Here is a 144,179-nt window from a genome sequence, read left to right on the forward strand (position 1 = left end):
GCTCTTATACAACACATGAATGTGTACACACACACTTAGTAATAATAGGAGGGTCATCTGAGGACAGTTTTCTGATAGATACACTTTCACAAAATGCACAATGTAATACACACTTGTTTTTCTCTAACAACTAGCAGTTGATGTCCATATTAGGTAAACTCTCTGAACAGGCCCAAACTGTTATCATTTCCAGTAAGGTCTGACTGTGTGACGTCATCATAGCTTATATAAGGAGGGGGAGCGGTCCACTCTTTGGAGATCTGTGGCTGTACGCTTGTCTTCCCATGCTTCTGTCTTAGAAGTGTGCAATAAAATCACTATGTTTGTCACCTACACGGACTCGGCTGTTTTTCCGTCTTACCCAAACCGAACCAGACGTAACATGTGTCTGTGTGAGTGAAAGACAGAGAGAGCGAGCGACAGATTTTCTGTTATAACCTTCATGTTATGTTGGCACAGTGTGAGCACTCAGGTCGCATCAGAGCATCGGGCCGTATAGTGTGAGACCCTGCATCGTGACCTGCAAACTTCTAATCCCTGCGAGTCAATCGTGCAGTTTGAGCAAGAGCTGAATAACGTGACTGAAAAAAATCGCAGTGTCTGCCCAGCTTTAGGTGTACTGTCATCCGAGACGTGCACCGCAGTGTCGGCGTTTGTTCCCCTGTTGGCCATGCTTGTTGTTGTGGTCATCTGTTGTCTTCCGGTATTTTCTCCGCAAGCGACCTTTCCTCGACCAATGAGATAATCTGAATTGTCATACTCGAATTGTCATAAGTGTGCTGTCAGCTCATTGGTCACAAAGCAGGAGAGGGGCTGGGAATTATGTTTTCAAACAAAGCGTTAATTCCATAAACATTTATAGACTACTTTTGATTCTCACTGTATTACGGGACAAAGTGCGTCCCTTATTAGCTCAATACGGGACGTGTACTTTTGTTTCTAAATACGGGACGATTCCGTTTTTTAAGGGACGGTTGGCAACCCTACCTATAAGCGTCATGAAACTTTTAGTCAGTTTTCATCAAAGAAGCTAAAACGTGTTGTATTAGTTAACAGGTTTGTTTTGGGGAGAGCTGAGCTAGCTGCTTCTAGCCTGTATGCTACGGCGGCCTGACATGCTGCTGCTGTCATAGCTTCATATTTATCCTACATAAGCAGATGTGACATGATTATGTATTTTATCTGTTGCCCAGAGTTTGATTTGATCAGAAAATAAATACACCTTCATTTCTCTGTGTTTAGTGTCTGTTAAAACAGATGAAAAAGGTGATTAGCTTAGCTTAGCGTATGTAGAAGCAGAAACTAGTGCCTAGAAAGGTCCCTAATTAATATGTAACTCCTCATTAGTTTAATTTAATAAACAGAAATATGGTTTCACAGCAAATGACGCTTATTTTCATTCAGTTTTGTTGCAAGTGGTTGGTCTTTCATGTTTGTGGATTCTCTCAAGTTGAACGCTAGCCATCCTTTTTTAAGAGGAACAGAAAACACAGACATCATATGCCAGATAGATCTAATACTGTATGCAAAGGATGGACATGGCTTTCAGGTCCGAAACACTGTGTGGAAGTATCATAAGTCTGCTCATCTATGACCTCGGCAAACATCTCCCTGATTCATTTAGGAGCTCAGTGCAGTTTTAAGTTTTGAGTCCCCTGATGTGATCTACCTTATGAGTCCCTTGGTTTCACAGTCTGATCCACCTGTAGTTCCTGTTATTTGGTAACTAAACAATGAAATGGTGACAACCATAATGCTCAGCTTAAGGCTTCACTGACCACTGGACATGTCAGTGGTGTCAAACTTACAATGATGCCAACACACAGCCTACTTTGGTCTTTAGTGGGTCGAACTTGCAAAACTCCCTTTTCTGCCAGACTAAAGCCCTTTAACTACACATTAAATCCCAGTTAATGTAAGAAAAAGAAGTGCAATTTCTCAGTTTTTCTACATTACAACAAAATTTTGCTGTAGTAAATGAAATAAATCTATCGGCACAAGCAAATAACTGTTTTTTGTTAATTCACAGAAAATGTCTTTTTTATTTTATACCCACTGAAAAAACAATTTCTATATTTGATAGTGGAAAAACAGGAACTATTCTGTCATTTAATTGCTATCAGCTTTGGTGTCGTATGAATGGCAATGGAGATTTCTTAATCAATCAGCAAAGCTGTTAAATGTATGAAAATTAAATTAAAAGTCCAAAATCTATGCCACATATTCCAAAGCAGTCTAGTTGGCCGGATTTGAGTCTTTGCTGGGACCATTCTGGCCCCCAGGCCTTATGTTCGACGCTTCTGGGTTATGCCATCTCTGCTTCTGTAGAGTCTATGGGTGGATGTTACAGTGAAAATGAGAACGCTGTTTGCTCATAAATGAGTGGTTTGCCAGTCAAAAGCATCCCCTGTCTTACTGTCTATTTTTGTCTAAACGGTGCCCTAATGAACATCATGTTGTATTAAGTGTGACTTGAAACTAGCAACTGGAAAATGTTTTTTGAGGTAATCAATCAAGTGAGAAGAAGGTTCATTATCTCGTAAAATTATATACAATAAGAGCTGTTTTGCTAAGATTGCAGGGTCATGGCATTTTCGTGGCTTTTCAGAGCTTAAACCTACATCCATCGTCCAAAAACAGGCTCCTCCTGGTGCCAAAAGGCTGTTGATCATCGTCCAAAGAAGTCAAAAGCCTAGACTCAGTTTTCTATCGCTAACTCTTATACCTGAGAAATATATATAATACTTATGACACACAGTAAGCCTTGGTGTCAGTGGTCTGTTTCGGCTGAACTAGCTATCCAACCAGCGTGCCATCCCAAGATACCGCAAGTGAAAAATGGAGCAGCTCCCAAATGCCAACATCAAATCAGTGCCAATCTTCCAGGCTCGCAGCTTTTCATCCAGTCCTCATCATCGAGTCAAACACGGCCACTCCTAACCACACTAACAAGCTCGCGCTAACACCCTCAGGCTTATAAGCTAATGTTTCTAAGATGACTGAAGCAGCCAGGTGTGGCCTCAGCTGTATTTCCAAGCACCAAGCAACCCGCATACGTTGTCTCATGCGTTGCACCGCGAGCAGACATGCAAAACTGGGGCGATTTTCCGTTTGAGAGGGAGAGATTATTGTAAAAGAAGTGGTGGGAAGGATGACAGTCAGAAGGGGAGAGTGTTGGGGAGGGGGTTGTGGCGATTTGGGCCCCATCTGTTTCTTGCTAACTCAATGAAGGGAGGAAGAAAAGCTGAGCAGATACACCAAGCATTAGTGGTTAACCAACTACTAATGAGGGGAAAAGAAAAACACTGAACTCAGATGAAACCGTTTAGCAGGCAGGGGTGTACAGTGTCCTTACTGGGTTTCAGGGAAAGATGGCCAACACTCACGTAAGCCCTGTGTGTAATAACCAAAGGGATAAATAGAAGAGGAGGCTGGGGCCTGTTTCTAATATATCTGTGCACGATGTTTTTTAACCCATTCACCGAGTGCAGGATTCTGTTTTATCACATGCATCCCACACCTTTGATACAGCAGAGGTCCACGGTGGTTGGCTCTGGCGTAGCCTTGGCATGTAAGACCCGATCCATCTGCCAGGGTTTGGGGTTTGTGGCTTTTCATTCCACTGATCGCCTCTCTTTCCTCATCTACCCTCACAACCTTCTTCCTCAAAGCTCTGGAATAAATCCTGGGAAATGAGAGGGCCTCCTGCCCTCTCGCTGCTACTCATTCCCAGGTGTGCAAGTCCCAGGTCATTTTAGGATCAGACCGATACGCTGCCAAAGTGTTATAAAGAAGAATAACAAATGACTGCCGATAAAGCGCATGGACGGATGTGAGGTGAGGAGCGAGAGTAAGGTGAGAGGCAGGGAAAAGAAACAAGACGAAATCAAAGAACGAGATGGAGAGCAGGCAGAGAGACGGGAGAGCTGGTTTGGGGAATGTGAGCCATGCTGAAACCATTCGGCTCAAATCAGCACCATGTGTCCTCCAGAGCCTTATTATCCCATAAATGAACTTTATTGAGGCAACAAAGTGCTTTGGAGCTCTGCAAAAACATTAAAGGGGCCTCGCCTGTCTCAGCCTGGAGCCAAGAGGAGTCCGGCTCCTCGAGGGACTAATGAAAAAAAAAAAAGCGGGGCCCCTGGCCTCGTGTTCGCTGCCCTCGGTGTAGCCTCGCAAGCTGCCTGAGTAATGGCCTATTAGTGACAGAGAAATAGTTAGCAATTACACCAGGAAGACAAATACGGCACAGACCTCTTGACTGACCTGACCCGTGGAATTAACCAGAAAGGAAGGATGGGAGACAAAAGGTAAAACAGCAGGAAGGAAGGGGGGAGAGGGAGGAAAAATGAGGAGTAAATAGGAAAGGAGAGCTGGATGACTGGGAAAGGGAGCAACTGCCCCGGGGAAACACCAGGAGCCCAACATGTTTTAACATAATTTCATTAGTTGCAAAGCGTGTAGGGTGTTTGCAGCCCTGATATCGCAGCAAAATCTAAAAATTGAAACCCTGATGGCAGTGTCCATCTATATATCCATTTTCTTAACCACCAACTGTGGTGGGCCTGTAGCCTGTCCCAGTTGTCACAGGATGAGAGGTGAAATGCGCTCCTTAGACAAGACAGCAGACATTACAACATACTGTGGTTAGGACAGTGCTGGTGGCATGACGTGGACTTTCGTGGACGGTAAAGTGTTTGCACCACGAATGATGAGTAATGGCAGCCCCTGTGGGTCCTCTTGTGGTTTCCTTTTTTATGCTCTCACGGTGCATTTTCACATATAAAGCACCAAAAAAAAAGAAAAATTCAATGAGAAACATCGTGGCTGGTAGTTTTCCAGTGAGAGATTACAAGTTGCCTTTTTTTTCCTCGCAAACTTGAAAAAAACAGCCAATAAAGTGTGCCATCTGTATTGTACTTCAAGGGGAACTCCACTGATTTTACGCCTCAAAGTCTTGGAAAGCACCACTGTATATGAAACTTTTTGTGGCTCCAGAGAGAGCTAAAGAAAATCTAGTGAGCAGCCAACAAGTAATGAAAACTACAAGTAAGAAAATGTAAGAAAAAACAAAGCAGGGATCTTTAGTCTTTAAGAAGTGATGTTATCAGGGATCTGAGGCCCGTTACTTGTCTTTCCTTGAGGGTAAATAGCATGCATTTATAAACTTGAGTCCATCCATCTTCTTTTGCTTATCACAGGGCAAAGGAAGTTGGCCCATTGTGTCACAGGGTGAAAGACACACCCTGGTAGAGGTGTGCAGATTGATTGATCGTGATACTGGCCCTGTGTTTACTTTTTATCAGATAGATACTAAAACTTGCCTGGACAGACAATCATTTTCATCTATTTGTCAGTTTAGAAGCACTAGTAAACCTTGCACATTTGCTTTTGGACAGCGGGATGAAGCGCCCACAGAAGCACAGAGGGAGCATGTAGCTTCCCGTAGAGAGAACATGGACACTCCACGCAGGGAGCTTGCATGTTCTCCCTGTGTTCCAAGCCCCCACCCAGTGGTGTTGAACTCAGGACCTTCTTGTTGTGAGGCAACACAGCACCACCAAATTGCCCTTACAGACCAAGTAAATAATTTAATCTGTGTGTAAGACAAGAAGCAATAACCACACGATCAAAGTGAGTGCATTTAGTAGGCACAACAAAAGTTATCACAATTCCACCAAGACGGGGAGGAGAGGCCTCTGAGGTGCTGCGTGGCTGACAGAGCGCAGCGGCTTCTCTGGGGAACAAGTGTCGGGAGGAGAAAGGAGCATCCGCTGAGGTGGAAGACTACTGCGTGCGATAACAAACGTTCACCACAACCCAGGGAGACTGCAGGCAAAGATGTGGGCGTGTATTTGATGTGTATAAAACCACCCGCCTGGCTCCTCGGTCGGATCAGCACTCATGAGGCATGCAGTGGACGGCCGGGGCTCAGTCCAACATAAATAATGCCTCTGATCCTCCTGGGGATGACGAATTTTATAAAGATGGGATCCTTTTGCGGTGAGGAAAAGGGGGTTACAATGGTTAACCGAACGCCACAAGTGTATGTATGGGACTGATTAGGACTCTGGAAATGAGATTAAAGAGAGCTCTACCAACAGATTGAACTGTATTTGCCATAATTGCTGAGAACAGCTTATTCAGTGCAGACCGCAAAAGAGAGAGCCATAAAACCGAGGAAGGAGCAGGAGGAGGAGGAGGAGGGAGACTGCCACTTGAAACCAGCAAGCTTTGCTCAAAGAAATCAAACCCAGGACAAGTCTTGTGTCAATTAGACGGTGTGTGCGTGTTTGTGTTAAAAAACGGGTGGGTGGGGGTAGGATAGCATATGGATTAGCCCTCAGTCGTAAACTCAGAGCTCTGCTTTAAGGTAGTATTTTTTTCATTATTAGTAATCTTGATTATTTTTAAAGGCAGGCTCCTCTATTCCACCACATTAAATCCCCCCTGCGCATGAATATATCTAAAACGAGATAACTGATACGGCCCTGACCCTCGGTTCCCAGCATCCCGCTGAAAAGAGCTCTAATGAAAAATAAATCTTGTGAAGAGAAAAAGAGCAACAGACAAATCAATAGAGGCACAGGCTGAAAGATAAAAGCGAGCGCTGTGCGCCAAAGAGCTGTACTCGCTCTCTCATTCCTGGGTTGATTGTGCTTAAAGTGAAACCACATGAAGTGGGCTGCTCCCACAGAGGAAGTAAGAGTGTGTGGAGCTAAAAGTACACAGACTTCAGCACCTAAAAAAAAAAAAGAGGGGGAGGGGGGGACGTGGTCCTTCTCTGTTACATTAACTGTTTGTGGCTAAATGAGCGGCATTAAAGTTGAGCCACAAAATGCTTCATCAGATTGAGTGGGTGTGGTTTGATTGGGTTGGATTGACACGCGCACACAGCTGTGATCTTGGCTGACGCATTGTGAACATTTTGAGTCCAGCATAATAAAATAAACAAAAGCACAAATCGGACGTGTAAAATAATCACAGCTCTTCCGACCCGTGAGTTTATGAGGATCTCCATATTAAAAATCAGACTTTAACAGGTTTAATGCTGGAAACATGATAGTGCAGTCTGTGGCAGTGAAGCTCACACAGCAGAAATCTAAAATCAGAAGCTGAAATAAATGGACAGTTCATTGCTTCACTATTATGCAGCATATATTACTCTCGTAGGCCATTTTCCCCTCTTCCTCTCCGGCGTTCATTAGATGTGGGGGAATAAATCCAGATATCGATACCAGTGCTGGTATTGGTATCAGATCGGATTGATACTAGCGCCACAGGAGCGCTCGGTAATAATAATGTTTGCTTTATGTGGGGAAATTCTTCCCTGCACTTAACCCATTCTCTCAGTGCAGCAGTGGCTACCAATCCGGTGTCCGGGGAGCAGTGTGTAGGGACGTTACCTTGCTCAGGGGTACTTTAGGGCAGCCGGTCAGTGGATTCGAACCCCTGACCTTCTACTCATAGGGTCACTCTGAGCTATCCCTGGGATTCGACGGGATCTGAGCATGACTGCTGAGCATGTAACCCAGTGAACTGTTTTAAGACAGACACATTTACATTCCAAGTTTTAAAAAGATTAAAAAATAAAAATATCGGTATCAGTATCGGTGCTGGCAGTACTGCCCCGTATTTACTTGGTATTGGATCGATACCATAATTTGCAGTAAAGTAAAACACTTCCATTCATACCTCATCAGCTCAATTGTGCACCGTTTCTGAAATAGTCCACTTTTTCTGCTGATAAAGCTCTAGTGACTCTGAGTGGAAATTCTGCCCCATCTCACATCTCCTTCAGTGGCTTGGTATAGTTACTGCTCGCTTACTTATGTTGAAGGTTAGGAGTTCAGTCACAGCACTGGACACTTTTCGTGATTTCATTATACTGTGTATTAAACATCCACACACTTTTCAGATATCTGTGTACAAAATGAGAGACAGCTTTATTACACTAACGTAAATGTCCCCCAACACTCTGATTGCAGAAACTCTAAGCAATTCCATAAGGTACAGAGCAGCTGTTGTACCTTATGGAACACCTGCGGCCTGTTGCCCATCTTTAGTGTAACACCGAGGGCTGTGGGAGCACTGCAATTTCAAGTTCCCGTGTATGATCTGTATATATGGTTTTTGACAATAAAGCTGACTTTGAAGCAGCCTCTATAAAAAACCTATACAGTAGCAACAATCCCACTGCAATTTCTCCAGAAACTGCAGAGTCAAGTTACTCCATACTACCTGATTCGGTCTGAAAGGCCCTCTGTAAAGTTCAGAGAGTGGAGGGTGGTTCCCTCTCACATGGCCAGAATCATAGTATCGTCCTTTCCAACAGAATGTACAGAAAAGATGACCGTCGTAGCGCCACCTATTGATTAGTACAAAATTTTCATCTCTGGTATTTTCATGTGATGAGTGTGGGATGGATGTGACTGAGAAACTCTGAACATGGCAAAGGTTGTTTTTGCCAGACTATACAACTGGAAATCTTTTTGTAACCACAGACGTCGCCCCCTGCTGGCCTTTCAAAAGAAAAGCGTTTAAAGACCATTCCTTTCCATACTAGAAATATCACCAGATTTTTCAGCTATCATGTTAGTGGAGTGTTTAATTTGTTCACCATTTAGCACTTTGTCACGCTAACGTGTTAATTACTACAAAAACAAGCACAGTTAAATGGGAGAAAGAGTCTGGGGCTTCGATTGCAAAGGACGACTGGCAGAATAAGTGTCTGATGCAGCACATTCACCAGCTCAGGTGCCTGGAGAGAAATTCTGCTGGAAAAACCTATTAAGATATTTTAGAACCCCTAAATTAAAATATGTGCAGACGGGTGAAACGACGAGTGGTTTGTGTTGGCAGAAGTGCAGCGAACAGCTGGCCTCGCTACCCCATACTGTGTATGTATATATGTATTTTGGAGTCGATCATTTCATCTCACTGGGAGGTAACAAGGGCAACACAGACTTGGAAATGACTTTTCTTTATGCATGACTCGTATGTGTAACATCCTGAGCAGTTTACTTGTCAAAGATAAACACTTATTAATCATTTCTTAAATAAATAAGATAAAGAAGTCTTTACTTATTGTGCGTACATTCAAAAACAGGCTCAAGAACTTTTGACTCACACAGTCCAACAATTAACAGGTGTTTTTGTTTTGCTGCTTTCACTTCCTTAAGGCAACCTACACAGTTTTTGTCTTCCGTCTTCAGCACATTGAGTAATATAGTGCTTTCCCTGTTTTGGACATACACCGATCCTCTTAAGCACATGTATGACCAACTCTTTCTTTTTTTTAAGTTCGTTCCATGTGAGAAAAACCCAGCTTTTCTTTCCAAAGTACAGCTGTTCATAAACCATACACACACAGGTGATGAGATTAACACGTGGCATGAGTTCAAAATCTGACTTGCTGATGGTGCCAGACAAAGTCAGGAAATCATCAAAAAGATCCGGTGAAGAACACAAATGTCTTCACCACATCCTCATCCTGTAGCCACTGAGGCATTTCAGCTGTGCTACAGTACCAGCAGTGCTAATGTTGTGATGACAAAAGACACACACACAACACAATATAGTTTTCTATGTTAGGCACTTTTATTGATTTTGTATGACTGATTCACAAATACAACTATTCTTGCCAAGAGCCTCCGCCAAGTTAAACAGACTGGTTAAACAGTAACATTTAAAGATTCAAACGGATTCATACTTTAGCCTTCAAACGGTAGAGGGAAAAGAAAAAGAAACATCCAAAAAGTTTGTGTTAACCATTAAAAATAAAAAATCTGCAGAACAAAACAGAGAAAAGGTTTGATGGGTGTAAACAGCTTTTTGTGTGTGTGTGCTAAATATAAAAACAAAGCGTATTAGCTGGAAGGGTAAAGAGGAGTGTTTCAGATGAGTAATCGTTCAGGGGTTGTTCTTATCAAATTAGTATCCTACAGTAAAACCTCAACGTGTTTTGTGCCGTTCTACTTCCAGACCTGCTGAATAATGTCACACTGTAGTAAAGTAATTAAAGTACAAAGCTATGAAAAATATATCAGTGTAAAGGCACAAGAGACTCGCTCAACAATCACAACACCACCACACTACACCATCAGGAGCCACAAAGAGCCGGCTCAGGGGTACGCGTCTGCTGCTCTGGGATAGCTGCATGAATCAGCTGCTCTATAAAGTTGAGTTTTAGCGGTTTTTAAAGAGGTTTGGTTTAAAAAGCAGTAACACACAGCAGCAGATATTAGCAGATGAAGCTTTATCACTTTAGTTTCTTATGCACATTTTTAGCGTTTCTCAGATTTCTAATAAATGCCACTAGTGTTCAGTAAACGCATGCAGCTGTAACAGCTTCCAAAAGCAGCAACTGCCTACCCCTGGTCTGCAGTGATTATTACATTTTCTACCAACTTGGCCTGCCAAGTTTCACCACTAGAGGACACTCTGGTTTAAAGAAAAAGACGACGTGCCACTGCAAACTGTAGGACACAGCAAGAAATCGCCTCTTCACACCCCTGTGATTCGAATCCTGCGTGACCAGTGCACAGATTCGTGTAACCGGACTGTGAGATAACTGAGCACTCACCCAAATATACCTCATACAACTGTCTACAAGCGCGGCAAGAAGGCTTTAGATTTGGATCCACTTCAGGTCTTTGGCATCCGATTAGTTTGGACCTCCAGAAGAGAAGAAAAGAAGAAGAAAGGTGTGCCACAAAATGAGTTTGACTTAAAAGAAAGCGAGTGAAAGTTAAAGGACAGGTTCACGTAGTTTCATCTGATTTTCAGCCCGTCTGTACACTGACTGATTTACTGGGAGCTGTAATCATTTTTTGAGTCAAAAACAAATGGAAATATTAAGGCTTCATTCCCCACAGTTAAATTTACTGTGATTTCACCATGTCACCGTGCACTCCCAGCAGCTCTGCAAGGAAACAGGCAGGCAAAAGGAGCCTTTGCCCCAAAGTAAATACTAATCATTCAGCTGGATCTCATATTGCATTTGTTCAACTTAACACCAAGTACTAAAAGTATTATCACTTCTTAAACTAGTTAGATCTTAGCAAGAACAAGAAAAAAAAACTGATGGCTCATCTCAACATCTGCGTTGTCGCCTGCAAGCTGAAGAAAATCATAAAAGAGTTTTCAGACTCCCTCTATGTAAAACAAAAAGGTTTACCTACAGGAGCTAGCACACTACAAGAAATAGTCATTTAGCTTTAGGCTGATAACACACATGCACGATTTGCCACTCTGTACACTGGCCAGGTACAGATAGGCGACATGAAAGTACACCTAAAGTACCTTTCTGATATTGCTACTGTTGCTATTCTGTTTTTGCTTCATTTGAGAGTGTGTGTGTGTGTGTGTGTGTGTGTGTGTGTGTGTGTGTGTGTGTATAAATCAGCAGCTGAAAATGTATCAAAGAAAACAATGATTACAGCAGCCAGTAACTCTGAGCTTCTGAGCTGGAAACTGTGAACCCCTCCCATTAAAACTCCAGCAAACGTCGGTGTTAAACATGGAAGCATTCTGCACGAGCGCTGACAGTCAGGCGGGAATGTGAAAAGTGGTCTGCTTGTCCAGTTTACAGTTAGCTGAGTGTTTCAGGAGTAATCCAAGAAAGGGATGCACATTTTCAAATAACCTTCACATCACTGAATATAATGTGTAAAAGTTGCATAAAATCCACAGATCTTCACCATCATTAGAAAAGATGTGAAAAATAATGTATGAAACAGTTTGTTGTTTTTACATACTGTGTACCAGCAACTGCAAAGTGTTTCTGCATACAGGTAGTTGATTACATTTGGCTTTAACTGCTGAGTTTATGTTGTCTGTGTATCTAAAAGAAAACGCTGCTGGTGTTCGTCTGCATCTACAGTTTGGAGACTTCTTAGACTTTAAATGCAGCAAAATGTGTTTTCTAACAGCCTGTCAGCAGACACACACTGGGCGCCCACAGGGGCCACAGCAGGAACACTTTACAGCAGGGGATATGAAAACAGTGAATCTGAGTCAGCAGGTAGCAGCAGGGTTTTGAAGCTTTAACACACAAACTCCTGTCTCATGCGGATGATCTGCAGCAAGGCGGCCTGGACGTCCTCGTCCATGTGGCCCTGTGGGAGAAAAGGAAGAAGGGCTTCGGTACATATATAACATCAGATATTAACATTAGACTATCATCATCTGATATTCTGTAGTAACCCTGCTGCAAACTTTCTTTCGTAGACAAACCAGACAAATCTCACTGTGCAGTAATCTCCACAGATTAATGAGTAAGACTTACCTGGGCTGCGCTGAGCAGATGTGTTCGATAAATTGAAACCACCTCTCTGTGTTGCCTCTCAGCATCCTTGTGAAGCAGAAAGTAGGAAGACGTGAGTGACACTGTGCTTTGTTTCACGTCTTTAACAGCTAGACAGTGTAATTAATATTGACTGTATTCCAGCTTCCAGCTGCTGTATGTTATGATGTTAGAAGAGCAGCATCCAACTTGCTCTAAAGTTGTTCACGTCTTCTTGTTTTCAGCTTTTCATTACGTTATCAATTCAGTTATCCAAAATAAATATGTAATAATAATAATAACTAAATACAGTATATTGCCAAAAGTATTCACTCATCTGCCCTCAAACATGTATGAACTAGAGTGATGCCCCATTCTTAGTCCATAGGGTTTAATATGATGTTGGCCCGCCCTTTGCTGCTATTACAGCTTCAACTCCTCTGGGGAAGGTTCAGGAGTGTTTATGGAAGCACATTTGTGAGGTCAGACACGGCTCACAGTCTGCGCTCCATTTCACCCCAAAGGTGTTCTGTCGGGTTGAAGTCAGCCAGTCAAGTTCTTTCACACCAAACCTATCCATGTCTTTATGGATGCTGCTTTGTGCACTGGTGTGCAATCATGTTGGAACAGGAAGGGACCATCCCAAACTGTTCCCACAAAGTTGGGAGCATGAAATTGTGCAAGATAGTGGTACTATAACAAAGCATACAAAGCTAACAGTGACTGTGGAATATTTAGTAGCAAGGAAATTTCATGAGTGGACTTATTGCACGGTGGTATCCTATCACGGTACCATGCTGGAACTCACTGAGCTCCTGAGAGCGACCCATTCTTTCACAAAGGTGTGTAGAAGCAGTCTGCATGCACGGGTGCTTGATTTTATACACATGTGACTGTGGAAGTGATTGAAACACCTGAATTCAATTATTTGAATGGGTGAGCGAATACTTTTGGCGGTCTATATTTATATAGTTTGTCTAGAACACGTTTTAGCATGTGATGTGTGTCCACTTACAGCCAGCTGCTGCTGTAGGCTCTTGATCTGAGCTTGGAGTGTGTCGATGGGCTGCGTCTGCCTCTTGGGTGTGTTGCTTGTGTATGTCAGCTGGGACAGACTATTCAGCGCCTGCTTTAATCGCTCAACGTCTGTAAGCAACTCTGTGATCTGTCACACAGACAAAGAGCAGGACAAATATCGACGTTAAAGATCATTTAACGTCGATCAAGGATTTCCACAGTAGAAATGGAAAAATGTCAGAAAAATCTTTTTCCTCTATTCATCAAAATAAATGACAAACGCGTCTCAGTGGTCATTATCATGCTTTTCATTGTTACAGTGGCATTTAGAGTTTATGTGAAACACGCGTAAAATTGATCAAAATCTCTCAAATGAAACTGGGAACAATTAAGACTATACTGTGAATTGTTTTGTACCTTCTTGTCTTTGGCTTCGGTCTGCTCAGCTGATGTTTGAATCCTCTTCTGCAGGTCACAGATGGTGGTGAGGGACTCATCGTATCTCTCTTTCAGCTCTCTGATCTCCCTTTCGATGGCGCGCCCCTTCTCCTGGACTGCCTCCATCTCCGTCCTCGCCCTGCTCTCGCCCTCTCTTGCTTTTGTTGCCTCCTGATGGACCTTTTCACGCTCTTCTACCAAGCTCAGCAGCTTGTTATTCAGGCTGGCGGCCTCCTCCTCCAGCTGCTGTTTCTCCTTCTTCAGCTCGTTCATTTGGTCTTCCTTACAGCGGATCTCTTCGAGAGCCTGAGTAGCCTGAAGGAGCTCTGACTGCAGAGCAGATACATCTTCCGCCCTCTGGGCGTTGTTTTCCTCCTCTTCGCGGAGAGCCAGGTGTAGCTTAGCCACTTCAGCCTCCAGGGCTTCCTTGGCCTCGGCATGCTGCAGCAGAGACTCCTGCTCCCGGTGGAGTTCCTGCACTTCTTTCTGAAAGGCGCACACCTTCTGGGCCTCCGCCTGCTGCGCCTCTCTTGCTTTCTTGCAATCAGCCTGCGCTTGCTGTAAGGCATCATTGAGGGCTTTGAGCTCGGTATCGTATGTCGATATGCGTGTCAGCTCTGACTTCAGACGCTCCTGTAGGTTTTGAATTTGAGCATTGCACAGGGCATTTTGCTCTTGAAGTTCAGCTTTCTGAAGTGTTACCTCGTCGAGCTGCTGCTCTAAGTTGACCAACTTCTGGGTCAGTTCTTCACATTTAGCCTTGAACTCCTCCTCATTTTCTTTGTGCTTTTCACTGGAAACCAGAGCGACGTCTAGTCTCCTCTGAACAGATTCCACCTCAACTTTCAGTTTCTTTTCCTCCTGTCTGTTGCCCTCTCTGGCAGTCTTTTCTTTGTCATACTTCTCTTCCATTTCCAACAGTTTTGCTGTCAACTCTTTAACCTGGGTGCTGTAAGAGGTTTCCTTCTCCTCAGCTGTTGTCAGAGGCACAAACTTAGACTGAATAGCCTCTTGTATGGTATCAAGCTCTTTCTTCTGAGCCTCCAGTTCGTGAGTAAGCTTAACAGTTTCATCCTGAGCCAACGCATGCATTGCAGACGCCTCATTTGCTCTATTCTCTGCCTCGACCACGGCAGCATTCAGCTTGTCTGTGATAGCTCTGTGGTCTTTTACACTGATGTAGTCGTTTTTCATCTCCAGCAGAACTTTTTCTAACTTTTCTTTTAACTTTTCATTTCCTTCTTTCACATTCTTCAACTCTTCCCCACTTTCTTTTTGACTTGTGTCCAACTTTAACATCTCAGCTTTAACGCTCTCTAAGGTGGAACTTAACTCCATTTTCACTTGCTCGTGCTGCTGTCTGGGAACATACTGTCCCTCCAAGCTCTCTTTGAGAGTCTGACTCTGTGTGGTCAGCTGCACACACTCTTTATCTCTGTCTTCACATCTCTTCTGCAAAAGCTCAACTTTCTTTATCAGGTCGGCATTCTGACACCTCATAGTGTCCATCTCACTTTGTTGTTTCTCACTCGTGCTGCTGAGGCTGCTGATATTCTTCTGCAACGCGCCCCTCTCGGTCTGAAGCTGTTGGACTTGTGCCTCTGCTCTTCCGCAACGTTCGCCGGCTTCCACCAGTTTGTCCTCGAGATCCTCCAGAGCCGTTACCATGTTCCTCCGAACTTCCTCGTGGTTCTGTATCGGTATAAAGTCCACCTCAATCCTGCTGTTAAGCTCATCCAGCTGCTCTTGTAGCATGTCTTTTTCATCCTCACTCTTCTCAACCTCATGAATCAGAGCCTGGCTTTTTGCAGTCACCTCCACCAATGTCTTTTTCAGGGTAGCGTTCTCATCTTCCAGTGCTGCCCAGACCTGCTGCTCCTCAGCAGACAACGGCCTCGGGCCTCCCTGTGAGGAGGGGCTGTCTAGCTTTCGATGGAGCTCCGCCACCTCCTCCAGCACCCGATCGTAGTCTTCCCTCAGCTCGGCGAGCTGCCGTTCCTTCTCGTCAACTGCATTGGTGAGCAGGTTTTTCATGTTGTCGAACTTCTCGGCCGGTACGGTGTTGCCATGTTTAGTCTGGGCCTCTTTCAGCTGGGTTTCCATTTCTAAAAGTGTTTCTCTCAGTACGTCTCGCTCTGCAGTCAGATTTTGGACATCATGGTTCAGCCTCTCCGTCTCAGCTGCTAGTTGGCTCTCACTGCTCTTGTACTCCTCCAAGGCCTTCTCACTCTGTTTGAGGCGGTTGCGAACGCGGCCCACTTCGGCCGAAGCACCTTCATACTTGGCCTTGACGTCCTGGAGCTGAGTGCGCAGTTCTTCTGCCGCTTGGCCTCCTAAATGTTCTTTGACAGCGACTACGTGGGCTTGCAGCTGTTTGACCTTGCACTCAGAGTCCAGCATCCGTTTCTGGACGTCTCCCAAGGCGTCCTCGAGCTCTTGAACCTGCTGGTCAGCCTGTTTCTGGATGGTGTCTCGGCTCTGAAGTAGCTCCTGGCACTCTCTGGTTTTACGGCTCAGTGCAGACTGAAGCCGTGTCGTCTCCTCCTCAGCTGCCTGCTGTCTTTTCTTGACTGCCTCAAGTTCATTTCGGAGCGCATCCAGCTCACCAGGAAGACCCTTCTCCAGCGGTCGGGATAATGAACGTGAGAGGGGAGGATTTCTGAGCATCTTTAGAGAGAGATAGGAAAAAGATGCTGAATTAGTATAGTATATGTTTATATTGCACAATAAAGTCATTCTCAGCTTTGCCCCACCCACCACTGTACATTCAAACCTTTTAGATGTAAACTATGAAAGAAAGACGTGCATAGACACCAGACACATGCAGCACATATAAAACTGTTCACAGGGGGGGAAATACCTGATCAGAATCCAGGCTGTGACCTTTGACAAAAACATTTTCTTTACCTGCAACACAACAGCACACAAACGTAAAACTAAAGCAAACACAAACTCTGCTGCTAAAGTTTGAAATTACAGTCTTTTCTTTATGGCCCAAAATAAGCAGGAAGCTGACCTTTGATAACCGACTGACCAGAGTATTCCCCCTGTGAAAACACAGATGGACAAATCGATTACAAACTGACCGATTAGACAGAATACATAAAAATACAAATAAAATAACACTGCTGTAATCAGAAGGCTGCACATGCCTGTTAAACTTGAATCCGAAAACATTTTACTTTCATAAGGATTACCTCGAAGCAGAGACCACACACATGCATAAATTCACTAACCAAAGTACTCCGGAGCTGGACCTTGACAGTCTCCTGCCCTCGAGCGCCTTCATCTTTTTCTTTGGTGCTGAGTAACATCTTCAACTGTTCCTTCTAATAGAAGAAGAAGAAGAAGAATGTTAAAAGCAGTGAGGGTAAGAACTCACACTTCAACACTTTAAATGAAATGCTCAGAAAAGGCCAAACCAATCAAACAATTTACTCTGAAACAGTTCGTAACATGAAAAACACAGATATCAGATAATGTACCTACTAACCATATGTCTAAATGCATCTACTCCCTATGTGTGCTACAGTTTGTGTTATCACCACTGATGTTTCTAATTCAAAAAGTTTTAACAGCATCAGATATTAAAGGGGCTTAGCGAAGACGTTTGGATGTGCTGCAGGCAGAGTGAAAAACGAATGCTTCTACAGGCAGCAGAAGTCAAAGGGAGGGAGGTGAGGCCTGAAGTCCCGAAGAGAAGAAATCTGGTCTGCAGGTTGGCACATCTTTACGAGACAAAACTGCTCCTGCGCCCAAGATACTAAGCTGCAGGCAAACACTGATCCGCGCACGGTAAAATAAATCCACAAAACACCTCGACATCCATGGCTTTAAAGGGCGAGCAGCTTCACGCTTATTTATAGACTAGTTTAACAATTTCCTTTTACTTTGAAGTGACTGTTATTTATTCCTTATTTATTAAATGCTGATAACCTAAAAAAAGGGAAGAGCTCTTGGAAGAAAAGAGTTCACTGTGCACAGGACACAATTTCACAAAGAGCAAGCTACAATCATTAACCAGCACTGTCATACAAAGTGTTTCCTTGTTGTTCAAGTTACGTATGCATGCAGTTTATAATGAAGGATAAAAGCGAACATTGTGAATGAACCACAGGCAGGAGTAAGTGGTTATTTTTCTATCATACCTCTTTTTGAGAGTCTTCTGCGGCCATTTTTTCCTGCAGATGAAAAAGGATCACAAGTCAACTCACATGAGAGATTAATAAATGACAGCTGATTTCATTTAATTGAATTTCCTTGCCCTTCTGCGTATTGGAAATTGTTCTGGCAGCTAATAGCAGGCAGCTATCATGCTCACTTAAGAAAGTCTCCCTTTTTTTAATATAATTATAAGCCAGCTCTTCCTCCTCAACACCTAGGGTTAGAAAATTATCACACATTTCCTAAATTACACTCCTTATGTTAGAGGAAAAGGAGACATTATGCCAAAGCAGCGTGACTCAGCTTAGCTGTTGTTATTACATTTTACTTTAATTCATCATTTCAGTCCTAAGAAGGACGTGCAAAACCATCCGGCAGGTGCAGTGAACAAAGTGAGCCAGACGCCTGGAAGGCTTTACTGTACCGTTGTGCACAGGGGCTCTGTCACTGTGGGAATACATTAGCCTGGATTTACCTGGGTGAGCTGTTGCTGGAGCATGTTGACTTTATCTAAGAGCGCTTTCTGCTCCTGGTAGTACTTCCTGAGGCCTTCCTGCAGAGTCTCATTCTGCCTTTCCAGATCCTGAATAACAAACAGCAAAAAAAGACAAAACTTTAAACAAATAATTAAAATGATGAATCAAAAATAGAAAAGACTGTTTGTGTGTAATGAGTATGGTGACGTTACACAGCACTTACATGTATGATCTGGTCCTTTCTGTTAATCTCAGCTGCCTCTGTTCTCTCCACTGAATGCTGAGGATAAGACAGGATCTTAATTTAACATTACCACAGTCATGAAATCACAGAACAATTCTCACTTATAGGCACTAGATGGCAGCGTTGCACAACTGAGCAGATCTATGTAGCCTGAAATGTATAAACGGTGTGCTGAACAACACCAAAAAAGATGTTGAGAGATGTGGAGGGAGCAGCAGGAGAGGGCGAGGTTACAGTGCTGGAAATATAAGCAACTCTGACCACCGTTATCTTTAACAAATATAGAGCTTCAGCACCATTTCCATTAGGCTACATGTCACCATGACATACTCCACAATGAGTGAAATGTGGAGAATAACAAATGCTCTTTATTATTATATTAAAGAGACTTAAAGATGATGTGATTTTTGCATGTTTCAGCGTTACCTGTCGCTTCCACTGTTCTATCTTTGCGGCTTCTTTATCTGCAACACAACCAGAAAAGCGAAAGGTGACATTTCATTCCTCCGCTGTTTGTTATCAGGATAAGACAAAAACACGTTCAGAGAGAACGCAACCAAGGAAGGCAAAAGGAAGCAGCTGTGAAAGTGTTGTAAAACATGTAGAACAAAAAAACAAAACACAGGATTTGAAATGTATAACTTTGTATACTTATGATTCGAAGCCAGCAGATACTTAAAGTTAAATAGCATCTTGTCATTATTGATAGCATATGTAATAATAGTACTGTCATGTAGCCTAAAGGCTACACTTTTGTTAGTCTTTACAAAAATCACCTTTCACTTTGTACATAAATAATCTGGTGAGCCGTCACGCTGATGTGTTTTATGCCACTAAGTATCCAAGTAACAAAAGAAATAAATAAATAGTGTGACACTAAGGTTTAGACCTTTCCTTTATCTTTAGGTTAGTCTGGAAAGTTTTATTTATTTATTTTCTTCCAAAAGCAAATTTAGAAATAGCTGTTTCTTGTCCTGCTCTCTGACCTCTGTTGGCTTTGTCGATGTAACTTTTGACCATCGTGATGAGCTCCTGGTCCTTGTTGAAGCGAGCGTAGTGATGTGCATCGTGACCCAAGCCGTCCACAGTCTTCACATCGGCGCCGCTCTTCAGCAGCACCTCCACTGCATCCTTACAGCCGAACTCACAGCCGAGGATCAGCGCGGTCCTGAAGGCGTCAGAGACGGTTTATAATGAAGGCAAAGCTGAATCATCAGAGTGCTTCACACTGATGGGGATGTACCAGTAACCTGACTGCAGCCAAGGTGTGCAGAAGAGCATTTCTGAACACACAACAGCTCAAACCCTGATGCAGATGGGCTACAGCAGCAGAAGACCACATTGTGTGCGACTCCTGTCAAATCAAATTATCTTAAATTCTGTAACATTCAGAGGGCAGGTTCAGAATTTGGTGTAAACAACATGAATGCATGGATCCATCCTGCCTCATAACAGGGGTTCAGGCTGGTGGTGCCTTCATGAGCTCTTACTACTGCTGTATTTTTCAGTGTTGGATTCTGTTTGCTTCCCTTTTAAAAACAAAACTTTTATTGCCTGTTCAATCTAAACTGGTTTCATGTTAATGTCACAAAAACGCCAGAAGAAATGAGACTTGTTTTAACTTTTCAAACTATATAATCTGTCCAAATCTTGCTTTCCACTTCAATTAAAACTGCTCTAACAGGCCCGCTCGGCAAATTGGAGTGTATCTTACTTGTTTTGTTTGTCCCGGACAGTAATGTCAGCTCCTCGCTCCAGCAACAGCTGACAAATACGGGGATGACACATCTGGGTTGCCAGAATCAGAGGTGTCCTCCCATCCTGAAGAAAGAAAATAAAAATAAAAAACATTCACATTCCTCTACAGATGTGAGTACACTCCTTCATGATCTGATCCACAAAGAGCATTTATGTAAACTAGGTTAACATGACTTTAAATGTAGTTTAAGACCTCCACACAAGGCAAACTCAAGGACTAAACACAAGCACAAAATGGCTTGGGCTTTTTCAGAAAAATACTGCAAAACAAAGAGCAAAAGCAATTCTCACAAAATCGGTGGCATTCACAGCCGCCCCGCTGTCACAGAGAAGTTTGACGCTGGAGGCACAGCCCGCCATGACTGTGGAGAAAAAGAACAGAGCGCTGCAATCATTTCATCTCATTTACCACGGAAAAACAAGCACAGACACTGTTGATGTTGAAAATAGTACCATCAAAGCTATACGCAAACCGCCTTTAAACAAACTGCTGAATTTTATTTTCTATAATGTCTCAAACATCAACATCCATATGCACGCATGCGTAGGCTTTGATTATGGAAAACAGTCAAAGAGAGAAAAGAGTAGAGTTTACTCCAGTACACACATACAGAGTAGAGTGAGTACTTGAATAGAACTCAATTGGGTTGATGCTACAGCAGTTACTATTGTGCTACTGCACAGGGTACCAGCTCTATTTTACCGTAGTACACCTATAATTTAGTAGCAGCAGGATAGTTGTTTACTATAATCTTCTACTGCTGCTGTCAGTACTAGTAGATTATAATAGAATCAGGACTACAGTGGACTAGAATAGAGTTTTAAAATACACTGAGCACTTTATTGCAGTGGAATCAGAGCTGGAACAGAGTGATGTCACCTCAACATTAGATGAGAGAGAGCATACTACTTAAAGCTTTGAACTGAGTCTTTTTTTTCTTAGACCAAAATGCAAAATACACTATATGGACAAAAGTACTGGGCCACCAACACAGGACACCTACAGGAGCTGTTCAGGTATGGGAGCCAATGCCAGAAACTCAGCAGAATGTCAGTGTGCATCAGCACTCAGTGGTCAGACACAGACATGGCTGAGATGCTGTGTTTCCCAAACACTTGCACTTTGCAATAATGCTACTGATTTATGATAGTGGTATATCTAGGAGGGAAGACATTTCATGAGATACAATAGTGGCATCCTATTACAGCACCAGGCTCGAATTCAGTGAGCTCTTTAGAATTACTCATACTATCACAAATGTATGCAAAGGCCAAATTTTACCTGAATTCAAACATTGAAAGGTGTGGGCCAATACATCTGTCCATATAGTGTACAGTGCTTAACCGCCCATGGATGGTTTATACCACAGCTGCCATAAATTAACAGTACTTGTAAATGCCAAAATAACTTTTTTAATGTTCCTAGAAGTGTTAATACATCACTATGTGCAAATTCTTAAAATATAATCATCGTTGTTATATAACTTAAAATTTTGTGGTTTTAGAAAAAATAAGAAAAAAATAGTAAAGTGCATTATTTTTTTTAAATTAAGCAATCATTCCTGAACAGAAAACTTGGTTTTAGTGGTTGCTGGCTCAAATTTGGATATAAAAATTCAGTTAACTGAATTCTTTAATTTTTAGAGATTTCTAAATTATTTGTGCTTCCTTCTTTTCATGACAGGCGGTCAGCACTGTTGCTCTACAAGTCTGCAGGGATTGGACAGCGGGTGGTGTCCAGAGTTCAAACTCAAAATGCCAAACTGGCTTTTAATGTTTGTAGTACCCCATGCTGAAATCGACTCCCCTTGGATCTCAGATATATCGGCTGTAACCTCTTTCACGCCACTTTTTATTATTCTTTGTATTCTTCTTTTGGTTTTATGGTGCATTACTTTTCAGTCTGTTATTTTATCATTTTCTTGAAATTTACAATATTTGTAAAGTCCTTGGAACTACAAATGTTAATGAATTGCTGTGTGAAATAACTTTTCCCTGCCTTGCCGTAGAATAGTCTTACCAGCATCATGTAGAGCCGTTCTTCCTTGCAGGTCCACATTTCCAACTGGAGAGTTGTGCTGTTAAAAACAAAGATAAACTCAGATAAAGAAAATGTAGAAACTGTTACACAGCGTGTATCAAAACAAATAAAGAATATGACTTATTGTCAATATAAAAAGGTAAACTCACACTTTACATTACAGGTTCGTTAGCACAGACCTGTTTCAGTGTATTATAGTATAATGACACAGAGCCAGGCAGAAGCTGTAATCTGATTCAAATAACAAAGAAATGACCCCTTAACAATTCTGTTTGGTCATTACTAACATGCACTGTAACTATGTAGGGACACAAAGTGTTTTCAGTGGAGTACAGACACTCAGGTTCTCTTATGCCAGTCTACTTGTCCAGCAGTGGTTTAATTAGGTTTCCTTGTTGCAGGTGTGTAAAACAGGAGCACCCTAAATATCATGTATTTCCAGCAGCTGGCAGTGAAAACTAAAAGGCAGAAGAAGGAAGGTCATATTAGGATAAGTGGTGCTGTGCTCAAATGCTTGTGAAATCTACACACAGCCCACTCCACTGACTGGGCTCCAGTGATTGTAGTGCTGTGGTGATGAGGGCTGCAGGACTCTATGCTAACAGGAGCCTGATGTTGCTGGGTAAGCTTGACAGTACGATCTGTCCCCCACTATAAAAACTCCACTCTCTCTAGCAACAAGGGCCAAAAATTAGCAGCATGCTCAAATGACATAGTGAAGAGGGGGCGTAGAACAGCAATGGGAGCTGAAGGTAGCGCATTGGAGGTGGGATATCCTATACCGTGATGGTTTGGGCTGACGGAGGGAGACAGTAGCTGTGGTGGGCATCCAGCTGCTATGTCTGGTGTGATGACGGCACTAAGAATGGATGGCAGGTTTGCAGGAGGGTAGGCTTGTCAACAGCTCTGACAACCCCCTGCCAACAGCCACAACCTCCATTAGATCATTGCCATGCCAGATATGAGGGGGGCATGAGGGGGAAGGGACGCAAGACAATGAGAGCACAATGTTGCAGAGAGACAGCCGCCTTATTGTAAACACATAAATCCTCCAGAGGGCCACGGTGACTCAACAAGCACTACTGTTGACCGATATGGAGTGGCCTCAGCAGCCACAGCTGTTTGGCAAAAAGAATTTAATGGGGCTGAGAGGGAATCTCCTCTGACTGACCAGTGACTGTGAAACTGTACCAAATAAAAAGGTAGTATGTCATTTCATTTTGGCATACGTTTTCTAACAATGACAGCTGCGCTTTACCTGCAGGAGTTTCTGCACACACAGAGAGTGTCCATTTCTCGAAGCTAGATGGAGAGCACTTTTACCTGAAAGAGACAAAAGCAATTTCAAAACAACAACAAAAAAAAGTTAATTTACAACCCACGATTTGCATGTATGCATATTTAGAGAAACACGCCACAACATGCAATTACCCCATCTGATGCACATACTACAAGTGTTTACAGTACATGTGTCGTTTAATCTGTTTAGAGGACTTCAAATGATGTTAGATTAATTCATTATATTAAATAGAAATGCAATATTTCTGTAAATACAGCATACAGATTTGTTTCAGTCAAACTAGATTATGAAGTAATTTCATTGTTGCTATAATAGCAGTTGTAATTTTAGTATTAAAACCTTTGTTACGCCCTTTATAGGGATGGGATTGCCGTTTTCTTCAGTCTGTGGAAAGTAACAGCATGATGTCATTTGTTCTTCAAAGTATTTAGCATTACCACTCTTTTGAAGGTTGCATACTCTTTGCCTTAGTCGCTCGGCAGTGAGAACTGCTGTCACCAGTGGATAAAATTTATGACGGTCTGCTCAGGTCCAAGCAACATATACTCACAGCTGCAGAAATATATTGCGCCTTTAAGGGTCTGTGAGTGTGCATGCTAAATGGTTCTGAGCTATGAAGGTGATCATGCTCTTTTTCCAGTTTCCATAGCGCTTTTTACATTTCATAGAGCGTTTGCAGACAAGTCAGTGTCTTCTATCCAAACTCTGAGTGACTGCTACGATCTGCTAGCAATCAAAGCAATCACGCACAAGGCTTTTGGTGCAACAAACTTACCAGCGGCGTCACTCGCAGTCACATCAACATTGTGTCCCAGGATGAGATTGAGGACTTCTAAGTGTCCTCGTGTTGCAGCCAAATGAAACCTGGAAAACAAGAGAGAGATGGAGATTAATTAAAAATTAATAAATAAGAAATAAAAAAGCCAGAAAAGACTGACAGGGCATGGGTGAGAGGTATGTAGCAGAGAGCAGAGAGCACAGAGTTGAGAAGGGCAAGTGAAAACGTGATAGGGTGTAAAGAGACAGGGGAGAGGGTAAAACTGAGAGACAAGAGAGGGGCTGCAAACTGATGCCTGGCTCCAAGCTATCAGCAGGATCAGCATTCTCAAAACATAACGAGAGCCCTCAGGGTTTGTGAGGTCTAAGTGACAACTAGGAGCGACACAAACTTGCTTATTTTGCAGAAAAAAAAAACGTGTCTACCGACAAAAAATGTTGAATGCATGGTAATAGCTAATAGTTAATAGACATGAATAGTAAGCTTATTGATATCTACAGCATCAATCAAGTGTTGTGACTGGGATACCCAAGCCAAATTATCAAATCTATCGACCAATGAGAACCATGTGACTCGACTGAACATACTCAGTGCAAGTTGGAGCGAAAGTGTTTAATGCAATATTGCTACACAGTGCACATATTCCCTCGTTAATTGCCTACTTAGTTAAGCCGTTTCCCACTGCACGTGTTTGCCAACATGTATTTAATCATCACCTTCAACTGGAAACGTTCCAGCTGCGCTTGTCCAATGTAACCCACAGCAGCACTGCTGCTAGTCTCCATGCAAGACTGCGGAGCACTTGTGTGTAAGCTAATCTCTGTCTGACACCCACCCGGACACATGAGCCCGTTCATACACTAACCCCAAGTTATCTGCCAAGGAGACAGCTCGGCTGTCACCTCAACGCTGGCGTGGGTATTAAAAGCAGTGTTGATGACCAGGAGATGCTGATCTTCTGTGGAGCAGTGGCGTCTTGGGCTCTCCAGGCCAAACAGCAGACGGGAAGCAGAGTAAAGCTATCCAAGTGGGGTGATACCCCTCACTAAGTTCATAACCTACATCACTTTCCATAAGGGAACTCAAAGAATGCTTTGAAATAAAGTTAAAGGTACATAAGTGCAATTAATTGAGTGCATTTCCCCATGACTTTGAAGAATAGAGAGCGATGACTGTCTTGACAGCAAATATAACTCAAAGCCAAAATGGCCAAGCCTGAAAATCTGGCATTTCCTGTCTCTACAATAATAAAATAAAGGCAAAAATGCCAAAAATCCATCTTAAATAAAGTATGATATTCAACAAATGCAAAGGACTGATGCTATAAATACATGGAGACCTCAGTGAAATGGTTAGACAAGATTTTTTTTTGGAGACTAATGGCTCTGGCTTTAACAGAGCACATTACATTTTCACATCTGCTCCTTGGGGAGCTTTCAGGTTGTCAGTCTACTGGATATGGCTGCTATTTTTAAAAGAGTCCACTTGTTTCTGTTTTCTATCAAACCCTAGTATGACGCTAGCTGAACCATGTGTGACAAAGTGCGTCTCTGAGGATACAACAGTCCATGTTCATATCTTACATTTAGCTCCCTCTTATCTGAAAGTGAATATTGGTATGTGTGCACAAAAACATGCTGCTCTACTCGTTTCTGTAAAGCTCTGTCAATCACTGCTGCGCTTAGTTTTAAGAAAGTCCTCTAATGCCAGTGGTAAGTCACAACATCCATCGTATCAAAATGAGAAGGTCAACGTCGTTGCCTGGTAGCCAGACAAGGAGAACATTGCAATACATTTGATATATAACAAAGAGAATGGCAGCGACTGCTTAGTGTTACTTCCTGTAAATCTATCATCAAGTTGGCCTCAAGATCACACACACATGAAATTCAGATCTTACAATAGTTAGATTAAAAAAACAAAAAAAAGCACCCCCCAAAAGCACTTGAGCACAAAATTAGCTATTCACTCAGTGCCAGGATTGTGCTGGAGGTTTAGCTGACTGACTGTCTTTAGTGGTATGCTCATGCTGTCATGAGAACTACTTTTGCTACTAGGCCCTTGTCTGCACAGAATGAGCGTTAGTGATGGGTGGGCTTACCACGCTGAGATCCAGCTAAAGCCACAGCAGAGATGCAAACTGTTTACTCAGCTGGAAGGTGCGATAGAAACACTTAGGGCTGAATTCATTAGCTCTACACAACGAGGCTAATCCAGGGCACACCAAATGATATATTGGGGGTAACAGCTTGTAATTAGTTTCCCCTCAGAGGTCCATGATTATAAGGAATCACCATTCAACATTCCTTTGTGGGCTTTTGCAAAGGCCAGAATACCATATGCACATGTGTGCGTGTCTGTGTGGCCCAGTGAACTATAAGTGGCCTGGCTGAGTTGCGGTTCACTTTTGTTTTGGTTAGACGTGGCAAAATCGTGACCTCTTCCGGCCCCCCCTCGAATATTCATTCATTTTACAGTTAACTGGTTCTGATCCACAGGGGAACAGCGAATGATAAGCATGACTGTGTTTGGAAACAACAACCTCTGCAGGCTGTGGTTCTGGATTTAGTTCTGACAAATTCTAGCACCTTATTATGAGACCAGGCATTTATCAGGATGTGTGTATAATTGTGTTTATTCGCATGCATGTGCACATCGGTCTATGTGGTGGTGCCACAAGAGAATTTCACACACTGCTGAAAATACTCTGCACCTTTGCAGTCTGGGATCTGGAGCTCCAGAGTTTTATGGTTTAACAAAGGCTTTGTCAAAATAAACGCGCAGCACGGGCCAGAGACGAGTGACTCATTCATATATCTAGGATTAAACCGAGGGCGCCTGCCCGCCCGAAAAACTGGTGTCAGAATCTGTTTAAATTTAGGAAGAAAACAGAGCACCTCATTTAAAAAAAAAAAAACAAACAAAAAAACAAAACAGGTCAATGTATTGTTTTTCAAGGCTGAACCATTTTTAATAATAGCACTACATTAAAGGTCTGTCTGGGAGATGTGTTCATATCTGTGGTTTTGGATGGCTGAGATGCAACATCAGAGAATTCCTCATACACATTTCAGACTGACCTATTTTCCTTCTATTTCTTACTGCCCTGTTAACACTGCAGGGTGCATATCGAGTTAGTAGGGAAAAAAAACAACAACCTCTGAATATATCAGGTTCTCACTTAAAACATGCTCCTCCTCCAAGATGTCAAGAAATCGTGGTAATGGCCTGCAGCAGGGCCTAAATGTATTACTTGGTGTTGCAAGCATCACAGTGGATCTAATCTTAATTTGCAGAGAGTCATTTCCTGTAGGGACTACATAAACCACCTCCGGACAATGTGGTCAAGCCTCGTGTCCACGGACATTCTTTACACCAGCTCCCACACTGACCTCCGGTCAAAGGGAAACTAAAAGGGAAATTTCTGGATATAAAAAAATGGAGACAGAATCATGTACTGCACTCGTTTCATTTTGTTGTGTTTATATTTGTGGAGGTTCATGCAGGGGTAACGTGGTGCTTATTTAAGACGTTCTGGAGCGAGAGTGACCTAATTGTGAAGGAATCTTAGAGAAGCTTTATCTGGAAAAAAAGGTCAGGAATGTCACGCGGTGGGGAGGTCACCACAATGTTTGGAATTGCTGTTGCTGGTTTTAGATTTACAAATCTTTGCCAATCCATGCTGGACTCAAACGTTTCAGTGATTTCTGATCTGTACACTGTCATCTCACTGTACTACACTTCGTGTGGTACGCGTGTGTGCTGCTGAAGCTCAAAGCTCTGACTATACATGTCAACATACTGCACATGGATGCATGTGTGTCTGCATGCGCCTGTGTTTACTTACGCAGAGCGTCCTTCCACGTCAAGCTTAGTGGGGATGATGCCCTTCTTGTTGAGAACAGCAGACACCTTGTCCACCTCGCCACGCTCCACTGCCTTCATCAGCCGATCATCATACTTGTTCCAGTCTGTGTTCTGTCAATGATGATAGCAAACTATCAGACATTTCTAACCAAACAGTTATGTATTTCACCAAGGCTGTACTTAGTTTAACAGCTGAGAGTAATAGCTATAATTTGGTCCCCAGGAGTTTTAGCTGACTACCAAACGCAAGCCGGGCACGAACACACATAGAACAAAGTCCATTTCTGAGTCATTTTTCCTTTTCTGCTATAATAACAGACAAGAATAGACCTTAATGTGCCAGGAATTTAAAACGCTTCATGAGTTGTTGCTACAAAGCAAGGAAACAGTACTCTTAAACCTCCTGATAAGAATGTGGCTCTTTACACTGAAAGTCAAAATAAAGACAAAGCAAAAACAAGCAAGTGCAAATTTTAATCATAACCAAGATTCAAAACAGGCGATGTGTACACAGAGAGCTGATCTAAGAGTTCTGCCACTGCACTGCTGCTTCTGTAAAGCACAGCTTTCGGCTACATTCACACTGTTCATGAAATCAGAGCTCCAATAACGGTGGTGACAAGGTAAAATTATTGGCAATGAATACCTACAAAGTGCACGGAGGTGCATTTCAGCCAGCGGCTCATCTTGGGTGAGTGGAGCTGGTCCTTGCACCGTGCTACTGAAAAAGTTGCCACTTTTCTGGTTTACAAAAGCAAAACTAGAGAAAAACAGTACAAAAATCCCCCCAGTCTCTCAGTGCACTCAACCAGTGAGTGCAACAACAAAAAAGAAAGGATGAGAAGACAGAAGGGTGAGAGTCTGTAATGCAGAGGAGGTCCTCTTATGGGAGGTTTAACCTCAGGAATCTTTCTCACTTGCGGCAAAAAAGTTCATTTCGCAAGATTTTTCTAAGCATTCCTCTGTTGCTCATGAGCGCTTCCGGCAAGTTCATCACTGCACAGCAGTTTAGTTGATCGTTAAAGGGAGGAGAAGGAGGAGTGATTGAGGAGAAAAGAACAGAGGTGGAGAAGCAGTAGGGCCAGCCCTGCCAGCCCTGGGACCTGCCCTGGCCGGCAACTGCAACTCCTCCTCTGGTGGGGGAAGTCAGCTCAGCCTGGCTACCGTTCACCTCCCTCAAGTGCCGTCGCCTCCTTTCCTCAACTCAGTCTCCCTTTCTTCTGGTACTCTTCCTGCTGTTTTCTGTCTGAAAAAACAAACTCAACGCTCTTTCTTGTCGAGTAGTAATGAAGGGTTTCTCTCGCTGCCTCTTCTCTTCTCTATCAGTGGTCTCCAGCTTCTTCACCCCACCAAATGGCAAGGTCAGTCAGGCTCAGTGGGGTAAATATGTGAACTCTCACAGGTTTAAAATATCACCCCCTCCCTGGTAAACAGCAGCGGTGCAGACAGCCCTGCAGACTGGTTACCTCTTTATTTTTTGACCCTCCAACCTTTCTGTAGTGACTGATAGGAAGACAGTGGCTAAGAATACATTCTGGACATGCCTCCAGCATGAGTAATGGCTTTAATGTCCATCAGCACTGCCAGCATGCGACAAGGCCAGCCAAAAAGACCGTGCTTACATCGACACCCCCCCACACACACACACACCATGCTCTCTGCTTGCCTCCCATCTGAAAATATTAATGTCAGAGGGGGATTATGGTTTGCACATTTTGAAGTGGTCTTGGCACTGACCCTCAAAGGATACTACGGGGTAAAAGCTGCTGTTAACCCATCCATCTAAACGGGGTGGTGTGGCTCCAAAGCCCCGTGATCCTTGCAGTGCGGCAGCAGGGTTAGACGACAGCCTTTTTACAACCGTCTGTGACTGCAACCCCTCCAAAACCTGCATCTATATTGCCTCCTCGCTTTCACTGATACACTTTAAAAGCACAACTTTAACTTACTGAGTAAAACATCACAGAAAAAAAGAAGTTTTTTTAAAAAAAAAAGGGGGACACACAGACATCAATCTATGGTGAGGAAGACAGGATACAAGGAGACCCGTTTAATTTACACACTACATCAGCTCCTCATGTTACTGCCCGCTGCCAGACTGGCGTTAACAGAGCAACACTGATATCCACAAACATGCAGAAAGACCTCCTCCGCATGACATGTCGTATCATAAGGAGTAGGTGTCAACTTACGAAAGCTGCTCGCCCTCGCATGGAGACAAAGCCGCCAAAATGGCACCTAGCCATCACATACGTCGGTCACGTAAATATCTCACACTGCTTTGCTGCTGTGTGTATTTGTTTGGGAATCTGTTTATGTACTAGTTAATATTAGGGCTGTTAGCAAGCAAGAGGTGCCACCGCAGTAGTCCCTGTCTTTCAAGGGGAGCTGATCGACATATAATAACTTGATGTTGTGAGGAGAAATAGATCATCTGTGCTTGTTGTTGTAACGTATGTGACTTAAACTATCTGCAAACTGAACAGAACAGCAAACGGGAAACTAAGAAAAGTGTTCCAGATATGATTCCCACTTTCTTGAGCAGTCAAAGGTTTTAAACGTGAATGAGTTTCCTTTACGAGCTAAAGGATGATGATTGCAACAGATGACAATATCTAGTTACATTTAATGACGCCAACATGATATCAATGTATCTTCCTGTTTTACTTTCATATCTCAAATTGTACATTGCTGACACATATTTACCAGGATCAGGGGAAATACTCCCTATACTTTAACAGAACAAAAAAAGTAATGTTTTGGCTAATTTAGAGATATCGCACTTTTGTTTATAGCAGTCTGAGCACTGTTTGAAGTAAATGCAGCAGAGTCATCCAACTAAATTACCGATAGTCAGAAAATCACCAGTTATTTTCTTGAGGATAAAAGCTTCACGTGGGAGTTTCCCTCCAGGACTAATCCATTGCTTTTGCCAGTGAGATAAAACAATCTACCCACAAAGAACTGCGTGTTCTGGAAACACCTCTGCTTTTCCATGACACTGGACCTGCCCTGAATGCTAGGTCATCTTTGAAATGACCTGGCATTTACTTGACATTTATTGAAATTAACGGGTTGCAAACAAGCTGTTTGGATGACCGCATGACTAATCTGACATCCGAGGAGCAGCTTGAATGGCATCTGTGATTCATTTTAAATTGCTTAATCGCAGTTGTGTGGAAAAGAGTTAGGACCTTTTTCTTCAGTACTAAATAATAAACAGTTGTATCCTTTAAATACTCTCCTCCCTAAAGTTTGACGTTTTGAAGGGGAAACTCCTACAAATAAATATGCAGTAAGACCAGCTGCAGAAATAACTGAGTCCATGGCTTTACATCAGCGGTCCCCAACCTTTTTTGCGCCACGGACCGATTTATGTCCAACAATATTTAAGGTGTCGCGGATAAATACAACAAAATAAAACCAGTACCGATACCAAAAAAAAGAAGATTTATTAATAACACACTGGAAAAGACCCAGGGAAACAGAGTTAACGATAAAAAAAAAAATAACATAAACCCTGAAAACCATAAATTTCACAGCCTCAACTCTCGCAGCCCAGGGGTTGGGGACCGCTGCTTTACATGATTACATTTTCCCCGCACCTCTTTTGTAAATCCTGACAGTAGTGGTTCTTTGAATCTACTACATAAAGCAGCAGATTGAGGTTTATCTATAGATTCTTTGAGCTTGAGATCCCATCCCAGGGGCCTTAACACAGGGTGAGACCTTGTCTTATTGTTTCACCTGAAACCTCTGATAATGACCCACAACCTTTTTCACACCTTGGCTCATGCGAGGGGGGTACACGTTTGCAAACTACTGCTGTCGAATTTATACATGCAGACATGCCAACACATTGCCATCAGTCTATGTCAGTGAGCACAACTCGAAGAGACTCAACTGGCTGCCAGCTGGTTCTGTTAAATGTGAATTTCTGTGCAGACAGCAGCAGATATGCTCATTTATCACTCCTGTATTATAGGAAACAGACTGGATGCAACTGCCATAGGCTGACTGTAAAAAAAAAAAAAAAAGTCCAGCTTTGGATCATTTTGGATCATTTTGGATCGGACCAACATCCCAACATCCCATTTATCCAAATATTGAATAAATGTATTCCTAATTGGTACCCAAAGCCATGTCATTTAGTAAAAAAAGTGGTCATGTTTATCTGCTGGGCTGAATATCTACACCATTAAAAAGCCCATCCACACACATGACTTGAACACTTGTGATACTGTAATCTCCACAAAGGCAGGGCTCATTAGCATTGCTGTAACTGGAGCCACAGTGAGACTTCAAGAGATGTACACAGAAGTTAAAAAAATTATCTCTGTAATTTTTTTAATTAGTCCTGAACAGAAAACCTTAATAGGCATGGAGCAGCCAGCTTTACAGTGTCTGTATTAAACCTGCATACAAGACGTTACTGACTCAATATTCTGCTAAAGCTTCTATTTTAACACAGTGACCTCGAGGACAAGACGTCACCTGACATTGGATCAGACAGGTTAGACCGTTCTACCTGTCTGCACAAATTATTCTGGCTGCCTGGTAATATGCCACTTAGAGACTCTCGCCATCTTCAGCTCAGATGTTCAGTCACTTCTCCAACACCTCGGTTTCCTGCCTCTCTCAGCTGCTGGCGAGACTAATAGGTCTCCAATATCCTCACAGATGAAATCACCAGCAAGAAATATCTAAGCGGTCATCTGATAAGAGACTGAAGTCAGGATCACAACATAAAGCTTTACACCAATATGGTAAGTGATAGTTGTGTCCAACGTCAAACTGCAGTTACAGATCTAGTTTTATGATATCCACTACGGGGATCCTCTTGATTATAAAAGTCATCTGCGAAGACACAGACATTAAGCCATGAAATATAACCCTTTGACAATTTATAGGAAATGTGTCTCTGTAAATACAGGCAGAATCTTTTTCCCATTTAGAGCTTTATCTCAAGCTTCAGATTTTCAGAAGTCTTCAGAAGTCAGACGTGTAATGCAGCACATGGGTGAACTCAATGGATGCATTGATCTTCCTCACAGGGGTTCATGTGAGCTCAAATGGAGAAATGTTCCAAAATTCATCTGAAGCTAAACTGAGGCTTCAGAATAAGATATAATAATGCAGTCGAAATGTAGCTTAAAGAGGACATGAGTAAGAGTTTAGAGACATATACACTCACTGGCTGCTTTGTTACATAAACCTGTTCAACTCTGCATTAATGCAAATATCTAAATCAGCCAATCAAACTCGGTGCATTTAGGCATACAGAGATGGTCAAGATGACTAACTTAAGGTCATAAAGAGCATCAGAATAGAGCAGATGTTTGAAGTGACTCTGAAAATGGCATGGTTGTTTTTGCCAGAGGATTTTTCAGAAATTGCTGATCTACTGGGATTTTCCCACACAGCCATCTCTAGGGTTTACAGAGAATGGTCTGAAGAAGAGAAAATATTCAGCGAGCCACAGTTTTCTGCAGGAAAATGCCTTGCTGATGCCAGAGGTCAGAGGAGAAAGGCCAGACTCCTTCAAGTTAATAGAAAGGCAACAGTAACTCAAATAACCACGGAGGCATGCAGAAGAGACTGTGCTGTATCATACCCTCTGTGACAATACTGTATGCATTTTTATGTGATATAAAAATGTCAAGTTGTGATATCATTCATTTACGTTCCCTGCTGTGTGTAACAGTGAGACTAGCCCAGGCATGTCAGAGCATAAGAGCTGCGTGTCAACCTCCAATGATGATCTAGTACCTATATATGAAGTTTCTTATAAAACCTCCAACAAAGTGCAACTTTTGCAAAATATACAAGAAAACAGCTCCAGCTGTTTGCTTGTATATTTTGTGGAAAAGACACACCGCTGAGTGCAAACAGTCTGTGAATTAAGAGGTGCTAGCAGCCGTAGATGTGCAGCCCAAATGACTCCACTGAGGAAGATACAACATCCCAGGTAGTTTTTTAGCTTTACTATATGACATTCTTGAGCATATCCTGATGAGGTACAAGGTTGTGATACTTTAGGTCTTGTTAAAGTGAAGTATTGGGAATTATTTTCACATACAATTTCCAAGGAAAACACTACATAGGCTACTTTTGTGCTTATATTTGACTTAATCTTGCTCTGCTGCTGTACTGCTGGAACCTTGTTTCAATAGAGTCACATTTCAATCTAGGAAGTATATCATCAGTGACAGTAGCTCAGTTGAAAAATCCTGTTCATTAACGTACACTTCCGAATGCTGCTGCCTGCAAACATCAACAAAATGTTCTGGGGGGTTTTCCCTTTATCATCAGAAATATTGTGTTCACAAATATTCTTGATATATTGTGATATAATTATAAGATTATACTGCTCACCCCTAACACACACCAAACATTGAAGCAGGGAGTCTACAGCAGCAGAAGACCACACTGGGTTACTTGTCAGCTAAGAACAAGAACTGAGGCTACAATTTGCACAAACTCACTAATAATTGGGCAAAAGCAGACTGGAAAACTGTTGCATGGTCTGATGAGCCTCGAGGTCTGCCACAGCATTTGGATGGTACAGTCAGAATTTGGAGTAAACGACACAAAAGCACAAATCCATCCAGCTTTGTATAAACAGTTGGTGATGGTGGAGTGGGGAATATTTTCTTGACACACTTTAAGTTTTTAACCAGCCACCATCAGTTCAACAACATCCACCGGCAACTGGCAGCATATTTGCAGCTCTGTGTGTGAGCTGTGCATTTTTGTTTGAAACCTTAAGAGGACCTTACAAGCCCCTGCAACCTCATAGAGAATAAACAAGTAAGAATAACATAGGCTAAATGGTGCGTACTGGTCCAATCAATCGGACAACAACCACTAGAGCATGCTTTGAATTTTGCTTTACATAGCAAAACTGAGAAAATGATGCACTGCTGCATTTCTTTGATATTTAAGATAAACACACGTTACAGTAACTAAATGACATGTGTTCAAACAAAGTAGAGCTTCCTGAAGATGATGACCAATATATTGCATGACTAACATAAAATCTGTACTTTTGGTTTAGCAACATGTCCAAACAGGACACCAATCTTCTGCTACTATTTTTATCATTTATCCCTAGAGATACCTGTTTGTGGCATTAAAATAGCTGCATGCTTTGTGAATATCTCAATGACAATTTGATTTATTGGTGCGATATGCTGTGGCAGTTAAAAAGCCAAAACTCTAGCTGGGTCAGTGTAAACGAGACCCTCAAGAGCTTAAATATCAGAAACTGTGCCACAGAAATCTCTCGAAGTGGCACGTAAACAAACAATGCAGGAACACGGAGCAGTTTTCATGAACAGTCAGGTGAACATGAAGGAAAGATGGGAAATCCTGTTAGTAACTCAGTGGGACACTTTATAATAATCTTCTCTGTTACTGATGAATAGATGCAGCTCTCCGGCATACCTTTTCAGGCATTGCAGTTTGAGGCGGGAGTGTTTTTACACCAGCGCCCATACCATCGCACACATCCCTTTAATCTGTGACCACAGACCTGTGCGTAACGCGGTGAGCTGTGCAACTGTCTGAGCATGTAGGGTGTAACTGAAACCCCTGAGGGCCAGAAACAGAAAGGGTGCAGGAGAGAAAGATTGGGAGTGTGTTAGCCAAACACACAAGGACAGGAGAGGGGTGGAGGTGTGAAAGTGACAAGATGCAGCATGCTTGTAGTCAATCTGTCATTTTGGAACAGGTAAGCTGATGCTTCACAGTAAAAGCCCCTCGCGCATTTGGGCCGACACTGATGGTTCAAGCCAGGTGTCTGGAGAAAACGAGGCACTGGTTGTCGGAATGTATATGAAGCATGTCTGGATAGCTGCTAAGCACAGAGTCATTCGTCCAGGTCTGGATGCATAAGAACAGGCAGAAACGCCCTCTGGTGGTCAGCAGAAAAATAACAAGTCAATGTATATCTGCATGCTCTGACCAAGAGGATAGGTGATAAGCATCAAAAGCATTAATAACACAATGGTAACCTAAAGAGAATCCAAAGCAATTGTATCTTACAAGTAATTCTCCAAATAACAGAAAATGTATTACAGATACAAGTATGTATGAGAAAATTCTAGCAATCATTAGTACAAACTACCATTACGCAGCCAGTGCCAGGTGCTTATATAAGATCACTGTCATGGGTTATTGTTCTCAGCAGCTGTGAATCTATTGAGCATTCAGTGCTCAAGAAACAACAGAAAGTAAAAGGAAATACTGACTTAGATTAAGCACAAATTTACCAACTGCATGAGAATGCAGCCTTTGCACTATGACACACACAAAATGAAACATGATGCCAACTCTGCAGTGACTGTTGAAACAGATCAGGATACAAAAATGTGTGAAGCTCTGAATATCTGTTAGCGTGCAGTAAAGTGAGCTGTTAATCTGCATAAAGTGTGAAGGTTTAAGACACTTACGTAAAGTTAACCATGTGGGAACTAAAATAAAGCCCATACGGTAAAGTGGCTTTCTGGGAGTTTCCTGGTGATCCTCCAAAGATATTCTTACTTGTGCTGCCCAAAATGGAGACTAGTCAACCCAATTATTAGGTCAAACCATTTTAGATGACACTTGACCCAGAGGACAAAACGTTTCCCAGCTATTTTCCCTCAACTTCCGTGACCTGCTGCCAGGCCCGGGATCACCTTCCTCATTCCCTAAACCCAGTGGCCCTTGCCCCTGCCAACTCACCTGGAAAGGCAGTCTAATGACAAACCAGTAAGCCACGTTCTATAAGAAAGTCACTGCCACTTGCCACTGACAATATCCCACCACAACTCTGCAGCTCCAGCTCCATGCAAGAAAAAGAAAGGGTGCAGCCCACCTCACTGCAGTACCAGTGAGGTGGGCTGCTAGTGAGGGAATACTTGGGTCACTAATGCAGAAACACTACAGCAAATTAAAAAAGTATTGACTTCCTTAAAGAGGTAGTATATTTTAAAAATGTTCCTAAAATTTACATTTTCAGCCCCTGAAGGAAAAACACACAGGAGGATCTGTGGGACAGCAGCAGGTTAGTGTTATTTTGCTGAAGGAAGCATTATGAACAAGCAGCACCCGAAGAGCACAAACCTCCACGAGGAAGCTCATTCTCTGGGTAGTATTTAATTTTAAGAGATTTTGTACATACTCATTTTTTTTTGTTATTTGGTATTTTTAAACGTACTTTAAAACATTTGCAGTTCAGTAAAAACAAGTACAAAGAGCAGGCTTTTGTTATTTGCCTTGTATAAACCCATTCTGATATACTTGAAATGATTTAAGTACAATTATTTTTTTATTCTTTTATATTTATATGACTTTAGTACATGGGTCAATAAAAGTGTTATGATATTCAAATTTTTATGTATTTAAATTGTAATAATTTGGTACTCTAATGTACATAACAAAGTCATAATAAAATAATATCTCAAATATCTGATATTTAAAATCCCCGTATACAATTCCCTGAATGGCAAAAGCGCAACAATGGCAGTAAGAAACATTGCTTTAAATCGCTCTATACATCATTATTAACACGTTATTATCACCTTCAGATCAATCAAATGACCTGAGAGGTCAGAGGTCAAATGTGTCATATTTGAAATCTTTACACTGTACTACCTTTATGCTAATAATATAAATCCCACTTAAACTCATTAAGTTGACTTTGGTGGATTTAATCCAAAATTTTAATGGACTGTTAACGCGATCCCACGCCACTCCATCCTTTGTGTAACTGTATGTGTAGAATAGCATAGTAAAAACCACAGGATTCTTTGGTCTCTAATGGCGGTATGTGGTTAAGCAAGAAACGCTTTGGGCATGCTGGTACTTGGGCAGAAATACTATGTTGACACTTGTTTGGTCGGTTCTCTCTCTCTGTCTCTCTCTCACTCCCTCAGTCACTCACTCTCACATGAACACACACACACAAACTTTGGTGTAAAACTTGAAATACTACAACTGAAATGCACTTACATGTGGTATATTTACTGTAAATACGAGCTCACTAATTTTCCATATATATTATCCGGTTGTTCAGTCTGACGTCACTAGCCGTGTCTGGGCCTAAACTCCGCTGCAGGTCCATATATCAAACGATCACTATGGCATTACTGAGAGTTGAAAAACTGTCTAAAGTCTTTCATCTTTAATAAAATGATCTGTGTTCTGCTCTACCAGGTGTAACAATTGAGTTTAACATCCAGGCATCCATGAAAACGGAATTTATGACATTTAATGGAGTTAGAAGTTAGCAGGAAGTTAGCTCGCTAGCTTCTATCTAAATACAATATAGCATGTCCTGACTGCGGGGTTTTGGAAACAAATTAAAACGTACAGCTCTGTTATCACTTCCAACATAAATGAAGACAGAAAACTAAACAGCAGTGACGTTTGTAGGGTTACTGAAGTTGGGCTAGCTGGTATATAATGATGTGCTACGTGACCGCTAGCGACACAGCTATGTTAGCATAATATAAACAAGCTAACTTTTTTCCCCACTCGATAAAAGTTAACGTGAGTGTTCTCGGTGGTCAGGAACAAATGTAATCGCATGGCAGGATGCTGTAAAAGGACCAAACTTCAGCCAGGAGAACAACTGAGATAATCCATCCACAATACGGTTAGTCATTCATATACTGCTGCATGGGCTGGGCTGTAGTTACATCCTAAGGTTTTAAAAACTGAGCTTAAATAAATGATTAGCGGTAATAAAAGCCGAGGGAGGTCAACAGTGATCACTGACTGTTTTAGGAGCTTTTTGAGATTAAATAGAAGAAAATACATAACATTAAACATGTTAACAACACAAAAGCCATATTAAACGCAGACTACTTTAGGCCCGGAAGTCGGATTCGTCATGTCATCACTTAACAATCGGATTATCATGCAACACACCAAAACATCAGTAAACATACTTCATAAAATCTCCCTAGTCTTGCACCTAAAGACCTCTGACAAACAAAAACAGTAACATAAATGTATGTAACAAAATAATATCCAATAAACAATAATTTAACAATTACTACAATGACTAAAACTATCAGAAAAAATTTAATTCTGGAGAACACCTGACTCATGCCTGTTACAAAGCAGGCACTGGCTTGCCCCTCTGACATTGTCCAATGCACACATATTCTTTCCTATGATCACCTTCTTCCAAGAAAAGTCTATTTCCACATCTCAAAACACAGCAGATGCACATTCACGCCACAAATAGAGCATCAGTTAACTCTGCTGCACCAGGTTTCCATCAACACGCACAAAAACACGCCACCATAAAGAGATATACAGCAAAAGACAGCATGCTCTGTGTGGCAGGTATTAGGACTGGGCGATATGACCCAAAATTCATATCTCGATATTTTTTAGCTGGATGGCGATATACGATATATATCTCGATATTTACCATAAGGTAAGAACAAAAAGAGAGTTCTTAGTCAAAGCTGTGTCCCAGATGTCACACAGGCACTTTTATTAACATACAGCGTAGATGTACATGAAGAAATTACTCAAAAATAAATTGAGTAAGCCCACCCAAAGTCACCCCCTGTGGGCTGCATGTCGTTAGCGCGGTTAGCTCGTTAACACGTTGACGCCGTCCAGCCCCACGCACGGGGCGATCCGCAATAACTCGTTAGAGGAGATTTGCCGTGTCCATCTTGTCGTTGCCTGCAGGTGAAACTATGGGGGAGGGGGAATTGTGTTCAGTGAAGGAGAGGCGAGGCCCAGTAACGCTGCATAGAGACAAAAGTGGACAAACGAGAGGCAAACTTACAGCTCCACAAGTATAATTATAACGTAACATATACTATATCGATATAAACGATATTGTCACATCTTATATCTCGTATAAAAATATATTGATATTATTAAAAAACTCGATATATCGTCCAGTCCTAGCAGGTATTCCATCTAGTCTATAACCTTTTAGTGGCTGTTGCACAAATAATACATACTGCTTGGTGAATGAACTTCACACATCTTAACAAGGCATTTGTATAATTTTAAAAATAATAAAATGACTGTATAATGTCATAAAAAGCAGACTTGTCTAGATCTCCAGTGACCACCTGTAGCTGAACACAGCAGTGGTGTTGAAGCGAAAGGCACTAATTGGCTGCACCGCTTCGTTTCTCTCACTATCTTGTTTGTTCGTGACGACAAAGGGAACAGTGATTTTTTGAAAAAGTAACAAAACCGTCCAACTATGTTAGTGACTCCACATTTTTCATACGGCAGAGGCACGTATCTAATCTGCAGACAGACAGAAACATACAAACAGAGAGAGCACAGCTTGATAGGGCTTAGTCCGTGCTGCTGAACAGCAGTTTGTCCTTCATCAGCAGAATCTTTGTCCCTCTGTTGCTCAGCATGACTGATTGACTGACTGTGTGTGTGTGTGTGTGTGTGTGTGTGTGTGTGTGTGTGTGTGTGTGTGTGTGTGTGTGTGTGTGTGTGTGTGTGTGTGTGTACGTACATTCTGACGTCAGCTGAAGCCCACCCAAAGTCAGTCAATAAACTAAGCCCCTTCTCACATGCCAACCTCCCCATCGCTGCCCTGACACACACTCACAGTTCATGTTACACATAAACAAACCGACTGAATGCAAAGCTCACACATGACAAACATTGTACAACAACAACAACAATAAAAAGACACATGCACTTAACCACCAGAAACAAATTTATGTTCCCTGGTTGATGCTATACAGGATGAGCTCTCTGCTCCATGTAAGCAGTGGGAGGGAGCACAGCATGGGAACGCCGATGGGTAACACTGCTGGGATGACCTCACAGCCGCTCTTATGGAGCCAGACGTTAATCCTGAAACAACAGATCACTGTGTTGCCACTGACTATACAGCCGATACAACATCCAGCCTAAAGCAAACATGCGATGAGTCTGTTTCACAGTTTGTCTCCTTTGGTCAACGCAGTCAATTACTATTACTGTTAATGGGGGAATAAGACGGGGCTTTGATGTCTTGTGCACTGGTACATAAATATTCCTCATAAAATAATACTAAGAGGCAGCATGTCTGAATAAATTACCCAGCACAGCACTATTCCAACCGCGCACAGCTATAGCAAAATGGAAAATTAAAAACAACAAAACACTAGGTCCTGATTACTGGTATGAGAGCTTCATAATGAAGCAAAGCCTGCTATCTAACAGGCAAGCATACACAGCATTTAGTCAGACAGGCACTCCTCATGAGATTTAAACAGCCTTACAGTCTGACCAAGGATTAGCTCAAATGAAACACTCAGTCCATCCAAACTGAACCCCAAAAAGTAAACACCACACACACTGTGAAAATTAAGCAGGGTGGATAAGAGGATTTTAATCAAATCTCGCCCCCTCCAGCAGAGGTTAAGAACGCCTGCTGGGTGTCTCCAAGTTGCAGCCTAAACTTGATAAAGGAGCTTCATAAGTAGGTAGTTTAAGAACGCTCAGTGGGTAGAAAGAAATTCCTGGGGGGTTTAGGAGGCTGTAAAACATACAAGCTCCCCACAAAGGCAACAGTTTATCAGTACAAATAAACAGACATCTCATCTTCCTCTAACACAGCCGTTTAGAAAAGCAGGGTTCTGTTTCAGCAAGCATTTTGTCTCTACGTGAACAAAGTCTAATATGTACTAAAAAGCTGGACCTGGCTTAGTGACAGGCATGTTATAAATTCTCTGTTTATTTGTCCTGCCTTGCAGACCGAGGCACAGCCAGACAAAACACCCACTTGCAGACAGAATATACTTCACTTCCCTCAATGCCCCGCAATGCACTCTGCAGAGGGTAAAAACACAGCAGCAGATCTTTACAGAGATCGCCAAGGAGTGACAGTAACCGCAGGCTTGACAAACCTCAGCATGTGACACCAGGCAGGTGGGAAAAAAGAGCAAATTTGGTTTCACACAGGCTCAATTCTAATGAGTAATTAGCCGGTACCATTTCTGAAAAGGTCAGTACCAAGATACTAAGATAAGTGCCTAGACTTAAAAGCAGCTGCGGGTAACAAATAATCCTTCCACAGCATCTTTGAAACCACGAGGGTTTTATTAAGACAGCTCTTTGATAGATCATGTTGACTCAAGGCTTTCCTTTAGTCACCCTGGCTTGAGCTACACGAAAAGTGCGTGGCTGTTTAAAAAAAAAAAAAAAGCATACTCTCAATTTATTTTATTGTTATTTTTATTTTTGTTAGCCAAATTTGTAGTTTTCTTAATGTATTTGAGGCCTTTGTCACTCAGTGAGATAGACAGTGTTGCAGTCCAGCAAAGCAAGCACGTAACACTGATTTCTTTAACTACACAATAAAATATACAAAACCTTTGTTATCACCTAACTGACCTTCCAAAAAAAGAAAAAGAAAAAAAGAAAGAAATTTCAAACAAAGCCTCGAAACAAAGAAGCAGGAAAGTCAAATCTGCACCGAGCTCATTGTGAGACTTTATCACAATCACCATTTTTATCCCTGAGCAGAGAAACATCTAAAGAAGCTGATAGCGATCACTGCCTAAAGGTTTGGAACCATCACGTTCCCTTCTCCCATCCACACCCTCCTTTTGTTAAAAACAACTTTGAAACCAGAGTCGTTTCAACTTCCCAACAAAACATTCCTGCTGCATGTGCCTCCACTGTCCCACAGTACTTTTGCCATCAACAACACCTCCCAATCCCGCTCTCTATTTTGTAAAATAACACTACTTAAAGGGTAAGGGAGGATCCTACATTTCACCATTATTGAACATGCAAGCCCTGGGAAGAGAGAAAAAAAAATCTGCGTGTGATCAGGACGCCAGGAAATATGGAGTACTATGTTACTACTAATTTCTCTTAACAATTAAATTCATTCCCAAGCTCAAAAACCTGAACTCTGAGAATATAAAAGTTGATAGGTTTTTTTTTTAAGGAGGGATTTATGAATATAACAATAAAAAGTTGGGACACAAATTCATATCATTGTGAATGAAAAAAAAACCTTTAAACATCAAGATTAATGTTAAAGTCAGATACAGATTTAATAAATAAGCTTTACGCGTTCAGTCACACTTGCTGCTGAAATCCTTAACATAATCAAAGCCCAAGAACAACGCTGGTTATACTAGAAAAGCAGCAAATACCCTTTCATTACAGTGTGCTGCTACAAATTTGCCTAAAGGAAGCTTCTCATTAGTGTTCAACCTGTCAGGGGGCTAATGGGGTCTTCATGATCAGTCATTAAACTGACAGGTCTGAGCTTCCCTCTTCATGTTTTAAATATGGCTCGTACACAATGCAAAAACCATCCAAAAACAAAACTGCCAGAAAAAAATAGAAAAGAAAAAAAACTACAGTGACCATGAACACTGACCTACAGCGAGCTGCAGAGTGACTGCCATTCACCACCATAAAATTTATTGGTGATAAAAATACCTTTAGTGCTAACTAACCAGAGGCATTTTTACAGTTGCAGTCATGTCATAAGAATTCAACGCGAGTCCTGTAACTCACAAAACATACAGCCTCCAGCTACGTGCCGAAAACCACAAGTGAAGCAATGAGACAATAATCTAAACACATACTTATCGGGCCATCACCAGGTCATAAACTGGATCTATGTTTTTCATAGGGCTGGGCGATATGGCCTAAAATCCATATGGAGGTATAACTTGAAGCATGTGCGGTAACGATATATATCGCGATATATTCTATTCTTCTGTATAACATATTTTCCACACTACAAGGCGCAAAATCCTTTAATTTTCTCAAAAATCGACAGTGTGCCTTATGTATGAATTCTGGTTGTGTTTACTGACCTCGAACCGATTTTATGTGGTACATGGCGTGCAGAAATCTGTCAAAAATGTTTTAGTACAACTTTGGTAAGCTACAAAGCCGCACGGCTTGATGGATTGTTGGAGCATTACGGCTACCGTAGTCAGGAGCCTTGCGAAGTGATCTGGGTCCAAAACCCAAGTAATCACCCAGACCTATAGGTGATATTATAATGATGAAAAACAAGTGCAAAAGCAAAAACATAACCATATAATGTATTATATGCTAGAACTTAAAGTCTGCCTAGCTGAACTTTGTAACTTTTAGACAATAACTTGAGTTTTACTGTTCCTCTGATTTCACCGACAAATAAGTCACAATTCAAGCGAACGTCATGTAGAAAATACTAAGCAGTCATAGAAGACAGATGGACGATAGAGCAGAACAAAAAACACAGATATAAAATTTCATGTGTTGAAAAATTGTACTGTCAGGGAACAGACTGAATTTGAACAACATACAGATACAGACATCCGAAACTTGTCTAAGTTTTCTTAACATCAAGCAAAATACTTTGCTTCCTACGAGTGAAATGAAAGCTAGAGAAAAAGACGCAGTCCTTCACCTGGACGTCAGCCCACTCACACTTCTTATAATCTATTACAACGTCTACATGTTGTGTTACTATGTTACATGTAGACCTTGGACTATTTCATTTCCTGACCTTTCCTTCTCCTATCCTTACACTAAACGTTACGATGGGCTCAGCAGACTTTTAATGATATTGGATCATGGACACATGATGTAGGTGCAGGTGTATAATGACGGCTTAGGACAACGTAGATGAGCATCTTTAAGCACTGATGTCATCGCTCAGTGGTAGCATAACCGACAATCATCCAACAGTAGCAGACATGTTTTATTTGATTTGATTTGTTTTACATTGCAAAACATTGCCATACCTACCCAATACAGTAGGGCAGCCACATTTCACCACATATCACAAGGAAAACTAAGTGAAGCTGCATTTTTTATTACTACACACTGCATTTTCTCCCGGAAACTCTATTTTGCAGTGATTTTTAGCCACTCATATACCACAGCCTTGTATCCTGTATATCTGCTGTTTACAGGTAGGTGCCCCAACATGCCACCATCCACAGGAGATCTGACAGAGGTACAGATCTGGCTTTAGGCCTCAGTAAAGCAGGAAGTGTGTAAGAGATTAACAATAACTAATGATTACATGCAGAGTAATGTATAAACAGAGAGAGTGGAAAAAGGTGAGTAAGGAATACTCAGTGTATCATTGCAGCGTAACTATGGGAGGATTCAGGGTCACCTGATCCAGCTGTAAATTTATGCTTTAAGAAAGAAAAGTTTTAAGCCTGATCTGAAAAGTAGAGGGGGTGTCTGTCTCCTTAATCCAAGCTGGGAGCTGGTTCCACAGAAGAGGGGCCTGAAAGCTGAAGGCTCTGCCTTCAATCCTACCTTTAAATACCCTAGGAGCTTCAAGTAAGCCTGCACTCTGAGAGCGACGTGCTCTATTCGGGTGATATGGTACTACGAAATCTTTTAGATAAGATGGGGCCTAATTATTCAAAACCTTGTGAGGAGAAGGTCCCTAAATTTGATTGTGGATTTAACAGAGGCCAATGAAAAGAAGCCTTTCTCAAGAACTGACCAGGAGGGGTGTCTGCCACAACAATACAATGAATTATAGGGCTGCACGATTAATCGTTAGAAAATCGCAATCTCAATTCATACTTATGTGCGATCTAATTTCCAAATGACAATGATTTAAAAAAGAAAAAAAAAAGAAAGAAAAAAAGACGACGACGATTGTACCGCATTTTGATCCGGGACGTAATCTGCATGAAAACAAGCGCTCACTCTTCCTGCTCAACAAATAACAAGGGCGGAGCCTTATACCATGTGATACAGAAGCTGGCTGCTAAAAAAAACAACGGAGAGCACATCAGGGATGACGAGAAAGTGACAGGAGAAAATCCGTCCCAGTCAACCACCCAAACATCAATAACGGGAACCTTATACAGCGCTTCCCTATACCCGTCGAACTCCCGCAGGCACAAAGAAATTACGGAGGCTATTACTTATCACCTGACCAAAGATATGGCTCCCATCAACACTGTGCAAAACGAGGGATTTAGGAAAATGATCAACACCCTAGACAAACGCTACACAGTGCCGTCCCGCAACTATTTTTCTATTGTTGCACTACCTGCTCTATACACACAGCGTCGAGCAACGGTGGAGACGGAATTTCAAGCAGTACAACATTTTGCGGCAACAACAAAACGTGAGACATTTGTTATTTTTATGTTTATTTATTGTTTTTATGTTCAGTCTCAACTGTTACGAAGTTGATGTGCAGTTAATAAGTGCAATAAATATTTATACTGGAAAAGAAAATCGTGAGAGAATCGTGATCTCAATTCTAAGCCAAAAAATCGTGATTCTCATTTTATGCAAAATCGTGCAGCCCTAATGAATTAAACAACTATAGGCAAGTAACACAGAACATTTTAGCTGGTTCTAACAGCCATATCTCGAGAAAAAAAACCCCAAACCTCAGTTTTGCTTTGCTCATCCTGGTCTTACAAGGCTCTCATGGATGAATCTGCATTAGAAAGACTTTCTATCATCAAGGCACTCAAACTGATGTCTGACAGGTTTAGTGTCTCCTTCTCTGATAACCAAATCATTTGTGCATCTCAGTGATTTCAGTTTCACGGGCTGTACTGAACGCACAAAATCCAGCTGACACGATGGATGTTTACTGGGGCGACCGTGGCTCAGGGGGTTGGGAATCGCATCTGTAACCGGAAGGTCGCTGGTTCGATCCCTGGGCTCTCTGTCCTGGTCATTGTGTCCTTGGGCAAGACACTTTACCCTACTGGTGTTGGCCAGAGGGGCCGATGGTGCGATATGGCAGCCTCGCTTCTGTCAGTCTGCCCCAGGGCAGCTGTGGCTACAACTGTAGCTGCCTCCACCAGTGTATGAATGTGAGAGTGAATGAATAGTGGTATTGTAAAGCGCTTTGGGTGCCTTGAAAAGCGCTATATAAATCCAATCCATTATTATTATTATTACTACTGTGACAACAAGCAGATACTGCGACAGTGCAGCCAAATCTCAAATCTAACCAGGAAATCATTTTTCTCTGGTTACCCTGCTGGAGTTATAACTTTCTGCTCGTACCTCTGTAGCCTCGGCTCTGAAAGCACACCGATATCTCCTGAAACAAACAGATATCACTTTTTTTTTTTTTTTTGCAATCCGAGTATGTGGTTATCTAAAATGTTTGAGGAATGCTGATCGGAATCTTGCTGAGGACATTCCTAGGCACATTTTCTTTTTGCTTTATATTTATTTTTATTTTGATAGGGATCTGCTTTTCATAACCCAATATTATTTTCCACAAAGGAATGTCTTTTAGGAACAGACAATGATTACATGTGAACTTCAACATTCAGAAAATATCAGCAGCTAAACTGAGTGGAACAGGTACAGCCCCATACTGTCAGACAGAAAAAACAATCTTGTGTCGCTTCTTTCCATCACATGATCATGGCATTTAAACATGACAATGCTTGTCGTACGAAGCCTTGTAGTTAATCACGCTTCTCCACAGAAGAATAGGCCTCTACACAAAAGAATAACTGAAACTGGAGGCTTGCCTTTTGCAACCGTGAGCCAAACCAACAGACTTCATCCTGTCTTTAATCTACAGCTGGTATTAAGGGAATGCCATGGCATTTTGAAACCTGGATACTAAGTTTTCAGCTTTGTTTGGTAACATAGTCAGCATTCCTCAGCTGAAATAAGTTCTTGGTAATGCGTGACAGGAAAACCTGATTAGCCAATAAGCAGGCAACTGTGGAAGACAACGGTAATGACACTAAATATGATGCTTATGGCTTCTTTGTTAAAAAACAAAACCTTTTTTCTCTGAATTTCAACAACAGGGAGCACAACTGATACAGTTACAAAAGGAGTGGGGAAAGATGGAGTTTCCTCCATGGATTTGTTTTCTTTGGCCAGGATTGAGTTACAGTTTCAATACCCCCCACTCCCATGATTGCCTCTCCTACTTGAAAAATGTGCATGTATTTCTTAATGATTAGTCACGCTACCCAGAAAGAGCAAGCAAGTTCACCTCATTGTGAGCCAGTGAGCGAGGCACACATCTAAAACGTTTAGCACTTAATGCCGTTCACCTTAATGCCTCAGTGAGTGATTGACTGGTTGATTTGCGTTTCACAAATTTCAAAGTGCAACAGGTGGTGATGACATACTTCTTCTATGTGTTTGTTTACCAGTGCAAGCACAAAGATCTTACCTGAAGCAGAACAGGTTTGTTAAACATTTTAAATTATTACCCATGTTTTGTTTTGTTGAGTTTTTTTTAAACACACCTTTTATCTGTAGGTGTGCTAATATTTCCTCTTCTGCCTTCATAGAGGAATGCAACGGGAATTTTAGCCCAGTGTAAATGTCACATCTGTTTCCTCAACACAGCCCACATCGAGCTTTTCCTCAGGGTGCTTTGAAACAAGTGGAACATAAAGTCTGCAAGCTTTTTTGGTTTTCATGGTTCTTTTTTTCTTTTTCTTTTTTTTTTTAAAGGGTGTCTCTACTTCTGTCAGAGGGGGTGAGACAGCCGTCAATACACATACAATACCATTTCAATCTCGAAAGGCTTCTCTTCTCTTCGCTCCCTCTCTCCTTTTATTTCAATGGGGGCCGGATAGTTTACCACACACAGCTCCTCTGGCTTTGTGCCTTTCTCATGGTAATTGCTGGGAGCCGAAAACAGAGTGCAGTGCCAGACACCCACTGCATGCTGAACTGTGCAGAATTGTGATGGCTGTCTATTCAGCAAAGTTCATACGTCATCGCTGGATTGTGAAGAATCAATTCCACCCAATCAATTCCAACTTTGTCATGTATGTCATGCCGTACTTCACGGTAAACAACTCAGGCCCACCTGTCCTCAAGTTTGAAGGTCTGCTGCTCTGTAATAATTAATCGTGTATTAATAAAAATAATAATGCGCTGCTTTTGTTAAACAAAATAAACATAAAACAGGCACCATTGTTTTTCCTGCTTTTACATTATGTAAGCATTGAATGGGGAACACCAAGCTCCAGTCTCCAAATATGTCTACCATTCATGTTGATCCAAATACGATGGACAAAATATTAGAAACACAAGCAGTTCACCACCACACTAAATCCTTGTTCAAGCGGGATCCTGAAGACGATTACAGACTTTTTCTTAAACAGATCTACAGAAAAGTTTCACGGACATGGTTTCAGTAGCTGTAGGCTGGTAAAGAGAACACACTGGTGCATTTAAACAACCAAAAAACAAACATAATTTAAAAGCTCTCAGTGTGTTCACAAGACAGAAATGAAAGGTGGGTCAAAGTGCACGACAGCGTTTTTTTTTGTTTTTTTGTTTGTTTTTTTAATGACCACAAATGTCCCCTGTGATAAAACAAAAAAAAAAACAGCAGAACAGGCACTTTGTGGTATTGAATTGTGGTGCTTTCTTCCAGAGCGCGCTTTGTCAACAACAACAACAACAACAACAGCACAGCTCCAGCAGATTTAGGCCAGGTTATAACAATCTGAACCTGGCCTAAATCTGCAGTATAATAATCTGTGTCGAGCAGGCCACGACCTCCGCTTGCGCGCGTGTGTGTGCAGGTGCTTGAACGTGCTGGCGGGGTGTCTATTTTCCAGGGGAGCGCGCGGGCAGCCACCGTGGGAACATGACCGCGGTTAGCGTGGTCGCTAAGACAGAGAGGCGAGGGTTACAGACAGCAACCCGCGGAGGTACAACACAGCGTCGGGTCCCAGCGCCGTCCATGAACTCACAGCTGACCGCTCCAGTGGTGGGAAACGGGGAAAATGAGCAAAACCGAGAAAACAAACGATCAACTTACTGTTATGGTAACTTCGTGCTTTTTCAATCGATACTTGAGGCTCTTCATCTTTTAAAGTTGTTGGTCTCCGGTGTTAAACTTTTCCCGCACTGGACAAGTTCATTAAAAAGTGCAAAAGCAATGCTGAAGGTAGTCGCAAAGTACGTTTAATCTGCGCCGTTTTCCTCACAGAGCAGGTTTCACCTGACGCCTAACCTCAAACTCCCGAAACTCCCGTCGCACTGCGACTGACAACCTGTGAGCCAATCAAACCAAACCAACCGCGTTCTGTTCACCTTCAATCCAATGGGCAGTTGCGGAGGGCGGGACTTCCTTGGAGAGTGGCCGCTGGGAATAGTTGGAGTCGTCCTGGGACAGAACCCGGCGTGACGTCAGGATTACCTGAAGAATGAAACACCTACAAACAGTTACCTGTAAACATCGATGTAAACTGAATTTAAAAAACAAAAACAACTATCTGCTGTTTAAACATCACAATATCCTCTAATCCCCCCTCCTCCCCAGAGTGCCCCGAAACATATTTTAATAATAACTGTGCGTTTACCTGTCATTGCCCTCATGTCAAAGTCCAACGTATTGTATCGAAATGTGCACTTAAACACCTCACAGATCTCACCAGTTTACCCGCGTATGAGCCTATTTGAAGGGTTGGTAACTTTATACCTTGCAAAGAAAAAAGGAAAACAGCAACAACAAAAGCATAAAGCATTTGTAAGAGTTTTGGTTTTTTTTGTTTTTTTTTTGCAAGTGCAACACCAGTGATGAAATCGATTTTCCTCTACAAGCTGTTATTTTGCCATTATTTGGAATAGGAATGTTTGGAATTGGAATGCTCTGAAGAGTCTTTAAACGACTCTTTTATGTTAAAGGTTTTTTTTAGATACACGACTGAGTTAATATAATATCAAATGTGTGTCACAAGAAAATTACTTTCTTAGGCCAAAGTTTACAGTGGTTGACTGATTAAATATTAAATTATTAAACAGCGAGGATATGTATCCAAATATAGTCAGTATAAGGTGTTCAATTAGCAGACTGCTCCCTGCTGTCTTCAGTTTACAGTCTGTTTTATGCTTCTTTTCTCTCTCCCTTTATTTCGCCTCATAAAAATATATCAAGTGCATTCAACTGTAAAATCTACAAAGAGGGAAAAACAATAGCAAATTGGGGGAAGGGAAAAGGCTGCCCTCTTGTGGTCACCCAGAGCAGGGTGATTAAGTGAATCAGCCAGTAAATAAACAGGCAAACTAACATAACAGCTGGTATATAGGCTTACTGTTACAATGCTACTCAATAACAGTTAACATCTATTAACAGGTCTCATGAATTATTCCCAAGAGGAGGATTTCCTGGTGTTCCTCTCATATTGTATTTTTCACTGTCCTTAAAGCTACCAAGACTTTATAAGACCGAGACTTTGATGCTGCGTGTCTCTTCCTTTGTCTACGTCCCCATGGCAACACCCTTACCACAGCCACGTTTCCTTGGAGAGCATTTCTCATCCACACATTTGGGTGTGTGCGCACCCGCGTGCAGTGACCTGGCATTAAACGTTTGACTGCAAATCACAGACTGAGGCAGGTGTCATGGTGTCAGCATTTGCTCGCTGTCAGGAATTTTTTACCTGCCACACCCACAGTGTGCCCGCATTCACAGCTCATGCGCAGATAAAAAATGGTAGTGTTTAATCCATATTTATATGCAGTATTTGTCATCAGTATCATAGGTGGATTAACCTGCAAGAGTCCTTGGAATGGAAGCAGTGTGTCCCTAACACGCTGCTCCTGTGGTTCCATCCTGACTCCAGATGTGCTGTGTACAACTATAATTAAACACAAAAATTTATACACATGCAACTTTTAAATGTAGTACAGACAAAAACGGTGCTTCAGGACCGAAGTGTACAATTCTGAGGATTTCTTACCCACTTTGACATACCTCAGCCTTTTCTCCCCGTTTCCCTTACTTAAGAATAACTTATTGACAGCCACCCTTCCACTGAGACCAGCAAATATTTTAAAGACACACTGCACAGCATGCACAGACTGCCAAGTGTTGGGCTGATAGCTCTTTGGGAATCACCTTGTTGGTGCAAAAATCCAATTTTGTGTCTGTCAAACTGTGAATTTTTTGGACTATTTCATAAAATCAACAAAATAAATGGGACAAAATGATGTGTTTTTAGGACAGACTGCTAGTAAATGTGGGACTCATTGAATGTTGGGACACAGAAGAATGTATTTTCATAGATACTGGGCATCATTTTATTTTATTGGGTTACTTATTGTTAACGTTTATTTACATCTTCATTATTCTGGACATATGTTTGAGTAGGTGAAGTATGATTCCCATGAGTGAAGCTCGCACAGGGAAGGGTTGGGGCAGCTTGGGCGTCCTTAGAGTTGGTCATAGAGGCCCTGATTCGTTTAGTGCACTGACAGCCTGCAGAGCGCAGCTCCGCTGACCTGAAGTGCCTGTGTTTCTGTGCAGACAAGTAAAAGCAACTTACAGACTCATATCTTGAAGTTTTTTTTGTCCACCCAAGTGTGCATCATAAAGTATCCAACAATACTTTAAAATAGGTTCTTTGTCTGTAGACAGCACTGGTTCACCCCTGACACTGAGTGACTCTATGCTTAAAGAAACAAACCTATCTCTTAGAATGGCCAGGTACAAGGACTGAACTGAAAATGAGTAAAAAAGCAGCCACTGCATAAAAAAAGACCTCCAAGAACCCTGAAGAACTATTGTTCAAAGGCACTCCAAAAAATGTAAAAAAGCAAAATATAAAGAAATGAGGGGTGGCTCAAGACATCTGCACAGCACTGTTTATGATATGTATATTTCTCTAACTCTCATACAACATTTTTCAGGGCACATTTTTTAGTCCACAGAACTCCATTTACTGACCAGTAAAAGTAATTTCAAATTACAAACACACACCAACATATATAGGAATCAGACTCCATGACTGGATCATGTTTAATAATTCCTTGGTAATTTTCCCATGCTGATGTGGGGATATGTATGTTGTAGTCTGTCATGTGGTGTCAAAATCTGGTTGTAGGCATTTTGGATGTTTTACATTTGCAGGATTAACACTGAAAACTGATTTGCACTTTAACAGTCAACACATGTAATTGAAAGATACTTTGACCCTGTGTCTCGTCAGGTGAATACTAAACCAAAACTTAGCAGGAGGATGGCTCTCTGTTTTCAATTTCATTTCCTGCTGCTGCTTTTAATTATAAGCGACATTTACAGCAAGATATGTCTTGAAAGGAGAGAGATAAAACCAAATAATTTACTTGATGTGAAAAAGAACGCACAGTAAACGAGCTGGATACTGTGTATAAACATATATTTTTTTTTTCTTTTTACAAACTGATACAAATACACAAGATACAGATACAAAAACATTAACTGCTGAACACTGACTGAGGACCAGCATTAAACTGCACCTCATTTGGCCGAAGAAACACCAATAAATACCCACATGCAACAAATATCTATCAGCTGGAATGCAAAAACACAGAAGAGCTGCTCTGTGGTAACGGACGATGAAGAACTACACTTTTATATGAAAAAAAAAAAGGTACATGAAAAGGAAAAGGGGAAAAAAGAAAAGTGACTCAGTTAAAAAGGTTTCACAATTTTTTTTTCTTCTTAACCGTGACGAGCTCCTGAGACCCTGGCGGGGGAAGCAAATCAGTTCAAGTGAAAAATATCGCCAAAGACTGCGATCCAAAGGGTAGTCACGGATATTTCAGTTGTGGTCTGGGAGAGTGGGATGAGGTGTCTCAATAGGAAAGAGGTTTGCTGAGAGCTCTCACACAGCTTTGCGGTGGTACTCTGGGGGTGCGACCTCATAGTCGCTGGCACTGAAAAGGGTCGATGAATTCTTTACCAGGTACCTGAAGGAAACAAACAACTGACTGTCAGTGAGGAGGGAAGCAGGAACGCCTGGTGCAGAGTGTGTTGTTCAGCAGTCGTCAGGCTCATGCATTTACAAAATGACTGTTACAGTAAGATTAGATTGTGGCAGATGCTTTGCTGCCAAATTACAACTCTGAATAAAAGTCGAGTTTAGTTTGATTCTATATGTATGTAAACAAACTGGCAGAAAAAAAAACTTTATGGGAAAGTCATATTGAGAACTCAATGAGAATGTTTATGTTTTCTTATTCTTATAAAGAAAAAAAAACCTTTCCAAGCATCAAGGAAATGACTACGCTTTGGATCGGTGATGAAGGCTCAAAGCTAAATCACCAGTGTTTTACTTCAATAAGTCTACAAGTTATATAGGAAATGACAGCAGTGTCTGCATTTTTGTCTACCCTTCGTCTTCTCTATGCAAAACAGTCAGGATAAGAAACTGCAGTAAGATGGTGCATTTAAGAAATTAAAACCTCCATATGTACTTGTGTAGGGGGGAGATTTGTGGCTCAGCAGCAGGGGAGGGGTGGAGCAGTGTGTGGTGTCAGGGTGGGGTTTCGGCTGGTTCACCACTGCTCCCACTGCCCCCTGTGGTTCCCTCCATTGCACTGGGCAAGGGAAATGACCCCTCAGTCACTTTAATTTTAAAACTGTGTAATTTTAAAATATACAGTATATTCTGTGTATTTACTATCTCACTCTTATTGCCTGTTTATGCCCTGTCCTTATCTTCAACGTCATGCTGCTCTGTTGTATCTTAATTGCTCCTTGGGGATAAATAAAGTCTTTCTGATTCTGATTAATGGAGATCTTTCAGGCCAAAACAAAGGCATTTCGCTGGCCCGAGGAAGAGTGGGCACTTGTAATAACCTGTTGAGGTAGTGTGTGGGGATGCATTCACGACCTGTAGGAGCATGTAGTATCTGTGGGTTGTCCGATGCTGCCGTCTGGCAGGGCCCTCACAAGAAGGCCTTGTAATTCACTCTATGAGAGATTTCCCATCAGAGCAGTGTGTTGATGACACCCTAAGCTATCCATTGACCAAGTGATAAGAACTGATGGTCACATGGTGCGCCCTGACACAGTGCTGACCTACACACACTTTGTATTGACTAAGTATAAGCATTATCGAGTGAGTCGCACAGAGGAGGAACACAACCAGGTGCTGGTGCCAAAAAGCTGCCGAGAAACGATTTTCCAAGCGCCTCATTATAACCCCATGGCAGGGCATTTGGGATATGACAAAACTCTGGAGCGAATAATGGCCAGATTTTATTGGCTGGGTGGATTTGCACCCAATTTTCAGATAAGCTTTGGCTGGAGTTGCCAAATTTCATCATTCTTGCTTCCCTCCATTGTGATAACCATGACACACAGGCCCAGAGAGTGAATGTTGCTGCACTACAACAGCGGTTTGCAAATGTGTTCTTCCCCTGCCTGGCTGTACTTCACTCATAGAGCACCATTCTGAAACACGCCTTGGTATGAAGTCATGGCCCTACAGGTTAGGTGTGCATGGGTGCTTTATCCTGTCACACTCCTGTCCTTCAGCTGAAAAGACTTCTATATATAAAAAAGGAGTGTCTCCGCCCTGCAGGTCTTTTTTTGTTCAAGAGGGGAGAGGTCAGAATTACTTTCTCTCTCAATCATGTCTCTCACACAGCCCGAGGCCAACCATATAGACCGTACCATATCTGCAAGTCATGTTATGTCACCACTGTATCAGTTAGTGTAGATGTATCCGCAGTGCTGTTGACACATCAAAACAACTAAACATCACGCACAAGTGATCTAAGAGACCAATTTCAATTTGGATTCAGTCCCAAAGAACGGCACGGTACCTCAGTCTGTCATAACGCGCTGCAACGTGTACGGTTAGTCTCAAGAAAAATACTTTCCAGAGCAGAAAATCGATTTCATGGCTTATGTTTTGAGGAACTGCAACAAGCCTGGCTGCACTAATGTGAATGTGAATACAACATGACATTTGAGAATCGGCCAAACATGACATGGAGTGACTGGTGTTGTGCTGGGAGTTAAAAGCTTACTTGAGGAAATCTTGGAGGTAACTGAGCAACAGAGCCAGACTCTTCTCATCCAGGGGAGTGTAGGCCAGCATGGCTCCAATACGAACTGTTGGTGGAGGACAACATACAGCGTATGAGCAGCATTGCATACGGTAAATTTGGGGATTGAGGTAAGATTTCTATAACATCACCACAATCGAAAAATGTGACATAAAGAGGGGAGAAGCCTACTTTTCAAATAAACTGACTGGTGCTACAAACATCTAAATAAATAATACTTTAAATAAACTGCTTAAAAGAAAATCAGGGAATAAGGACCAAGTTGTAATGAGAGTATAGCATAAAGTCAGTTAAATGTGGGATTTTAATCTGGTTAGTTCAGTAGCAGAGGGGGTTGTCTGGTGCTTTGGTGTGAATGAAATTATCAACATGTGAGCTAGAGGGGCAACAATGAGACACCCCCCAAAACAGGAATGGTTTTACAGGTGGAGGCCTCTGACATTTTTCCAGACTGTTAGGAAAAAATAATAATAAAATGAAATTTCAGCTAATTTCAGTCACGTCTAACAATCCAGATGAGTCATCATAGTTGAAGTAGCCATAAAGCTATTTTGTGTACAATAACTAATACTTCAATCCTTTTACATTGGGACTTCTCTTCGAGCCTATTTAGCACTTTCATCCACGAATTTACAAAACTGCTTAAAAGGTGAACCAGAAATATTGAATTAACTGAACTGAAAGGAGCAGATATAAATTCTGCTGCGACATGTAAAAAGAAGCATGATGATTAGGAACACATACTTTTAATGGGCCTTGTGCCCGTGAAAAGCAAAAAAATGTTTCCAGCTTCAAATTTTGCCACTTTGTACTGCATTCCTACTATTTTTCTGTCTTTGGAAGTTCTGATCTGACTGGCAACTGCAATTTAAACTTGCACTGAGAGCAAAATCAACTTCTTTGAAGCAACGTTCATGCGGAGGAGCATCACTGCTAATGAGATCTGGGTCTTCAGGTAGGCCACTGAGACCAAACAGAGGTCTTCAGTAGAGTGAGACCACTTTTTTCTCTCCCTTTAGCTCAGCATTTATGGAGTTGTGCACCGTGTCCCCAGGTTTTTGTCCTCCCAGGTTAAAAGCCAACGAGGAGTTTAACCGTATCATCCTGTGGTTTTCAGTGTAAATGAAATTAACAGTGGGACGTGCCTTGTTACAGCAACACAATCTTGCTCTCACTTACTCTACCTAGCACATTCATTAGGCTCTCTGTGACTTTGTCTCCTTTTTCTAAAATGAAAATGAAGAGTTGTAAGGAAGAGGACTCCCTTACTGCATTTATTTATATTATATTATATGTATAGCACTTTGGAGCACACCTTTCACTTTATTAAAAGCACCTTATCAAGCACTTTATGAGCATTGCACTTTAAGCATGGATTTGCACACAAGCAGTTTAAATATTGACTATTTATTGGGAATTTTAAAATCAGTTGGTGGCCTTATTTCAGATCCTGCGCAGCTGCTCCTCGTCAAGGAATGTGGTGGTTGTCTGTCAGGAGAGAAGAATGGTGATTGAGATTGTGATTAAGGTTTACCAGTAAGGAAAACTAATGCAAATGTGTGTGTGAAATCTAGGGATAAAAGTGGTGCAAATAAGTGTTTGTAAGTTAATGATTACTCACCTTTCTTGCCTGTGTCTTCTTCAAGGTGTTTGGGCAAATGTTTCCCCGGGGGTCCAGACACCATTTAAAGGTTCCAGGAGAGACCATGGGTAAAGAGTGTGGTGAATCTTTTTGTGCTTGGGTTTCTGGGTTTTTATAATATTGGGTTTGGTGTAACATTAAAGTGTGAAATATTTATTAATATGTAAATGTGAAAATGTATTTATGTATTCTTATTGATATATTGTATACTGTGGGGGAAGGTTGGGATTTAAGAATTTACCTGAGAGTGGAATAATGGTTAAGTCTGTGACAGCTGAACATATTTAAGGCTGCCAGTTGTCATTAGAGCGTGGATTTTTTTGTGCTGTGAAGAAGCTTGACAAGTTAATTGTTGTAAGGAGAGCTGTATAGGAAATAAATGCATTCTTGTTCCACTACTCTTGCCTTGGTCCATCTCACTGTGTTTCCAGCCGCTAAGGTCCGCCCTGTTACAAGAGTTATCATTTCATCATGGAGCAGGACTTTCGAACACAAACAGTCTGAGATGCCCAAACAAGCATCTGTGAAGCAAACAGCGACCAAATTTATTTAAGATTTTTTTTCTGTTTTTTTCTTGTTACCAAGTGCGAACTTGATTACGCTTCATATAGTTTACAGTGCATCCAGAAAGTATTCACAGTCCTTCACTTGTTCCACACATTGTCATTTTACAACCTTGTTCCAAAATGGATTACATTTTTTTTTCAATACTGAATAATGACAAAGTTAAAAAAAAAACAGTCTGCAAACTTGCATGACATTCAAAACTGAGCTCAGCCGCATCCTGTTTCCACTGATCATCTGTTCAAATGTTTCTACAGCTTGAATGTCCACCTGTGGTAAACTCAGTTCACTGGACATGATTTGGAAAGAAACATAGCTGTCGATATAAGGTCTCATAGTTGCAGGTCATGTCAGAGCACAAACTAAGCCATGAAGTCCAAGTAAGTGTCTGTAGACCTTGGAGACAGGATTGTACTGAGGCACAGGTCTGGGGAAGGGTACAGAAAAACTGAAGCAGCACTGAAGCTTCCACTGAGCACCATTGGCCTTCCTCATCTCTAGAACTGGCCTCATGACGAACCTGAGCAATTGGGAAAGAAGAGCCTTAGTCATGGAGGTGACTGAGAACATTCATCTCCCAACAGGACAATGACTATAACCACACAGCCAAGATATCAAAAGAGTGGCTTTATTCTTGGATTTCCTTGAGTGGCCCAGCCAGAGCCCAGACTTTCACACCGCTGAACACCCCTAGAGATCTAAAAATGGCTGTGGAGTGATCCTCTCCATCCAACCAGATGGAGAGGTACAGCAAAGAAAAGTGGGAGAAGCCCCTGCCAAAGGTGCTTCAAAAAAGTATTGAACAAATACGTAAAAACGTGTGCAAATGTTATATTTTCAATAAATTTGCAAGAATTTTAAAGCAAACTGTTTTCACTTTGTCAATATGGGATACTGTGTGTAGAATTGTGAGGTGAAAATGAATTTAATCCATTTAGGAAAAAGGCTGTAACATCACAAAATGTGGAACAATTGATGTGCTGTGAACACTTTCCGGATACACTGTCTATGTTTCACGTGTTCCTACCAAACAGACGCAGCAGGTGCGGTGCTCCATACACCTGAGACATTGGCACATCCGCGTGTTCGGCCAGGATCTCGGCGTACTGCGGCCTCTCAAACTTGTAAAGCAGCTGAGTGCCCAGCATGACGTTGAAGTACTCCCGGATCCCTGCCACCACTTCACTCACAGCATATTCCCTAAGCGAACGGAGAAGAGAAAAGTCACGTATTTGGAGAGATAACTGGAGACAGCAGAGGTCAGCTCTCTATAGAACAGTCAATAGTACAGTTTTGAACAGTTGCATGAGAGAAATCACTGGGCTTACTTCTTCTCAAAGTTGTTTTTGTTGCGCTGTGATGCAGCAAATGTGAGAAAGCACACAAGTACTATTATAAGAAGACTGGTAACAGCAACTGCCACCCCAATAACTGGCTACAGACTATTAAAAAAAAGAAAAAAAGACTACAAAAACTTACTTATTCTGGTGTATTTTTATTTTGATGCAAAAAGGCAGCATGCTGTGATATTTAAAGAAGTACTCAGATAAAGGATGCCTAAAAAAAAGCTTTAAAAAAGAGCCTAAAAAATGAGTTAGCGCCCAGTTTCCACAATTCTGAGAGAGGGAAAAAATTGAGTCGTGTATCCAAAATAATTAAAAGAATTCCTGTGGTTTAAAAGCACTGTTTGACTTACTGTGAAGGCTATAATGCACAAAATGCACAACTTACAGTTTTAGTGAGATCAGTGGTGTTGTGCCCTTAAAAATATAGTTCAGCTAATGGTATATGTGTTAGTAAGTGTTTACAAGTATCTCTATTAAAAGCAAATTTGTAAAGTGGAAGGAATTTAAGTCTTATGTGGTTGACAGATGCTGTGCCGCTGAACATTTTCATCACAGGATATCAGTGCTTCCTCACGCCTCCATTATTCTGAGAACGTCAGGATGTTTACTCTTACTTATTGTCCGAGTTTCCTTTTGATTTCTTGTAGTTTGCATAGTCCTCCAAGATGGTCTCTACATTCTTCTTAGCTGGCAGATGAAATAACTAAGCAACAGAAATGTTACACAAGCATTTCCATCAATAAAAACATCCAGACATCAACTCATTTCAAACTCAACTGTAACATTTACTCTCAGTCCTACATTGCAGAGCATCCTGTGCATGTTCTGACTTTGAAATGAGAAGAACAAATGAGCATGCTCCAGATAGTGATTCTGGCTGAAGCGCTCTCTTCAGACCTGTCCATTAGAAACTGCAGTTTAGGATGTGAGCGGTAGCCAGAGGTCCAGCTGTCATTAGCAGTGTTGCTTCACTATATCACGTATTGGGTGGGTCAGTTTGACCCAAGATTTTGGGATCCATTGTGCAATCAGAGACAAACGAGCACAAGTGGTCCAGAACCTGACATTTCTAGCCATCGCATTTCCATAAATATATGGATAAATATGAAGGAAACAAGTGAAACCTGCTGTGATTTTATTTTCACCTGTTTCTGTCGGGTAATGAGGTCCCAGTCATCCACCAGCCAGGGTTTCAACTCCTCTGGGATCTTCACCTTCACTTCCACACGGTTGGTGAACATCTCCTCCTGGATACACACACACACTATATGACCTTGCTGCTTTTAAAAGTTTTTGTGTATTTGTGATAGCAAGTGTGGGTTTTACACCCACGGGGTAGACTGGTTCACTCATGCAGGAATAACTGACTCTTTGAACAATTTCACAAGCTTATTGAAGAAATGATACAGGACCAGGATGTTTTGTACTGCCTTGAGTGTGGACCTTCCCCCCCCCCAACATCTCAGTATTTTCCTCATTCTGCTCACACCTCAAGAAAGAAGCTCAGTTGTTATTCTTATAAAAAGTCCAGTTCCAATACATGATGATACATACACTCTCCACTGTGGGATCAACCCGAGCCCTCTTCTTTCGTGGCCCCTGGGGCATCTCGCCGCTGCTGGTACCTTCACCTGGCCCTGGGGCTAAAAGAAAAGGACAGCTTAAATAATACACAGAAATAAAAGGTGAATATGTTTATTAATAAGTCTCAGATCGCATCAGACTCCATAAATACAACAGTACTTGAACCTCATGAAGCCACAACACCAAAGATCTTTACTATAAGAACAAAAAATATTCTGGAAGAAAGCTACAAAATTCAATAAACATTTTGTACAAATATTTGACTTACTCTTCTGTTTTGCCTTTTTCACTTTCCTACAATGCAAAAAAAGACATCATGATTGTTCTTATGATTTGACACATATACCTCAAGTTGTCTTAATGTAATTCATTGCTTTGACTACATGCGAGCATATAGCACTTTAATAAATAATATCATCAAGGTTGCATCACAAGAACTGAGTTATTAAATGAATTATTACAGGAGGGAAAAGAAGCTGGACACTCACAGATCAACATTTTTCTGCTGCACAGCAGCAATCTTCTTGCTTGGTGCTAAGCCCCTCATCTTTCCCTCAACATAATGATCCCTGCAGAAAAAAATCAAGAGAGAGCACAATTATAGAAATGTATCTAAATTACTTTTACTGACCACCGTTGAGTTGTAGTGATGTATCACACCGTGGTGATGCAGACACGGCCTTGCTGTTTGATTGGGGGTGGGGGGGTATTTTAGAAATACACTGTCTGCAGCACTGACTTAACTGTTTCCAAAGTGGCCTCACAGTGTAGCGGTTTACAAATAAGTTAAAGATCCCTGGGTCGATTCTGGGAGGAGACACAAATCACCAAGGGCATCTGGCATTTAAAAAACTGCTAACATGCATAGCTACCTGCTGTGTAGCCTGTTTACAAAACACTCTGTTCCATTTGCAGACAGTGGTGTGTGATGTGGAGTCAGACAGTGTTCTCGTGGCACGTTGCTCAATAAGTTGTACAATCTCTTCTGGAAAAGTAAAAACCACCCCGCCGTTTTCCCCTATCAACATAACTTTATGTGTTAAATATGTCTAATATTACGTATCATGTATATCATATGGCAGAACTGACAGTAAAGTTCATGTTAATCACAAAAACACATATCTAATGATATCTGAGATTTCTGAAAATATCTGAAAAACAGAATAAAGAACGTTCAGCCTTTACTTAAAGGACTTTTCTGCTGCTCTTGTGTACAGAGAACAATACTGGTGCTACCTACACATTCAGTCTCACACTGACGTTTCCTCATTTGCACCATAACATACACAGACTAGAATAATCCATATAAGCTTCATAAGAATCCATGTACACACTATATTTATATACACTGACAGTAACAACTATACAACTGTATGTAAGCTTTAATATAGCTTGTGTAATTCATATTTATACTTTGATATTTCATACTTATTTTAACATATGCATCTCATATTCTTATAGCTCTCCATTTTATCTTATTTTTGATTCATTCTTGTTCACGGGAAAACAAAAATGACCTGTAAATACTACGGAACTCGCAATAAAGCTGATTTTAACATTAAGATATCACAAAAACAGTATAGTGAAAATCTGATTATATACGTATGTATCCACACAAAAATACTGATCAATATATTGATATAGCATTTACTTATTTACTTTACCTCCCAAGAATCTGTAATTGGATGCGATTGGGCAGACCATATTGTGTAATGTCAACTCTAAAAGCTACAAATTCTAAATTTATCCAGTCATGCCCAAAACAGAGCACAAACGGCCCCCTACTTTTCTTCTCGCTGCTTTTCTTTGACAGAAACTCTAAAAAGCTGACTGGACATTAGGAAGAACCGAAAACACAAAAACACTTCTTGGTCATGTCTGTGTGGGAAGAGGTTAACTCACTGATTGGCCTTTTGAAGCTCTTTTTGTTTGGCAAGGTTGCTGTCCACATATTTGAGAACTCTGCTTTCAGGAACCCATTCATCCCAGCTGCAAAGGAAGAAAAAACCCATCACAGATTCTCAAACGTCATCACAGTGTTATAATTCCTATCCAAATAGACGCACAGAGAGAAATGTCAGCCTATATTCAACTCAAGCTGCTCACTTTTTGTTCCATCCGCTGTAATGAATGAAGTATTTAATCTGCTTATCCTTTACGTTGATCTTGACACACTGTAAAAGCGAGAAAACACACAGGCCTTGGATCAGTTTATTTTTAACTGGGAATAAATGAGTAATAAGACCCTCATAAAGTATCGGGACAAACCTTTGCTTCATAGAGCAATGGCCCGTGAAAGCACAGGACTCTTTCACCTACGAGGAGGGGAAAACTAATGTCAAAAGCACGTTATGATGTTCATTACACCCACAACTAATGTAATCAAACGAGCCGCTAACGCAGAGCATGAACAGCAAAGCTAGCTAACAGTTAGCCTTCCGTTAGCGTCTGTAAAGCTTGAGCTAGCTTTATTGTATGCGCTTCATTGCGATGTTACGTCAACGTAAGCTATGTTTTCATTGATATCAGAGCTTTATAAAGCCTCTTTCGCCTTCCCTAGGGATCACCATCGTCGAGCTGCAGCTGCAAGAACAACAACAACAAACCCGCCCCCTTCCAGCCGCTAACTGGGCATCATCGGTGCTTTTTTCCCCCCTACCGACCTTCTTGAAATTTCGGTTTAGGGTCCTGTTTTGGCGCCATTCACGGAGTCAACTGTTCGGACCTCTGAATGATTAAATTCTTGCATTGCCAGAGTCCATTTCTTCCAGGCACAAACACCTCCGACATTGGAGCCAAAGCCAGGGGAAGCCGAGAATGGCCTGCCTGCTGCGGGTCACCTGACCACCGTCAAGCCCCTGGGGGCGTGCTGCGTTCAAATGCTCCTCGTCAAACTCGTACAGACAATGATTTTCTCTGACTTTCAGGCAGACTAAAGATTGTATATTCATAAATATGCAAATATCTACTACACACGCGCGCGCGCGCACACACACACACACACACACACACACACACACACACACACACACCACTAACATCCAAGAGGTGATTTGTCTGCAGGAAAAACCCAGCCCCTTCAGTATTAGTAGCGTTTAAATTTCTCAAGGTGTCATTAGGGGAGACTGCTCATTTCTTTCTATGGTGCTGCAGTTGAATAATTTCTAATGCTTACCAGTGTGGTATCCAGACTGTATGCCATGTAAGGAGTGGTAAAAACAGAGGGAAAGATTACTGGCTGCCAGTTGCTATCCCTGGAGGGCATTGCCACCTACCTCAAATGAGCACAAAACATCATCAGGGGCAGTGCTCACCCAGTCACATGCTGGCTTCAACCAGCTGTAGGTTTTCAAGTTTTAATTTTTTTGGTCTTATATAGCCACAAACCAACAGATTCTAAACATCGTAAATGTAGTTATATTTCTGTCAAGCAACAGACAGAAGAAGGATGAAATTTTTGTGCCCTCAGCGTGCCAGGAGTTTTTAGCCTTTTCTGGCTGGCAAACAATTTTTGGGCCACATATTTCTCATGAACTCTGAGTTGTCACACTGCAATCACAACATCATATGAGATATATGTATTTTTAATTGCAAGGATAAAATGTGCCAAATTCTAAGTGTTTTCATTTGCAGGTCAGGGAAGTTCATGCAATACAATACTGCGCCAAAGTCCTGAGTCACTCTCATTTCAGTGTACTAGTAAATTATCAAATAGGTGCTATTATTTGTTGAAACATGGACAAAGATACATGTAAATATAGTAAAGTCAATATTTGATAAGACCACCTGTATTCTTTATCAAATCCTGAACTTTCTTAATCAAGCTACATTAAAGTTTCTTTAAATAGTTTCTTCTATCAATGCTGGCTGCCTTTTGTTCTGTTCTCTGATTATTTAAGATCAGCCCACACTGCTTCAATAATGTTGAGGTCCGAGCTCTGGGGAGGCCAATCCATGACTGAACTGGATTGGCATACCTATCCAGGTATGCTTTGACTGCACTGGCAGTGTTTTGGGGATCATTATAATGGTGAACAAGCTGTTGCCAATCACACCATCTCCAAGTAGTAGATGGAAATCTCATGGTACTTTTCTGTGTTCATTATGCCATCATTTTGGCAAGCTTCCTAAACACTGCTGGTTGAAATGCAGGCCTAAACCACTACACAGCCTCCGCCGTCCTTTGCAGATGGCTGTAGACACTCACTGTTGTACTTCTCTCCAGAACTCATCCGTACATATTGATGATGAGAAAAGTTTCAAATCTGGATTCATCACTCCATAATACCTGTTGCTACTGACTTTCCAGTTGCAAGTAGCTTAACAAACAAAACATTCCTCTGAAAATAGTCCAGATCAAGGACTGGACTGAAAATGAGTGAAAAACAGCCAATGTCCAAAGAAAAACTTTGAAAGACCTTCAGAAATCTTGGCAGACTGTTGCCCAAGAACACTTTAAAAATGACAAACCGTTCTGGCTCCTGGAAGCAAAATTACTTCCTGAGAACCAGCCTATCCTTTTTAATGGTCTATATATATTTTTGACTTATTTGAGCTACCCTAATAAGTCCTGTTGTACTCAGTAGAGGACATTCTGGCCTTTCCAATGATATCTTGTGTGTTTGTGCTTGTGTGCTTCCTGAATACTATTGTTGTTTATATTTACTGCAGGAAGAAACAGTAAAAACGGTGTTTTGTAAGGAAAACCTAAAAAGCGCTCTCCACCTGTGAGCAAAAACAAAGCCAAAAAACCCCTCCCTTTCCTATTGGTCGAAAAATGTACCATGTCACCAATCCAAAAAAATGATATGGCAACAAGGCATTTAGTTGTTTAGGGAGGGGGGAAGTTTTAGGAGCAGTGTTGGTCAAGTTACTTGAAAAAAGTAATCAGTAACTAATTACCAATTACTCCCCCCAAAAAGTAATCCCGTTACTTTACTGATTACTTATTTTCAAAAGTAATTAATTACTTAGTTACTTAGTTACTTTTTTAAAACACGATTTACAACCTGAAGAGGTGATAAAGCGATAGATCTTTCAGCCCAATTCTACTTTTTCTGCATAATCCATCATACAAAATGTAATCAAATGGAAAAGTCTCTTTTTAAAACTTGTTTTATTAGTTTTAACCTTTTAACTTTATGCATCAAGCAAAAATTAAATTACATGCAACATTCTCTGACTGGAAGAAATTTGTTTAACATTTAAACTTATTTTCTGCACATTCCAGCACATAAAATATATATTTTTTGTGTGTTTACACTCAGTCTTTCAAATAGATGCAAATAAAACACAGCAGAAAATAAATAACATCAAAGATTAGCGGTCCTGTTGCTCTATTTTCACCTGTAAAGCAGGAGTGGCATAGGCGGAGGTTTACCCTGGTGCAGGTGTGCCGCAGCGGTCAGTGGAAGAATCCGCGAGTTTCTCTGTGAATTTCCCATTACATCTTAGCGCACTTGGTGCTTGCTCGGAAGTTTAGGGGTTTTTTTTCGCTGTAAAAAGAAGTTTTCTTCCCACGCACAACGGACACTAATGTTTTTGTCACTTTTTATGGAATCAAACTCAAAATAAGGTCAGTACTTCCACGCTTTAAACGCTGCACGCTCATACTCTCTCTGCACTCAATATATGATGCACTGTTGATCTGCACACAGCTGTTGTCATGAACGTTGCACTCGCTTACGTCACTGTCATGAGACATTCTTGCAAAAAAAATCATGGTTTTAGTAACGCAGTAGATTACTTAATTTGATAGACTACTCATACAGTAAAAACCTAGAAAATACAATATTCTCTTTAGACGCAGAAAAAGCATTTGACAGAGTTAACTGGAAATTTCTATTTGCAACTTTACACAAATTTGGTTTTGGATCCTCTTTCATTAACTGGTTAAAAATATTATATAATTCCCCAACAGCTTGTGTCAGAACAAATGACCAGACATCCTCCAGCTTCTGTCTCCTGAGGGACACCAGGCAGTGATCCCCACTCTCCCCTTCACTGTTTGCAATTTTTATTGAACCACTAGCAGCAGCAATTAGACAGAATTCAGTAATTAAGGGCACAAAATGCAAGAACGTGGAACATAAAATCAGCCTTTATGCGGATGATGTGTTACTCTTTCTCCAAAATTCACAAACCAATATCTCTGGGGTGATTGAATTGATAAACTCTTTTGCAAGAATATCAGATTACTCAATTAACTGGTCAAAATCTACAGTCCTACCGATTAATTGCTCCCTCCATAATTCCTCTTCTACACCACTGCAATCGGGAAATATAAAATATTTAGGTATTAATGTTTCTCCCAAGCTTGCAGATCTAACTAAATTAAACCATATCCCACTTTTAAAGAAGGTAGAAGATGATCTGGCTAGATGGAAATGTCTACCCATATCACTCATGGGAAGGGTTGCCGCTATAAAAATGATGGTCTTACCAAAAACAAATTATTTATTCTCAATGATCCCAACTAAACCGCCACAAGATTGGTTCAGATCTCTAGATTCATGTATGTCCAAATTCCTTTGGAAAAATAAACCCCCACGTATAAGCTTAAAAACACTACAAAAGACCAAGGATAAAGGAGGACTAGAACTACCTAACTTTCAGCACTACTTCTTAGCCAACAGGCTTCAGTTTATCTCAGGATGGCTAAAACATACCCTCTTAGATGAACCTTGGCTAGATGTAGAACAAGCACTCTGCAATAATCTAGAGATTTCAGATCTACCATTTATCAGCTCAAACATCCAACAACATGAATGCTTTAAAAGCATCAACATCAGCTCTTCTCTGACAGCATGGTGGGAGTTTCTAAAATTGACGGCGTCTTCATTAATCCCATGCAAACGTACACCTATCTGGAACAACCCTGACATATTACAAAACAATAATATGATAAACTTTTCAGATTGGAGTGATAAAGGAATCAAATATTTAGAACATATACTAGAAGGAACAGAATTTATTTCATTTGACGGACTAGTTACACAATATGGGATCAACAAGAAAAGATTTTTAGAATATCAACAAATTAAATCCATAGTAAAAAAGAAATTTAAACCGGGTCAAGTTGAACTACAAACACCACCAAGTGTGGTTCAATTTCTTACTCTTAAACCCCCCAAATTACTATCCAAAATATACAGAATGCTTTCTAAAACAGATGAATCAATATCACTTCCTATTGCAAAATGGGAAGCGGATTTATCAGTTAACTTAGACCTAAACTTCTGGTCTCAGATTTGCTTAAAAACCTTTCATCTAATCAGAAATCCCAGTCTTCAATTAATTCAATACAAAATATTACATAGAGTGCACTATACAGGTCATCGGATGTTCAAGATGGGCTTTACGTCTACCAACAACTGCTCACACTGCCAAACCAATTCACCGGACAATTATATCCACGCTCTTTGGTTCTGTCCACCAGTTCAGAAGTTTTGGCGCGAGATATGTGAAGACTTATCGAAGTGTCTGAAATGTAACATTCCAACTTCCCCCTTAGTGTGTTTGTTGGGCAGCTTAGATAATGTCACTTCAGATAAGAATATCGCCCATATGGTTTTCACTGCCCTATGCATAGCCAAGAAAACAGTCCTCATGAACTGGAAAAATAAAAATAATCTTAATTCTAACCAATATAGAAATTATCTATTAGATTACATTAGTCTTGACACAGCCTCTGCCACCACATCAGATCAATTGCTCTGGGCTCCTTTGATCAGCTCCATCACCTAGTGGGGGTGGGGGGTCATAGTTGGTCCCACCTTCGCTGTTGTGATTGGTGTGGGGGTAGGGACAGGCTTAGGGCGTCGGGGGGTTCCCCAGGAGCATCTTCCTTGGGGGGCTCAACCCAGGGTAGCGGTCATGGCCTATTAGGGGCTCTGTTGGCTCTTAGGTGACGGTTTCCTCGCGGCTGCGTGCAGCGGGGCTAGGGGAGGGTCTGTGCTGACGGACGTGGGTTACTGACCTGGTAGCCTGGCTGCCCCTGGGTGGGTCCGGGACAGGCGTGAGGTTCTGGGGGCGCTCCGTCTCTGGGCTGGGGCCTGGCTGGGCCTCGGGGACTGGGTCCTGGTTGGTATGTTGCTGGGGTTGTGGGCGGGTGGGTGTATGGGGGCCCGGCCCTGGCGCAGGGTGCCGCCAGTGCATCGAGACACCTGGGGGGCTCTTCAACTGGTGGGGGGGGGGGTTGTTACATCTTGCAGGAGCTCTCCTCTCTTCAGGAACTCACTCTGCAGGAGGGGGAGATACAGGAGAGGTGGAGGAAGATCTCAGCCTGGGTGTTTATTGTCTCATGTAGTCTGGAAGATGAGTGGATGACGGGGTGGGTGCAGTTTTCTCTGTGGTGGGGTTGGGTGGGCTGTCCCGGGCTCTGTGGGGCCGGGCGGCGCTGCTGTTCTGGGCCCCGGTCCGGATGGGCCTGGGCCCCCTTTCCCTGGCGGGTTGTGGAGTATGGGGGTGCCTACTGGGGTCAGCGGGGGAGCTGGCCCCAGGGAGGGGTCACTTGCCCCTCCCTTCCTTCCCTCTCCAGCTGCCTCCCTCTTCCCGCTCCACCACAACCACCCACACATGCAGGGCCTTGGGGTAAAGGTGTGTCACCAGGGTGCAGGGGAGGCATCCCCCCCTCTGTCCCCTTCTGGCTTCTTGTGCCCCAATTTTATCCCACAACTTAGACATTCACATTACTCACACTCTCATTACACATACATATAGGATCTAGGGGGTGGGCACGCTACACGGACTCCAAAAGACCATCAGGGTGTACACCTCACCTCTGGCGTCGTTGCCCACCTCTCAATTTTAAATACACGTAGACACTGAGGGCTAGCAGGAGGGGCTGTGCGCTTACCTGCTGCTCTCTGGCAGGTAGCTCCAAGCCCTCCTGGGTTTTAAATGCACCTTAGAACACACATGCATCAACACTACATATGAGCAGGCGGAGGGAGGTTTTGGAGTCTTCTCTCACCCCCGTTCTCTGCGACCTGCTGGAGCGGGGGGCCAGGAGGAGGAGTTGGCTGTCCGACTGGGGTCTGGAGTGTGGGGCCTCCCTGCTGCTGCGGAGTCGGGGCAGTCTGCTTCTCCCCACCGCAGGGAAAAGGGTAACACCACCTGGGTCTGGGTGCACTTTCCCCCTCCAGGGGCAAAGGTACCTAGACCCGGTTCGTAGAGTACGCTTGGGGAGTGTGATCGTGTGTACAGTGTTTCTCTATGTCTGTCTCCACGTTGGTTGAGTGTGGAGTAATTGCATATGAGAGCATGAGGGTGGGAATGGATGTTTGTATCTGTGTGTGCCTGTATGTCTGCGTCTATATGTCAGGTTGGGTATCAGACGCCACCTCTCTCGGGATATCTCAGGCCCTCTAAGGTATGGAGGCCTATCTCCCCCCACCACTTCCCCTGCCAGTGGCAGATGCCCTCAGACATCGGTGCGTTGGTGGTTCTTTGCGTCCGGGGGTGGGCGCCCAGGTACACACCGGCTCACTCCTTGGTGGCTGCTTGTCGGGGCCTGGAGCCTGGGGATCGCTCGGGCCACTTCGGGGGTAGGGTGCCCCCGGCCTCTCGGCCTGAGGCTCGGTCACTCTGGCGCAGCTGGCTGCCGGCGGAGCTCACGGGCACGTCACTGCAACCTCTGCTCTGCGGCCGCTGAGTGATCCCCCATCTGGGGCTCCCCTCAGCTCCCTCTGGGATAGTGGCGCAGCTGCCCCTCTGTTAGTCTTCCTTTATCTCTTGTGTTCTGGGGGCCTCTGGATGTCTGGAGTCTTGATCTCCTCCATACCTGCTTCATGCTCTGGTGGGCGGGGCTGTGGCTCCCCACACCCTCCAGCAGATCATTACATGAAGGAACCTTTTAAAAAAACAACAACAAACGCGTCCATGCTCACAGGTGTACACACGGGTGCTCACACACACACAAACTACACCCTTTTTGTCTCCTACCTCAAAGCACACTGTACGCTGTCGATCTTACGTGCTGCACAATAATGTTTAACATTTAGTATTTACTGTCATATTCCCATATATCATCATGATGTTGTTTATTGTATTGCTCTCGTTTTCTTCCTCTTGTTTTCTTTTTTCTTTCTCAACAGGTGATCCAGGTGATTGATATATGCATTTTTTTATTTTATTTTTTTATTTATTTTTTTGTCTGCTTATTTAGTTGGTTTTTGTTTTTTTGCCCTTTATCCCCGTCCCTCTTCTCTGCTGTTTCCCCCCCTCTTCCTTTCTCCCTTTTCTTTTCCTCATTTAAGTCTGTCCCGTATCTAGCAAGTGAAAATAAAAAATAAAATAAAATAAACAATAAAAGGTGAATCAAATAGATCATTATGGCAAGGCTGGGATGGTCAATTTGGTGAAGTAAATCTGTTGGGCATCTTTCTCACCTTTAGACAACAATTCTGATGGCAAAAGAGCCAAACGGGACAGGCAACCCCCCCAAGAAAAACAACTTTGTTGTTTGCATAACTCAGTTACTTTTTTGAAGAAGTAACTATATAATTAATTGCCCAACATTGCTCATTATATACTGTATTTTGCAGACAGAGAGTTACAGGACTCATTACAGTATTTTTACCCTTCCGAGACCAATAAATATCTTTGCAAACCTTTAATGGTGTTTATCCATTTGTGTGGTGGTAAAGTGAGTTCATATTTAAATTTTTATACTTGAGAGAAACAACAGAAAATTATAACACAGTGTTAAAAAAGACTCAAAGAAGACAGAAGATTTTTTTTTAAATGTTTAAACCTATAAGCTTTTTCTGATCACTTATATATTTTTTAAAGCAAAATCTTGGAGCTAAATCTTACTGCATTAATTACTCATTCTCTGCCTCTTAAAAGTCTTTAAAAAGCAACCTAACAAATAAAGAATAAAAAAGTAATAAATTTCATTCCATTGCATCAAATTCACCAAGAGCAGGCATAAATGCAGCAAAGCCCACATAAATTACCAAAGGACTGGCCTTCACCTTTATGTTAAAGTGCTTCCAGTGTGAAAAGCTATTATAAAGGTCTAATTTGACAGTAATGGCATTTCTGAGTCTAAGCTGCAGTTAAGTGAAATCTGTTAATAGCAGCATTAAAAATTCTAACAAAAAAAAAAAAAAGAGCCTCAACTGGACTGCATTCAGACAGTTCCTTCTACCCCTCAGTTTGCTGTTTGATTGTACACATTGGTGAACTGGAAAGCACTGATGAACAGCAACAATCAATTCTTGTGGGGTCTTTTATTTGCAGTTTGCACCAAGTCAAACATGGCGGTGTTGTGTGATGGTCTGGGGCTGCTTGCTTTTGTTGATGAAACCATGAATTCTGCTGTCTGCACGACAATGATCCACAAACGGCAAGTCCAACTCCGAATGGCTTAAAAAAGCCCCAAAAGAGGCCATTCATGATCAAAAACACTCCAGTGTGGATGAATTAAAATAATTCTGCAAAGATGAGTGGGTCAAATTCCTCCAAAAGACTAATTGCCAGTTATCTAAAATACTTAACTGCAGTTCTCGCGACCAAGGGTGGCACGCCCAGTTATTAGGTTTAGTGGGCAGTTACTTTTTCAAACAGGATTGAATTCATCATTTAATAAAGGCTGCATTTTGTATTTACTCAGGTTATCTTTGTCTATATCAGAATCTATGTCTGAATATCTGAATTTGCTTGATGATCTGAAATGTGTGGGACAAAAATGCAAAAACAAAAAATTAAAAAAACAAATCAGGAGGAGGGCAAATACTTTTTAGTGCACCATATTATATTAAAATACGGTGCATATCTCTTGCTACATCTCATGTCGTTATATTTTGTTTCCATTCGTGCTGTCCCTCATTCCCCACTGTGTGTTCTGTCTGCCTGTTTAGTTTAGTTACTTTCCCTGTTTTGCCCGCTGTCCAGCAATAAAGCTGAGTTGTTTAAGTTCACTTTTGCCTCTGCGAGTCCTGCTCTTGTGTTCACCATTCCTGCCTGCCTGCTCACAGTCATGACAGAAACAATATGTAATTTGTTCCAATTTCTTTAAAGGAATCTATGAAAAATGTTAAAGATGACACAGTTTGACAAGCATAAAGTAGAATTATTTTACCAACACCATGATTCCAAAAGAGCAGTTAGCTGAATGCTTGGCACATCTTAGCATGGTGTGCAATTTGAAAAAAATGGACAAGTGGAAGATAGAAGAGAGGAGGTCAGGAGGGGACATCAGTGAGTACAGCCATCTGTAAAACACGGTGGAGGCTCTGTCATGGACTGAGGCTGAATGTCAGCCAGTGAAAATGGAGTAAAAGCATAAATGGATAGAAAATCACATAATGTAACACTGCCAGTCGTGGATTGGTCTCCCCAGAGCCTGGACCTCAACATTACTGAAACAATGTGGGATCATCCTGACATAAAACAGAACAAAAGGCAGCCAACATCCAAAGAAAAGCTTTGAATGTCCTTCAAGAAGACTGGAGAACTATTCCTGAAGACAACCTAAAGAAATTAGAAGAAAGCTGAACAAGAGAGTTCAGGCTGTGTTGAAGAATAAAGGTGGTCATATCAAATATTGACCTTTAAGTTCATTACAATCATACATACTCTGTTTTACGTTCAAATATTTATATATCCATATACTTAAATACTGTATTTCCATGTACGCTTGCACGTTTCAATAAGACACAGTACTGCATATTTCATCTCTAATTGTTATCAACCAACTAACAGCACTTTGAATGGAAGGAATTATTATCTGTGTCCTTACAGCATGTCAAATAAAAGAGAAGAGAACAAGACGAGAGCAACATTAAGGTGACATGTTCACTGTCTAAAATTCACAAAGAAACCGGTGGAAGGAATTTTAATACCGTTGTTATGGCTACCTTTTTTCACTCTACCTTGGTCCTCATCTGTTTCCCTGATTAAGGCCCATTATGGCAGGGACATTATTATTCAGCAAGAAGACATAATGGCAAGAAACATTTACACATCTCTTTATGTGAAATGGTTGGAATTTATTAGCAGCCCTGGAGATTTTTCTCACTTTCATTCTCTCAGGTACACAGAAGACTGTTTCTGCAACACTGATTAGCGCTATAAAAAACTGTGTTTTCCTCCCAAATGTCAGTGCTGTGAAAAGCCATCCAATGGTAGGAGATGACCTTTGCAAGACCTGCAGAACCTCTTTGTGATTAAAGTACCAACAAAGACTGATGGGACTTATGAAAAAAGTGAAAAGATTTCTTGTTCCAAGGCTTGATGGACGAATGTAAGAAAGAGCTTTCTTTTCAGTCTCAGCATAATTACCTTGAGGTGTTCAGCCTTTAAGACTACCCCTTGCAACCCTGATAAGGACACGCTAAAGAGAATGGATGGATGTTCAGACTTCATAAAGAAACACTGTTCATTATTCAGTTGGGTTATGCACTTTACCCTCTTCACTCATTTGACACAATCTTCTATTGGAGGAGTCATCAAGTATTGGCAAATCAAACTGGCTGGGTGATTCTGTGTAGAGGGAATGCTTGTTTTAATATAATAGTGATATTTGGTGACAGCGTATTGATCATCATCAATCATCTTATCATAAGCTAAACACAATGGTTAGAAACCTTACTCATTTGAACATCCAGTAAAAGTTCTTTTTTACAGTAATCTCTGGTTTTTCACAGCTCTGCTTGCCTCATGTTTCCATCCCTGCCTACGACTTCCTGATATAATTCAGAATACAACAAAGACATTTTTTAGTCGCCCAGCAGTCATTCATTTGACTAACAATGCCGCTGCTCTCCATGCTGCCACACTTTGTAACAGGTGGTGGGAAACTCAGTGATTTATGGCCATTAAATTCCCACTGAGCATATGTTGTGGTGACTCCAAGTTCACCACCATGCAAACTACATGTGTACATGAGAAGTGCATCTGTATGCCAGCTCAGGTGTCAGCTCGTGAACGACATCGAAATTACATTCATTTTCTGCTGACTTTACTTACTAAAATTACTTACTAAAACTTAAAAGGGGCGATCGTGGCTCAAGAGTTGGGAGTTCGCCTTGTAATCGGAAGGTTGCCGGTTCGAGCCCCGGCTTGGACAGTCTCGGTCGTTGTGTCCTTGGGCAAGACACTTCACCCGTTGCCTACTGGTGGTGGTCAGAGGGCCCGGTGGCGCTAGTGTCCGGCAGCCTCGCCTCTGCCAGGGTGGCTGTGGCTACAATGTAGCTTGCCATCACCAGTGTGTGAATGGGTGAATGACCGGATATGTAAAGCGCTTTGGGGTCCTTAGGCAGGGCCGGCCCGTGGCATAGGCCGTATAGGCAAATGCTAAGGGCGCCGTCCATCAGGGGGCGCCACGCCAGTGCCACAAATGTTGAAAAAAAAAAAAAGTTGGTACTATTATTTCTAAATACAAAAAATAATCCCACGTTAATTAAAATGCAAAGTAAAGCTTATTTAATAGAAATATTATTTGTTACAACATTACACTACACTGCTGATGTAGGGGGGCGCCACCTAAAATCTTGCCTAGGGCGCCAGATTGATTAGGGCCGTTTCTGTCCTTAGGGACTAGTAAAGCGCTATATAAATACAGGCCATTTACCATTTAAAATATGGTGACATATTTATGATAGGTCCTCACAATATGAGTAATGCCAATTAAGACACATCTGTTACCCGTTTGTATGATATCAGTGTACCTGTAATGGTGGTGAAGTGGGGGGAGTAAGGAAAACATGTAGAACTTCCTGTTTAAACTTTAGGAAAAAGATGCTTTGATTGATACATTTAAACTTTTTGCCATTTACATCATTGTGATAAATCTAAACGAGTTATTTTGTCTTTTTAAAAATACTTTGTTGAAGTTTATTGGATTTATGCATAGTCAAAGATCTTTGCTCATAAAAGCAAACGTCACCAAATGCAGAAAAGGGGCTCTTTCCCAATTTTATCTTTGTACCTGTAGCTATTTTATACAAGCAGTAATGTAGATAACTGTTTCATATGCTGTTGAGATTTGGGTTGTTTATTAAAACAATTATTTATTTGATCCCGTCCTGATTTTGTTGAAGTTTTCTCACTTACAAAGAAATGAACAGTTTCTAATTGTTATCGAAGTTTCATTTGCATGTATATATGCATATATTACTTAAAAAAACAGCTCGCTTTCTTGAAAGCACAGTGAGTGACAAATATTTCTGTTTACAGGATCACGTGTCGCATTTCTGGCTTTTTAATAGAACAGAAATATCTAGGAAAGCTTAGCTACTTAGCGACCGTGGCTCAGGGGGTTGGGAAGCGTATCTGTAACCGGAAGGTCGCCGGTTCGATCCCCGGGCTCTCCGTCCTGGTCGTTGTGTCCTTGGGCAAGACACTTTACCCTACCGCCTACTGGTGATGGCCAGAGGCGCCGATGGCGTGATATGACAGCCTCGCTTCTGTCAGTCTTCCCCAGGGCAGCTGTGGCTACAACTGTAGCTGCCTCCACCAGTGTGTGAATGTGAGAGTGAATGAATAGTGGCATTGGGTGCCTTGAAAAGCGCTATATAAATCCAATCCATTATTATTATTAAAAAAAGTATACACGCATTAGTAAATTAAAGAAAAACTTGTCTCCCTCTTTTTAATTCGACATTTTACATTTAGTTCAATTCAGTCAGCAGCTGTCCAGTGCTCATCCAAAAATAGACCATAATCTCTGATATGAATGTGTAACTTGTATTTACCTGACACCTGCTCATTGAGAGGCTCTTCTTTTCATCTGATGAGTAAGTGAGGACGCAAAGCCATTACAAAGTCGCTTCATTTGAGATCACCAGCTTCCATGTTCTGTTCACCGTCACATCAGCTGCTCATGAGTCAAACCGGTAAACACCTGCTAATCAGATCACTCGTTTCATTAGTTGTGAGGATAACTGACCCACGTGACAACTGAAGAACAGTTTTATTATCACACACACAAAGAGTACATACATTTTTCTCGGTATTTCCAACAATCATATTTCAGTTTGTCTTTTGTGTCTCTTTGCACCTGTAAATGATTGATGTCTAAAAAAAGAAAATGAAACACGTGACCTGCAACTTTCACCTCTTTGCTTCAAGCCGGTGAAGACTTTAAGTGCGGTTGTGTGTACGCTGTTAACAGTATTTGCCAAGACATTCACCGAAGGATGTAAAAGGCGTTTAGCCACTCAACACCACCAGCACACCTAAGCATATTGTCATGCGCAATTACGTGCGGACTTTGAACTAGAGACACTCACAAACATCATAGATCATTTTGGTGAACAGCTGTTGTGCCATAATGTTCATATTTGGACTAGTTTTTACACAAAATAGGTGATTCTATAGAGCCCAGCCCTACAAGCTAAACGATTCAGCCACATTACGCTTTAAAAAAGTAGATGGAGTAGTAGACTTTAAAATCAAGAAACACTCATCAAAATTAAAAGTTTCTGAGTCTTGACACGATGTTGCTCGGCCTGATTGCTTATTCTGGTTGTTTTGGCTCGTTTTCTGCGTGCGCATTAAGCGCGTCATTGTCTGCCAACACCTTTCGCCCTGCGTAAAATCATCGGCAGGACTCGACAAAACACCCACTATCCTCTGTGTATCAGACCTCTCAGTTTGGTCCTAAACTCCTTTCTCATTAGGCAGTAAATGATTGGGTTGAGGCAGCTGTTGGTATGCGCCAGACACACTGTCAGTGGGAACACATACGTATGAACCGTGTAGTACGCATTATCCCAGTTTGCAGCGTTCAGTTTGACCAGTACGCTCCACAAGGTCATGGCATGATTTGGCATCCAGCAAAGAAAGAAGCACAGCACGACGATGGTGATAGATTTTGTAACTTGGGATCTGCGTTTGGGGTTGCTGGTTTTCATACTCCGTTTGCGGATGAAGCGCAGCAGCATGATGTAGCTGATGGACACGATTGACATGGGCAAAACAAAGCCTACGACGATTTTCTGTATGTGGTAGAGTGCTAACCAGTACTGTCCACCTGGAAACCTCAGCAGACACAGTTTTTCTCCAGTTACGCTGGTGACTGTTGAGAAAATCGACGTGGGCGCAGTCGCCAGAGTCGCCAGTGTCCAAATAATTGCGCAGACCCATTTGGCGGAGCACGATCTCCGCGCGGTTCTGTTCTTCAGGGCAGAAGCGACCGACCAGTAGCGGGTCACGCTCATGGCGGTGAGGAAAAACACGCTGGCGTACATGTTCATCACGGTGACGGACAGGATGATTTTGCACATTGCATATCCAAACGGCCAGCTGAAGTCCAGCGCGGTGTCCACGGCCCAGAAAGGCAGGGTGAGAACAAACTGCAGGTCCGTAACGGCCAAATTGAACACGAAAAAGTTCACTCTGGACTTCTTCCTTTCTTGTTTGACCCTGATAAAGAAGAGGACCAGCAGGTTGCCGACCAGACCCGCAGCGCAAACGACCGAATACACCAGACAAATGAAGAATCTCAGAAGCGGGGTCCGGTCTGCGGTCACGTCTATGTCCACGAGGTTTTGGAAGAGCTCCATCTCGGTCACTGACTTGTTCAAATAAAAGCTTTCATTTTCTTCACTCATAATGCCAGCCAGCAGACACTCACAGACACTTCGGGATGAACTAGATGCAGGTGTACACTTTTTTTCTTAAGTCTTTTTATCTTAAGCTAGATCCAAACGGCTGCATCTCAAGAGTGCCACAAACTCATCTGTCTCTATCACCTCCCCTCGCTCGCTCCTTTCTCCAAGGTGCATCATCATCCCGCATCTCCGCTCTCCTTAGCACGACAGGACCACTCACCCCACCAGTCCTAGCCTGTTTGGCGCCCTGGGCGAACACTCCCTCTGCGCCCCCCCCCCCCACACACACACAGATAAAACATATTAAGGATTGTACATTAACATAAAGCTGTTGTACACACACACACACACACACACACACACACACACACACACACACACACACACACACATATGAAGAGAGAGAGAGAGAGTATGCATAGTATGCAAACGCTACCAAACAGCCATCATAATTCGTCATACAATGAGAACAGGACAAATCAACAATTGACACTGACTAATTAATATTAAAATCTGTAACATAATGTATTGTTTGGAGTTTAGTCCGTTACTGTTACTATTTTTACCATTTCTTCTTGGAGCAACTGTAATGCACATAATTTCCTTAGGGATTAATAAAGTATTCTGATTGTTTCAGGATGACCTGCATTATCCAATGACACATCTGCTTACCTGTATCTTTTGCTCGTTTCTCCTCCTCTTCTTTTCTCTTTTTTCTAAACTGAGGACCCGCTGGCTTTGAACTTTTCTTGTCCATCTTCCATTGGTTTTAATTTTGCACTGCAGTATGAACACCCATCCCTCAACCCAAGGATCACCACAACATGATCTAACACACCTACACCTTAGTTCACAGATTCACTTTGTCTAGGGTGCATTTCTGAGATTTCACACAACCCAGGATTCAAATCATGAATACATAATGGGCTTGGATTTACATCATTATGAATGAAATGCGCTCTATTTGGAAGCAGCCGCCCCCTCCTCCCCTTTCGACGGGTTGTGTGTGAGACTTTAAATCATCAAACTGTAAATTTTAAATTGTTATTGATCCCTTTATCCCTAGTCCTAAAGTGTATATTTATTTTCTTACTCTTCTTATATATATTGTTTGTTTACTTGCACTGCTGTAACTGGAGCCTCGTTGTCTCGTCTCTCTATATACTGGACTGTAGCGGAGATGACAAAGTTTACTTTGACTTCAGCAGCAAGCAGGTGCACCGAGGGCTCTCGCGCTCACTTTTCGTGTATAGAATTTCGAAAAAACATCAGTGCAAATTATAAGTCTGTATTATAATGTCTGGTGTTTTCGTGTTTGTTGGTTTGTTTTTATTTTGTTTTATTTTGCGAGTTGGTTATTGGATGCTGCTCCAGCCAGCCAGAGAATCCCCCGCCGCCCCGCCCTCTCCTCTCTGCGCCGCAAGCAGCAGGCGCACCTCGCAAACGGAGGGCGCCCTTATTCCCAGCAAATGGGCGATAGAAAACCGATCGGTGCCTATGCCATTCCCAATATGCGCTGGCTGACGTCGGGGCAGCATGAGTACGAGCAATTTTTTTAAATTTTTTTTTTACCGATACCCGTAATGTCGCCCCCCACCACGATGCCGCGCCCGGGCAACCACCCGTGTCGCCCGTATCTAAAACCGCTACTGCACCCCACCCCTCTCCACCCTCCGCCTCTCGACCGGAAGGTGGAGTCGAAGTGTTTGGCGAGCTCAAGGTTCGACCATCAGAGCGCGCTCCTTCATCAAACCCCGGAAGGCGCGTGCAGTTAATCATTTCATAATTATGTTAATTAATCAAATGTTCCTGTCAGGTTGCGCTTTTGTCACCGGCGGAACCGAGCGAGTCTGTCCAAGCTCTGACCGTCATTTACAAGCAAGCGAAAAGTTCAAGACGACTCTCCACCGCCACCCAGTGTTCAGATAAAATAATGCACCATGATCCAGCAGAGAAAACAAGAGCTCCCTTCGTGCGGAGGAGTATTAGGGCCACATTAAGAAAACATATATATTATTGATCATTTTTGAATAAAGTCGAAATGTGCAGATTACAGTTGTTATTTCAAGACAATCTGTCACGGCTGCTCTACTTTACATACAGCTTATACTTTACAAAATGCTTTGTGTACACGAGTTTGTGAAACAAGTTGATCAGCCGTCTTGCGATACAACATACATGCTCTTTATTACACGAGGGTGGAACCATCAATAAACTCGCATCTGTCCATGACGGAGCATTTCATTTTGTACAAATTCGGCCAACTCTTCCAAGTTTGTGTTTTTTCCTTCTTTTCCGCGTCCTTAATGATCACCACAATGTGCTTATTAGCTAAAAGAGAAATCATGTCCTTCCTTGTTACTACACCGATTCTGAAGTGTGATTTCAGAATCGATTCACGAACTCACACGATACAGCAACCGTGGCAGCTTGTCTTGAAACAACTGTAATCATATATATATATATATATATATATATATATATATATATATATATATATATATACACACACACACACACACACACATATATATATATATATATATATGTGTGTGTGTGTGTGTGTGTGTGTGTGTGTGTATATATATATATATATATATATATATAAAAATGTGGCACCTAATACTCCACCCCACCGATAGGGCAGAAGCTATACTACAACTTTGATGTTTTATGCTGACGTCAGCAGTGTTAATACGGAAATGGTCATGTCATAAAATGCTGTATTTTAAAAAGTGAGCCAAAGACAGTGTTTATGTCTCCCAGTGACTACTATACTGCTTTAAAGTTTCAGATCATCCAATGGATCTAAAGCTTTTTCCTAATTGTGTGACCCTGACCTTTGACCTTAAATTGTTTTATTATCTTTGCCCATATGACTGGAGCAGAACTGACTGAAATCTTTGTCTTCTATAAGCTGTAAAAACATAAGACTTTCAGATATATTCGTGCAGTGTGTGATTTTGTAAAACTTTATGGCGTCATTGTGACGTATTGAAAAAAAAAGCGTTGCACAGCTCTCTGTGCCCTTTCATATATTACTCAATATGATTTGTTGAAATTTTTTTTAAGATGAACTTTGACCTTAGGTGCTAACAGTGAAGGTCAAACACTAAGCCAACTTAGGTATTCATGTACCCCAGGCCTAGCATATTATTGTAAACTTTGAAGATGATCAAACTGTAAGTAATCTAAATCTTTTAACTTATTATTTGTTGTGATCTTGAGCTTTTACTGGTATCTACCGTCAGTCTACCGCCTACACTACTTCCAAACAAACAGTAGCGATTACATATGCCCTCCGTTCGGGAGGAGAACTAAAAGGATTAAAAGAAGAAAGACGAAACTCACCAAGAGAAATAGCAGAATGCATTTTATTACATCTAAACTTTTCTACATAAACAAGTAACATTCAATAAGTAAACAATTTCGTCCAATGCAGGTAATAAATATTTTTTTTTTCCCACTTGGTATATTTGTACAAACTGACACGGGTCTAACTGTACACCGTCTTCTCCTTTCCCTCCTTTCAGGTTTGTTTTCCAGATTGGAGCCACGAAACAGAACCTGTGAATGTTTTAAGGCAGTGAGTGCAGATGTCGTCTCAAGTCTGACTTTGATATCGTTTTCATAGCGTGGAACTCGTTATTGGCCACGGTCGTATTTTTTTTCTTTTCCCTGTTTTTTTTGGTTCGTTTTTGTTTTTTAAATAATAGTACAGCTTCCATTTTCTAAAAAATATATAAATTATTTTATTCTCTCGCTCTGAATCGACGCACAAAAGCATACAAACGGACATCAAACACCCATGTCTGGATCTGAATCTTTCAGTTTTCAGTGTTCCACACGAACATAATATACACGTCGCTGATTTTTCCCTTTTGTTTAAGGTCATGACAACCAAAGAGTTGAGTTGCTTGTCGAGGCTGACTGTGGAGTACTTTTGAAAACACACTTAGGAGTAACTACTGTTTTAAAAAAAACAAAAGTGGCCTTATTCCACATGTTCTGTGTGTGTGTGTGTGTGTGTGTGTGTGTGTTGCTGAGGAGGGACTGAGAAAGCCGCGACCTTGTGCTTATCCATCCTGTTTGTTAGAGTGAAATAAACCCAGCTCAATAAAGACTGCTTCGCCCTAAACACTTGCTGCGAATGAAACCACAGGAGGAGGGAGCAGCGGACACCTAAACGAGGTGGAGTTGGATCGGACCTTTCCCCGCCTTCACCACAAACACATTCAACACGGTCTCTTCTCCCACTTCATGTTGCCATCGTGACCTGCTGCCCAACGAGCGCCACGACAGACGTTTCAATAAATTAAGACGGTGATGGGATTCATTCAGTTACTGTGACCACCTCATCAAGTATCCAAACACTGCTGCTTAGTTATAAAACTGACGTGAGAGAACGTGAAGGACCGAAGGTTTCACCAGCAAAGCAAGCCAGGGGAGCTGAGATAAAGGCACAAACGCACAGGCTCACGTAGTTCCTGCTGCCCAGAAACGATCAACTCACCGAGCCTGAGCCGCAAGCGAACAGCAACAGTTCACTTTGGGAGTGAAATCCACACGATTTCCACAACGAATGCTCTCGCATGCAGCTTCCTGCCTACGTGACATGGTTCTCATGGGTGACAACCATCAAAAGAACAAAACAAAACAACCCACCAAAGTTAAATATTGACATAATGGTAATAATATCATAAATAATGTGGTTCCTCTTTGCCTACGGTTATGGTTGGAGACTCTCTGCAATCTGAAAATCCTGCCACAAAACACACAAACAGATCGACAGATTAATCTGATCGGCAGTAGCTTTTCACCTCGTTTTCTCCGAATATAACAATAAAATCACCGTCAATCGTGAAGTGGAAATCTGGTTTAATGACAGGCCTGTATGCACATGACCAGGTGTTTTTAGGCTGGTTCCAGGAATCAGAGAAGTGCATCGATTGGAACATTTAGAAAATCCATCAAACTGCCTGCGGAAGATCCCATGTATCAAAGGATTAAATTAGCACTTGGAGCAAAACACTATGCAGATCCCCACCCAAACAGTTTAAAGATGGAGGAGCTGTTTTTGTTTTTTAATTTGTACTCATTAAAAACACAAGGAGAATAACAAATAATCCCGTTTGAATACACGTTTTCTTTGAACAGAGAAAACGTGTACGCACTTTTATTTTCTGAAACAAGATTAGCAACTCTGACAGAATACAAGGTGGTTAAACTTAAACAGCTGTTAAAGAGAGGATCACTAAATCCAAAATATAATTTTAAATTTTTATTCCTGCAATCATTTATCTTTGCTGCTGTGGCTCTGTGTTGAGACCTTCCTTGCTTACACATAGATGGAGAACTGGAGATGTGATATTACGTCAGGCGCTGTGTTAAAGATGGAGCTGAGATTAAGGTGGGTTGCAAAGCGGCTTGCAGATGCTTCAGGTGACTGGGCCTGGCTTTGAAATCAGCTGATCTGCTGGGGTTGGGGTGATCTTACCTCTGTTGTCAATTTGAACCTTTTTCTTCTTTTTTTTAAATTATAGGTTCTTGTTGTTATTGAAGGGGGATTAATGTTTCACTGAGATGAGCTAAAGCTTAAAGGCAGCTGTGGGAACACGGCAAAAAGCTTTAAATCTTTTGACACTAAAGGCTCTGAACGGTTTTTCTTCCGCCTGGCCAAAGCAGCAAAAATGCCCAAACCTGCACGTGACCGCCACTTGAATAGAAAAACCTTTAAATTCCTGACAGAATCAAACAATATTTCAACGAATATCTACAGCAACTCTTCATTAAACTGTTTACTGACAACCCATCGGGTGCTCACTCACACCGACTCGGTCATTTCTTAACGGTAAGCAGCAGGAACTCGAAGCGCATTAAATCAAGCGCGTAATAATAACGCATGTGTTTTGTGCCCTTATCGTAAATATTACCCAAGTCAGCTCCAGAGAAAACACACACGCACGCACACACGCGTCATTTCCATTTATGAGTGACTACACAACACCTTTCTGAGAAGTTGTGCTGCTGGCAGGGAAAAAACAAAGAAGTAAAATGCACATTAAATAAAGTCATATAACATCAGTTCCCAGAGACTCACACACTCTCAGTCATGGAATTCAAACATTATGTAAAAATATAATGTACAGAAATATGAATACAAAATAAATAAAATACTGTACGACATACACGACACAGACGAGACTTGTTCTGGCAAATGACTGAGTCAGTCTGAGAGGTGGGGGGCGGGTTCCCATGAGAAGACCTGGGAAAAGATTTACAAATGCCAAGAGAGAGACACAGAGGGCGAGACAGGGAAGGGTGTATCTGGTTTGTCGAGAGTGGAGGGACAGGGCAGAGGATCTAATGTGATGGGTTGTGCTGTCAGAAGCGATTATCTCACGGTGGCGGGGATAATTAGGCTCTGACGGGAACTGCCCGTGTCCGACCTCTGGAAGAAGAGCGTCTAAGAGAGACGGATAACAGGGGACTCTGAGAAAGTTTCAAGGACACAGAGAAAGGGGGAGGTGGGGTGTGCTGAACGGGCACCGGGATTAACGGTGTCACCAGTAATGTGACCAGATTACAGAGGATCTCTGCAACATGGATCTGTTAATAACCTGAGGGGAGCAGAAAGCGCAAGCGTGTCCAGTCTTAAAACTGCAAACCTTTCACTTTTTTAAGCTGAACGTTAACGCCGTCCTAAAACCGCTGCGCTGTTCTGACACTTCCACATCACGCTCTGAACATTGCAGAGGTTTTTTTTCATTTAAGAAGCAGACAGGCAATGTATTTTTAAACCATCTGACTCGGTGCCCGGTCTAAAAAGGGACAAGCTGAGATTGCCTTCTTCAACTGTGTCCCACTATTATCTGCTTTTCCCAAATAAAACTCCTGAGATGATATCAGTCACAGGTCTGATCTTCAGAAGATGCATTAAAAGGAAAGTGGGCCAGGGGTTGTGGGTAAGCTTTTAAGACATTAATCTGAGCAAAAAACAAGAACAAAAAACCCCCAAAAACAAAAGAACAGGCACAACTTTAAGCTTAGTCACGTGCTATGGACGCCTGTATCTTTAAAAAGGCCTAGCGCTGCTACAACACCAATTTGACCTTCATCATCAACAGAGAAGACGAGACACGGTGGGCAGAGGATTAAGTGGCTTAAAGGAAGGACAGCAGACTGAAAAGACTGTGACGCACAGATCAAACTACCCTCTTGATTATTTTGATCATATTCAGGTGTGTGGTTTTTTTGTCGTTTTTTTTTTTTTTTGGGGGGGGGGGCATTGTGCAAATGAAATAAACAACTGTAACTGTTCCATCGAAAACCTCTAAACTGGCAGGTATAAATAGTTTCACTTCTAAATGCTGTCTGCAGGTAGAGTCTCTAAAAGGAGGCGGGAATTGAGGAGAGGAAATGAAAAACATTAAAATAAAATGGAAATGGCTAATTCCACACTCCCCACAGCATCAACCTGAAGGTCAAAGGGAATGCATATATATTCATATATATATATATATTTCTAAAGGCTTAAATATCATACATAACTTAAAAGCATAATAAAATTATTAGCACATGAATAAACTGTATATTCAGCGTCTGAAAAGCTCCCGTCGTCGGCCATGAATTTGAACGTGAGAAAAAGAGAACAGCACGCAGAGAGAAGTGAAGTTTAGATCGGAGAAATGCAAATCTGACATCTGGAAACGGGGTATAGCTAAAAGAGAGCAAACCACATGGCAACAGGCATATGAATGAGCTCGTGTTTGTGTGAGAACACACAAAAAAATTAAATCCGACTCAGTCCTCCACTTACAAACAACGACTGAAGCAGCTCTCTAGACTGAAATTGTCCCGATTTAACATACAAAAGTAAAAGAGGAAAATAGATTCTGTTCTCTGTACACGGTGCCGCTCCTTTGTTTTTATTTAAAAAAAAAAAAAAAAAAAGAGAAAAGAGCCCCCCCTCCTTTGTGTTTTTGCTCAGGTAGCATCTTTGCTCGTTGTGCCGGGTTGGTACCAGTATAGCAGTAACGTGGGTTCACATGCTGGACAGGTTTCTGATCTAAAGTCAGCACACCAACACAATGTCCACACCTTTAAGTGATGACTCGGGACTGGACTAGGATCAGTTGTCCGCTCATATTATTAGTGCTCTTCTTGAGACCGACTCGTCGTCACGGCTCCTCGAATGTTCAGGGTTTGATGACTCGCGGGGGGTGGGGTGGGGGGGGCAGTCTAGTTTCTTAAAAGTCACCCCTCGCGGTTGAGTTTGTTACTGGATTCCAGCTGTGCCCGCGCCGTCATCTCCACTCATCCAGGGTCAGTCCAACGATATAACATCGGGTATCCCGCCGTAAATAGCCGCCACCGCAGCTTCAGTGCTGCTCCGGCTGGCCACCACCCCGGGATGCGTGTGTGAGGAGTGTGAGCTCGAATGTGAGGACGAGTGTGTCGAATGAGTGTCACGGAGGCTGCTGGACGAGACCAGGCTGCTGGTGCTGCCCGAATTGCTCACCCCGTTGGTCGGCGCTGTCAGCGAAGGCGCAGAGGAGACTGCCGATTGGTCGAGGAACAGGTGGGAGGCGGAGGAGGAGGTGGTGTAGGGCATGAAGCGGTTGAGAAGCAGCTCGTGGTCTTCTGAGGCCGAGGCAGCCGCCGCTGCTGCCATAACCATGTTGTAATGCTGAAAGGAGGCAGAAACAGAAGCAGGGAGGGGGTGTTAGTGAGGCACAAAGTCCTGAAAGACCCAGATGTGGGTCAGTTTAAGTCTGAGAGTAGTTCAAATATCATTCACCCATCTGCATATCCTGCTTTTATGTTTCTCATTTACTAACAACACATTCAAACAGCGAGAACATAAGAGAAGAATAAGAGAAACATAAGAGATTACTAAACTATCCCAGACAAACAGACAGAACTCTAACAGGCAATCATTGTGCATTTCACGCAGGTGAGCTGTTCTGCATAAGATACAGTTTAATAACAGACAATGTAGTGCTCTGTCATGGTGAAGAGAGAGGTGAGTGTAAAAGCAAAGATGTGCCTACGCTCAAATATGGTCACAAGCTCTGGGTAGCGACCGAAAGAATGAGATCATGGATACACGTGGTGGAAAAGAGATTTCTCAGAAGACCTCCCTTAGAGATAGGGTGAGGAGTTTAGCCATTTGGGCAGGGCTCACAGTAGAGCCACTGTTCATCCACATCAAAAGCAGCCAGCTGAGGTGGCTTAGGTGTCTGACAAGGATGCCTCCTTGGCATGGTGTTCCAGGCATGTCCCATTGGGAGGAGGCCTCAGGGTTGCCCCAAGACACGTCAGAGAGATTCCATCTCTTGGCAGGCCTCCGCTGGCCTTGCTGTTTCCTCAGATAAGCTGGAGGAGGTTTAGAGGGAGGCTGCTGGCTCCGTGACCCAGCCCCGGATCAGCAGAAGACAATAGATGGATGGCGTTCCATTTTACTAAAGTGTGTATAGTGTGATCTTGTTAGTTTCACTTCACAACAACAGTCATCTATCTCAAGGTTCTTTGTAAGGTAAGGTAATACCTAGGTATGGTAAGATAAGACTTAGGTATACCTAAGTCTTTGTTCATATGGGACAGAGATATCCCATATAAATGATGGTTTAGCGAGAGTGGGGAAATAGAACTCCATTAAACAGGAAGCGACTTTTACCTGAACCACAGAGAGTGTGAAAGGTGGAAATAGTCATCTGCTGTTTCTGAAGTCATGACTTGCTCCATTATAGAACACATTATGACCAGGAATAAAAAAAAAAACAGCCAAGCCAACTTTATTTATAAAGCACTTTAAAAACAGCAACCACTGACCAAAGTGCTGATAGGTAGATAAATAGACTGAATATGACCCAAAATGAGCGACTTAGCCCATAAACTCAGCAAGAGAGAGTCAAGAAGACAGAAAGAAGTTTCCCTTCAGACTTCTACATGACCCAAAGTCTGGAAAAACAGATATCGCCATCTGGTGGTCTTCGAAGGGGGGGGGGGGCACATACGGCGAGCTCTCCAAAAACTCTTTAACTCAAATCTCACGTATTATACTGCATGTACAGTCGCTGTCACAGGTATGGATACATGCAGTTGTGAAGAATGTGTAAAACTGACCTACGCCTGTAAGTCATTACAGGTGACCACTGGAGCACAGGTGTATTTAAAACTTTCAGGAAGCAACGAAACCGCTCTCCAACAAAAACTCCTCACTGTGAAGTCTGTGGATTCATGCAAAGCAATACTGACTCTTGATGTGCAGTTGCTGTTGAATTTTAATACTATTTTAGACACATATGGCATCCCATTCATCCTCACTGGCAGAAGAAATCCCAGATGCAGATAACAGCTGGATATTGCACTACTGAAGCTATGCAAGACACTCTCATTTGGCAAACCTTCATCTCTCCTTAAATAACCAGTACAGACTACAGCCCAGAGGCAGAAGAAATAAAAACACTCGGTAACAGACACATTTTATGAGAAATAACACAAAGAGGGCAGCTTGTTTCTGAGGAGGGCTAAAAACAAAGCTTGTGCTTTCTTTTTTTTCCATAAGCACGTTTTGAACATTTTGTTCTCACAGGCTTCCAGGATTTTACTGAAAACAACAAAGTGTTTCAGCTGCTAAATTCAGCCACGTTTACACAATATCAAACACTGCTGTACGTACCGGATGATTGTCCCCTTGAAGAAAAGAGAAAAAATTCAACTCTGGAAATAAAGTAGAGAAAAAGTCAGTGATGAATATCACAAATGCAAATACATATTGTATGGTTTGTTTGTTTTTTAAGTTAAGAGAAGTCAGAAGCACAGAGAGGCACAAATCTGTGAAATAGGCAAGGTCGATTCATTAAACGTTAAAGAGTTAAGTTCAGTTGCAATTTTAAGCTTTTTGCCTTTTCCATTGTGTTTTCTTTCAGAATTTACTGTGCAAAAGTCTTGAGCCACCTCCTTGTCAGAAAAATGGGAAATAGGCACAACAATATATTGAAACACCTGCAATCATACATGGAAATACAGTGCTGTTATTGTTAGAGTTTATGACCATAGCAACCTGAGCATGCCCAGTCTCAGCTGAAGTCAGAAGCTAAGCAGGGTAGGGGATGGTTAGCACTTGGATGAAAGACCGTCTGGGAATACCAGCTGCTGTAAGCTTTGGGGTGGCTGTAGCTCAGGAAGTAGAGCAGGTTATCTACTATTCTGTTGGTGGTTTGATCCCTGGCTGCTCCAGTCTGCATGCCAAATATCACTGGGCAAGACAGGTTGACCCAAGTTACTCTCCGAACATCCATCGCAGTATGAAAGTTTGTCCTTTTAATGCATTTGTAATGTTTGGGATCATTTTCAGCATGAAGTTGTTGTAAATGAGACGCTTTCCACATGTTATTGCATAATGAATCAATGTCTTTTCTGCATTAATCAAAGAGAGGCTACAGTTTGTTTGTTTTTTTTTAAGCCTGACATTTTTTGGTCTTATCACTTCTTTTGTCCTCCACTTATGCAGTTTCTTCAGTGTTTTTAAGGACACATTGCACACTACACTGAGATCAGTTAACTAATAGCTCTTTAGGAATCACTGTGTTAGAGCAAAAATACTATTTTATATCTGTCAAACTGTGTTAGCTCTGGCATTTTTCATCTGATTCAACTAAAGAAAGTATGAAAATGGCAAACTTTTGTGTCAGGCTACTACTAACAAAGTGCTAAAGATAGAATTTAAAATGCGTTGCTAAATTGTCTGTTATGTGTAAACACAACACTGCTTCTTCTCTTGAGTTAGGAGCATTTATTATTAATTATTACTTCTACTGAATGAGCCACGATGAGCCAAAGACCTTCAGAAAGCCTGGAGAACTGCTGCACTTTGAAAAATGACAACAAAGCGTGGCTCACTGGAAGATAAACAGGAAGAAATGAGAGGTGACTCAAGACTTTTGCACAATACTTTTGTTATGTTAGAACAGTGTGGCTCTTTGGCAGAATTTTACATAAAGTTAGCACAATTTTAACAAAATTTGGCTACACACTGTGAATGATATAGGTTATAGTTAGGTTTACATAAATGCACTGTACACAACAGTATCTTTACTAATGCACATGTATTCATGAATACTTGCAAAGCATCCTGTATGTCATTACCTGAAAGGTCATTGGGGGTGTGGTAGTAGGGCCTGTAGTCCTGGATGAGAGGGGGGACAGGAGGGATGTAGCTGGTGTCTATCCCGGGCATGCTGGGGGTACGGCTCACAGGAGAGGCCTGATGGTGCAGGTTCAACACGCTAAAGGCAAACACAGAGGAAGAAGACGAAGAGATAAAGAACTAAAGAAGCCACGTAACTTCTAATAAGGCTTTTATGATGTGTCACGTGTACTGGGATAAACCACAGGGCCGTCCTGTCACCTTCAATTAGAAAAGTAACACTCACAGGATTCATTAAAGAGAAATGGGAGCAGCAGATGCACCTAATGAATTTTGGATTGGTAGAAAAGGCAGCTGTTTAAATTTCATAGCCATACTAAAGCTGGATTCAAGACTTCAGTCGGGTCTGTTTGTCGGCAGTTTTGAAATTTTGCGACAAACTATGATTGGCTGAACTTTGATTCCTGTTTGCAAAAAAGGCAAGCGAGGCGAGTTATGGAAAGTCAATCGGGTCATCAGACACAAATGTTTCGTCGACACGCTCGGGCACCGACTGCGAGCGCCGATGTGAAATGTCAAGAAGATGCTGTGCTCATGAATCATTTAAGCAGAGAGACAAAACTGCCCACGCGAGCGGCTAAAACGAGCATCAATTTCACATTTAATCAAATTCAACCTGCCTGCGGAGATTAAATCAGCATCTAGGGTGTGTGCTCGCCTCACCCTTTGTTGATGACGGGTGGCGAGGTCGGGGACATCGAAGGGCACGCTCTTTTGATAGGAGGAGGCAGCGTTGGGGGCGGCGGCGGCGGCGAATCCGGTCCTTCATCGTCTGAGGAGCTGTCCAGTGTCAAGTCGATCACTTCCACTTTCTTGCCGTTGCTGCTGTCGCTGCCTCCGTGGCTGGATGCCGAGGAGCTCCGCTGATCTGAGCCTGCGGCGGTCCGGCATGAGCCTGTAGAGCGGCGGTGATGTATCAGTTTGTGCAAATGTTTTTGCTTTTCAGAGACTGAACAGTTAAAAAAAACAAAACACAACTTCTCCCAACAGATGCCTCGCCTAATTAAAGCTGGGATCACTAAAGGCAGGCTTTCAGGCTAGCATTCCCCTTCCCTCCCTCCTTGTTTATCCCTCATCTCACCATCCAGCCCATTGTTATAGGAAGCAGAGGACACCTCCTGCACTTCCTTCTTAGACCTCATGGGGGCCCAGCTGCCATCCTCCTTAAACTGGATCTCATCACAGTCCGTGCAGCTATTGAGGATCTCTACAAAAAGCCTGAGAACAAACACACATGTCATACAGCAACCAAGAGAAAAAGACTTCACATCCACTTTACAGTTTCTCTCTAAAAATCATTCCACAAACGGTTCTTTTATATTGAGCAAGTGTTTGGAAGATAAACCCCCCCACTACATTTATTAGAGTAAATCCCTTATGCTGTATCATTTTATTTGTATCCCATCATATATATATATATATATATATATATATATATATATATATATATATATATATATATATATATATATATATATATATATATATATATATATATATATGTGTGTGTGAAGAAGAACCACATAGCAAGCATTGAGTAACAGAGTAAATAAAGAAAACAATACAACGCTCCACAGAGCAACAACAAACAAACAACAACAAGAAAAGGAGAGACGAGGTAAATTGTTACAGTGTTCTGGGACTTTAAACATAAAGGCTGTTTTTTGCTGCAAAAAATATAGTGTGGCACATACACTGACCAGCCACTTTATTAGGTACACCTGTTCAACTGATTGTTAACACACATATCTAATTGGCCAATCACATGGGACCAACTCAGTGGATTTTTGGAATGTAGACAGGGACAAGACGACCTGCTGAATTTCAAAACGACGCATCAGAATGAGGAAGAAAAGTGATTTAAGTGACTTTGAACGTGGCATTGCTGTTAGTGTCAGACGGGCTGGTCTGAGCGTTTCACAAACTGCTGGTCTGCTGGGATTTTCCTCTATAATCATCTCTAAAGTTTACAGAAAATTGCCTGAAAAAAACCAAAGAGAGAAAAAAATCCAATATCCAGTTCTCTCTGCAAAAACAACCCATTGATGTCAGCGATCAGAGGAGAACGGCCGGGCTGCTTTGAGCTGATAGAAAGGCAACAATAACTGAAATAAGCATTTGTTACAACCACGGTATTTAGAAGAGGACCACTCTTGGCACTATTTGATCAAAGGTCACCGGCAGGCCACAGCGACCTACCCATCAATGATGAGATGCTCGTACGGCGCCTTCTTGTCGCAGACGGGACACACCCAGGTGGGCTTCTTCTCATTCATTTGGATGTAAAGTGTGGCGTCGAAGCACTGCAGGTGGGAACATGTCAGCGCCCGGCACGGGATCATCAGCCGCATCTTCCCCAGCTGCGCGGTGAGCACATACGTAGTCAGGCCACGAAGGAAGTATAAGTGACACACAAATGTCACAAACACAACAAATCCATATAGCAAAACAGGATAGGGGCCAGAAGACAATAAGACAGGTGGTTCATGTTCACATACATAAGTTATGTGCGAGGGCATGTCGAGTCACATACAAAGTAAAATGAGAGGAAAAAGAAAAGTAAAAAGTGGAGCAACGTGTTTGGGCATGACTGAACCTCGAAGAAGGGCCTTAAATTCATGAGGAGCAGGGAGCATGTTTACCGGGCAGAGGAGCGACACTCGAAGGCTGGTTGTGGCTATTTCGCTGTCTGGGTCGGCTGTTAGCTTCTCTTTTACTGCAGGGTAGAGGAGAAGGACAAACACGTGTCAGTGTCAGAACCAAAGTCCTGACTTCTCCTACCAGATGAGCCTCCTGAATCACTGCCTGACTGCACCTAAATCTTTTTATGCAACTTGCAAAACAGCATGCAAGAAATATACAGACAGCTCCCATCTGACTGGATGAAAACATTTCAAAACAAGAGTTCAGTCTTAAGCCTTTTGCCCTGTCCCACACCACAAATTCAGCCTTTGATACATTAAATTACAGTGGAAACAGAAGAACAGCATTAGCTGATACACTGGATAGGTGCTTCTTTTAACAAGAGGTCCTTACTGAGTGCTCTGGAGTGGTCTGGGTTTCTGATGCCTTTAGCTCGCAGTCTCTGTAACAGCACTGTGGACGACTGCTGCTTCACCAAGTACACCGCCATCGAGTAACTCTGAACACACGGGAAGACACGACAGAGAGTGACAGCACGTCCTTGAACATGTTACTCAGTATAACTTTCAATGTTCTCAGTGAAATCGATCCATCTGCTGTGACACTAATGTAAGTTGTGCAACAGTCAGCAAGCTCTTCTGTTCTCAGACCTTTCCTTTACCGCCCTCTACTGTCCGTCTGCGGAACGTCGCGCTCCACCCACCTCGATAAAAGCCAGCAAATATAAAGACAGAATTTTCTTAATCACATTTATGACGCGTTTATCCTGAAATCCTTCATCAAACGCCTCTGAATCCATGTATTTTAAAGGGAAATCTTCCCCTGAAGTTGTAGTTTTTATCCAATTTTGGTTTTCTTTTACAACGTTTGGCTGTAAAAAGGGAACACTGTGCCCCTTCCTGGGCTTCGCACCAATTTGAAAGCCTCTTTATATAATCAAAGTATTCTTTAAGTCTTTTTTTAAATAGGCTCTTCTCTGCTTCTTCTTTTTTTGTCTGTCATCTATGTGAACACAGTAAGTTAAGAACACCGGGTGATGTGATCATACACTGAGGAATGCGCCAGCACCTCGTTGCATAAATGGGGACATACATTAATCAAGATTAATGCAGATTTTCAGGACCTCTATTTAAGACAGAAAATTCACATTAATAACACCTGCGGATCAGCTCCAACACCAGATTAATTAACCGTGTTGTATCTGGATAGAGCACACAATAGAATTTATTTAATTTTTTTAATGATCATGATGCCATTAAAAAAAAAGTCAAACCGTAACTTGTCTCTAGTCCCTTATGTTGTGTTACTAAAAATAAAAAAAGACTATATTGTGATTCAAGTGCTTGGAAGTATAAGGAGTGAAAAAGTCTGCAGAGGAAGTAAAGGAGCAAGAGTGCAATGAGTTGAACACAAGACATTCACACATAATATTTCTATGTCATTTCTTTGTAAAGCCAGAATTAGCTTCGTCTTATTTGTATTAAGCTTGTTTACGTGTTTGTCTGATGGAAGAGGCTTAGACGAGGGTGGGGGAGCTGCAGGAAGTCAGATATCTGCTTTCAACTTCAGAACGACACCAAAGCTGAGAAAAGCAAAAAGTAAGCCTTCGTATTTGAGCAGCTGCAAACCAGCAAATGTTTAAATTCATTCATTACGCATCTAAAGTGTCAGTTATTCACACACACTGCAAAAAGCTTTGGCTCCTACCCTTCCGATCTCAGCGGTCCACGACACCACGATGGTATTGGGGACTGTGGTGGACAATCTGACCAGTGAGGTAATGTTGATTGGGCGGCTGGGCCGCTTGGGCTCGACACCGTTTTTGGTTGGAGGAAGATAACCCTAGAAATGAGAAGCGAATATCATTAATGTCGTTTTCCAGGTGGCATTCTAACATTCTTTATTAAACGGCTGAGCACTTCTCACCGGCAGGTTGCACGGCTTCCCGTTTACTTTCACACACAGATTGGGGGGGAAATGGTCTTCCTGAGGACAGCTGGTCTCCGACAGGCAAAACCGCAACTGAACCTGAACTGAGAAGTCACATTTGGTCCCCGAGATGTCCCTTTGAGAGCAGAAACACATTTATCAATGTGCAGCCGCGCAAACCCTATACATTTCTGAATTATTCATGAACAATTCAGCATCCTGCGTTGACGGAGCGGCGTTAAATTTTACATTGAGCTGCTGATCTGCTGAACTTGCTGCGGCGTTAAAGCGAAGGCGAAACATGTCTCCTGAAACCGCTGGCTGTTGTCTGACGCTGCAGAGAGACAGAGAGAAAGCGGGAAAGGACATGTTTAATAGTTGAGGACATTACATATAAACCTGAATTAATTGTGCCTGCTTTCTCACATTACATGCATCTACTTTTAAACCCTCAGACATAAATATAATAAAAAACAACGTCTGAACAAATAACACGCCCCATACATGAAGCAGGTGAGGAAATATGTGCACAGCTGTGTAGCAGAGGGGCTCTCCTTCATAAACATCTGCATTATCAGGCAGGGCTCGCACGCATGAAATGACTAACTGAGAAACACCTGGACGCCAAAACCAAACCTCACACTAAGGTGAAAACGAAGGAGAAAATGTGTGCGTGCTATTTATAGGCCCACCCACAGGTGCGAGCTCGAGAAAAGTTTGAGCTGGATTTGTGTAGGAGGTCAACATGAAACTACGAGTCACGAGGGTTCAAACCGAGCCCTGTTTTGCATTTGGACTTTAACGATGTTTCAGCTTCTTAGGAAACTTGCTTAAATATCTTCTGTCATAAAGTGAAAGACAGACACCGACAGTTAGTTTCTCTTGGCACAGATGGGTATCCCATCGAACCAGTGGCAGTTCAGGGGTTTAAAAAAGAGTTTATATATTCTATCATCCCTGTGAAAAATTCATTAATATGTTTGAACATGTTCGTTTGATGATTTCAGATGGAAATGTAAAAATAGCAAATTATCATTTTAGGGTTATTACATTTTAAACTGCAACTACACAAAAAATAGCAGCCACAGAGGTCGTAGTGAAACTCCAAACGTGACAGTTTCTCAGGTCCTTCTGTTTGCACTAATATTTATACTCTCACATCTTTGGGAGCTCACCTTTGACACTACCTTCAAGTCTTTCGTTTGGCAAGATAAAAGCCCCGTGGGTCATAAAAAATGTGGTATGGGAGTTACAGACATTTAAGTATTATATTCAGTACTGTGCAAAAGTCTCGTTTCTTTATGTTGTGCTTCTGAGGATGGCATCTCTCAGTGCAGTACGTTCTATATATTTGAGAAAACTGATCTGAATGTTGTTGTTAAGAAATACAAACATTCAACAACGACCTGACAAGGGACATGTGGGATACATCTGCACTTGGTTTAAAGAACGATCATGGATTGGCCTCCCCAGAGTCTGGGCCTCGACTTTATTGAAGATCATCTGAACTGAGAACAGGAAAAAAAAGGCAGCCAACATCCAAAGAAGAGCTTTGAATGTCCTTCAAGAAGCCTAGAGAACTATTCCTGAAGACTACAAGACAGCTTCCTAAGGCTGTGTTGAACCATAAAGTTAGAATAATAATGGATTGCATTTTATATAGTGCTTTTTGAGACCCTCAAAACACTTTACAATTAAACTATTCATTCACTCTCACATTCACACACTGGCAAGTTACAGTTGTAGCCACAGCTGGGGCAGACTGACAGAAGCCCCTCTGGCCATCACCAGTAGGTGAAGTGTCTTGTCCAAGGACACAACGACCAAGACAGAGAGAGCAGGGGATCGAACCGGCAACCTTCCGGTTACAAGATGAGCTTCCCAACCCCCTGAACCACGGTCGTCCCCTGACTGACTGTGCAAAGTCAGTTTTTATCTATATGTTGCATTCCCGTGTCACGCCTACATGTTTCAGTAAATCACTGAACCTACTACACCTGTATTCATGTGTTCTGTACACACATGAAATCAAACTACACTTTAAATTGGGTTGAGATGAACAAACAGGTAAAAAAACAAAAAAAAAAACAACCAAAAAAACAAAAAAAAACAAAAACATATTTAAAAAGAAATTCCAGCTGAGATGTAGAACAGGTGATGAACTTCTTAGTTGGAATGAAACTGAAAAATGAAAGCAACTAAAATCTCCACTGAAAAAGATTTTCTTAAAAAAATCTTCATTACAAGTTTTCCTTACGCAGACCACTATAATCAGTGTTAAAACACTGTTGATGTTTTACTCCCTCTGCGTGGATGTTGTGAAACAGATAAATCTCAGTGGGAATGTTTTGGTCTGCAGGTTGTGTAAGTGAGGAGCGAGGAGGAGTTGTTGCTTTAGCTACATAAAATAATGCTGAACTGTGAGTGTGTGAGTTAAAATGTGTCTCTGTACACACACACACACACACACACACACACACACACACACACACACACACACACACACCAGCTTTAAGAACACAAAAATGCTTTCCATATATGGCGCGTGCGTGTGTGTGATAGGGGGGTGGGGGGCAGTACAGTTCCTATGGATGATTACTGGACCAATCATGTACCTCCTCTCGGCATACCAAACAGCCATTAAATTTCCCAGTGATGACCCGTCTCATCACCAGCGTGGTATATAATTTGTTTGACATGTGCAGTGTTTGCTGTATGTTCCTGTGTGTTTTAAGCAGCAGCCTGTGCACTGCGGAACAAAATCATGCGCGAGTGTGCTTTCGAACAACCATCTCCCTCCTCTCCGGGCACACAGGTTATAAATAGAAAAAGCTCTCTCACTCCCTCACTCTTGCTCTGCCTATCTCCTATCACTCTATAACTCCCTCTCTCTCTCTCTCTGGTGCTGGATTTGTTTCTGGTGTTTCAAAGTGAGTGGTTGGGAGAGATATGAAAGAGGTTGAAATGGCCTTTGATTGATGTCTTCCTCACTCTCACTAACACAAGGCTGTATTTTTACCCAAGCACAGTGTTGGACATCAACTTTAACATATTTTCTTTGTTTTTCTCACTAACTGGTCTAAAGTAGCAAAATATATATCTGCTTATATCTGAAAGCAGATGCAAGCTCCTCATTAGCCCTTTACCATTAATCTTCCTTGGGATTTCTGTCCTGCTTATACACAAAATTAAAAGTAGCAGTTTGAAACTAAACTTAGTCTTCTCACCACAGATCATATTTCTCATTCAAATCTACAATAGTCAACTTTTGGTATTATAGCGGGCACTGCTGCCAAGACACGTGTTGTGCCATATCTCATCACTCTCCTGTTTCCTTGGTAACCAAGCAACTACCATTAACACAGCACATGGAGCCCAGAGTCGATGAATGGAAGAGTCGCGTCATCTCCGTTCACTCCAATGATCCTGATAATGCAGATCTTTAGCAACATATGCTAGCTGCACCATAGAGATATAGCACAGCGTGGAAGTTTGAGATGCATTTTTACAAGGTAATAAATTTAAAAAAAAACAAAACAAGTCTGTAATGTTATCAGCACACAATCCAACTGCCCACTAAGCACTTGTCAGAACTATTCCAAACTCCCGCTGATAGGACTCTGATTTAGTCAAGGGCTCTGATGAGCCTAGCCTAGCGCTAGCCACAACCGGGTTTCTTTACTTTGTTTTTACTGAAAATCAAAAGCAACACATCTATGGATGTTACACAGAACAAATACAGTTGATTTATTAACAAAAAATAAAGGAAAATCTAAAATCTCACTGGAAACAGGGGAAACGGTTAGCCTGAGTTTCACCAAAAGTACAAAATGCTACCTCAGGAGGCGCTAAATCCCACGAAACTATGCAGACTTCCATTGTTTACAGAAGAACAAGAATAAGAAGCATAACAGCTGCTTAAAACAAACTCAGAGATTTGTTACTGTGGTGATGCAGCAGTTTGGCCCACTGATATCTGCTGTTGCGATCACTCATGTAAGGAAGGCAAAAGATATAAATAAATAAATCTTTTTTTAAATCATATTTTTACTTCTGATTGCAGCCCAGTTATTGGCAGATATTCTAATAATATACATGTAAGTGGGAAAAATCTTTTCACAGAAGTCTGTTTAGTACTTGGGACAAACTAAATATAACCAATGATTCAATAGCTTCCAAAACCAGCTTCAGCAGCAATATTTCAATGAAATTATTTTCTGTGTGACTTTATCAGTCTCTAACATCACTGGGGAGGAATTTTGGCTTACTATTCAGTTCAGTGAGGTATGTAAACATTTGTTTATGCACAGCTTTCGGTCCCACCTCGACATTTCAGCACTAGGTTGAGGATCTGGACTTGGACACCTTGATTCTTTTCTTTTTCAGCCATTCTGTTCTCTGCTGTACTTGAGATCACTGGCCTGTTACATGACCCAATTTCAGCCAAGCTTTAGCTGTCAAACAGATGGCTTCAGATTTGACTAGAATACTAGAGTGGCACAGTCTTCTGTGGTTAGCACTTTTGCAAGCAAGAAGGTCCTGAGTTTGCATTTTGTGCAGAGTCTGCATTTTCTGCTGTGTTTCTGTGGGTTATGGCTTCCTCCCACAGTCCAAAGAGAACCAATGGGCAATGTTAACTGGTGATTCTAAATGGGCCGTAGGTGTGAATGCGAGTGTGAATGGTTGTCTTAATGTGTTAGCCCTGCGACGGATTCCCCTATGACAGCTGGGACAGTGGACAAACAGTTTGGCATACAGAGGACTTGACTCAATGACTGTAAGGTGCTCAGGTGGTCCTGTAGCTTTAAAATGAACCCAAACCATCACCCTCCACTACCATGCTTTGAAATTGCTTTTGACGTACTGTACTGCTCAGTGTCTGACCTTGAGATGAAGTTCCTGGGATGTACACTCGTAATAAACTGTAAAATGCCAAAATAGCTGCTTTCATAGAGGTGCTCACACTTGCTGATGATCAGTTACTGACCCTCTTAATTCCGATGGAGTGAGTAAGGGTGGACTTGGGTTTTCAAAGGACTGCAGTGAAAAGTCTCCTTTTCACATGACTGCAAGTCGCTGGCATGGTGGGTCTGTCAATATGTAACTTGGTGATTAATCAAAACCCTCAACCTTTATTTGTAACTCAGCAGGTCAAAGTTACATGCAATAATGCTAGACTGAGTGAGATTTTCCACTTCAGCAGAGTGAAGACTCTTACTTTATTGCCAGTCAGCCGGCTCCTGTTGGTTCAGATGCTTTTGGTCTTGATAGCAAGATTAGGTGTATGCTGGCTTGACATGGGTGGACAGTACAACTGCTGGTTTATATTTAAGAGGAGATTTTATATTTGTTTGCAGAGTGGACTCAGATCCTAACAGAATTTAATGCAACAGCATCCTCTAATTACCCCTTAAAGCGACAGATTCTGCTGTTTAGCAAAAGTTATAAGCTCATAAAATTGACTACATCATATGCAGCAATGATCAAGAGCTGGAATTACAGTTCCCGGCATAGCATGAAATCTTATTTCTGACTAATGGTGCTTAATAAACATAAATAAATCACCGGGACATTAATTTTGAGGCGCAAGCATAATCACAATAAATAAATAAAAGCTTCTATTAATACAAATCTCCAACCATGTGTCTCAGAGTACCAGGAGATTATTCTGAGTAAATGCAGAAGAAGAGAGGAGGACAGCTGAGGTGAAATTTCTAAAGGTCTAACATGGGTATTACAGATAGCACAGGCTAAAGGATTTTTTGCAGTTTGTGATAGACTGTGTGCTTAATATCGAGCTTTTGAAATCAGTTCAGCACTTCTGAAGGCAAAAGCCTGCAGACTTTCTGTCCTTCATGGTACGCGGTTTGAGACCCTTGCTGTACCTGGCACTGCGCTGCATTTTAAACTGTTTCTAAACTGTAAACTGTATCTAAGGCAGATGGTGGGAGGAGTGACAGATGGGAGAATGACCTCCAATAGGTTGATGTTTACAGTACAGAGGAAATAAACCAAGCGGGAACCAAAATATACAGTCAGCTGCAGTTTTTCTGAGTATATAGAATCACTCAGAGATGTATTTCTATTTTTTCCCCGTGCATGCCTAATAACAGAAGAGGCTGAAATGACACTAACCTAGCTGTAGACCTAGTTTCTACTGAGCCTGAACTGCAGCGGCTATATTAAGAATTTGCTCTAATATTTTGTTGTGCACTTATTAATATAAATGTGGTGGACAAAAACAGCAAAGGTTCAAGGAGATCCAAAATAACTAACAACTACTTAGCCACTGTGGGAGTGTGCACAGTGCCCACAACAATGAATATGCACATACACACTGGTCTCTAAAAATACATAGGTTATCTGATTAATGAGCTCTAAAGGGAGGTGAAAAAGGGATGTGACTGGGTTGGGATTCCCACACGCCAACGAGCCAGCCTTCCCAAAAAGGAAACGTCTGTAAACCTTTCGACAAGCACACAACTGTGAAGAAAGAAAAAAAGTTTTGCGGCTGACATATTTATGTTTGAACTAAATTTATGTTCCAGTGTGACCACATCTGTTTTAAACCATGCGATTTAGCTGTTATCGGCCCATTTAATGGCTGTTATCAGTTGTTATCAGTACAACACATATTGCCAGTAGGCGCACTCCCCTCTACCTTCGAGCTGGCTCGGTAAGCCTCTACCATCCATTGTAATGAGAGATAAACAGAGAGCAACACAGACGTCTACTGTCCGTGTATAATCTCTGCTCCTAAGTGCTGTGCTAAGCTAGCAAATGTACACTCTTTACATGGTAAAAAGTGGGTTAAATAAAGGAAGTGCCAACGTCTAACCTTTTGTTCCAAAACAAAGCTAAAGACTGAGTAAAAACAAGAGTTTGCTCGTTTTTTGATGGCAAATTCATCTGTTGTGGTTGAGAGCTGACTTGATTATACGTCAGCCACTTTTAATGCCGTTTTAACCTGTGAACCTCCACTCAGAAGGGCAGAATGAGGTATAACTACCCACTAGTTGAAAGCGGAGGCCACCTACTTGGGATTGATACCAAGAGATAACTGCCATTCAGCAGGCTCATAACAACTGAAATCAACGTCTAAAAAGGTGTTAAAATTGGCAGCTGATAAAATAGAGTGAAATAATAAATTATATTTCACATTAAAAATAGGGGTGTAACTATTACCAGGCTCTTTACAGCAAGAAAACGTAAAATCTGGGTTCGGCTCTGCTTTGAAAAGAAGAAATGTGAGCTAAACATCAGAGAATGTGCTCGAGCTTCATAGCCACTCTTCAGCACAACAAAGCCCAGCTGGAGTTTATTAACTTGTTAGTGGCCTTGCTACTTTTTCTCTGGTGCACCGCATGCACGGGCGCACCGCGCACACAGAATCAAAGGCAGTGCCACATGTGCGTGCACAAACACAACATGCAGCAGCGTTCACAGACAGAACAAAGACAAAAATCCTTCCAGCGTCACTCAAACTACAACGCCAGAATGATCGGCGACAAAAAGGTCGGCTCTAAATGTCACACTCACATTCATGCACAATGACAACTTTCCAGAAGTGTTTCTTGCCCCCCCTGCAGTTATTACCTTTTATTATCCACATGTTGTAAAGTTACATACTGACAGAGCTCATTTAAGCATTCCAGCGTGCACACAGCACTGCTCAGGCTGGCATTAAAGTTTCTTTCTGGTCCTGCAATCCTTGTCAGCGTGCACACTGGAGCACGCGTGTTGCTGTGTTTTCAGAGCTTGGCCTCTTGCCATCACCCACCACGCCCATGTTAGTATAGAATCAAAGACACCCAAAGATACGACACTGTTCCTCCTCTCTGAGACCAGCTTAAAAAAACAAAGAGGAGGAGAGGAGGAAGCTACAGATGTTTAGGTTTCTTATGAGTTGGGTCTGTCTAATCAGGCAGTTTGTCGAGATGATGATGCACCAACTCAGACAGAAGAGGAAAATAATGCTGCTTTAATAGGCTCTGAGAGATGGAAGCCATTTTCTGCTGCGTGTTTATAGCCGAGTGCAGCCAAGGCTCCTTTTGTTGATGTTCGTTCGCTGTGAGAAGTCTGAGTTGTTTACAGAGAAATAAAGATTTCGCACGGGATCACACGGAGGTCAGAGTACGAGCTGGCAAATCTCTGGTTGTGTTTTGATGCTGGGCGACGAGGTCGGCTTGCGCTTGTTGGATGTTTTGGAACATTGCCGCCATATTCTTCCACGTATAGCTGATAGTGTGTGCGTGATACAGTATCTTTACTGATTCTTAGAGTTCTTGATTTGCTCAGCAGAAACAAGACGTACGGAACATTTGATTTGTGGCGATTAAATGTGCTTGCTCGAGGACACTCCAGTAGGGCGGATAACTGTGACAAGAACCTGAACGCACTGATTTGCAGACATCAAGTGTTTCATTCCGATTTTATTAAATTCAAGTTGTACAACTCTTTGTGCTTTCAAACTTTCTTTCGTAGGGACTAAACTCAGCACTTTCTACTGATGTTTCAAAATTAAATCTTTTAACAGACATGAACGCATCTGATTTGAAGGAAGTTTTTCACTTTAAAACAGTACCATCAGTTAATTAAGACATTAAAAAGGAGCCAATCAAGGAACATACAAATCCTGTGTGAAACACAAAAACATGAAGCCAACAAGCTAACAAGAGCCTTCTATTGGATAATCACTGCAGAGAATAATATGTTTGACCTGGCTACAGGTTATTTCCCCCAAACTGATGCAGTGAGCAGCTTTTCATTTCTTGAACTGTGTTAGAAGAAACATCCTATGGTTTTGGAAAAGATGTCATTCCCTTCTGAAGGGACAAATTATTGACCAGCATCAAGCAAAGAAATCAACTCAGGAGATTGCTGATAGCAATAAAACTGGATTAAGGTTAACGGATTATTAAAATCCATAAGGATAGTGGTGAACCATTATCGTGGAAAAGAAATGTGTGAGAGAATGATCGTAATCAGCAATCACTTAGACATTTGGTGAAGTCACATCATATCAGAAGACCCCCTGTGAGCAAGCACTAGGCGACAGTGGGAAAAAGAAACCCTCCCTTTTAACAGGAAGAAACCTCCCCCAGAACAAGGCTCATGGAGAGGCGGTCATTTGCAACAACTGGTTGGTGTTGAGGGGAGGAAGACAGGACAAAAAAAAAAAAAAAAAAACCACATTGTGGAAAAGATGCCCAGATTAATATTAACAATAATAAATAGTATAAATCACAGCCATGGTTAATATTGAAAGTAAGAGCATTTTCTCATGCACAATGCAAAGAGAACTCAAGGGACTGGGATTAAACAGCGGTGACGTGAAATCCACTTATCAGTGAAGCTAATCAGAAAACAAAGATTCAGTTTGCAAGGGAGCAGAAAGCTTGGACTCCAGTGCAAGGGAAAAGGTCACGTGGTCTGACGAGCACAAACTTCCCCTGTTGCAGAGTGATGGACGCATCAGGGTAAGAAGAGACAAGCGGATGAAGTGATGCACCCATCATGCCTAGTGCCTTCTATACAGGCCTGTGAGGGCAATGCTAAGGTCTGGGGTTGCTTCCAATGGTCACGTCTAGCTTCAGCAAAGTTATGTGTCCAAAAATGAGGTCAGCTGACTACCTGAATATACTGAATGACCAGGTTCTTTCCATCAGTAAATGTTGATGGCACAGACAGGTTTCAAGATGACAATGCCAGGATTCATCAGGATCAAATTGCGAAAGTGTTGTTCAGGAAGCATGACATCATTTTCACACATGGATAGAGTCCAAAACTTAACATCACTCAGAACCTTTGGGACGTGCGGGAGAAGGCTTTACGCAGAACTACAACAACACAAGATCTTGGTGAAAAATTCATGCATCTGTGGATGAAAATAAACGTTGTGACATTTGAGTCTCTAATGACGTACACTACCCAGCTGTTTTCTTTTCATTTTTTGGTTAGTGACTAAATTATAAAATACCACACATCAAACAGCCGCTGTGATAGAGTACTTGTCTTCCCTTGGGGCTTCCCACCAGCTCTTATCAAAATTAAAACTGGGATTTCATAAAACTGCTTTATTCGCAAGGGGTCGCCAAAGCAGATGGATCCATATACTTGGAACACATATGGCATTGGAAAAAAAAGGAAAGGACTAAAAGGACTTTAGCACTGGAAAAATATTAGTGTCTCAAGGCTACAGTCACAATGTAGTGCTAAATACTGCTTAACAGCACACTAAACAAAGGAAAAAACACTTAATGTGTCAGGCTAACACAGAAATATTTTTGGGAGAATCTTATCACAAAAAAGCAGAAATTCAACATTTCGATAGAAGTTTCTAAAGAAACAAGCACTGTGTGAACAATGTGCTGTGCATTACTGGGTGATTGTTGCAGGGATTGCTCAAATATTGTTGCTACCACCTAAGGTAAAAGGTATGACTGCAGTCCCAGAGGTTTGGAGGAGTAAGTCTAGGAGCATTGCGAGTAAGTCTAGAAATACCAGCAATGCTGCTATGACATACCTATCCATATGCTTCAAAACCTCCAATATATAAAATGCCTTTCTCTTATTTTATACAAATTCATTCTCATATACATCACAGTCCATTTACTGACAAACTGAGACTCAATATAAAAAGGAAGATTATGATAATCTAAATACAGAAGAAGGAACAAAAATGAATGTAGGTACTGGAATGTAGGAAATGTTTAAAAACTCTGTAAACATGCGCAGTCACTTCATTCAATCATTTTGTGGCTTTTAAAAAGCCTCCAAAGCTGCATAATATCAACTATCACCATAAACATGACATACTGAGCAATGCTAGTTATCTAAATGCCATTACCGTTACTAAAGAAGATACTGATAAACAACTTTAAAGCAAAGAAACTGTTTTTTCCATTTCCACTATAAATACTGTAGGTGGATCTTTGCATCTAACAGAAAGTTAGAGGATAAGGCATTTTACAGGATGAGTCAGATAAAACCAAGGAAACTACAGTACTGTGCAAAAGCAGTTGCCAATCTAACACTTTCCAGATGGTACTGCATGGTGGATTCAAATCTGACAGACAGCCCTAAACCAGGACAGAGCCTCCACTATGTTTTACAGATGGCTATAGACCAGGGGTGTCCAACTCCAGGCCTCAAGGGCCGGTGTCATGCAGGTTTTAGATATCACCCTGAGTGAACACTCCTGAATCAAATGATTACCAGGCCTCTGGAGAACTTCAAGACATGTTGAGGAGGTAATTTAGCCATTTAAATCAGCTGTGTTGGCTACCTCTCTCCAGACCTCTTCCTTGCATAGAAGAGGTCAGGTAGGCTGATGGATTCATCACTTCATAAGACCGGCTGCCACCGATTTTCAGTTCACTTCTTGTGTAATTTGACAATTTGGCATACTTACATACTGTACACCATGCTGAGATATACCAAGTAAAAATGAGTGAAGAAGCAGCCAATGTCTAAAGAAACACCTCTAGAAAGCCTGAAGCGCTATTACTCAACAGCACTTAAAAAAATTACATCTGGTTGCTTAGAAGCAAAAGGGGTGACTCAAGACTTTTGCACAGCATTGTACACGCAGATGAATAAACTGCGTAAACATGTATTAGACCCTTCCATCCTTCAAAATGTGCTGAATCGTTTTTGGTAAAGAAGTAACTGTTTAAGTATAGAGTTCATCATCCATCATTATCCACGGTTTAAATTGGTCTCATCAGTATGATGATAGGCGTGATGGGTTGCAGGAAATGTTGAATGCACAATGCAGTGGCTGCAGAATAATGATCAGTTTCACTTTACTGTGCAACCCTGACTGCCGCTGGGCACAAAAATCTTGCCGGAAAATGGGGGCTCAATTGCACAATCAAACCAGGAAGAGAACAGTGATTTAATTTTCCTTAGAATTTGTAGCTTTCCGTAGGTAGCTGAAATGGTTGATTCGGGAAACTCTCTCCGCCAGTAGAGTTATAAGAAAAATGAAAAAAGTCCTGTTGCTGGAGGAAGCAAAGAAGATGATGAGGAGGAGAAAAAGAGGGAATGTTGGACGGGCATTCACTCGAAGGAGAGAGCTCTGGGGAGTTGTCTATTGCCACTTTAATTGACAGGCAGATGGCACCATGCAGACGTGATTCATGTCCTGGCACCTGGAGTCCTGCTGAACTGTGTGCAATGCTGAAGGTTGACTTCTTTTCCCCCTTCCCCTCGTGACCTTAGGAAATGTACTGAAGGTAAGTATGACAGCTACCTCCTAACAGATAATAAAAAAATAATCTTAACAATAAAATAAGTTTTCCAAAGGGGGTTTCAGGATTCAGTATGCAAAGATATAATCATGGGCTGACTCATTTCTAAAGGAAGCCATCCAAAAGAAAAAAACCTTATTAGATATTTTTTTCCACATGCTTTTCCTCTACTGCAATCTTCTCATGTAACAAACCATTATGCACAAAGTCCTCATCAAATGCGGAATAGGTTTGCATCCCTTTTTTCCCCCAAAGATATGGTAATTAAATCATGTATAATGCATGTGCTATGATATCCATAATGAGCTGTGATGTATAGTTCTCCGCGCAGCACGGTCAATGATGGAGCACAACCAGTGGGGTAAGATGGGAGATGCTGGTGCAAGCCTCAGTGTTGACCAGTAGGCTCTCAGGCCTACACTGTGGGCCAACCAACCTTTATTCTCCACGCTGACAAAAGTCAGCAGAGAGCACAAGGCTCCACAGGAGGGAGGGTGGGGGCTCCGGGTGAAACGATAAGGAGTGAGGCCGAAGGAGGGGAGATGATGGCGAGAGCGTGATAATAACTACATTTACATGCGCACAAGAAACCCGGTTACTGAAAGAAATCAGGTTAAGGCCGGAAATCGGAGAAGACGTCGACACGCACCGCAGTTCCTCGGATACTGTAGAGACGAACATAATTATGCAGCTGATCGGCTGCCATATTCCTCACCAGTCTCTCTCCCGTATGCGTGAACCACGGATGTCATATTTTAATCTTATTAGGGATACATATTCGACTGCAGCAGAGTTTTTAGCATTTGGACTGATTTTGCAAAGAGAGATTTGGTTATGGAGCGTAAGGCAGCACCGTCTCCATCTCGCTACGCATACAAACTGTTTCTGAAATCAAGCTTCATCAGAAACGTGACGTTTATGGTGTTATATACTTCCATATAGGATGAGATGAGTGCTGCAAATGCGTAATTCCTTAAATCCAGTTCAACTTCAAAAGAAAGCCAGAAGAATTCGAAATGAACCCCACTGCCTGCTAAAACTTAAGACTTAAATTTGAAAATAGCACACATCCCATGGAAAGTCAAAAATAAATTGCTGCCTTAAAGCGTCCAAAAGTTGTTAAAAATGAAAGGAAGCCAACAAGTTTAATTAATTCTAGTGGAAGAGGTGACTTTGTTGGAGCAGTCGCAGATGGAGACAGAGAAAGAGCAGCATCGATTTTTTAAATTAATTTTTTTTAAAGAAATGCTTAAAAAGAATCGAGATCTGCAAGTTATTTAATCAGTCTGCTGCATATTAACACAAAAAAACAGCTGCTACATGGTCTGGAGGCAGTTTGAAGAAAAACATAATCGGGGAAATTTATCGAGGCACTTTGATAAATAGTGACAATATTTTTATCAGTTATTTTTGTACATGGACATGATTTGTGGTGCTTCCAGCACATCAGTTAGGACATTTTTAGACATTTGTTTTGCTTTTCCTTCCCCGTTTACTCTTCTATTTGCCTGTTTGGTTTCCCCATAAGAACTAGCTCATCATTTTCTGTATTTTTTAGTGCATTATTGCAATTTTGTGCAATTTAATCTTGGTTTCACTCGTGGTTATTATGTACAGGTAAAAAAATATATATATATAAACTGTGTCTGAACTTCCTAAAAACCTCAACCCTGGCTATGACAATAGACTCATTCGAACTTTAGAAACAAGTACATAGCAAATGAGTAAAAATCCTGCCTTTCACTCTACTGTCTTAAGTCTGTCTGCACATGTGCTCTTGTAAAAAACAAAAACAAAAAAACAAAAACTGTCAGAATCCTGGTTGAGCACATAAATGGCCAAAAAAAAAAAAAAAATCTGGCAAAGCAGAAGAAGCAAGCAAACAAGTGGGGGAAGGGAGGGAAAAAATGAGAGGGGAACGGGAGGCGAGGCGAGAGGAGACGCAGCAACAATAGGAAGGAGAGAGGGAGAGAGGGAGCGAGCAGTAATCAGCAGATCAGAGAGGAGTACACAAGCGGAGAGGAGGGAGATTATGTGGAAGAGTGTGATCAGTGAGTGAAGAGGGAAAGGCTGTCTCAAGGCACGAGGGGGGAAAAAAATTAAAGAAATTCTCCCAGTAAGAATCAGAGATCCTCCAGTGAGAGGGCAATTAAAATGAATCGATTGCTTTCCTTTCTGCCTCCGATTATTACAAAGAGGGTCGTCACCTCAAAGCTGCAGCTTAGTTTCACTTTCGGAGGCAAATTCAAATCTTCAGCTTCACCTAACGATGCCAGACACCCTCCTCCGGGTTTCTGCTCCTATCACTCAGGCTTTTGGCTCTCTCAGTTTCCCCAGAACAATGAGGGACTGAGCATTTATTATTTATTGGAAAAGATGTTTGTGTTCTTTCGAAAGCAGTCTGTGCGCGAGAGCAATGTGAACGTACGATTCGGAGTCGAATGGAGGGAGGGTGTGTGGCACAGGTGTAGGCCTGTGCGATTTCATCACTCTGCATGCAAATTTTGACCGAGGACGGCAGCGGCGACAGAAGACGGAGAGGGACACAGAGCGGGAGGAGAGGGATGAGGCGTGTGCAGGAAATGGATCGAGTGAGGAAGCGAGAGGGAAGAAGAGGGAGAGTGGGATGATAGAGCTGTAGGCTCGCTGTTTGTGCATGCATCTGCAGGCAAATTAATCACGAGATGGTCTTCTACTCCATTAAAATGCTAATGTAGGAAAATCTAGACATTTCCATATATTTGCAATATATCCCAGAGCCCAAAGAGTCTTATTATGCTAAGTGCAGACTGGGTGCTGGATGTAGATGTAATGCAACGACAAATCTAAGCGAGATAAAGGCGAGATTAAAAGTTGGGTATGTAGAGAATTAAAGGGACGACAGGGCACATAACACTGGGCATTATGAATGTTGGAGAACATTCTGGATATTTGAACCTGAAGGGCTTAAAAAAGCCGTTTTGTTTTCTGTCACAGTTGAAATAAATATTATTTTATATAAGTGACTAATGAACTTGTACTTTACTTACTAATCTAAGAGAGCCATTATCTTATAATGTCACACAGACACACAAACGCATATCACAATTTAGCCAAATCTGATTCAAATTCTGACAGTTGGCGGGTTTGTTATCGCAGCCAGTGTCAACAAAGAAGTGATCAAGCCACACCAGCACAGCCCGATGAAGCCGAACGGGGATGTTGCTGTCCGCTACATCTGTAAATAATCCTTCAGAATGATTCATTTCCAAGCTTGCATACTTATTCCACCACTGTGATCGCCTCTGTGCACAGAATTAGCTGCTATGCAAACTAAGAACAAAAAGATTTGATTCGAAGCTCTCTTACACGTTAACGATCCTCAACGCTCGAGAGCTGCGTGTCGTCACATGGCAAACAAGCTGAGTTTTGTTAGGAAGCCCGAGATGTGACGGTGTGAAGCGCGCCGTGTGCAGGACCGTTTTCACAGCAGTGCAACAGAGCGACGGCTCGGCTGAGCAAACACGGTGCGGCCGACATACAGCGCTGCGGTGTTGATTGTTTATATCCACATTAGTGCTACAGTTAGAAATATAAATGTACAAAATGAATAAAAGTGCAATTCATAATGTGGCAGCGTCGCTCGAGCCACCTGACACAAATTCCAACAGAGTGGCCTATGTGACAATATAATAATAATAAAGAGAACTGGACTGACATTTATACAGCCGCACACATTCAACACATATTTTATCATCAGGTATGCCCATTTAAATGCTTGTAAACTCAAATATCCCACCAGCCGATCACATGGCAGTAATTCTATGCATTGAGGCAGTTCTGAAGGCAAAAGGAGCTCCAACCCTGTACTGGGCAGGTGGCCAGTGAATGTGTGTGCATCTATTCTTCTTTTTTTATCTCGTGTTAGTCACCAGTCACAGTGTTTTCAACTATATAGTATCATCAACATTTAAGACTCCATGGCAAACCTCTCAGCAAATAGGTGCTTTACTTGTGGTCTCGATTATGGACTGTATATCAAAGATGGGTGTGGCCTCCAGGTCTAAAAAGGTATGTGAGGAAGTGCATTAAACCTGTGGTCTTTGTTTGCTCCACATGGTTTACAGTGTCTTATTTTCCTTGACATCAAGTGTGATTGGATCATTTCTAAACTGGTCCTGCCTTTCCAAACAACTTCCCCCCGGAGGAGAAGTTGTTTTTCTTTGTTGACAAAGACATCAATACATTTCATCGTATGTTTTTATCTTCGTGCTTAGTTTTATCTAGTTGTTATCTTGTTTTTGTCACAAAAAGGAAAGTTGTCCATGAAACCTATGATTAAAAGCTATTGATCAATGAAATTAACACTGCTAAATCATGCTGTACACCATGGATGAACTCTGGAGCCTGATGAGTTCATCGTCAGTCGCTGGTTTTTAAGTCTTAATTCAGCAGCAGCTTAATTCAAGCTCACTTTGTAAATTTAATAAAGCAGGGTATGATTTTCACTATTGTATGGCCGTGCTTTGACCGTGATTTACAATACAACTTTATTTGTACCACATTTGATTTGTCAGCTGGATCCACCCACAAAGGAGGATTTCAGCCAAAATGCTCAACCCATGACCCCATAAACTAATGACGTAAATAGTGGCTATGGTCATCTTCCATAAGCTTTCTGTGGTCTCTACCAGCTACTGAGAGTAGTAACTGGTTCACTGGGCTGCTGAATGCTTTACCATCTCCCCAGCTAGTTACCAGTTTGGTTTGCCTGTTATTTAGAGCTGAGCCGCCTGTGTACAGTGGATTTATATGGCTTTGTTTGTTGAAAACAGATGCCTGAGTGTTTGGGCCAAAACAGTAAAGCGGAGGGCCAGAAAGATAAACTGCTCCTGTAGATTCTAAAAGGTTTGCTTTCATATTGTCAGCTGATACAAAAATAAAAACATATAGAAAATTAACACAAAACGTATTATTTGATTCATGTTGCAGTCACGTGTCACACAAAAGCCACACGTACACATGTCCTCACCTAGACTCGTGGGCTTGATGAGTTCGTCCAGCATGTCGTAGAAGGGCAGCCTCTGGAGCTTAACATCTGGATGCACCGGATGCAGTGTCGCTGAGGAGGCCAGGTGGTGCGTCAGCCCGGTCAGCTCGTGTTTCCCAGGACCGAGTAGCGAGAGCGGCAGTAACGCAGCGGGCGATGGGGCTCCACCGTGACCGGCGTGACCCTCGTAAGCCAGCTGCGTCAGGCCAGCAGGCAGCGCCGCGCCCCCTCCCCCGACCACTCCAGCTGTGGCCGGGTGGTGCGGCCCAGGCAAGGCCAGCTCTGAGTGAGAGACCATTTTGGCCGGGAAACGTCTTCGGTAGAGCTCTTTGATCTTCATGTGCACGGCGGGGCTGCAGCCGGCTTTCAGCAGATGCAGCGCCTTGGTCAGCAGCTCGTGCTTGCGTCCGTGCTTGTTGCGCCCGGCGTAGCCCAGCAGCACCTGGAGCTCCGACACCCGCAGGCTCATCACCATTTGCTGTGGTGGAGGAAGGGGTGAGAAAGACGATGAGCAATCAACTTTCAAGTTTCAATACCAAATATCTAAAGTAAGTAGTTAAAGCATGTTGTCATTTTTTGCCTGTGGCTTTACAAAAAGTAACAAAAACTGAGCTGCTGTGCAGCATTTAGCGTCAAACGCTCCATCGACCCTTTGAATTCAGCTTAACTGACCGGACTCTCGCTAACACGGTTGCCTTACATAAAAAAGATCCCGGTTTGAGGCTGTGAGGAGACACAAACCCAGCCTTAGAGGGTTACAAGCCGGTCTAATCCTTGTGCTCGACCCAAGCCAGGATAAATGGATGGATTCTGTCGGGAAAGGCAACTGCCAAATCAAATATCTGGATCTATCCGCTGAGGCGACCCCTTGGGAAATAAGGGAGAAGCCTAACCTTAAATTGAATTGCCTAGATCACAGTTTGTTGTCTCATGATTACTTAACTTAAAAACAAAACAAAAAAATCTCCACAGAGAAGAGGATATCTAAATAAACCCTCTGCCAGTTTAACACTGACGCATTCCCACAGCAGGAGAGTTGTTACTGTGTCCGGTGCTGGAGTTGGGGGATCGCTTCCAGCTGAGAAACAGGACCACAGTCTGGCCGACTTTTTGGTTCAAGAAAGGTTTATCAACGCATATACTATTGTATAACAGAAAATAAAAGCTATTTTGTTTCAAAGATTAAAAAAAACAAACAAAAAAAAAAATCACTGCAAAGTTCCTTGTGTTGAACGGTGGTTTGGTCGAAAGACAAGTATCCACTTGGAGCAGAGTGTGTAAATTACACGCTCGATGCAACGCACCTGACAGAGCTACAGATTTATGAGAGGCCCGGGACTGTTTTTAACATGAGAGCAGTGTTACTCTCATTTTGCCTTGGATCGCTCGGGACTGCCCACGGAGAGAGGCGGACGAGGAAGCTGCTGCGGACGAAGACTTCTGGCTGATTTATATTTCTACGTGTTTACATTTTTTTTAATACAGATCCAAATTTGAGCTGAGTCTGCACGCTGATGTACTGTAGCTTAGCACAGCTAACACTTTGCCTCACAGATGTTTAGAAAGAACACACACACACACCATACAGTTTCCCTCCTGGCACTGAGGTGCATACAATAAGTCAGAGCAGCTTAATTTCTAACCTGTGCATGAGAACAGCACCTGTCCAAGCGCTGCAGAAAACACTCACCCTGGGAAGCAGTGCACTGTACTGTCCATTTGTTTTAATAAAAGAGAAATATAAGCATTAACCAACAAAGGAGTCTTTTACTAGCTCACAATGTGAGACTGAGGCTGTACCTCCCAGGGGGTAGTGGGATGGAGTAGGTGCAGGAAAGCATGGGGGAAAAAGTGCCATTCAGTTTAGCTTCAGAGCCAGCAGCACTAGCAGTTCGTCATCTAGCAAAACCGACTGTACAAATACTGAATAAGATTCTCACTGCCTTATAAATCCACGGGCTTTAACTTAAACTCTCAGCAAGTGTAACGAGTACATCCATAACCTGAGATAAATCCATCTTAAGTATCTGCAACTAGCAACAACTTCCTCGATGTGACAACCAGTAAGCTTTGGAGGAACCTCAGTCACTTCAGTCTTTGTGTGTTTGAGGCTTCGGCTCCTTCACACGAAACTCGAAGACACAAAGCAAGACTTTGTCAGATTGTTAAGAGCAAACAATGATCGGGGCAAAAGAGCTGAGCGCGTGCTCTTTAATCTAAAGATAAGGAGTGGGCGGATGAAGACGTTTAAATGAAACATCAGCTCATTAAGCAGCATCCATTATACATGAGGAAACCATATAGCACAATCGTAGCACAATCCTTAAAGACACGCACACCTACAGGGTACACTAAGAGTGCCTTGGATAAACTTCCTCCCTTCATCTCCTTTAATGACAGAGGAGCTAAAAATGCACAAACACACACCCCTTAAATGACAAAGCGCACAGATCTGCTGGTGCCCAGTCTGTCAGCTTTGATTAAAGTAATCCACACACACACGCACACAGAGTCATTTTTAGTTTTATGTACAGAATCTGCATGCGTCTGCAAAGGTTTTGACACTTCAATATACAAGATTTAAATGAGCTTTTTATACTGATGCATATATATCGATGCAAACTTACCCCATGGTTCCACATTTAATAGACATTTAAAATGTCATACATGATCACTTTAGGCTACTTTTAAAACCTAACCACAGAGGGGACTTTTTACATATGAAAAACAAACAACAAACCTCAATTTGTACTGCGGAAATAGATTTTCTGTCCTTCCACCTAACCCACACAATCTAATTTATCTCCTCCACAGTAGTCCATCAGGAGGATTCGGAGACATGTTTCAACAACAAAGTAAATTCCATTAATAAAATCTGCTAATTGCATTTCGCAATCATCAGGAGGGGAACTGCCCCGTACCTAGAAAATTTTTGTTTCGCTTCCTCCGTGCAATCCTTCCCGACTTGACCAGAACGCTGCCAAAGTCGTGGCGTGAATGTTGAAGGTGAAAGAAGTGAAATCGGATTGCTCTTGAATATTATGTACACGTTAATCTCACTTCGTTTTTAGCACGGGGTGGCCCAGGTGTGAAAGCAACCTCTGGCTCTCATTCAACCACAGGACTGTAGTGCGTAATTAAAACAGACGCGCTATATTAACGGGAGTTTTGAACGGAACTGAAACCCCTGAAGTGTGACAGTTTACAGTAAATCTTCTTCCACTATTGCACATGAAGGTTTCAGAGCCTGCAAAAGGCAGCAAATCTAATTTCTACTTCAAACAGCAGGATGACACTATTTGAAACCAAACAAACATTTTCTGGGAGTTGTGTTGTGCAAAATCTTCGTCTAAATCAAATCCTTTCTAGTATAAAAGCAGCAGCAGCTAATGAGAGCTGGACTTCAACCTATGACCCACTAACTCAAAGCCCTCAAGGTAGACATCAGTTCAGATCCTTTGTTAATTTGTCCCTCAGTGTCAGGAATTCAAGGCTGCAGTTCTGCTGTAACGTCCATAGATGTCTGAGGGACAGCATCTACTTGAGGTGACTGCTGTTGTCATCTGGCACTATATGAATAAAAGTGAATTGAATCTGCTGCAAATGATCTCAGTGGTGGCACAGTTTTGTTGCCCAAAACAATGCAATCGCTGCTCACCATCTGCCCTGCTCGCCAGGTTTGCTTTTTGCTTTTGTCCTCTTTCCGAAAGTAAAAATTGAACTTGATTTCCACGAAACTGGGCAGCAGCACTTCCAGGAAGCTAAAAATCTAAAAATAGCAAAAGAACTAGAAGTGGAGCAGAGACTAATGACAAATCGGATATGGTTTGCCTTTTTTTCCCCCTTTCAGGTGTGCAGAAACTTTTTGAATAAGCACTATGCCGGATATCTATGAACAACTACATCAATATTTATACTACTCGATAATGTATTTGGCCTGTAATATGTCAGTTAGGTTAGTTTATTAGGTATACCTGCTCAACTGCTCTTTAATCTCAATGTCTAATCAGCGAGTCACATGGAAGCATTTGGAAGCTGGCAAATCTGCAGCAACTGTGTGATGCTGTCATCTCAATATGCAGCCAAATCTGTTTCCAGCACCTTGTTGATTCTGGTACAAGGAAGGTGTACTTAATGAAGTGGTTGGTTAGTGCATTTCACGTAGTGCCAGAAGTTACCAAATATTTAGATTTAAAACTACTGAATTAGAACTTTGAGCGAATCCTGATTAGGAATTTACTGAAACAACAAACTGATTATCAATTTTGTTACAAGTGAATTGAAGTTGACTGTCACAAGGTTCTTAAAAGTTAGTGTTTTGCGATGACCCAGTTTATGGGGGTTGTTTAGTGCCTGCAGGAAAAGGAAACCATTTTACACAACCTGGGCTCCAAAGTGACAGAGCACAGGCTGCTGTTTACAGACCAAACACTGCATCTTGTGTACAGCTGCCACATATGCATAACCATGCACATCCGCGTTCATTTGTGTTTCGCGAGCACTGATTTACATTCGTTTCTTTCTTCCCTTAACTCTAACCACTGCTTGCCTAACGCTAACCACACAGCAGGTCTGCACCCTAAATCGGATGATTTACGTTACGGGGACTTTCTTTTTGTCCCCCAAAATAAAAGGTGAGTCCCCACCGTGTAAATAAGGCGTGCAAACAAATTTTACCAGTCAGAATATAGATCTGTCCTTTGTTGCTGCACAGAGTCAAGGCAGAAAACAGAAGGCAGACGACCATATGTGAATGTAATTCTGATGCCTCTGGTCTGAAGTGCACTGCAGTTATAAAAACACATCAGTCAAAGACAGACAGCTACTACAGCAGAAAGCTCAATCACAGGTGCAGCACACAGCCAGCAGCTGTCTCTTGATGGATTTTTCAAAATCTAGATGTCTTTAAAAAAAACAAAAAAAAAAAAAACACACAAAAAAAAATCCAGGAACAACCATTTGGATTTTAATCCAGTATCATTTCTTTCAGTATCCTGAGACAGACAGATATCGGGAGACCCACAGTTTATTGGTTCGATCCAGCAGCTCTCCTGCTGGCGACACAAACGACCACTTCAATGAAATATGCATGTGCACGACAAGTGGGGGGAGGGGGGAGGTGGAAAAAAAGGACACCGGCCTCCCACTATTTCATACCCACATGCTAAGCCCCCTACCGCCACTAAGCCCCGCCTCCACCCTCTCTCACTTCAACGCAAACACACACAAAAGACAGGCAAATACGGACAAGAACAAACATCACCTAACATAAACTGACACACACACACAAACTTCCAACACACTGCGGATGTGTAGCATTCCTCTAGCTCCCAAAAGAGAGTGAGAGGGAAAGAGAGAGAGACAGAGAGAAAGAGAACAAACAGAGGAGAGAAAACACTGGCTGTGGAGGTGTTGGAGGAGCGACAGATGAACAGATCACAGCCCTCACTCTCTTCCCTCTGTCAATCACTCTTCTTCCAGGACAGGTGGCCTCCATCGGGCTCCATCTCTTTGGGTCAACAACAGATGATCGGCATTTGCGAGTGATTTATAAGACTTTTTTTTTTTCTTTTTTACCTGCAAATCTACTAAATTAAAAAAAAAAAAAATCTACTGCATCAGTTTATGGCTCTAATCTGAAGGAGCCTTGTGTTCTTCTCACACAAGCAAAGCTAAACCAAGCGGAGTTTCAAGCAGAAGGAGAACAGCTCAAAGAGTAACATCAAAAAATCTGTGTGTCTGTGTGTTTTTTCTTCAGGTGAAACTCTAATTTTGTGACTCTTACAGATAGTGCCGTACAATACTGCAAAATTTGGTGCTGAATTGATACCAATAAATACAGGGCCAGTACTGCCGATACCAATACTTTTAACATTTAATGAGCACTAAATCACTCAGATTTTCAACAATAATTCGTTAATACGATAAAACACACCGTTCAGCTTTTCGTGTATTTTAGAACATTTTCTTTCTTTTTTTTTGGAGATGTTGAATATAAACGCGCCTGTCTCTAAAGCAGTTGAGGTTCGGGTGTGAAATTCATGGTTTTCAGGGTCTTTATCGTTAACTCGGTTTTCCTGGGTCTTTTCCCGTGTTGCAGTTGTGTGTCTTATTTTGAAAGAAATGTTTACGCGTTACCATAGCGACCAGAGAGCATAAAAGGGAAGAGAGGAGGATGTTACTCTCAGCATTGTTGGCGCATTTCAGGAGGACGCTGCTAATAGAGATACACAGTTACACAGTGAATTTGCGTTTATTAATATAATTACAAAATACCACAGTTTTTGTCTTGGTCGTATCACTTTATTTTGTTGTATTTATCCACGACACCTTGACAGCCGGTCCGTGAAAATATTGGTTAAACCAGTTTGTGGCGCAAAAAAGGTTGGGGACTACTGCACTAAAGAAGTTTGGGTCAACTTATGTTGTTTAAATGTGATGTATCTGGAACCTAGAATAGGTTCATAGTGCTGAACTGGACTTTTAAAATATTTCAAAGGGTGGAATCGTCGAATGTTGGGTGCTTTTGCTGGAAAAACGCCTTTAAATAGTTGAAGATAAGGTTTGTATTCGACAGCTGATGAATGAAAATAGATTAATCCTTCGAGGACTACCCTGTTAGGATATTACAGACAGCTATAAACAAAGCATTATTTGCCTGTTAATTTGTGAAAAACTCTAATGCGCACACACACACACACACACACACACACACACACACACACACACACACACACACACACACACACACACACACACACACACACACACACACACACACACACACACACACACACTTCACAGAGAAGCAGTGGCCTGACGAAACAGCTAACCTGTGCCTGCTTTATTCATGACCCAGATCAAAGCCTCAGAAAAACAATGTACTGCTTTAAAGTGATATCAAAGAGGTATTTTGACATTTAGTGTCACAACATTAACAACCAGTGTGACATATGTTGCTTGCTGCTCTCCTGACGACATGAAAGCAGAAAAACATTCTCACTTTATTAGTCAGAATAAGTCTGAAATGCGGCGTTCAGCCGTGCGTCGCCGCTGCTTCGGCTGCGGCGAAAAGCCGCCGGTTAAACAAAGCTCGTTTGTGGGAGAATGTGCTCCATTGTCTTATTTCGGTGAAACAACTTGACATGTAGGTGCGAAAGGAAGCTGCAACAAAGAAAGGAGAGCAAAAGACGGAGAGAGGATACAACACAAAGAGAGTAGCTAGTGGTGACAGGGGAGTTCTTACACACACAAAAACACACAAACACACGCACACACACACACACACACTGGTGACCAGAGCAGAGACGTTTCATTTACCAGTCTGTGGCATTTTCAGCAAAGCATGCTGGAATTGAAGTGCACAGTTTTGAACTGAAGTAAAGAAATAAGATTTTGATTGTTTTATTAAATTTGCTAATCTTGAGCTCGCTCATAATTGGTTACATAATCAGACTCCCCTGTGAACTCATGTTTCCACTTTGCACTGAACAACATGCAGCATCCAGTGGGAGCTGTAAGATGTGTATACTTAAGTTATTAAATTTGGAAAACCAGATTTTACCTATGTAGATGATCTTTTTACCTGCAGAGCTCGAACCGGATCCTGATCGGGGTCCTTTAAATGTAAACCATGCCGTGTAGTCATAAATGGTCTGCTGCTTCTCGTCTAAGGCTCCAGCAACACAAGTCCAGTTTTCCTCAACCATTTAGCAACCAGCTGTGAGTTAGTGGGGGAAATTGGCCGCGTTGGTGGTGCACTGAAAACCTTTGTGAGATTGCTCAGGTCACAAGCAGACTGGCAGTCTGATAGTTTGCATGGAAGACACCAACGTGAATGCAAAAACTGGCTGAAGGGTAGAGAACCTGCAAGAAATCTGACGTAGAGCGGAAACAAATACAGTTGCCTTCAAAAAAAGATGTGCCTTTTAAAACATGCTGATTTACTTTGAAGGCAAACACTCTTCCGGTTTGTGAAGCCCTTTTCAGATTTTACTCCGTGAGATGTAGCAAGTGTTTGCAAAGAAGTCAACATCTTCCAAGCAAGCCACAGACGACTGTGGCAGTCTGCTGGTGACTGAAGCAAATCTCATAGAGGGCTGTGGTCCAGCCCCCTCTTTGGGACTTTTGGTTAGCAATAGCCAGCAACCTCATGCAACCACTTGCCAAATGGTTGTGAAACACAAGGAGGTCGCCAGGAGGTTGTTAACCATTCAAACTTGTACTGCTTTGTGATTTTAGTCTATGTATTTATTGTGACCAACTCATGTTGCTGGGTTTTATGTATTTTAATATCTATTTATGGATGGACCTTGCAGATGAACTCGGGTTTAGCGTACTGTGGTGTGTTGTTATTGCAACAACCTCTTGCTTATATAAACAAACAATACAATAAAAATCAAACAGAAAAGCCTCTAAATCTGTCTGCTCAAAACATGGTGTTAAAACTGAATCTCACAATAACCTAGGATGATGAAATTCCTTCAGGTGAGTTAGCAAGAAACAGCATTAAAAATCTTTTCAGAGTCCGCTGACTTAGGGCTGTTCGATATAACAATATATATCGGATGATGATATAAAAACATCTATCGTTTCATTTTACGCTATCGTTTGTTTTGTGATGTCACAAAATAAACTGTTCGCGGCAATATTTTTTCATCGTTTTGATGGTCACTGTAGTGGCTATATTAATTTCTTAAAGTTCTCTCTTTTTCTTATATTTAATATAACCACACTAGCGACTGTTTTTATGCGTTGTCGTTAGCAACAACGACGGTAAAACCATCGCGTGTCCGCTTGTTTATGTTCCACATAAACCTTTCACAATAAAGCTCAAGATCCTGTTGAGACTTTTCAAAATAAACTGTGAAAAAGTGAAAGAGTATGCAGCGTATTTACGGATCAGAAGCAAAAAAAAAAAAGAGCCGTCAGGTCCTAAAAAATAAACCTTAGACTCAAACGTTAGAACAGGCTTTTCCCCGCAGCACGCTGCGTAATAAATACTCACAAAGAAAACGGCGTCCGTTACAACTTATGTCTAAAAATATATCGTTTTATGCGTCGGTTAAAACACTCGACTCCAGGTACACGACGCCGAGCTGGAAACACTTCACTCAAGTTGAGCTGCAAGAGATTCACAGAATTTACAGAAAATATAACATTTTTGTGATTTATATCGTTATCGGGACAATAGATGTCTTATATCGGGATATGAGATTTTAGTCATATCACACAGCCCTACACTGACCATCACTCGTACAATTCAACTCATAATCTTTCAAAGAGAATCAATAGAGACATGGTGCAAACCACTGAAGAACCCACAGAAGGCAGCTAAGATTAAATTTGCAGCTTTTGGATAAGCGTTATTTTTGGATACATCTGACTTGAGCCTCCCTGGATCTGTCGGTTCATGTGCAAAAATCAAACCAAACTGGACTGATGCAAAGTGAAGCATGACGGTAGGAAAACAAAGTCAGGCTCTTTTTCTTACAATTGTGCACGAGTACTATAAACCTTTAAATGTACAGAATGAATTTCTAAGTTAGTATGATTACAGCAGTTTCTAAACGAGCTATTATCAAGAGATAATGGAGCAGCTTTTATATGGACAATGATCCAAAGCATAAATGGTAAATCAACTGGTTCTTACATAGTGGTTTTCTACTTGACCAATCAAAGCACTCACTTCATTCACCCTGTTCATACAAGCACTTCTTTCTACAGCTGAGTGCCATCCAACATTCACGTGTTCATACTCTGATAAAGGCACTGGAGACCAACTTGGGGTTTAGTATGTTGTCCAAGAAGACTTAGCCATGCACACTGCAGAACCTCCAACTTTCTGATAAGTAGATGACCCGCTCTACCTCCTAAGGTACAGCCACCAGTATCTGTTATGATTAAAGTCTTAGAATCCTGACCTCAGTGCCATGGAGTCCCTTACTTAAATTCAAAGTCTGCAGCTCCAGAGGACATTAAGAGGTTCTGCCAGTGAAAACATTGTGAACATGATCCTCACTGCTTGGTCTCCACACACTTCTTTGCCTTCATTAGAGCTGTCTATCTATTGTTTTACCTACAGAAGAAACAACGTCACAGTCAGCAAAGGAGCCTCAAAAATGTTGCTTTTCCACCAAAAGTCAACACGGTCGAAGATTCCACGAATTTTAAGAACAGATGGAACCATGCGAAAATTAATCTGCCTGTTTAACTCCACTGGCAGAGAACAAACACTGAAACATCAAGGTTCAGCTCGCAGATTTATTTTTCAGGTGCAGAACAGAGGCGTGCTGAGCAACAGGTCTCACAGACCAGCGTGAGATCTGTTCCCAGGACTTGAGAAAACAACTGGACAAAGAGTTCAATTAGATCTACACCTCCTTTCAACCTCTTTTATCACAGAACACACAGATGAAGGCATACTTTCCGACTCACCAATGACCAACTAATCTCTATAAACCACGTATATAAACATGCGGATTTGAGGCCAAATAAAGGACAAAATTTTAAGTAGACTTTTCTGTCAGTGGTCTGCTTCCAATCTGACTGCTCTTGGCCAATCAATCAAGGATTTTTTGTTGTTGCTTTGTTTTTTTTTCTTAGATTTCCACAATCATAACCAATGACAAGCAAAGCACGGTAAGGTTTGTCCAGGATATCCACTGGCTTTACAGAGAGCCCTGAAAGATGGAGGCCAGTATTGCAAAAGGCTGACAGGATCCTGATGAATAGTTAAATCAAATGCCAATCATCAGACTAGCCAGGCTTCCCGCATTAAATAGAAAAAAATATATATAACGCATAACCTAACAACCCAAAAAAACAACAAAAAAAGAGATAAGAATAAATTGAGAGTCTCTGTGTTTTTGGAGACAGTACCAGTGATCACAGAGAATAGGAGGGAGGTTTAATGAGCTGAGACTCAGCAGAATAACTGAGCTGATGTTCCCTGTGATGTACAGTTTTGTTTTTGTTGACCAAAGGGGAGCAAGATGGCATTCAGCCATACCCCACTGTTTCATCATTTCAGTGTGGATGATGAGCTGTGCAAATTGGGCACCAATAAATGGCTTTTAAAAGGATTTGTTTTTGCGTACACCTCTTTAGTGTTCACTCGGAGCTTGACTTAAAACATAAAAAAGAGAACGCACTGACATCATCTCTCCCAATAGGTCTTCAGGGCTGGGGGAACAAGAACTTCATGACCTTTTCAGGGTTTACACACAATGAAATTTAATTCCTGTATTGCTTTCTTAGCTGCGATGTAACAATTATTTATCATTATATCATATTTAAGTATTTTTCTATCATTCTGCAGTCCCAAATTCTGCGCTATTTAATTAAAGCGACATGAAATGGATGTTCTTACAACTTAAAAATGCTTCGTTTCATTTTGATTAAACTGGTCTATTATGAGCCAGTGAACTTATTTGATTTAGTAGCAACACTTCTAAAAGATCTAATGCGCAGACTAATACTCTGCAAAAAGGATTTAACCGCCTCCTGCAGCACAGTCCCACATTTAATTTATCTAATGTCTCCTGACAGCCAGCAATCACATACAAAAACACTTTACAAATAACGTTACTGCCAATGCCTGTGAGAGAAAATACTCACGACTTTTGCTAATTTAATTGCAGACTTTTTTATACCATCAGAGGCCTTTCTGAGGACACTGCGTTCAAAGCTTTTTTAGACTTTTCATACCTGCAGACACCCAGCAGATTCCTGTCAGACTGGAAAGCAGTTTGTGCGGGGGTAATAATTTGCTGTGTCCAGAGCTGTGGAGAATGATGGATAGAGGGATGATGGGGGATGGGGAAGAGAAAGCAGCTGAGCCTCCAAACCGAATGAAATTCTCCACAGCTCCAGTAAAAACACAGCGGGGAGGGGCGGGAGGGAGGAGGGTGGCCATGCTGGAGGTACATGGACGCATTAGCTGAACAGATTCACATTTACTGGTCACCACGCTGATATTGCACTGCTGAAACCCCAGCTAAGCTCTTTTGTTGGGGACATGGAAACATGTTCAAATGTTGTTGTTCTTTTGTGATTTTTAGAATATGGGTTTATTTTGCAATATTTGTAACAGATTTCAGGATGCAGCTTCTCCCTTTTGGTATGGATAGTAACATTCTTTGGGTGCAATAAGTAAAATAAAACTCATTTTATTTCTTCTCATTAATCATCATCTTCTTCTGCCTTTGGAGCCGATCCACCTAAACCTCTACGGTGAAAAATGTTAAAAGCCCCTGACTGGAGACTGCCTCCTGATTCTTTTCATCATGCCTGTCCCTCAAGAACTCTAGGTGATCAAGGTTGGAGGTGTGGTCATGCACATGACTTATGAACCATACGCCTAATTTTTTAAAGCAAGTAATTTATCGAATTAAGCCAATTTCAAAGCGCCTCATCATGCAACTTCCTGCCATATTAGGTTATTTTAAAACCTTTTCACAGGAAAGAAATTTCCTCCACACAAAATTGCTCTACATGGCCTCCAGAACACACTTCACAAAAACGACCAACTGGATTCACGACTTCCAAAAGTATTTGTTGAAATCTTGCAGACATGAGAAAAATGAGTTAATGGTTTTACAATGATCATGAAATAATTTGTTCAAATACTCACACTGAAAAAAGATTTTTCTCTTCGCACTATTCAATCATTTCATGTAACCATTGTTAACTGTTGCAGTTTTGGAGTAGTTTAGTCATTTTTTTCACTAATATGCACCTGGGAGGTTGTAGTTACCATCCCTCAAGCTTTATGTGCACACAGCGCTCCCCACAGATATACTCAAGGTTACTCAGATTATGAAGTGATGATTCAACTATGAAAACGTCATGCCTTTCAAGCCTTGAAATAGATCCAAATGCCAGTCATCTTACACTTAAAACCACCAGGACTTTAACATCCAGGACACCTGAAATAACACCTCCTGCTTTTTAACTCCACTGCAGCATCAGTTTAAAAACACAGCTCTAAACTGAAAATAGCATATTCTAATGCCTGCATGCAGCATACATGGTACACGCTTTGCTCACACACCTGTTGGTGCTGCTGAGCTGCAGTAAATGCAGCGGAGCTATTATGAAAGGAAACAGGCAGCACGGGGGTCTGTCTGATGAGGTGTTGGAAAGTGGTCAGTGCCCGAGCTGCCCTAAATAGGCTGTTCTGTCAGGAGAGCCACCGGCCTCGAAAACTGCCGACTTTGACAGGCAGTGAGTTCTGGTTACTGAGAAACTCCTAATCGGTACTAGTTATCAGCTCCACGTATGTTTGAATTTGCTATTTTGGTGATAGTACTGACGTCAACTGCGTTTTCACATCATCTTGATAAAAGCTCGCTTGCCTTTTGTCTTGCTCTGTCGTCTGCGCTTTTATTTTTCTACCCAAGGTGAGAGCAAAGCAGAGGTTCTGAGTCAGAATGATTACTCAAAAACTACCGATTGAAGGAAGCATGATGGTGAAGTAGAGTGCTGGCAATCAATAAATAAGATTTTTAAAGAAACAATATATTCAACTGTTTCTAGATTCGCTCTTACTTCAGACTGCTAAAAAGTGGGCAAGCAGGGCTGTCAGACTTTCCCTAAAACAAAGAAATAACAGAATAAAGACACAAAACTCATTAAAATCACCGTTTTCTTTTATACAAAAAGGTACACCTACTGAGACCTGAGCTAGGATGCAATTTTAATTTTGCCCAGCTATCTGGGATTATTTAGACCTGAAAAGGATGCAAACTAAGCATCAAAGTAATTTTTTAAATGAAGTGCTGTATTTCAAAGTGGAGGCGTTTATTTTGCAGGACAGTACAATAAAATCACCATTGCCCACTAAAGTATAGAACACAATGACAAAAATCCACAATGTAATGTCTCCATATGATTATGCAAGAGGAGACGCGCCATTCTTACTGGAAGCGTTGACATCATCGAGGCTTGTCTCGACCAGTGTGTAACATTTGTTCTGTGAGGGATTTTAAATAATGTTAATATCTTTTTGGCACTTAAAAGCCTAAAGCTCATTAATGTCTCTTCACCTTTATTTGAACTATAATAATCTTCTTTTGGATTTAAACCAAACAGAACCAGCTTTGGGACTAGCTGAAGTCAACTTTTCCCCAAATTTTTCAATCATTCGGCACTGCTACATACATTTTTAGCACTCATATTTATGGCTGCCATTAGGTATAAATTGCATCACAGTAAAGCTCAGCATTTAAATGTACAGTTACACATTTTCATCCTATTCAGATGTCCCAGGTGTCATGACAGTGTAACAATGAGCACGCATATGCAACACCAGAACAAAGTGTAATTCAGCCATCATAACTTTTCACCTGCAGCTGTGGTTTTCCTCCTGTGAAACGTCTACGTGTAATTGTCTTTTTTTTCTCAGCGTGCTTTTATCTTAATTTTAATCACACAATGCTAAAAGAGAAAGTAAGAACAGGTGCAAACAGGAAATTAGAAAACAAACACACACACACTCATTTCAGTTGTCATGCAAAGTACTTCAGTTCAATTGAGCACACACGCAAAGGGCAACCACAAAGACGGGAAAAGCACACCGCAGAACTGGCACACAAAGAGTTAGCATGTGGTGTGATGAGAAATAATGCATGGGAACTCAAACACACACTCACACACACACACAACATCAGGAGCTATGCACAGCATGCTGATGCAAACCTCAAATGCACTCTTCAGCCGCATGACCGTCATATGACATGCACACACCGACACTTTGCTCATGTGTACTAGACCAAACCTACACAGCAGCTGAAAAGCCACAACCGGCTCAAAAACCAACATTTCCCAGGAGCTGATCAAAGACTCAGAGATTTGTGATACCACTGATTAACTCCACTTGGGCTTAAGAAAAGATTGGGTGCGAGATTGAAATAGCCTGCTACAAATTTAGCCTGCACAGGAGGACAAATTTAGGCTCGCTTTTTTTCCATTGCCTGAGGTGACACAGAACACCATAAATATTTTCCTTCCCGCATGACGACACCGAGACTCAAGTCGCCAGACCACACCTTGATACTGAGTTAAACTTGAAGCTTGCAGCATTGGCATTAATCACTTCACACTTTGAAGCTTCGGATTAAATGTTTTATGGAAAAACTGCCTCCCAACTGAAGACGAGCTGATGTACAAGAAAAAATCTTAAATCTGCCAAATTAATATTCAAATCAGACACATTTGATGCAAGCTTGCACATTTTGATAAGCAGCAAAACTCCCAAGCGCTACTCATAGGTTTCCTCAGGCTCTGCATTACACACAGGTGAGTTCCCCATGAAAGCACCAAATAAAATCATTGAGAAGAATAAACTGTAACGCCCACACGTCCCCTTCTTTCTCTCTTCCCCTCTCATTGCTGTGCGTTTGGTTAAATAACATTTAAATGTCAATATGATCAAATGAAATTTCCATCCCCCAACAAAGATGCCGTGTTCACCGAAGACGAGCGATGCCCAACAAAAATTCAACCCAGAGTCACGACCAAAGGTCAGCTGACAGCCACAGACCCATTCATGCTGCCTTAAACCTCTCCGTGCAGGGTTGACTGGGGATAACAGCTTTTATTTAAAGAAAATTGAACATAGAAACAAACAGAAACAGTACAGTGAAACAGCAAAGTGCATAAGGTGGGTTGTATGTACCACTCGTGATCGGCAGTCTTAGCATGTGATTTTTTCTAATTGCATGTTGGGTATGATAAGAGGAACTGACTCTCTCTTTTCTTTAAAAAAAAAAAAACTGTCACTTTGTTGTTTAATATTGAAGTTAATTTCTCTAAATCTGCATGATCTGTTAGCAAACTGAGTCATTTATTTATTGATGACTCATTTTGTTCTGTCTTTCCAGTTAGGTCACATTGGGGTTTTTTCGTGGGTTTTTTGGGCAGTGGCTATTAAGGATATTAAGTTTGGGTCAATGCCTTGTTTTTACATCCAAATCTTAATTATCAATGAAAAAGTGCGTGAAGTAATTTCGATAAATGTCGAGAAAAACAAAGAATATGCAGACAATCAATCACTGATTTATGAGGTCTACAGTACAGTGGTTTGTACATTTGCCTCTCAAGTGAAAGATCCCTGGTTCGATCTCAGGAGGAGATGCAAAAATCTCTATAGGGTTGCTTCAAGAAGGGCATCTGGTGTTAAAAGAACAAAGAAAAATCAAACATGTGGATCGACCTGCTGTGGTTGCCCCATGTGAATAAGGAGGCAGCCAAAACTAGATGCTTCTTCTTCACTATCGCAGCATATAATCACCCACAACACAGACTGCATTCATATGTGGCTTTCAAAATAAAAGACACCACCAGATTAAGCCGAAGCTGCTAATGATCAAACTGACCACTTTAAGCTTTTCTCATTCAGATCTTGGTAAGAATGATTTCAGCGTGTGTATCACTGTACGCCGTTTCATCTCTAGCCTTTATACGACACCAGACCGGCGTTAGAAGCCTTGAGCAGCCAAAATTGTTTCCCTTTGAGCTCTGTGTTTGCTGGCAGAGCTAAAAAATTCACTGCAATATACTTGGTTTTGAGGAGGTGAACAGTAATGCAGTGCTTTGGAGTCCCTGGAGACTGGGAGATGGTGAGGCTAATAATGTTGTGCCAAGCAGTTTCTGCAAAGGTTTCTGCAGGATGTGTGTGTTTGCGAGTGGTTGTGTGGAGGCTGTGTAGGTGGATTTGGTGGTGGTGGGGTGGGGAGCGAAGGATTTTTTTTTTTTTTTTTTTGGGGGGGGGGGGGGGGGGGAGAACTTGCACACTACCTGGCCATTATATAAAGCTCCCACTCTCGGCATGAGGGCTCTATACTGAGTGCCAGCTCCCTCCCCATCCTCCACGCCTCTTTGTCCTCCCATCCCCCCACCTCTTAGCCTTCCAGCTTCTCTGACTCAGGCTTTAACTCTGAAATACCTCCGCCCTTTGTTTTCTCTCCCTCCTGCCTCTGTAGTATCAAAACCACTGTGTGCTATATGGATCAAACAAAAGATGGTATTTGGGTCAAAAATATGGATGAGGCTATTCCTTTACCCCCGTAGCAGGATCAGATGAAGCCGCCCAGCTGGACCGACTTCAGTAATACTTCTCTTCTAATCATTAGCGCATTAAACGCTGTGCCACCATACCTGAGGCTACTGAGGTCTAGTCCCAGCATGCCATGGGCAGATAGCGGATCTAAATACCAGTCCCCTTCCACGCTCAATGGCACAAGTTGTAATGGGAGGCCGTTTGTGATCTGCTGCCAGAACGTTGCAGGTACATGGTGCTGGTAGCAACCAAAGCACACAGTTAAACTGTAGCTGTAGGTGGACGCAGACAGCTGGCACGAAAAAACTGACAAAGCCGAGGGACGGCAAAGCAATCCAAACAGCTGAGCGGGAGGGAAACGCCTGTTGATTTTATTGCTGGCCTCACTTCTGTGTTAAAGAAATAAGGACGCAACTAACACTGTAAGGCTGAGAACGACAGCACCGAGTCCCGATGTGTTGCTCTGGTGAGAAAATGAAGAGCGGAGCTACGAGGAGTTTCCTCTGGTCCTCTAGTTCACCGTTTTAATCCTGTGGAGTTGGCAGAAGTCGGCGCGCATCGAGATGAAGGGGAATAGTAGAAACGGTAGCAGGAGACAGCAGGCTGTGCAGAAAACATGTTGCTGGCAAAGAGCACAGATGTCTTTTTCTTATTACGGTGGCTTCTCCAGTTTTGGGAGTCCAATCCCGAGATTCATTCAGAGAAACCCAGCAGCTTTAACGGGTGCAAGGGCCACGTCTGCACCGAATGAAGCCTCCCGATTCAATTTCTCCACGGCCTTACATCTCAAAAGATACATCGCACCGATGATTTTAAACGAGCTGTCAGTTCAAAATGAGAAAGACAACACACATCAAACCTGAGCTCGCTTTAATCCCTACACGTGCGCTCCTATTGTTCCAGCCTGTCGTCTAATTGAATTTGCTTATTCACACTTGATAGTACGGGGCGTCCCAAAAGCCCAATTCCTAAGTAACATGTTTTTGAAATTACGGCTGTGGTGTCATCAGTAACAACCTGTTTGACAAATGAAGCCGCTGCAGAGCTCGCAACAGTCCCGCCAGCCTCACTGAAAACTGTAAAAGCAATTTCTGTAAATACTTTGCCTCTGAGGTAATACTGAGCCACACTTTTACCATCATGATACAAGACTGCGACGCGAGACAAGTGAAGGAGCACCGGACATTGAGTGCCCGTGAGTATGTGCCATTTTTCTATCTTTAGGTGACTGCATGATGAAGTACTGTGGAACTCCCTTGTGGAACTTTCCAAAATAACCATTTGGCAACCAAATAACTGCCACTACATCCTCACATTTTCAATCTTTCAGAAGAGAAGGGGTGTTTATTCTAAGTCTAAGTGCATCACCTAGAAAAAAGAAAATCATCTTTCACTCTGTTCATTGCACCTTCACGATGGACGCGAGTTAAACTCTCAGCTAGCTACTCGTCAGCTGTGAGATCCCTCTCTGTTGCCCCCGGGCCATTTTGCATAAAGTGCACGCTTTGCCGTTTTAAAAATAACTGTGCGAGAGAATAGCATATCTTTTGTCCAGTACGTTCCCATGATTTTGTTCTCACCGTCTTTAGTGGACACACAAATGCGTTGGCGATTCCAAGACGTGACCGTGAGCTGCTAAGCTAGGCCTGGCAGTTAGAAATGACAGCTGAGCAACTCAGGTGAGATGGAAAAGTGAGAAGCAGAGACAGAAATGTTAGTATACGCACAACTCAGCATGCATCCTCTCATTGCCCTGAAGCTAGTTAGAAAAGATGCTAACGAAGGAAAACGTCAAAGTACCAACTGCTTTTCTCGACCAACAACTGCATCCGTCTCTCCGTCTCTAGCATTAAACATCAGAGTTAGAGTAAAGAAGAAGAAGAGTGTAAGCGTATCTCACCAGCTGATATAGAGTTACAACTTCACTTCAACATTAGAGGCCGTTTGTGTATTCTAGCAGGAGTTTCTGAGCACAGGGAGCCTGAAGTCATGTAGAGAGAGGGGGAGGGAGTGCACCAGGTGCTATCCAGGTTGGGTGTATGTTTACCTTCCAGCGCAGAGCTTCTAGACAGCTGTTCTGCACTGGGCCAAATCATTAAATCGTTGTGCCGCATGTGAGAATTTGCAGAAATCTATTCCTTTATGGGCAATAACTGTAATCCCAACCCAGAAATCCCAGCCCTCATTCTAGAGGTAAGAGGTGATCCACTGGATCATCACTGCAAGTTCACTGATTCAGTCCTTCAAGCAAAGAATGCAGATGTCTTTTCATTAATAAATAAATAAATAAATAAAAAATGGAAAAGGGCATTTTTTCCCCACTCGCAGCAGGCTACTGTCTAAAGAACCATAAGGAATATTTGGTGAATCTGTGCCATAAGCTGCCGTCAATCAGGTTGAAGGTCACTCAAGAGGCTAAACCCTGCACTAACTTCTATTATTAATCTTTATCGCTTTGAGCTACAACCGACTGTTTAGGACTCAGAGACATCATCTGCAGTCGGTTTCATTCTCCCAGTGATCACACAGGTGTCATTATATAAACATAAACATACATGAAGGGAAACGTGCAGGATCTCTTTCTAGCTGATGACACAATAATATTAAATGTTCTCTTTCTAAAACTTAACTGTGCATACAGGTATATAGCATGAAAGCCTAATTATCTGGCCAATTATGGACAAAATACAATTGCAAAGAAAACGTTAAACAACTCTTTAGTTACGCTGCCATGAGCCACATGAGCAGAATAGTATCTAGCCACGCTCACCCATGATGTCATGTGTAATTAAGCACCGATCGAAATACAGTCCCATACATTGTGCGTTTACAGCAACTACAAATATGAATTCGCATGTGTTGCCTTTGGAGTAATTTTCAGGAAGGTTTTTTTTCTTTCAGTAACTGTTTGTGTAATCTGTGTTGAAGCCTAACAAACTGCACCAAGACCCATGATTGATTGGGAGAATGACAGCGAAACCCTGATGAATATTATAAAAACCCAGAATTATTACCGCCTGGAGGTTATGCGCCTCTGGCAATGAAAGGATTTAATAGGAAGGCACCACAGATTAATGTCATCAATTCTGAATATCTGGAATATCTGAAATATGTCAGCAATAAAGGCCCCAAAACAACCAAAAAAACAACAACAACAACAAAAAAAACATGCATTAATTAAACAAAAAAAACTTGTTTTTAAGGTCACAGTGTCCTTAGACCAAGAACAAATCTCAAACATTATGCCTCTAGCCATGTTGAGCGCTGGCACAGATGAATTAAAAACTTGTGCCACACTGCAGCAAATCATGGGTGAATTATGAATCACAAATTGCAAAATGACAGCATAACAAACTCGGCGCACAAGTTGCACAAAGCTGCGGCTGGAGAGATTTATTAACTCCAAGGCGAGGGTCTAAAAAGCACACATGACTCCAAAAAGCCTGCAGCGGGATAACAAATAAATTCTCGCTGGAGACAAAATTCATTCATCCTCTTGATTCACACCAAAACATCTCTAATACTCAAAGATATTTAAAAAAAAGAGAGCGATATCTGCCTCTGTCTCTCTTCCAGTTGGAAACACACAATCGAGCTCCAAACTGCTGCCTACCCATGTCCATCTCAAATGTGACATGTTTCCACGGCAACAGGACTATGTAACAGATCACCACAGGAGTAATGAAAAGCTCAGTCTCGGCAGAGCAGCACAAAAAATAAAAAATATTAAGAAAACAAAACGGGGGACAAAAACAAAATTGATAACCACATGACGGCGTGTTCTCATTGGTGGCAACATATCAGACAATAATTGAGCTTAAACGCAGGTTTTATTGGACTGAACGATCAGTCCGCGCCTCACGACAAAGTACGCTTGTTATCTGGGAGTAAAAACACCTAAACTTCACCGAATTCAGAGAAGCAGCAAAAAAATAAATAAATAAATAAAATAATTGTCCTTCTGCAGCCGTCTGTTCCTGCTGGTTCACTGCAAAGCACCTCTGACATCTCTGTAAAAGATGAGACGTGCAACATCTGGCGCACGTTTCACACTGTGAGATTTACGCCATCTGCTCTGAGCTGTCGTGCGTCTTCACCTATCACAGCTTTTGTTCTTTTTTACATTTTTGCATCTGGGATGATGCTATGAAAAGTTTTCTGGCGTAAGAACGCAACTGCGAATACCCGAACACGCGAGAGCAGTCATCACTCACACTTAGCCCCTTCCACGTTTACGTCTGCTCCTCTTTAAACTGGAAATCAGCTGCAGTGATAATGACAGTGACAATGAGAGAAATAGGCAGGTGCTGAAAGGATGTAAGGGAGCAGAGAAGAGTGCCTGTATCATTAGGGATTAACCTAGCCACAGGCTCTACAAATAGACTGTCTCCACCTATAAGCCGCCAGCGCACAGACAGTTATTTGTATTGCCAGGTTGCTGCTGCTGCTGCAGCTCCTGAGAAGAGAGAAGACAGTTCAAAGAAGCCGAGGAGGATCGGGACTCCTGTGAAACAAAATGCAACGCAACAGGACACGTTTCTTTTTTCCTTTTTGTGTGTGTGAGTGTGTGTGTGTGTGTGGGGGGGGGTCTGGCAACATCAGAGGCTTTCACAAGCGTGGATTGCGTCTGAGAGTAGATGCGTTGCAGATTCGTGCGGCAGTTCGCCACACAAAGTATGATAATAAACAGCCTGAGGCCTCCTGAAGGTAACGCGCAGCAGTGCAAACCAATATACAGTGACGTGCCAGAACAGCATGTCCCACCTCTAATGCTGTTGGTCTTTTGCCAAGGCTTGGACAAGACCTCTGAAGGTGGCTGTGATATCTGGCACTCAGACGTCAGCTGCGGATCCTTTCAGGTCCAAAACAATCGCACGGCAATAACGAGCTGGCCCTCAGGTCTTTGCACCTGCCCATTTCTCCCATACACTACACGTCCACTCGAAGATGTTCGCTGCATGTGCATGATAACTATAACATGCACTTCATCTGTAGATTAGCTGTAATACTGTGGCTCACGGGTGTGTAGCAGAACTAAAAATGACAGTTCTGGGGGGGTTTCTTAGAGCAACCCAAAACAAATGCATTTCTTCAGCACACTGTATCGGAGACTGGGTTTTCATCTGAAGAAGTCACCTTGACATTTAGGAACACTGCAATAGATATTTCTCATTATTTGGTGACATTCAAAACAATCCAGCAGACACGTCCAAACTGTGGCTGCCGTTACAGCTCGATCCACTAACTCATTAAGAAGCAAAAATAACCAGCGACTCATTTGGAAATAAATTTAAAACTTTTAATCTCTTTTTTTGGTCATTTTTTTCCACAGGAAAAAAGCCAATTACTTTCTTTTTCAAGTTCCCTCATAAAAGAATCTGATTATTTCCCTTCTTTTTTGAACCAGCTCAATTTGTCCTCATTCAAAGACACTGTGACAGTTATTCATTAATAATGAATATTTGTCTCCCCGGCATAAAAATAAAAGACAATAAATATTCACAAACACTGTTAGAGCACTGGCTATCAACCAGATTCTTATTTTAAACATCAGAAAGTTCACATTTGTTGCTCGACTGCGACGATGGAAAACCATTTGCTGCAGCAGTACGTCTCGTACAGCAGAGAGCTGTGCTTAAAGATTGCCAGAGTGCCGATTTTAACACGCTTTCCTTTTCATTAATGCCGTTCGCTTCTTTCACACACTGTGACAGTTCCACACTTGCACAAAAAGCTCAGAAGTAGGACCAGCCAACCCAGTGCACAACATCTCAGCTATCTGATGCCACCCAAAGTGACAAAACCACAACGTGGTGTATAAGAACAGAAGAGACCCTCAATTCGTTAAAATAACACTTAAAAAGAAAATCTCAGGTGTGAAGGAGCTGCTGGAATTAAAATGGTGATGTCCTGGAGCTCATCTGATCTGCTCACATCCCCGTGAGCGACTGGAACTTTCTGACATAAACACTAAAAATCACTCAATGAAACATAAAACAAATCACAGCACATCATCCTGCAAAAATGAGTTTAAGTGAAGCCTTAAAGTGCTGAAAAGCGTATAAGCTTAATTAAAAAAACAACAACTTCAAATCCAGAAAATGAAACATAGACGCCTGTCTGTTAGAAAAGCAGCCGTTTTGTGCTTTGCCACTTTTCAATTAAAGATTTGAAACATCATCAAATCTGAATTGCAGCTTGGCCTAAACAGAAAAATAAATAAACAAATAAATAAATAAAGATAAAATTACTTTGGTTTTATTTTTAGCTGTGTTAAAATTATCATGGGTGCACTGTGAATCATCCCCAACTGTGAGCTGACTCTATTTTCACACCCGTCTTATAAAGTGTTTTTCAGTGTCTATGTCACTTGTTTAAGGCAGGGGTAGGGTATGATTTTGGCTCTGTAACCTTTCAGCAAACTGTAATTCCTGAAAAGGAGCTGAACCTGCACCTCCTCTGGGCTTTGTTGGCCAATTACAGGTCTATGATGCATGCCCACACTCTGCAGAGAGCTGTGTGGGAGCTCCAGGAGCAGAGATGCCTGCTTTATTATTGTTTTTGTTTTCCCTTTGCCCAATTTCTGCCTAATTGCATTCATTTTTGATGGGTGCTGAAATCTTACAGCGTTAAAGCAGCTGTTAAAAAGTTGCCACAGGTCTGAGATGTGATATTAAGAATAATAATAATGGATTGCATTTATATAGCGCTTTTTTAGGCACCCAAAGCACTTTACAATTCCACTATTCATTCACTCGCACATTCACACACTGGTGGAGGCAAGCTACAGCTGTAGCCACAGCTGCCCTGGGGCAGACTGACAGAAGCGAGGCTGTCATATCGAGCCATCGGCCCCTCTGTCCAACACCAGTAGGCAACGGGTGAAGTGTCTTGCCCAAGGACACAACGACCGAGACTGTCCGAGCCGGGGCTCGAACCGGCAACCTTCCGGTTACAAGACGAACTGCCAACTCTTGAGCCACAATCGCTCCGGGCTTCACTTTTTTTTTTTTAATTGTTTTTCATTTTTTGGACATACTTTGGATTAATAGCAAATTCCAAAACTGCAGAATCTGCGCTGCTCAGCAAGAAAGTGCATCTTTCGGAAAACTCTTTGTTCACGAGCCATTTGATTAAAATGCTTCAGGAATGGAAGGAATGCACTCTGAAATTTGCACTAGAATGATTCACTCTTACCTCGGCATCTTCTAAGAAAGACGCAATTAAAGCCCCTCAAAGTGATCAAACGCTTCCTTTCACGCAGGAGGTTTGGCAAGCAACTACTCGTTTAACAGGTGAAGTGCACCTTTTTTTAGGTTTACCAAGTGTAACAGCATACTGGGCTGTTACACTGAGCTCAGGTCGAGCATTTCAAACAAGTTCACTGCCTTACTTGTTTGAGCAGAGCTCTAGAAACACACACTTAGGACAAAAAGCAACCATACAGTTCAAGAAGTAGGGGGCAAAAAAAAAAAGTGTTGTTTCTTTTTGTTTTTTTTAATGCCATTGCTGCATAAACCCTTTTTCCAATTTTATTTGAATTTCTGAATACCACAGATCAGCTGAGTTGTCACTGATCTGACACTGTCCACGGGAAATCGTAAGTGCATGACCACTGTAAGTTTAACACTTTCAAAGACCTGAAACTGTAACCAATAAATCACTTTCTCAGATTCTCCTCAGCACCTTTTATGGCTCCTGTATGATGCTGCAAATCTATAAATACTCGGTGTGAAGTTTCATCAGCATTTCATCATTACTGAACAGTCAGCAGCGATCAATGCAAGAAATCCTCACCATTCTTTTCGTGCATATCAGCAGGTGCAGCATTGCACAAATCTGTTACCCCGTTCCAAACATGATGCTAAACACGCTCATCACATCGTGCTAGAGCTCAAATTTTATTTGAAGTACAATCCAAAAAAATCCACAAGGAGGGCTAGAGCCATGTTTGTGGGCTGACAGGTAATCATAAAGGCAAATCTAAAGAAAAAAGCTGATCATCAGTTCACTGCCTGGGTCTCTATGTTTTAGACAGTCTGTTTGCAGGTGATTTCTTAGATTAGGCTTTCGCACTCTTTCCCACTGGGAGATCTAGAAAACTATTTGCTGATTAAATGACAATGAAAATAAACAGCAGCTGCTGCCCTACTGCAAGCACTTAAGAAAATAAAAATGTGGAGAAAACACGTGTCTCAAAAAAAAGAGCTGCACACACACATTCATACATATCTGAAATATGAACTGCAAAGCTTTATATTAAGACCACACGTGTGTTTTCAATATAGGCAGAGGATGTATCTACAAACCTGTTCATTATAGTGAGTGCAGCTGAGCAGCAGCTGGCACAAAGGAGCATGTATAGATCCACAGATCCCGGACAGGCAGTGGAAACACACCGGAGGGGGGAGGGATCTAAAAATAGCCCAAGACTCTGATCAATAACTGTTAGATATGTTCAAACTGGGCTCTGCCACGCTGCCAAGGCAATACAGCGCATAAGGTGCGCGTCGGATGCCCTGGCGAGGAAGCCGCACCTGGTGCTGATATAACGGCAACCAGCTGCAGGAGCACCGTTAGGCGAAGCGGTGCGTCTTATTGTGCGTGTATCAACAGGTACGGAGGAGTCGCTGGTATTACTGAGCAGGCGGGATAGTGTTACTCCGCCCGCGGCCACACTCGGCCTCTGCCCGGACACCACGCACGACAGTTTCTAATTATTAATAAGTGCTCATTAATCCGGAGGGGACTTATTTCTAACGTAAACCAACAGGCGTGCAGCCGCTGTCATGTCCACACACACACTGACAGTCTGGAGGCTGTCGGCACGTCAAAGCCTGCAAACCGACATTATATTCTCCGAATTTACGAGCCGAGCGTCGGCACGGAGACAACTGCCACTGCCGCGAGGAGAAGAACCGTCTCTTTCGGGGTTAAAGAGGAGGCAGAGACTGGTTGTGAAGTGAATACCGCCCTGCCAGCATCTGGTGTGCCGAAGAAAACGGTCAGTTCAGCCAAACCAGCGCGTCTCAATATCAACATAAACATGCTCGTGCGAGCTTTGGCGCTCGCGGGTTCAATAAAGTTCCGGCAGTTTTTGCCCAATAAACACAAAATCTGACAGGATCTCTGCCCCATGAGACTTAAACCCCTGAAGAACTGTGTGACCCAACAATCGATCGCTTCGCAACCGAGTAAATTTATAATGATTTCAGGCTGCGCCTTACCTTCAGTTCCGCACTCTCCGCCATCTTGTATTTCTTTGCGCAGGCGTGGTGAGGTGTTGTCACATGACTGGGACGCGCAGAGAATCCGCAGGAGCGCGCACAGCGGTGCGTTTAGGTGCACAAATTTAAAAAAAGGAAAAACAGGAGCAAAATGAGTCTATAGAATAGACTAGAATAGTCTACAAAAGAATCGAATAGGGCAGAAATCAAGTTAGCAAATTTAAAAACAACACAGGTTGACCAAAGTGCTGTACAAACAGAGAAAAAAAGAAAAGAAAAATAATATATATATAAGATAAGACACAAAATCAAAAATAACTCAATCATAAGCTAGGGAGTAAGATGTGCCTTCAGATGGGTTTTAAAAATGTTGAGTGTTGCAGAGGTAATAGTGTAAAAAGGCAGACTGTTTCAAAGTTTAGGTAACCGCAAAGGCCTGGTCTCCTCTGTGTTTTAGTCTGCTTCTAGGAACAACCACAAGCAACTGATCAGCTGACCTTAGACTGGAGTATGTTAAACTCAAGTTGAAGATAGTAGAGCAGAATGTCTGTTTCAAAACATTGCAATCAGTAATAAAACTGCTTTAATCTTTTTAAGTTAAAGATTTCAACAAAACTCACTGCAAACCTCCTTTGTGCATGTAACAGCTCGTGTCAGTCAAGTAAAAACAAAAAAACACTGCTCTAAAATGTTCAACATTTTAAAAAAAAAGTTTGGACCTTTTTCAAATTTAAATGTTGAAACAAATGAGGATTCTTTTTCTTTTCCTTTCTTTTTTTGAATATATACTAATTTCATATACAATACATAATTTCATGCCAGCAAGATATTTTTATCTTGACATATTATCTTGATATATAAGATATTTGTTTATAAAAGCTGGGGTTGCCTGGGAGAAGGGGTCTGATTATTGAAAGACCCGAAACCCCAATGACCCCAGGTTACATCACTGATGATTTGTCCAGGGGCACCAGATGATGTATCATCAGCTGTTTTCTGGAATTACCAGTGACCACCAGGTTGACCACCAAGAATAGATTGGTGACAGTTGGAAAGACAGCAGACAGCTCGGAAAGACGGCACAGGGGCAGCAAGGGGTGGCATCCCAAGTTGCATCTTGCAAGAGGAAGATCCCACTAAAGCTACAAGTCAACCTACCGGGGGGTGGAAGGGAATCCTACCAGATGGATCAAAGAAATACGACTCTTGGCAATGGAAATATGAGCAAAATCTTGGTCTGTGTCAAGCCCTGATTAACCCATCTGCACCAGAGCAGGAATTTGATGGGGAGGAGTACCTTGCAAAGTTTATAAGAACTGTCCAAAGCTACTGAGTAGTGATTTGGAGGAGGGGCAAGGTAGCAAAACAGTGGAGACAAGCGGAGGGGGGTGTGGATCCCAAAGGAGGATAAGTCCAAATACACTGATCAGTGCACGAACTCGCCCATCCTTTTTGCTCTTGCCATGAACATAACGATAACCTTTATTAGTCCAACGCGTGGGAAATTTGTTGGGTTAAGGCTGCCGACCTTTGCCAACCCTTCCGACCATACATACATTACAACATCACATGGGGAAGACAGGTCAGAGAGGTATAACAATGGAAAATGCACAACATGAGGAAAGACGGAGAAAATAGAACTCCCCCAGACTGAGCTCCAACAGGGAGATCAGTTTGAGGACAGAAAAAAAACCCACCTCAGCACATAGCACTTGAATCAGCACATCTCACTACATAGAAGACATAAGCTTCGAAGGCGTTTGGAGGGGGTGAGTGTAGGTCTGTGTCAGTGTACGTGCGTATATGTGCGTGTGAGTGTGTTCCATGTTCAGCCGAGAGAAAGGTCATGTCCAACTTCATGGGCTGCATCCTCCTGAGGACCCGGCCTTCACGGTCTACATGGGCCGGGTCCTCAGAAGGTCGGGTAGGCCGGAAGTAAACGGCTGGGGAAATTGGACTAGCCTTCTGATTAGCGTCACCGCTGCACAGTTCAGAATAAATGTTTTTCAAAAACCATTGTCTTTTTAGTAAATGTTTTTTTCCAAAAGAAATTTCTAGAAGTTCAGAACAGTAAAATTCCCGCTTTTTAGAATGAATTAGAAGATAACTCTTACATAGTTAAACTAAAATACTCTTTGAGAGTTAATATATAAACTCTTAACACCAAGTGTTAAATTATCAACTCCAGACAGATTTGGTGTTTAACACTAAATCAGAGTTAACGTACCAACTCTCGAAAAAGAGTTAAATTAACACTCTCTGGTGTGGACCCATATAGACACTTTAATAGTGTTGAAATCAAATCCGACAGTGTTAATTTGGACATGCTGGATTTGCTGTGTAGCTGAAGTCCGGGACAAACTGTGTTCCTTTTCACCTCAATACAAAACGCGTAATATTTTCTCTGAATACGAGACGATTCCGTTTTTTACGGGATGGTTCGCAACTCTACTAACTAACCTTATGAATAAAATAAAGTTCAACATCAGTAACATAGCACCCACCCAGCTGTATAAAACCCCGTCATGCTAGCTAGCACGCAGTACGAAAAAGTCAGCATAAAGAAAACAAACTACACCTAAACTTGGTTTATATCTGATCCAGATAGACTGCAGGTCGTAACTTCTTACCTGAAGTTCAGTTCTCCTGACACTCAGACTGGCGACCCGCCTCGGGTCTCTGCTCCTCCTGCGTCCCCTTTCCCTCATCCACCTGCTGGCCTCCACCACTTGCTAATGTTACTGAATCTGTGGAAGCTCCACGATAGCCACCACACGGAGTAACGAATAACGACCCTATCTAAATCCCAGTAACGATTAACGCGTTCCTGATTTTGGCATAATAACTAGTTACTGTGCTCGTTAGTACAATAATAACGTAGTTACTGTAACCCGTTACTTAATAACGCGTTAGTCCCAACACTGCCTGAATCAGCCTTCTGGGATTTCACCTGGATTATTGATCTTGAATCAAGACATGTGACACCAGTGTTGCTAATTAATTCAGTTAATAGGTAAATGCTCCACCTGGAACCAGAACCAGCACTGGTGTGTTTTCCTGTTCCAGTGTTTTTGAAACATCCTGCCAGCATCAAATTCAAAATGAAGATATAGTTTTCCAGATTCTGTTTTTTTTTTTGTTTTGTTTTTTTGTATTTGTTTGTATTTAAAATTTTACACAGCATCCTGACTGTGTTGGAAACAAATGTCAAAGAGATTGACTTTAAATTCAACCTAAATTCAACAGAGTTTATCCATATGTGCTTCGTATTCAAGTCAAATCACGTGTAAATCAAATTAGTATAAAGAATGAGAAATGTAGCTTGAGTAATGAGAATAACCCTAATATCTGGATTTGTGTGCGTTGGTGTGAGTCACCTTCGACTTTGGCAGATTAGCGTCTGTGTGTGTGAGACTGGCTGCAGGAATGTGGAAGATAAGAAATGTGTCTCCAGTCCATCATTCATACGATGCATGGTGCAACTGATAAACACAGAATCATAATTTACATGTGATTTTGCTGATAGTTATAAATCAGACTCATATGTCATACTCTATACTAATCAGAATATAGCCACGTATGAGTTTAACCGATATAAAGAATAAGATCAGAGTAATGAAGTGATTCTAATAACAGGCCTCTCACTGAGATTAGGTATGGAGTGGCTTGCTTGTGCTAAAGATGACCTCGGCTCTTTGCGAGAAGGATGGGAGGGGGGAGTGAGTGACACACTAAGGAGACGCTCATCTCAGAGAATCTCAGACTTTGACGTTTATAATTAAAAAAATAAAATGATATTGAATATATTGTGATTGACAAACAGAGTCATGAAGAGAACAAGTGAGAAAAAGTATTCTTATGTTACTGAGTTAAAAAGAAATTATGTCTGAATCATAAAGAGTCATGATATTCATTTGAGACTGGGCTATTGATAAATCATGAATGGAAGTAAAACAACATGTAAACTGAATCAGACATAAAGGAAACTATATTCATGTGATGGAGTTAATGACAGATCATGTTGAGTACAACACAGAAAATAAAAAAAATGTAACCACTGTAATGAAGTGATTTTAATGTTTGAACTTTAGTTTAAATCATGTTTGTGAAAGGAGAGAGAGAGAGAGAGAGAGAGAAGCAACAGGGTGTGATTTAAAATAGGGCGATGTAGATGTCAAAATCTTATGATCATGGACATCAAGGAGGGGATGAGAGAGAGGAGGAGGTCTATATGGGAAAATCAGTACAAAATGTGGCTCCTATGAACACTCAGGGTTGATCTTCCTCCAGATCTTTGCATAAGTAAGAGGTCATCATCCAAAGATCCGGCCCTGGGAGTTCACAGTTGGAAAATACAGCAAGATTGGCTTTTTTGCTGCCGCGTTGGAATACAACTTCCAAGTATTAGGCTCCCTTTCTATGGGAGTACATCAACACAAACAGAGATAAGTGCATCTTCAGGCCTGGATGTGCCCATTCTCTCCTCTAAATTCTCTCTTCTCAAGATCAGAAGAGGAAGATTAGAAACCAGCATTAGTTCAGAGTACATTAATTAGATAAGTATAATTCAAGTGATTTGATTATGTGATTATTATTATTTGATTTGGCTTTTGCTTTGCTCTAAAATGCTTTAATAAAATATCCTGCATTCGAAAAGTCTAAATTCACCTTTTGACCCTTTGTGAAACAGTAAAGGTAAAAAACGGTGTATTATTATAACATCACCCAGAGGGTTCTTCCAGGTTACTCTAGCCTTAAAAATGAATGAATTTTAACCCAGTTAGTTACTAAAGGCACAAATTTAGAGGTGAGCTGCTGATAACGGGTGTGACTGATTCATGTTTAACCACAAGGCCACCCTGGCAAACACACGTCAGAGGGAGCAGGATGAGGATGAGGACCAGAAAGCAGTTAGAGCTGGGTGAATCTCGTCCCCAGCTCTATCCAAGCACCATTTGTCTACTGCGTAATGCTCATA

General features: G+C 41.9%; 4 protein-coding genes across 12 annotated transcripts; all 4 read right to left on the reverse strand.

Annotated features, from left to right (window-relative positions):
- Positions 1-11,355: 11,355 nt before the first annotated feature.
- On the reverse strand, positions 11,356-50,679 carry uacab (uveal autoantigen with coiled-coil domains and ankyrin repeats b). Of its 3 annotated transcripts, none has more exons than XM_026163098.2 (19): positions 50,121-50,679; positions 28,350-28,480; positions 24,500-24,588; positions 23,683-23,747; positions 22,404-22,461; positions 20,675-20,745; positions 20,340-20,446; positions 19,612-19,793; positions 19,052-19,089; positions 18,605-18,661; positions 18,381-18,488; positions 17,890-17,922; positions 16,978-17,070; positions 16,758-16,788; positions 16,602-16,648; positions 13,721-16,408; positions 13,302-13,451; positions 12,290-12,355; positions 11,356-12,119 (listed from the first exon to the last, which is right to left on the reverse strand). In XM_026163098.2, the coding sequence occupies exons 1-19, from the start codon at positions 50,166-50,168 to the stop codon at positions 12,048-12,050; spliced, it is 4,134 nt and encodes a 1,377-aa protein (XP_026018883.1). In that variant the 5' UTR covers positions 50,169-50,679; the 3' UTR covers positions 11,356-12,047. The 3 variants fall into 3 exon arrangements, with proteins under 3 accessions (XP_026018883.1, XP_026018900.1, XP_026018891.1); XM_026163115.2 differs by lacking the exon at positions 50,121-50,679 and adding an exon at positions 29,016-29,751; XM_026163106.2 differs by lacking the exon at positions 50,121-50,679 and adding an exon at positions 29,020-29,739.
- A 2,785-nt stretch (positions 50,680-53,464) lies between these two features.
- Positions 53,465-64,156, reverse strand: LOC113019408 (mortality factor 4-like protein 1). Of its 6 annotated transcripts, none has more exons than XM_080308620.1 (13): positions 63,943-64,143; positions 63,548-63,594; positions 63,386-63,453; positions 63,182-63,268; positions 61,768-61,848; positions 61,548-61,573; positions 61,250-61,338; positions 60,841-60,942; positions 60,310-60,398; positions 59,377-59,549; positions 58,191-58,231; positions 56,105-56,189; positions 53,465-54,034 (listed from the first exon to the last, which is right to left on the reverse strand). In XM_080308620.1, exons 1-13 carry the CDS (start codon positions 63,980-63,982, stop codon positions 54,024-54,026), a joined length of 939 nt encoding a protein of 312 aa, XP_080164746.1. In that variant the 5' UTR covers positions 63,983-64,143; the 3' UTR covers positions 53,465-54,023. The 6 variants fall into 6 exon arrangements, 4 of the variants coding, with proteins under 4 accessions (XP_080164746.1, XP_080164661.1, XP_026018913.1 ...); XM_080308535.1 differs by having other exon boundaries at positions 58,191-58,306; XM_026163128.2 differs by lacking the exon at positions 58,191-58,231 and having other exon boundaries at positions 63,943-64,156.
- A 12,694-nt stretch (positions 64,157-76,850) lies between these two features.
- rxfp3.3a1 (relaxin family peptide receptor 3.3a1) lies at positions 76,851-81,277 on the reverse strand. The gene has a single exon (XM_026161367.2). It carries the CDS (start codon positions 78,841-78,843, stop codon positions 77,857-77,859), a length of 987 nt encoding a protein of 328 aa, XP_026017152.1. The 5' UTR covers positions 78,844-81,277; the 3' UTR covers positions 76,851-77,856.
- Positions 81,278-82,201: 924 nt separating this feature from the next.
- LOC113019428 (E3 SUMO-protein ligase PIAS1-like) lies at positions 82,202-139,851 on the reverse strand. Of its 2 annotated transcripts, none has more exons than XM_026163153.2 (13): positions 139,202-139,851; positions 112,895-113,390; positions 95,879-95,963; positions 95,627-95,765; positions 95,408-95,542; positions 94,094-94,199; positions 93,700-93,773; positions 93,257-93,417; positions 92,139-92,275; positions 91,721-91,952; positions 90,997-91,136; positions 89,528-89,568; positions 82,202-87,532 (listed from the first exon to the last, which is right to left on the reverse strand). In XM_026163153.2, the coding sequence occupies exons 1-13, from the start codon at positions 139,223-139,225 to the stop codon at positions 87,170-87,172; spliced, it is 2,133 nt and encodes a 710-aa protein (XP_026018938.1). In that variant the 5' UTR covers positions 139,226-139,851; the 3' UTR covers positions 82,202-87,169. The 2 variants fall into 2 exon arrangements, with proteins under 2 accessions (XP_026018938.1, XP_026018946.1); XM_026163161.2 differs by lacking the exon at positions 139,202-139,851 and adding an exon at positions 138,284-138,754.
- Between the last annotated feature and the right edge of the window lie 4,328 nt (positions 139,852-144,179).

Source organism: Astatotilapia calliptera, chromosome 1 (assembly GCF_964374335.1).
Source record: "Astatotilapia calliptera chromosome 1, fAstCal68.1, whole genome shotgun sequence".
NCBI classification, from domain to species: domain Eukaryota; kingdom Metazoa; phylum Chordata; class Actinopteri; order Cichliformes; family Cichlidae; genus Astatotilapia; species Astatotilapia calliptera.

Excerpts from the sequence above, each read along its gene's own strand:
- uacab (XM_026163098.2), bottom strand. The coding sequence starts at position 50,168 with ATGAAGAGCCTCAAGTATCGATTGAAAAAGCACGAAGTTACCATAACA. Across the intron at positions 20,746-22,403 it reads AACGGCTCTACATGATGCTG|TCATGGCGGGCTGTGCCTCC; the intron begins GTAAGACTATTC and ends TTTTCTCCACAG. Across the intron at positions 17,071-17,889 it reads CAGAAGACTCTCAAAAAGAG|AAGGAACAGTTGAAGATGTT; the intron begins GTATGATAGAAA and ends TTCTTCTATTAG.
- LOC113019408 (XM_080308535.1), bottom strand. The coding sequence starts at position 63,982 with ATGGCGCCAAAACAGGACCCTAAACCGAAATTTCAAGAAG. Across the intron at positions 63,269-63,385 it reads TACAGCGGATGGAACAAAAA|CTGGGATGAATGGGTTCCTG; the intron begins GTGAGCAGCTTG and ends CTTCCTTTGCAG. Across the intron at positions 59,550-60,309 it reads AAAGGAAACTCGGACAATAA|GGAATATGCTGTGAGTGAAG; the intron begins GTAAGAGTAAAC and ends CCGTTCGCTTAG.
- rxfp3.3a1 (XM_026161367.2), bottom strand. The coding sequence starts at position 78,843 with ATGAGTGAAGAAAATGAAAGCTTTTATTTGAACAAGTCAGTGACCGAG.
- LOC113019428 (XM_026163153.2), bottom strand. The coding sequence starts at position 139,225 with ATGGCGGAGAGTGCGGAACTGAAG. Across the intron at positions 95,543-95,626 it reads GGAAGCCGTGCAACCTGCCG|GGTTATCTTCCTCCAACCAA; the intron begins GTGAGAAGTGCT and ends TCTCATTTCTAG. Across the intron at positions 92,276-93,256 it reads GAGCATCTCATCATTGATGG|GCTTTTTGTAGAGATCCTCA; the intron begins GTAGGTCGCTGT and ends GTTTGTTCTCAG.